Source organism: Budorcas taxicolor, chromosome Y (genome assembly GCF_023091745.1).
Source record: "Budorcas taxicolor isolate Tak-1 chromosome Y, Takin1.1, whole genome shotgun sequence".
NCBI classification, from domain to species: Eukaryota; Metazoa; Chordata; class Mammalia; order Artiodactyla; family Bovidae; genus Budorcas; species Budorcas taxicolor.
In genome coordinates, this window is record NC_068936.1 from 9,286,196 (window position 1) to 9,430,374 (window position 144,179).

The following is a 144,179-nucleotide window of genomic DNA, read 5'->3' on the forward strand; positions in this document are numbered from 1 at the left end:
GTGGATGAAACTGAAGCCTATTATACAGAGTGAAGTTAGCCAGAAAGAAAAATACCAATAGAGTAAACTAGCGCATATATGTGGAATTTAGAAGGATGGTCATGATAAACCTGTACGTGAGATAGCAAAATAGACACAGATGTATAGAACAGTCTTTTGGACTCTGTGAGAGAGGGCGAGGGTGGGACGATTTGGGATAATGGCATTGAAACATGTATAATATTGTTTGTCAAACGAATCGCCAGACCAGTTCGATGCGTGATACAGGATCCTCGGGGCTGGTGCACTGGGATAACCATGAGGAATGGTTTGAGGAGGGAGGTAGCAGGGGTTTTCAGGATAGGGGACACGTGTATACCTGTGGCAGATCCATGTTAATGTATGGCAAAACCAATACAATATTGTAAAGCAATTAGACTACTCTTAAAATAAACAAATTTATATTAGAAATAAATCAAATAAAATTGTGTCCAACGTGAGGAAAACAACAGCATTTTTTGAACAATATCACTAAGTAAGCTTGAGTTGCAATTTTCTGGGTTCAAGGTGCCCTCATAAGTATGAGCCCTAACTCTTATTACAGAAAGAAGAGTGGAAAATGAGCTAGATGAAAGGAGAGCTTTTCAGCAACAAGATACGAATGTTTCAGCCAGAAAGATACTAAGTAACGTAGGGCTTCCCAAACAGTTTATTACGATCTTGGGAGCTAGCAGTGAGTGTGGTCACCTACATAAAGTTGCCTAAAATTATATTTTGACATCTATACATACATACACCTGTCTATGCATGAGTGTGTGTATGAAAAAAAGTGCAATGGCTTTTAATTCATGTTAGGTGTAATAGAAATGGGAAAAAAATAAAACCCAAATGTAGAATGATTCAAATTCTACTCGATTGTTGAATATTATGTAAGTTGAAATACTTCCAAATATGTTTTCTTGGCCGCATGTAAAATACGAGGACTCTTTTATATCACTCACCTCTCTCCGTTTCATAAATATATACCCATTTTCAAATGTTTGTCCAGTTTCCTGACAAAATACTGATACAGAAATATATATAAATAATATATAAAATAGAGAGATGTTTTCATATCATAAACTATTGATAGCAAGCTTAGATTTTAGAATTATTTCCAACTCCATGCTCCATCTCAACAGGAAAGAGCCAAAGTTGTTGCTGACTCACTCACTCCAAGAGCTGGGAAACCTGAAAAAGAAACTGAACCTGCACTGAGATTTTGTGTCATATTTATGATCGAGCTCTAAGTCCGAGACTTGTTTTCCTTTATTGTACTAAGCAGTCCCTTCTTAAGACTGAAAAGCATGGACATCGAGAGAGAGAGGTAGGAGACTGTAGACGTCCTCATGTTCAACAGTAATTTTAATCGGAGAAGCTTGAAAAGACAGAAACTAAGGAAAGTAATCAAGCGATAGACAATAATAATGATTTAGCCACTAGTCAACCTCAAGGGTCTTTAGTCGCTCCTCAAGGGCCAGCATGGAGAAGGAAATGGCAACCCACTCCAGTGTTCTGCCTGGAGAATCCCAGGGATGGGGGAGCCTGGTGGGCTGCCATCTTTGGGGTCGCACAGAGTCGGACACGACTGAAGCGAATTAGCAGCAGCAGCAAGGACCATCGATGACATTCTGAGCAATCTCCTGTGAACAATTTTAGAGATGCTAAAGCCCAAACCAGGCTGAAATTTAAGTGCATAGTTGGAACTAGACGGTCAATGATGTGGACTCCCAATATCTAAGGCCACTAGTAGAATGTCCCAATATTGATCACAGACCCCATGTTCCACCCTCACTCAGCCATTAAAATATTTCCCCTGACAGTGTTTGGGGATTTGCGTCTTTGAAGCACCAGCTGCTAAGACACCTTGCTTGGTCCTACAATAAGCACTTTCCCGCCCCCCCCCCCCCCCCCCCCCGCTGCCCCTACTGAAACCCACAGTCAATTCAGAAATTTTTTTGTACAGAAGCAAGTAGACCAAGTCTGCTAGGGTAACAGGACTGAATATTAAGAATGTGTGTATAGAAGGATGATACATCACTTTTATTTCAGAAATAAAGTAGATTTATTGATGTGAGTTTTCGATAACCCTGTATGCGAGATAGCAAAAGAGACACAGATGTATAGAACAGTCTTTTGGACTCTGTGGGAGAGTGAGAGGGTGGGATGTTTTGGGAGAATGGCATTGAAACATGTATAATATCATATATGAAATGAGTCGCCAGCCCAGGTTCAGGGCATGATACTGGATGCTTGGGGCTGGTGTATTGGGATGACCCAGAGGGATGGTACGGGTTGGGAGAAGGGAAGGGGTTCAGGAAAGGGAACATGTGTATACCTGTGGCGGACATATGTTGATGTATGGCAAAATCAATACAATCATGTAAAGTAACTAACCTCCAATTAAAATAAATAAATTTCTTTAAAAAAAAAAGAAATCATCCAAAAAGCTCCATACCTACATTGAAACCAAGCACCACCAAGAGCCAACAAGTTCCAGAGGAAGACATACCATGCACATTCTCCAGCAACACAGGAACAGAGCCCGGAGCTTCAATATACAGGTTGCCCAAACTGCAAACCCATAGACATCTCAAACCTCACTACTGGACACTTCGTTGCCCTCCAGAGAGAAGAGATGCAGCTGCACCCACCGGAACACTGACACAAGCTTCCCTAACCAGGAAACCTGACAAGCCACTCGTCCAACCCCAGCCACAGGGAGGAACCTCCACAATAAAGAGGAACCACAAACTGCCAGAAAGAGAAAGGCCATCCCAAACACAGGAACCAAAAAAAAGCCAACAACTTGAGTAATGAGATTTTGCATGCTTCATGGTTTTGGTTACTATTTCTGTCAGCAGTCTGTATTTGAAGTTGATGCTGAAGTAAACACTTGGTTGAACATTACCCTTCAATTGCTAGGAGACCAGTGACTTTGTCATGTCACAACTAACCTTCGATTGCTAGGAGACCAGTGATTTTGTGATGTCACAGCTGTTTGACTGGGAGGACCTCTGTGCTTGTCCAGAGAGTTTCTCTCTGTAGGCCAGCCAAACATCATTTGAAGTTGCATTGTGTAAAAGCAGACAAATGAGAAAATTATCTGAAGAAAGCTTTCCCTGAGATGGCACATATTTCTTCAGAAATTCAAGATGGACCTCCTAAAGATGAATCCACTGGTTCAGAAACCTCCATTAGATCTTATTGGTATGATTATACACCTGGGGACTCAGTTTTGAGATCTATGAGTGAAGAATGTGCTTTTCAGGCTTTGTCTGAGGATCTTGTGATCAAAAGGCCACACTACACATATTCTGTCTCTGAAACAGATGATGTGAATGATTTTCTTTCACTCACATTTCCACAAAAGCTTTGGAATATAGTTGAAAGTGATCAGTTTGAGTCTATTTGGTGGGATGAGACAGGCACATGTAGAGTGATCAGTGAAGAACTCTTTAGGAAAGAAGTCTTGGAAAGAAAGGAGCCTTTCAGAATATTTGAAACCAAGAGCACGAAAAGTTTAATTCGACAGCTTAATCTTTATGGATTTAATAAAAACCGACAAACCGTTCAAAGATCGGCTTCACTACCTGTCTTTCTGGAAGAAGAAAACAACATCTCTCTTTTGCGTAAGGTATTCCAAAATTTTCACTTATCGGCAATATGTCAGATTAAATCATGTGACCTAGAAAGCGTGTTCATATATGTGGCTCAAACGGAGTTGAAACTTGAGGTAACAAATTATTGAAAAAGTTTTATCTTTTTGAAGTTGAGAACAGCTGGAGGTTAGAATATTGGATGTTTAACAAACCTTCCTAGTAACTTGAAACCAGATACAAGTTCTGAAGCTACTTAAAGTGGTATTTACTGTATATACACAACATATTTTTAGTTGAGCATATACGTTCTAACATGTTACCTGTGAAAACTACCAACAGAGGTATTTTATTTGATGTTATTTCATTGCTTCCATTAAAGGAAACTTTTAGCGATATGAAGGAATGAAATTAGTAAAGAATGAAAAATGAATATAATAGACAAGAAAATATTGTCACAAAACCAAAACTTTATTCTCCCATATGACTACTAGGAGACTTCCAGCTGAACAGGGCATTTAAAAAACACTCTGTAAAGGGCCAAAACAGAAATAATTTAGGCTTTGCGAATATGATCATTGACGATTAATTAAGTTTTCAGGCATAGAGAATAACCAAAGAAGCTGGCAAGTCCCTGTTCCAACTTTAAGAACTCCGAAAACTGAGTTTCACACAATTTCCACGTGAGATAATAAAATTCTTTCGGTTTTCCTCAGCCATTAAAAGTGTAAAGCTCTAAAATTAAAAAAAAAAAAAAAAGAAGAAGAAGTAAAGCTCATTCTCAGCTCACAATAGACAGTGCAAAAACAGGGGCAGGCTGCCCTGCCTTGATTGAAATGTAATTCCAAAAGGAGGGGGAGTCAAGATCTGGGCTGTGAGTGCTGGACACCATCACTGGACTCCCCTGGTAGACTCGGAGGCCGTTCTCAGCCCTGTGCCCTGGCGACTGTGCCATCTGTTTTTTCTTTCTTCGCGTTTGGTGAGCTGAGCAATCTTGACCCAAGACCCTTGAGATTCACATTCAGGCTGACCACGCCTCCAGCGGGTGCTTTTACGGGGTGAAGGGGCGGGGGGAGGGCTCATCGCCCGCGCATGCGCCCAACTCGGCCTCGCGGCCAATCAGATTGCAGGCGCCGACACCTGGCAGCCAATCATCGGGGGCAGCCCTCACGCCTGTAGGGGGAGCTGAGGCGGCGCCCCAGACCTGAGGAGGCCTCATCGCCTCAGGCTCGCCTCCTCAGGCTCAATCTGGGAACTGCCTAGGGCAGGTGAGCCGCAGGCAGTTCTGTCTCCTCCATCAACGGGGACCGGTAAGGACTGGAGCGTGGTTCAGCCCAAGCGGTGCCTGGCGGCTAAAGGGAGGGTTTCTCGGGTCCCCACTCGCACAAGGCCTTGCTCGGCGGGGCGGCTGGTGAGGGCCCGCGGGCCCTCAGGAGGGAGCGTGCGGCAGGACCCACAGGCCTCAGGCTCCTTTCACCCTCTCCCCTCTCTAGTCTGGGCGGGCTCTGCTCTCCAGCAGCTTTCCTGCCCAGGGGTGGGACAAGCCAGCTCGCGGAAAGGGCCTCTTGGGCCCCTGGCCCCCGGCACCACGCCCAGCTCTCCTGTGGAACCTAATGTATTTAAACACACATGCACAAATCTTCACGGCCCAAGCCGGTTCTGCACCCAGGCACAGTCAGGTGGGCGCAGCAAAAAAAGAAGAAGAAAAAAAATCGATCTAGTGGCCTCTTCACTGCCCTGGTGCTTTGGTCGTTTTCCTGTTTCCTCTTGCCTCTCCTCGGACTCCAGGGCTGCCCCGTCCTTGGGGGCCCCGAGATTCAGGCCTTTGGTTCGGGAAGTTGGCAGATGAGGTATTTGTTTGTTTGTTACTGAGAGAAGGGAGGTGGGAGGAAGAAGCTCAGGGCTAAGGAGTTCAATCACTTGGTCTGGTTGAGTGTGAGACACCTGGTCAGCATCCGTAGGGTAGGACCAGGTAGGGCCTGGGGGGATAGAATGTTCCCGGAACAGGTGACTCACCCTGAGCTTTTCTTCTGCTTGTCCCCAGGATGTGACCGTTTGCTGCCTGGTAGGTCTGAAGCGCTCAGGATTTCAGTGGGCCCCTGAGGTAAGGTGACAGACATCTTTACAATAAGGGACAAAGTTGTGGCTTTCTTACTTTCCGTTTTTCTCCTTTCATTCATTGGCTGACACGTTGGTGTTGAGAGAGAGTATTCCTGATTGGGGATTACCTGACCCTGATTGCGGGTGCTGACTTCAGGGCAGTCATGGTTTCAGGTTTGCAGCTTTCTGAGTGGCAAGCTTAAAAACAGGCAGGGTGACTTGCTTTCTCCTGCCTTCTTGAAAGAAAAAAAGTAAGAGCACCATGGGTCTTAAGCTGTGTAGAGCTGACTCCTACCACTTGGTGAGGCTAAAATGGGGCAATGCACATATCCTAAGGTTTTAGCTAGGAAAGCAAAGCAGTGCAGGTGTGGGGGTTCCCTGGTGGCCTGGTGATTAGGATTCTGGGCTTTCACTGCAGTGGTCTGGATTCAATCTCTGGTCAGGGAACTGGGACCCCACAAGCCAAACAGCATGGCCAAATGAATAAATGAATCAAGTGGTTCATTCAGAGACAATGTCCTGTGATTTAACATGTTCACGTGAGATTACTTGCTCATTTCTGTATCCTTAAGGGCTTTTTTTCATCAAGTAAGTGAACTCCACTGGATGGGGGTGAGGCACCATCTGAGTTCATTTCATGCGAGTAAACAAGATCATAGGAAGCCCTATGCCCAGCAACTTGTGCCTACAGCTGTGTTGTATACTTATCTTGCTGGTACAGCTTTGAACTTCACAGCATGTTTTGTTTTGGTCACAACATGTGGCTTCATAGGATATTCGTTCCCCAACCAGGGATCGAACACAGGATCCTGGCAGTGAGAGGACTGAGTCCTAACCAAACCACTGGACTGCCAGGCAACTCCTGTGTTTCGGTGCTTTGGATTGGTGTGTGTGTGTGTGTGTCTGTGTGTGTGTGTGTGTGTCTGTGTGTGTGTCTGTGTCTGTGTGTCTGTGTGTCTGTTTTTTAAATTTTTGCTATATTTATAGGAGAACTCTTCTGTGTGTAAGTATGATGTGAATGGTATTATAACTTGAAATGTTTGTGTTGTACATACGATCTCAAAATTGAATAGTTTGAAAGAACTTCACACTTGTTATCTCTTGGCCTAGGATCTCTCCTGAGGTAGTAGTCAAGCTTTTGTCTGGCTTGGCCACCTCTGAAGACTTAGCTTGTTGAATCTACACTCTCTCACTTGCCTGTACTCATGAAGCCTCAGTTCCTCCTTCTGTGGGCCTCTCCAAGGGGCTTCTCTTGTGGAGGCTGCTGTCTTTTCTCAGAATGAGTGATTCAGGAAAGCACTTGCACCCATGATAAAGTGCAGAGTCTTCTTTCAGATGTTACACATCTTCACTTGTGTATTTGCTTAGTCTCCCAGGTCAACCCTGTGATAGATTGAGAGAGAACTACGCAGCGGTGGGAATATCAGGAGATTCGATTCACTGGTTACCGTACCCATTAATCCACCATGCCAGCCTGTTGTTTCATATGACCTCAGCTCTGTCAATGTGAGCAAATTATTTGGCTTGTGTACCCTTCTTGTGTGCCGCTACTGCTGCTATGCCGCTTAGTCGTGTCCGACTGTGCGGTCTCATGGACAGCAGCCCACAAGGCTCCCCCTTTTCTGGGATTCTCCAGGCAAGAACGCTGGAGTGGGTTGCCATTTCCTTCTCCAGTGCATGAGACTGAAGCCGCTCAGGCGTGTCCGAGCCTTCGAAACCCCATGGACTGCGGCCTACCAGGCTCCTCCATCTGTGGGATTTTCCAGGCAAGAGTACTGGTGTGGGTTTCCATTGCCTTCTCCAGCTTGTGTGCTCTCTGGCTTGATCTACTCAATTCTTGATGTACTCAGTTCTAGACCTACTCATTTCTTGATCTTCTAGCAAGTCTCCTCTTTGTCCCGGATTAAGTTTTCTGTTTCTCTGGATGGTTCCCATCAGCAAACAGACTGACTATAATGTGACCTGTCGTTAAAAATCCATCTTTGGGTGACACATCCTGCTTCTGCTGCTTTTTTTTCATGTTTGCTTATTATAGATCTCTGCAGAGTTGTTTCTAGACTTTGTTATCTCGAGTTCTCTCATTTTCCTTTAAAGCCGCTCTTGTCCAGGCCACAGGTGAATTTCAAATGTTTAACTCCGTGGTCAATTTTTAGTTGTTATCTTATTTACTTTATTGGCATCCTTTATCAGACTAGCTCATTTCCTCCTCCCTGAAAAAAATGTTCCACTTGGATTACAGAGTGCTTCTCTTTCCTGCTTCTCTTCCACCTACAGTTCTCCCACATACAAAGTGTGACCTTTGTGTCTGGCTTGATTCAGATGTCATATTTTCTTTTTCAATATTTATTTATTTAGCTCTGTGGCATGTGGGATCTTAGTTCCCAGCCCAGGGATGGCACCTGTGGAGAGTCTTAAACACTGGATCTCCAGGAATGTCCCCTCGTTTGTGTACTTTCAAGATTCCTCCATTTCATGGCTGTATAGCAGTGAATGTTTTTGTTTTATTTTTATGGCTGCATATGGTAAATGGCTTCCATGCAGTCCGTTTTGAGCATATACCACAGTTTGTTTATCCATTCGTCAATGTTGGGTAATACGTGGATGGTGTACTCTTTGTGGCTATAGTGAGTAATGTTGCTGTGAACACTGATTTTGCATGGACTGAACATTTTCAGTGTTTGTGGATATGTACAAAAGAGGGAAATTCCTGGATCATATGGCTCCTCTATATTTAATTTTTGAGGTACTGACAAACCACTTCTGCAAGAGTGGTGGTACCATTTTACAGCAATTACCTCAACAATATCTGAAGATTCCTTTTCTCCACATCCTCTGCAGCACTTGTTATTATTCGTCATTTTGATTGGGTGTGAAGTAGTATGGGTGTGAAGTAGTATCTCAGTGAGACTGCTTTACATTTTGCTAGGGGCTTCCCTGGTGGCTCCGAAGGGAAAGTGTCTGCCTGCAATGTAGGAGACCTGGGATCAATTCCTGGGTCGGGAAGATCGCCTTGAGCAGGAAATGGTAATCCACTCCAGCACTGTTGCCTGGAAAATCCCATGAACGGAGGAGCCTGATAGGCTACAGTCCATGGGGTTGCAAAGAGTCGGAAATGTCTATTCAAATTCTTTTCCTGGTTGTTAAAAGCTTTTCTTTTTTTAATTGTTGTAGAAAACATCTAACTTAAATTTTTACCATTTTAACCATTTTTGCATGCTAAGTATTTCACACACTTTCATCAGCCTTTTGGAGAAAGAAATGGCAAGCCACTGCAAATCCGATGGAGAAAGGAACCTGGTGAGCTTTCGTCCATGGGGATGCAAAGTCGGGCACACCTGAGTGACTAACACATATACACACACATAGTCACAGTGTTGTTTTGTTGTCGTTGTCGTTGTTTTAGCTGTGCTATGCAGCTTGAATGACAGTTCCCTGGTTGAGGATCATACCCAGGCCCCTGATAGGAAACTGTGGAGTCCTAACCTCTGAACTACCAGGGACTTCCTTATCACATTGTTATGAAACAGATCTCTACACCTTTACATCTTGCAAAATCGAAACTCTGTGCCCATCACTTGTCCCATTAAACAGTAACTGCTCTTTTCTTGCCTGTTGACCTAGACCGTGGACTCCGTCGTTCTTTTTTGTTTCCTCTCGATTGCTTGACTGTGTTAGCTATTTCATACAAGTAGAAACTTACAGTATTTGTCTTTTTGTATGACTGGCTTATTTCATTTGGCTTGATGTCTGAAATGATCATGCATGTTGTAGCATGTGACAGAATTTTCTTTATATGGCTAAATAGTATTTCATTGTATGTATCTATGACATTTGATGGACATTTCGATGGTTCCACCTCTTAGTTGTTGTGCTTCGTGCTGCTGTGAGCACGGCTGTGCAGATATCCCAAGACCCCATGTTAACTTCTTTTGAATTTATATCCTGAAGTGGAATTGCTGAATCGTGTGTCAGCTCCAGTTTTTTAATTTTTCGAGGAGCCTTTAAACTGTTTTCTGTAGCAGCTGCACCATTTTAAAATCTGTCCATAACACACAGGGATCCAGTTTCTGTACGTGCTTGCCAACAGTTGTCCTTTCCTTTCCTTCATATGTAAATTGTGTGTGTATATGCACACACAATTTTTTTCATGCCCTTTTCCATTATTGTTTTTCACAAATTATGAATGTAGTTCCTTGTGCTATCCAGTACGATCTTGTTTGTCTATTGTATATATTACAGTTTGCATCTGCTAAACACCAGCTCCCAATCTATGCCTGCCCCACTTTTCCCCTCTTGGGAATCACATAGTCTGCTCTCTCTGTCTGTGAGTCTGTTTGTGTTTCATAGATAAGTTCATTTGTGTCATATTTTAGAGTCCATGTAAGTGATACCATACGAGATTTGTCTTTCTCTTTTTTTTTTAATTTTAATTTTTACTTTATTTTATTTTACAACACTGTATTGGTTTTGCCATACATTGACATGAGTCCGCCACGGGTGTACACGAGTTCCCAATCCTGTCCTCCTCCCACCTCCCACCCCATATCATCTGTCTGGATCATCCCTGTGCACCAGCCCCAAGCATCCTGTATCCTGCCTGGAACATAGACTGGCGACTATCTTACATGATAGTGTACATATTTCAGTGCCATTCTCCCAAATTATCCCACCCTCTCCTTCCCCCTCGGAGTCCAAAAGTGCGTTCTATACATCTGTGTCTCTTCTGCTGTCTCTCATACAGGGTTATCATTACCATCTTTCTAAATTCCATATATATGTGTTAGTATACTGTATTGGTGTTTTTCTTTCTGGCTTACTTCACTGTGTATAATCGGCTCCAGTTTCATCCATCCCATTAGAATTGATTCATACAAAGTCTGCCAGCAATAAATGCTGGAGAGGGTGTGGAGAAAAGGGAACCCTCTTACCCTGTTGGTGGGAATGCAATCTAGTACAGCCAGTATGGAGAAGAGTGTGGAGATTCCCTAAAAAATTGCAAATAGAACTGCCGTATGAGCCAGCAATCCCACTGCTGGGCATACACACTGAGGAAACCAGAATTGAAAGAGACACATGGACCCCAGTGTTCATCGCAGCACTGTTTATAATAGCCAGGACATGGAACAACCTAGATGTCCATCAACAGATAAATGGATCAGAAAGCTGTGGTACATATACACAATGGAGTATTACTCAGCCATTCCAAAGAATATATTGTCTTTTTCTTTCTGACTTCCTAAGTATTCTTTTTAATGCTAGTGTAGATTCAAGTATTTACTTAACAACATGTGTTGCTACTGTATAAAATGTGGTTGACTTTTAAAATATTTGTCTTCTATTCTGCAAGCTTTATATTAATTCTGATACTTGTGTTTTCTTCAAGATTTTCTATATACAAAAGTATGTTATCTCCAATATACTTTGACTGTTTCCTTTCCATTCTGAAGGCTGTTTTTTGTTTTTGTTTTCTCTTTTCTTTTTTTTCTTTTCAAACAACAACAACATTTCTCTTTTGTTACCTGATTGCTCTGGTTATAGAACTGCCAGTATAATGTTGAGCCAAAGTGTGTAATAGACTTCCTTGTGTTGTTCCCAGTCTTAGAGGGAACGCTTTCAGTTTTTCATTATTAAGTGTGATGTTAGCTGTGGGTCTTTTTACAGGTGCCCTTTGATTGAGAAAGTTCTCTTCTGTTCTTAATTATTAAGTGTTCTTTTAAGCCCGGTTCTGAAAAGGTGCTAGATTCAGGGAAATGCTTTTTCTTCAGGCAGATGTGTTATTTGTTTTATTGTGTTCAAATGGCATAATGTTGAGTGACTTTCATATAATGAAGCAACTTTGCATACCTCCCCAAATCCCATGTGATCATGGTATACAGTCTTTTTTATATGTTGTTGGATTTCGTTTGCCAGTATTTTGTTGAGGACTCTTTCACCTGTATTCGTAAGGGATATCAAGGTGTGTGTGTGTGATGCCTCTGTCTGATATTGGTATGAGAGAAATACTGGCATCACTTTGCCTGCTATGTGGGGAAGAGACCTGTGGCGTGAAGGATGAAGCATTGTTGGATTTAAGTTTAGCCAGGATTAGAGGGAGAAATTTAGGATATATCGGTGTGGAATTGGGGTGAGATTATCAAAGAGAGCTCATTCTCAATTTCCTAGGCCTGTGTTAAGTGCTTGACATTGAATTATGCTGTTTGTTAACTAGGTATAGATAGATTATACTTTGAATTTGCTACCTATTTTCTTTGTTAACATTTCTGAAATTAGAATTTGTGAATCAGGTGTAATGTGCATTTAAGATACATTTTCTTCAAATTTTACTACAAAACAAGATGCCATTGAATAGCTGATGCCTTTTAAAAAGAGCTGGTAACCTTAAGTCTAAGAAATAAGCATGTTTGTCTTTAAGAGACAGAAACACCTTTAAAAGTTATAAATTTGCCCAAGAAGATGCAACTGGTGTGTGGTTAACTTAGAATTCCAACTTAATCTTCTTTGACTCCAAAGTCCATGTTTCTGAACGCTGTACAACAGTGCTTTTGTAAAAATACTCGTCCTTTACATGTGATTTCACCTAATGATCAGTCGTGGTGGGTTTTTGGGTTTTTTGTCTTTATTTTTTTAAATAGAAGAGGTTAAAGTGAACGTGGGACAAAGCTTATGATTCTAGAGCCATGTAGACTTGTAGTCATAGGTTTTTCAGCTGTCACTGAGTCTCGTTGACACTCGGTGTCTTTGTCTGTAAGATAAGGATGTTTAAAACTACTCTAGAGTTTTGGAGATAATCAAATAGCCCATTTTTCTGTACTTAACTAATATGTAGTATGTTTATACTTAGGTGGCAGTTTGTATAAAGGAAGCCCTGGGACTTGTGGCCGCACCCTGTAAGAATAAAAAAGTACTCAAAATATGGAACTACCATGTATGTTACGTGAAGAAGAACAAGAGCCAGAAGTACGGAAAAGGGAGGGAGAAGCCAAACAAGCAGATGATGATGATGATGATGAAGTGATCTTGGTCGGAGTGGAACATGTAAATGAAGATGCTGACGTGATCTTTGTTGGGATGAGCTCAGCTTCAAAACCAGTCGTTTCAAACGTACTGAACAGAGATACCCCAGGTTCTTGTTCAAGGAGAAAAAGGTATGGTCACTTCAGGAAAGGTAACGCTGACAAATTACAGCCTGCTAGTCATGTGACTGCTATATCAGAAGCAAAGGCTGTCTTGCCAGTTTCTGACTCTGAATCAAGATCAACAGATAGTCCTATTATTATTGAACCTCCGTCTCAAGCTGATTGTAAAAATATTTCACCACAAAGAGTGCCGAAGTGCTTTTCAAAGGAGTCATGTTCTTCTTTGATTACCTTCACAAGTTCATTGCAGCATCCAGCAGAAAGAGCGGTTTCTGCAGGAGATATGAATAAAAGTCCTCATGTCTCAAAGGTACTTTCCACTTGTGAAACAAATAGCAGAAATCCCAAAAGGCCTAAGCTCAGTGATGGCATTATAGGGGAACATTGTTTAGGTTTTTCCCCTTCAGGTATTTTTCATACAGTGACCACTCAGCAAAGCACACCGGACCGTGTCCATACCTCACTAAGCCATGTTCAGAATGGAGAACCTTGTCCAACACCTTTTCCAAAGGACAGTGTTCATTGCAAGCCTGTAAGACCTTTAGGGCAAAATGGACTGACAAAAACTGATTTTCCAAGTTCAGCAAGTCCAGACAAAATTGGTGATCCCACAGAAGGAAAGCTGACTGTGTTACTTGGTGACTTCTACTATGGAGAGCATGTAGGAGTTGGGCAGCCAGAACCGAAGACCCACACAGCGTTTAAATGCCTCAGCTGCTTGAAAGTTCTAAAAAATGTCAAGTTTATGAATCACATGAAGCACCATTTGGAACTTGAGAGGCAGAGAGGTGACAGCTGGAAAACCCACACCACCTGCCGGCACTGCCTCCGCCAGTTTCCTACTCCCTTCCAGATGCAGTGTCACATTGAAAGTGTCCACACTCCCCAGGAGCCCTCCGCAGTCTGTCGCATCTGTGAGTTGTCCTTTGAGACAGATCAGGTTCTCTTAGAGCACATGAAAGACAATCATAAGCCTGGTGAAATGCCCTATGTATGCCAGGTTTGCAGTTACAGATCATCATTTTTTGCAGATGTGGATGCACATTTCAGAGCATACCATGGTGACACTAAGAATTTACTTTGCCTGTTTTGTCTCAAAATTTTTAAAACTGCAACAGCCTACGGACATCATCATAGAGGGCACTGGGAAAAGAGTTTTCGCCAGTGTTCCAAATGTCGGCTACAGTTTTTAACTTCCAAAGAGGAAAGGGAGCACAAGACCCAGTGTCATCAAATGTTTAAGAAGCCTAAGCAGCTAGAAGGATTGTCTCCTGAAACAAAAATTGTTATTCAGGTATCACTGGAACCCCTTCAACCAGGATTGGTGGAAGTAGCATCCATTACTGTGAACACATCTGATTTTGAATCATCACCCCCCAAATCTAAAAGTAGGAGGTCAAAAAAAGAAGAAAAAAGTTAATTCTGCTTTCAGTAAGTCTGAAGCAAGTATTTCAGTCAAAGTTAAAAACCCCATTAAAACCAAAAAGATCAAATTATAGCATTATTCAATAATATCAAATATAGGGAAACCGATGGGTAATTTATGTGATTTTGTTTTAAATACAGGAAGTACAATTTCGTTTGATCTGTGTATTGAGATGTTATTTAAAAATCTATTATCTGTTTTTCATATAATTGTCTTAACATGTAAAAAGAATGTGTGCACGCGTGTGTGAGAGAGAGAGAATGAGAGAAGTGGAGAAAGGAAAAGTAAGAACCTATTTCGGTAGCTGATGTTACTTGTAAGTTCGAAAGCTCTAGTATACATATAATCTGTAGAGTGTTTTAGCAACGTAATTTTCAACTGTTTTCATGCCTTGAAGTTCTCAGTATCAGCTATATAGCCAGATTTGAATGTCACTCTCTGAAGTGCCTCTTGGGCTGATCGAAGATAACCTGGCTCTGAAAGCGTGCAGTGGAGAAGTTGATGGAGAAGCTATGATGTGAGTTTGGACCAGACACGGGATTTAATCAGTGAAGAGCTGTGGCTTCTTGTCCCAGCTGAGGAAGAGGCATACATTCACTCCAGGCATAGAGCCAAGGTAGAAGGAACACTGTCTCAGAGTGCATTTACCTAGCCCAGGGACATCTCAAGGAAGCCAACGGTTAAAAATGCCTGTGTTTGGTGAGAGACCCTTGCAAGCATCAAGCAGGCCCTGTGTATCACTGACTGCAGTTGGAGAAGCAGAGATAGTTAATAGAATGAGACCTGGTGCCTGTGGACCTCCTGTTGAGTGATCAAAAGGGGAATTTGATTCCTGGCGTCCCCTTTGCCAGTTGGCTGGCCTGTAGTCCCAATGAGGTAGGCATATCTGTGTCAGACACAGTAGCAAAGCAAGTTAAAATTCCCAAAGGAAAGAGAGCCTTGACGTCCACTTTGATTTGTGCTGGACCCATAGTTTTAACTGCAAAGGATCAAACACAGGAAATCTGTTCAGCTTTTGAATTGGGCTAAATTGAGTTCTCTTACCCTTAAGCTACAATGGAGTTGTCCAAGAATAGTAAATATGGCGGATAAAAATAGTCCAGGGTGATTAAACCCTTTTTAGAACTCTTCCTTATATTTTCCAGTTACATGTGTCTTACCCTAGTTGAACATGTGAAGATTTCAGTTTTGTATCTTATCTTGCCTTGGACACAAATGTAGTAGCGTTAACAGCTAATTCTTGGCGTGTGTAATTTCCCATTGTATCAAACTAATTGAGTTTCAGTCTTTCTTGACACAGTCTGATGTGCAGGAATTGTCTCCTGTATTTCAGTAATTATCAGGTCATAGAGTTATCCTTCCTCTAATCTCGCCAACCATCTAATCTGTGATTGTACTCGTGGAAACCTTTTTTTCTTGCGGTCTCCAAGGGCTCTTTCACAGACCTGTGGGGTACAACCCCTCTAAGTATTGGTTCCTGAACATCAGCACACTTGGCTGCCTCTGTAGGTTCTTGGAGTTGAGTCTCCTCCTGGAGTTGAATGTCACCCCTTCTCCACTTCTGGCACAGATAGCTAGCAGTCTCTGTGCACCATTCAAGGAAGCTGGGATCCTGTCTGTAGACCTATGCCAGGAGCAATCTCTCCGTTTCCTCTTCCTTTCTCCTCCTCTTTGTCTCTCCCCACTCTCGCCACTCCTCAATTTATTTAAGTCCTCTAAACTTTCCCAAAATGCTGGAAAGTGATAATCACCAAGGGGTTAGCATCCCTCTCAGAACTGAAGAGGAAGGACTACAGATGATTAAGCTGTAGTGAGTCTATTGTCTCCATTTTAGGTAATTTCCTGAGTGTAAATTCAAATTCAAATAAATTGTGTTTATTTACTCGAAGCTTGATTGGTTTATTTGCACTTTGAATATTTTACTAGGCCTTTCCAGTTAGTTTACTTGGGCCCAAGCACTTTGCTGAGTGTCAGCTTAAACCACTTTTAGTTGTATAAAGAGTGTGTGTGTATTCTGGTCTCAGGTGAAAACTCTGTGTGTAAATAAATACGCAGACTATTGCATTCTTATCTCCTTTCTTCGATTTCTGTAGTAAAAAATACGAAATGTTTTAGTTATGTGTTTTTATTGTTGCTGAGTATTATCAACACTGTTACTGTTAGTTGCTGTGAAGTATGCTCCTAAGGAGGACAAGTTGTATTTATTGCCAAATTAAAAGGTTCCAGCAATATGGTCCCTGACTGCTTCCTCTCTTCCATTCTCTGTCCTTCTACTCTACTCTTTTCCCCACGAATGTACTCTTTTTGACAACACTGGCCTTGGTTTTCCTCCATCAAATTCCATTTCTTCCCGATCCAGAGACTGCAAGTGCTGTTCTTCGGGAAATGCTCTTCCCGTAGGCCTGCATGGCTTGCTACCTCCCTTGTTTGAGCTTCACCAATGCTGTTCAAATAACACAATCAAATCTCCAACCCCCTCTCTTTCCTCCTCCTCCTTCAAGGCACTTGAAGTCTCTATCCTCTTCTTCCCTCTCCAGCCTAAATTTCCTAAATTTTCACACACACACACACACACACACAGACACACACACACACACACACACAAACGAAGAGAGAATAACCTCAGGGCTTTGCTTCTTAGATTTAACTTGAGTCAGATTCTGTGCCTGCAAATAAAAGATAGTTAATAGTGAGTTGAGTTCTTTCAGGAGCTTCCTCTGTTTTTCTATTGATACCTCTATATTTTGTTCACACAATGACACTTTGTTTTCTTTACGAATATATTGAAGATCTGTCAACATGACTATTTTGTTACTGCCCTTTGTGAATTTCCTTGTCTGCTGTGCTTGTTCTTTTGGGAAAAATTTATTATTTTATTAATGTTGCCAAACATTGTAAGTAAAATTAGTATTTGTAGAAATAATTTTTAAAAAATTATTTCTGCTGTCTGTCTTTTTACAAATAACATGGCATATTTTTATTTTTTTAAATAATCGTATTGGTGTTGGCCAGTTCTGAACTTCTAAATAGTGATGTGTAAATGGGCTTTCTTGTTCTGAGTACCATCAAAAGCAGTGAGTATCTGGCTTAATAAATTTCCGTTTCTGTTTTTAGATCTTGAAGAGAATTGTTTGATTGGATAGTTTACAACATTTGTTGAGACATTTACTTTTCTTTCGTTCTCCGTTTGTTCCTTTCTTTTTCTTGCTTTGTTCCCTTGTCTCTCTTCCTCTTTCTTTCCTTCCCTTTCTTTCTCCAGGTTTTTGCTTGACTGGACCTTTCCTGAAACAAATGTAATTCCACTCAGAGTTGAATATTATCCTCTCAGAATCCCATAATTAACCTCCTTGTCCCCTTATTAGATTTGCCACCGTTGTATCAATGTTTCTGATTTTCTTTTTCCAAGAAGCAGCTCTTGCTTTATTATCCCAACAAGGTTCATTTTTGTTGTTTTCTATTTTTGTTTCAATTCATATATACTTTCTACGTTCTTTAGGATTTTTTCCTTTGTAACTTTGTATTTTAGAAGCTTTCTTTACAATTTTTTTCTCTGTTAATGTATTAAATTTACAGTCTTGAATTTCAGATGTATATCAGAGTGATTTAGTTATGCAGATACGTATCTATTCTTTGGTAGGTTCTTTTCCATTATAGGTTATTACATGATACTGAGGATTTCTTTTTTTTTTTTTTTTCTCATAGATGGTTTAGGGATTGACCTATCTTTATTTAGCAATTTTGTCTGAATCCCAAATATTTTTATGTATACATGGTTTTTAATTAAAATTTCATTGTCTAAGATTTTTGGCAAGTTGATTCCAAAGATTTCACTATTTTCAGGCTGAATGTTCTAATTTATCGTTTGCTGAGAATTAAGTTTTCCTTGGAGCTCTGAGGGTATGTGTGTGTATACACTGACATGTCTATACACACATCCTTTTCAGATTCCTACATGTTTTAAGATATGTAAATGTAGTTTCAAAGATATTTTCTGTTTGTATGGTGAAAACATAAAATGTTTTAATTTTAGATATTTGTTCCCCCAAATGAATATAGTATAGAGAGTAAGGTATAAAACTATATTCCTTTGAGAATTATCCTTACTAACAGAACTTGGCAATGTTAAAAAATTATTCATAACACTTCCGAAAGGTGGTAAGGAAAACTTGATTCAAGGTAAGAGTACTACAGTGGGGTATTATAACATGGGAGAGAGATTGAGCTTATGTCTGACTCCAGCAGGGATGCAGCTGGGATTTATAGCTAAGGAACAGGGTGGGTCCATGGGATTACAAACAGAGATGGGAGACTGAAAAGCAATGGACAACAATAACAGAATGGGTGTCAGTGGATGGAAACTTATTAAGAGGACTATAAGGGTGAGGGTGGATTCTGGCTCAACTGAGAGGATCATTGCTGAGGCTAGGCAAGGCTGATAAGATATTCAGGTGAGTGAAATGATATTTGATCTGATACTGAGGGTGGTCAAATCAAGGGTGGGCTGTGTTTTCTAAAGTGAAGTAGCAGATTCTGGATTAGATTGGACTAGATGGACAGGCAGCCCTGAATAAAGGCATTGCCCAAAGTTGGCAGTGCATTAATGAACGAGTGCTGCATAACCAATTAGCCAAAACTAGCAGCTTGAAACAATATAGTTTCATACTGCTGGTGAAAGTTGGGAATCCAGGAGTAATTCAGCTGAGTGTTGTGGCTCAGTGTCTCATGAGATTGCCATCCTCTGAAGCCTTGCCATGCGCCGGTGGATTTCCTTCCAAGATGGCTTACTCACATAGCTGTTGAAACCAGTTTGCTTGCTGGCTGTTGGGAGAAAGCCTCGGTTCTTTCACATGGGCCTCTCTACAGGGCTACGTGAGTGTTCCCAAGATATGACTAAGCTGGCTTCTAGAGTGAGTGATCCAAGAGGATGAGCAAGGAGGCTGCAGTGCCTTTTATGACCTAGTCTCAGACGCTTCATTGTTCGTTTCTACAATATTCTAACATGAGAAGTGAGCCACTAAGTCCACCACACATGTGAAGGGGAGAAGGAAGGAACCGTGGACATAGTTTAAAACCGCGTGGTACACAGATGGCCGGAAACTGTTTACATGCTTGTATGTCCAAAATGCATTTTCCTGCCAATGCTTTCAAACGATTTATCTGTTATAGCATTAACTTGAAGTTCAGGACCTTGTCGTCTAAGTCAGGTCCAGCTATGGATCAGGGTCCACGTGTACAGTATCTCAAGTGTTCTGTTGCTCAGTTGTGTCGTATTCTTTGCAACCCCATGGACTGCAGCCCTGCAGGCTCCCCTGTCCGTCAACTCCAGGAGCTTGCTCAGACTCAAGTCCATTGAGTCGATGATGCTATCCAACAATCCCATCCTCTGCTGTCCCCTTCTCCTACCTTCATTTTTTTCCGCATCACGGTCTCTTCCAAAGAGTCAGTTATTCGCATCAGGTAGCCCAAGTGTTGGAGCTTCAGCTTCAGCATCAGTCCTTCGAATGAATATGCAGGAGAGATCTACTTTAGGATTGACTGGTTTGATCTCCTTGCAGTCCAAGAGCCTCTCAAGTCTCCAACACATCAGTTCAAATTATACAAGTGTAGTTCCTCTAGACCGGAGGATGTGTGAGCAAAAGAGATGAGTAAATCTGCTCCCTTTCACAGCCGACATACAGTGGTGGTATGTTGGGGCATAGATAACCTTCATAGACACTCCTGTTCCAGAAAGGGGAGGGGAGATGGGAGTCAGTAGTAGCAGTTGTGAAATCCCATGGGTTCTTGTGGGCAGTCCTTTGATTAGTATTTAAGGCCTGGAAACTTCCTCGGCTTCAGTCTCTGAATTTTTAACTCTACCCCCTGACGTGATGCCGTTGCGTGAAAGGTGGCTAGTATATGGTTACATGAAACAGTCTCCCTAGCCTGCTTCCTGCTTGTAGAAGGTAGAAGTCCAGAGCTCCTATTTTGTACTATTGCTGGTCCTTGCAGTCCGAGCTGAACTTAAATATGTTATCTTAAAACCTTGGTGTGTCTCCTGATACTCTTACTGGTGTTCATGGCAAAGCACCCCACTCCATAGCCACAATCACACATGTCTTCATAATAAGGCTTACTCTGTCTTGGTTTTCTGCTGAGATAGCTGAGGGATAACACCCTGAACCTTGGTAGAAGTCTTATTGTGTGACTGAAAGGATCTCGGAGTGACACCCCTAAACTCTTTGGAGGGTATTGGCCTGACTAAATAATGCCATGAGGCATCCCCTTCCAGCTTTCTGAGGCTTACCAAACAATTTTACAGTCACACTCACCTTTAGAACACCTTTGTTTATAAAAAATAATACGAAGAAGAACTGGCCTGTTGGTGGTGTAAAATGTTATATTTAGACCACCTAATCTCAATGCCCTGGATATGATCTTGCTTGAGAGTCATTAACTTTAACATCTTCTGTCGTCTTAAAAGACTGAAAAATTGCCAAATTTTTAGAAAAATTCCCTTCATGTTTTACTACAGGCAGCAAGAAGAGACCAGGAAGCACTTTTGGCTGTTTGGATGGAAATCCTCTTAGATAAGTCAATTAATTAAGTACAGTTTGTCCTCCCAGCACATTAGGTACATTTTCTAGTTTTCATAAACTGCAGGTGTAGTGGACTTTCCTCTTCACACTCCCCAGGCTCTTTCCTCCTGCCTCTCCTTTCTGCCAGGCATTCTAGCTGCACGACTGTGATTCCACTTAGAACGTGTTTGCTCAGTGAGATAACGGGGAGCGATTCCCTGGCTTCAGTGCTTCTGCTGGCCAGAGACTATGTACCTTTCCCTAAGAACTTCATGTTTTTGCTGTCCAACTTCTATCACCTGGCTAGGTCAGTTGCAATAGCTCATACTCTCAAGCGAACTGGCAGGGATTTCTGCCTGCAAATGTGCAGAAACATACATGTGTACACAGTAACATCGCTGAGAGGAAACTTGTCCATATGCAGAAGTACAAGCTTTCTTTTCCAGGAACATGAATTTTGATAAGCACTCAAATTTCTACGCACACATGTGCACAAACATACACGTGTACACAGTAACATCCCCGAGAGGAAACTTGTCCATATGCAGAAGTACAAGTTTTCTTCTCCAGGAACATGAATTTTGGCAAGCACTCAAATGTCTGCACGCACATGTGCACAAATGTATGGGTGAACACAGTAACATCACTGAGAGGAAACCTGTCCATATGCAGAAGTACAGTTTTCTTTTCCAGGAACATGAATTTTGGTAAGCACTCAAATTTCTGCGCGCACATGTGCACAAACATATGTGTGTACACAGTAACATCGCTGAGAGGAAACCTGTCCATATGCCGAAGTACAAGCTTTCTTTTTCAGGAACGTGAATTTTGGTAAGCACCCACATGTCTTTGTCCTTGTTTTCTCACTTGCTCATCGATCATGTCATGTTACACTTCTACCTCTGTGCCTTATCCTCAAAGGTTCCAAAACCTTGGCATTTGCTATTGACAGGGACTGGCCTGCAGAGCAGCGGGCAGGGTTGGAAGTTCTTGGCATGAACAGCTGTATAACATGTGCCTGCCTTCTGCATTCTCCCATCACCTTGGACAGCTTCACAGTACCAGTCACGTTGGCCTGATCCATTGCCTGTGCATTCCTTCAGGGGACCAGAAAACAAGGACCTCTGAGCTCAGCTGACTTGAAGAACTGCTTTCTCGGTGTGCCCCTATCTAGGTCATTCCTTGTCAATGTTGTGCCCCTCTTGCTAGCCTACCACCCGTTACAGCCCCCAGCATTCTGAATGAGGCCCCCTGTTCTTCCTATCTGTGTAGCGTTCTGTGTGCACCATCTGCCTGTGCCCCCACGTGCTATCTCCACGTAGCAGGAAAAGGCCAGAAACGCCTGAGCCTCCAAAAGCCCCCAGAGACTGTGACAGGCCTGGGTCTGATGCAAGGTTGTGAAGAAGGTGCACATGGATACAGGGTCTCTTCCGAAACCAAGAATGGAACTGCAGGCCATAAAAGTAAGGTGGCATCCCTACACATCTTCCTTTGTGTTTAACACTACCCATGCACATGGAGTCCCCCAACGGATGATGCCCGGGGAAACCTGCAGTTTCTGGGCCCAGAGCTAATGCCTCCGTTGGACAGAAAGCAGTGTTACTATCTGAAATGGACCAAGAGGGCTTGAACCACCCATGCCTCAGTGATTTGCTAAATGCCAAGGCTCTGTTTCAGTTGCTCTCATTAGGCCCAGGTCGGACTCCCTACAGTCATGCATCCCTGCTTCCCTACACAGCACCTGTTGCCAAGGCAGCCAGTGCCCGGTTGGGCCCAGGGACATCCAAGACGGTCACCTGGAAGGCAGCATCCCTCTGAGTGTCACCTGGGTGCAGATCCCCTACAACACAATCAGAGACTCTGCTTGAGCAAGACTACCAGAATCCTCCTTCAGGTGCAGACGTGCACCTTTGCCCTTCAGGCCCCCAAAGCCAGGGGCAAGACCCCAAAGAAAAGAAGGAATTCATGTCAGAACTTTCAGCGTGGACCATGGGGTATCTTTGGCAGGACCGCTACTGCCTAGAGTCTGGACCCTGAAAACCAGCAGGCCCTGAACTGTGCCAGGGGCTTCTCTGTCTCCCTCTCCTGGGGTCCCTTGGGACATGCAGTTTACCCACCGCCCTTGTCTTTTCTCTGTTCCCTCCCTCACAGGCATATCCCGGCATAGGGTCACACAGGTAAGCCCACTTGCGCTTTCCTCGCCTTTGGGCACTGCCAGGGAGGCAGGCTGGAAGTGCCTGGAGGCATGCCATGCTCACAGCATGTCTCTCCTAGGATGCCTGTGGTTTTGCAGATACAGCATACTTTAGCACATCTCATGTTTTGTGTCATACCGTGCCAGTGTGTGCCACCCTCAGGGAGGGCGTGTGCTGGCTGCTGGGCTGATCTGGGGCAGCACTGGCCCAGGACCTTCCCAGTTCTCCTTGTCACATGTGTGTGGAACAAGTCTCCAGTGCAGCAGGCAATCTGTGACTCTTTCTCCTTCAGCTCTCTGCCCATCTCGGCAGGACCTTAGCCTCACCATCCCGGGTCTTGCCATAGGCACGTCCATCATTTCCAGAGGCCAGCCCGTGGCCCCACACACTGAGGGCTCCACAGGCAGTGGTTTCAAAGCCCCACCCCACGTGATTTGCTCTGTGTGAATCCTTAGACCGTGAAACCCTTTTCCTGATCCAAACACACACAACAACACGGTAGAACTGATGAGCATGTTTTGTATCTGGTCTAATTGCAGATATCTGGAGCCACAGTCTGGAGTTATCACTGGCCATCCTTTCCTCGTTCCCATCCTGGGCAGGGTCAGTGCAGAGATACGGCGACTGACCACCTTCAGCCTGGTCACCTCATGATTCCTCTTCTGGTTGCTCAGCACCTCCTCTCCTGCCGCCTTCATCTCTGCCTCTGCCCTGGGCTGGACACACACACACACACACACACAGGCAGCACAAATAAGCACGTGTGTATACACACACACGCTCAGCACGGGGACACAAATGCAAATAACGAACATAGGTGTTTCAGGAGGTGAAGGCGACCGAGGCCAGCAATGGCGGAGATGGCGACAGTAGGCACCATGTCCTGCCCTTGGGGCTCCCTGTTCACCTTCTCCACGAATTCTTCCGTATTTTCCCAAGGCAGCCTGAAGCCGCTTCCAGCGCAGCATGTGTGGTGGTGCTGAGCCACCAAGTGGTGGATGTGGAATTTCACAGAAGATCCCAAAGTCAGCACACAGGTGCACTGGGACCCCGGAGAGGACGCCCTTGCAATTTTAGGCCTTCCCAGGGTAAGGGGCGGGAGTGTAAGGCACAGGCAATCTCAAACTCAGTGAGCAACAGGAGGCCAGGAGATGGAAGGACCCATGGAAGGATGATTCTGACAAAGGAACTTAATTCACCCTGCCTCTAATAGTATCACCTAGCACTCTCAACTCTGCAACCACAACTGATTTGAGGGGACTTGCTTCACTCACAGACACACTGAATCCCCAAGCCCCCAGTCTCAGCAGGCCACTTGCTACATGCGTGGCCCAAATTCAGACTCCGCAGCCAGCGTGCATGAGACTGAGCAAGCCCATTTGGGAAAGGACAGTGTCCCGGCTAGCACAAGGCTGTCCCTTCATGGCCCACCTCCAGACCCCTTCACCACACGTGTTTCTGTCGTGGAAAAATCTTCTCTCCTGGGGTAGTCCTTCAGGAGATCATCCCACTGATCTTCGCTGATAATCTGCTGGCAACACTTTGCTGCTGAGCAAGCTTATCCCTGGGCTGACCAGGATCTGAACCCTCACACGAGCAGCCAAGAACTCCAACAACAATCATCAACTGTATGCAGGACCAAAACAATACCACCTCAGCAATCCTGTTTGATTCTGGGCAGTTGTGGCCTGACAACCAGTTGAGAAAGTTAAGGCTCCTGGTGTCCAGCCTGCAGCTGGTGCTCCCTGTTCAAAGTCCCAGAACCAACGGACTGGAGTGGAACGATGTCCCCTATACCCTGCAGGAAGAGAGGGGAGATGGGTGTGGATCCCAGAGGTGGATCATCCACACCCCTGCACACCCACAATCATCATTCCCGGACTCACGTGTTACCAGTGATGTCAAGGTAATACTCCTTTATGATCACTCTTTTCAAGAAATAGGGGTGGTCTCGAAAGGAAAAGATCAGCTTGCTGCATGACCGTGGACGGCTCGCACCTGTACCTGCTAGGACAGGGAGGAGGGAAAAGGTGCAAGCTTCTAGGGTCCTCAGCTTGCCTCCCAGGCAGGCATTAACAGCTTCCACGAAGCCTCTCCAAACTCTCACAGTGTAGGACATGGATAACATGATCCTCCCACACCCCACCAAGTCCCATGCCCACCTGTCCTCAGTCTCCCTCACTGACATTCAAGTCGATCATGTAGCTGAGAAAGTCTTTATCTTGGTCGCTGATCATGACAGGAACTTGAGGGTGGTTCATAATCTGCTTGAGGTCAAGGAGCCATTTACGCCACATGCTGGGCCCAGAAGAGCCAGGCGCATCAGCCCTAGTCTGGGGTGGAAGAAGGACACGGGAAGAGGCATCTTCAAGGATGCTGGGCACTTCTGCTTACCCAGCCACTACTGATGAGCTCAGGCCCTGCCATACCATCAGACAAGCTCATGGCTCTGTGTTCCTGGTGGTGTTCTGTATCTGAGGTGGTCTGCATTCCCCAGGCAGGGGCTGTTTCTGATAGCTATTATTTCCCAGACCTGTGTATGCTGGGTAGTGGCATGTCACTGCCTACATGGTAGGACTAACAATCGTTGTGACAAACCATGTCTGAAAGCAAAGGGGTTGGGGTTGGCTAGTGTATGTCTACATATGTTCTGTGGGTTTGTGTGTGTGTGCGTGTGTGTGTGTGACTCCCATATCTCAGTTATTTAAGGAATCATTCACCTTGACAACAATAACTGTCAGCTAAGGCGGCTCTGGTGTACTGTCTCTGGTCATTTCTGACTTAGAGGCTGTTCCTCCTCAGATGCAGGCCTGAAGTAGACACACAGGGTCATGGCTGCGACACTTACAGGTGTGGCCCTGCCCGGACTCTACTCAGCTGTGCCTTTGGAGCCTGCCAATTGCCCAGTACCACACTTCCTTCAGGGTCCACCATCCTGCCCCCTCGCCTCCACCCCTCCTCCTGCTCCTGCCTCTGCACCTCCCCCTCCTCCTGAGCAGCGGACCACAAGGAGTAGCAGGAAGGATACCACGTTGGCCCAGAAGCCAGGGATGCCCTGGATGATGGCACTCTTCTGAGCCAAGTCCCGCTTCCTCCTCTCATGGCTCTTGCACATGAACCAAACGTAGGCCCTGTAGGTTTTCTCAGGCTCAGAGCTCAGTTCCACTTGCAGGGTCGCCAGTGCCTGCATCACATCTAGTGCCGGGAGCTCACTCGGGCCTCCAGGCCTTTCCTGGCACTGCTCCTCCACCGTCTTCTCCTCCAGCTCCAGGGAGGACCCTGTCGCTGTTACTCATGCGGCACAACCTCCACATCCTCAGTGATGTCCTCTGGAAGCAGCTGGAAACCCCGTCTGATCCCTGCCACGACTCCGTCCACCTGGGCCTCACCGTCCTCTCCTGCCTCCACTCTGAAGAGGGTGGCATCTTTGCCTGGCGTGGCCACTGGTGGCTGCAACGTCCCAGCCATGCGCAGCATCACCAGGACAGGCCACGGGGCCCCATCCCCCTGAGCACCTAAGGAGCTCACAGCTAAGGAGGTCTGGGGTCCCAGGACGCTCCCGCATTCCTCTCATGCTCCTCTTGGCTCTGGCCATGACCCCAGCCTGGGTCAGACGCTAAGGGACAGGACATAATAGCACCACAGCAAGTGGTGAGCAATGGCGGCCCAGGGTGCAGTAATCCTGTGGGGCCCACTAGCGTTTTTGCTATGGGGAGTGTGGGGCATGCTTCAGAGGCTATGGCTCGCGTGTGTGTGTGGGGGCCGGGGGGGTGGGTGGCCTGAACTATAGAAACGGACGGTGGGAGCCCAGGACAGGGTGAACGGGCCCTGGGACATCAGCCATACAGGCGGGGCCCTAGGCTGTGAGCCACGCACAGGCAGCTGACCCAAATCTAGATCAGTGGCCGAGAGGGTGGTGGACAGCACACGATGGACACGCCCCTAGACCGGATGGCATCTTCCGTGGTTCCTGGGATCCAGCTCCACTACGTGGCCAGACTCTGATCCAGAGAGCTAGCAGGTTTTGCATCTGCCGCTACCTCAGGCACTGTCATTGATCTGGTTCTGGAAATTCCAGCCACGGTTTCCTGATCCACAATCCAAACAGCACACTCCTGTGTCCCACAGGACCTTCAATATCTGGGAGCTCTCCCTGAGTATCCAGAGGATACACAGGGGTGCCAAGTGGCTGGATACTTTTCTCCATGGGACAGACAGACTGTTGCTGGCCGGATGCTAGGGGAGTAGGGAGAAACCCCACCGTTTGCCACGTTGATCTCCATTGTTCAGGGACACCAGGACCCTAGGGTATAGAGCTCTCTCTTTGTCTCTTTGTCTCTGCTTTGGCATAGCACTGTTTGGAGCAATCCTCCCTTGTGTGTTCCAGGGCTGGTGTCTGTGTGTCTCCTTCTCTTTAAGTGGTGCTGTTGCCATTTGCCACTCTATGGACACCAGCGCTTATAGGAGAAGCTTATCCTTGGAGTGAAGGCAAGCCCTTCTCCTCCTGAGTGAGTTGCACCGACGGGAGATCAGTTATTTTTTCCACAGGTTTCGAGAGTGCTTTCTCCATCTTGAAAGCCAACAGTGGGCAGTCCCTGCTGAACCGCAGAAGGGGTCGGGTAACCCTCCCTCCCTCACTGGACAGACATGAACCTGCACAGGCCTGAGGTGGCTTGGCCACACTTTTCACAGAGGGAGAAATGGGGCATGCTCTGCTGGCATGAGGAAGCTCCCTGAACCTTGTTCAAATTCCTGCCAGTGAGTCGCTAAGGACAACTCCCTGTTAAGTTCCGTGACTCACTGGTGCGGGAGACATGTACGTCTGCCCATTTACCCTATCGAGGCCCTTTCAGGTGGTTCTGTTCTCCATCTGAGAACACGTACCAGCCTGCCCAGTTACCCAATCCTGTGGGGCGGGGGGCAGCAACAGGAACAATCTAAGCCATCCATCGTATAGTCCTGACCCCCTATATATGCTTTCTGCAAAGAGTACAAAGAGTGATGTTTCAGACTGGAAGACTATGCAGGTAGCAAGTGCCTATGCTGCGGTGCTGGTCCATTTCTGAAACCTCACATAAACGGCAAGTGTTGCTCATGCTCACGGTACGGTCAGGGAAAGAATTCCCAGTGTTCGAGAAGGATGGAAAGGCCTTTGTAGCTGCATGTCCAAAGGGCTGTGGGGTCACCCGCTGTGGCTTCTGTGTCTGGCATTGCAGCCTGTTCTGTGTCTTGGCTCCTCTGCACTCTCCCTGGTGGCCCCCAGTCAATTTCTTCCTGCCTCTCCTTTCTGCCAGGCTTCCTGGGTGCACCACTGTGATTCCACTTAGAAACTGCTCACTCAGTGAGATAACAGGCATTGGTACCCTGGCTCCAGTGCTTCTCATGGCCTGAGTATGTACCTTTCCCTATGGCTTTCATGTTTTCGCTATCCAACTTCCATCACCTGGCTGGGTCAGTTCCGACACTTCATATTCACAAGCGTACTGTCAGGCAATTTTGTGCGCACACATGCACACACATGCGTGTGTACACACTAATATCCCTGACAGGAAACTTGCAGATATGCAGAAGTACAAGCTTTCTTCTCCAGGAACATGAGTTTTGGTAACCACCCGAGTTTCTCTGTCCTGGTTATTTTCTTTCACATGCTCATCGATCATGTCAGGTTGCACTTCTAACTCTGTGATTTAGCCTCAAAGGCTACAAAATTTTGGCATTTTTCTCCTGACAGGGACCGATCTGCAGAGAATTGGGCAGGTTGGAAACGCTCGCCCTGGACAGCTGAGTGACAGGCACCTGCGTTCTGCATTCTCCCATCACCTTGGGACAGCTTCCCAGTACCAGTCAGGCTATTCTGATCCATTGTCTGTGCAATCCTTCAGGGCACCAGAAAACAAGGACGTCTGGGCTCAGCTGACTTGGAGAACTGTCTTCTTGGTGTGCACCTATCTAGGTCATTCCTGGTCAAATCCGTGTCCCTTTTGCTAGCCTACCACCCCTTAGGGCCCACAACATTCTGAGTGAGGCCCCCTGTTCTTTCTATCTGTGTAGCTTTCGATGTGCACCTGTCTACCTGTGCTTCCAAGTGCTATCTCCCTTTAGCAGGAAGAGGCCAAAGAGATGTCCGAGCCTCCAAGGGCCCCCAGGGACTGTGATGGGCCTGTGTGTGATCCAGTGCTCTGAGGATCCGTGTGTATGTTTGGCAAAACCAATACAAATATTGTAAAGTAAAATAAATAAAAAATATAAGAATTAAAAAGAAAAAACCAAATTCTTCCCTTAGATGAAGATTGTTTACAACCCAGTGTGTGTCCATTGGCTGGACATGGTCCTTGGAATTTCGCTGATGGGTTTGGACCCTAAACTTCAAAATGATGGCAGAAGGTAGAAAGACATTTAGACGTTGTTCTGCGAAAGCAAGGAGAAAGGCACTACTGCCAAAAAGATGACTAAGAGGGAACAATAATAGTCTTCTATCATTGGAAAAATATAATGGTCCCAGGGAGAGTATTTAGATAATATAAAAAGGATCCTTGGGAAGGAAAATTCAGACTCTCAGGAACATTTTCTACGTCAGGACTTGTGAAATAGTGTTCCAAAAAAAGAGGCAGAAACTGTCTTCACTGAAACATGGAAAGTCACCTGAAAATTGAACATGATAAGAACTCCAGCTGGGCATCGCCAATCTACTTCTTAAAGATGAGTTTGCCAAGATGTAGCTTTAAGAAAGATCTTGAACTGTAGGCCAAGAGCGAACAAGCTATTGCTGCAGGGAAAACATAGATACGTCTCATTAAGTATAATGGTAAGTAATGTAAGCTAGACACAGGGATGCATACTGTATGATTCCGTTCATGTAAAGGTCCAAAAGAGACCAAACTAATCTATGCGTTGAAAGTCAGATATCCTAGTTATCTTTGGAGTGCGGTGATTGGGAGAGACACAAGAGAGTTTTCAGGGTTGCCGGTGATGTTCTGTTTCTTGATTTGGATGCTAATTACGTGGATGTGTTTAGTTGGTGAGTATCCATGGAACTGTACACTCCTGACTTATGTATTTTTCCATATGTATATTGATAACAAAAAGTTATAAAGCTTTTAAAAATATAAATACATAACCATGTATTGAGGAAGGAGCACATAGATAAAGGGCCACTTCTGATACAAGGCGTGCAACCTGAGGCCATAAAGATAAGGTGGCATTTCCACACGTAGTCCCTTGTGTTTATGACTACCCTGACCCACAGAATCCCCCAACAGATGATGACCTGGGAAACCTGCCCTTACTGGGCCCACAGATCAAGCCTCCCTTGGGCAGATAGCAGTTTTTCTATCTCAAAAACAACAAGAGGGCTTGATTCCACCCACCCTCACTGATTTGCTAAATGTGAATACTCTCTTTCAGTTGGTCTCATTAGGCCCAGGTAGGACTCCTTACAGTCAGGCATCCCTGCTTACCTACAGAGCCCGTGTGCCTAGGAAGCCAGTCCTCGGCTGGGCACAGGGATATCGAAGACGGTCAGCCAGGACGCAGCTTCCCTCTGAGTTTCCGATGGTGCAAATCCCCTCTGAAAACACCAGACAGCCTGCTCCAGCAAGACTGCTAGAATCCTCTCTCAGGTGCAGACACACACCTTTGCCCCTCAGGCCCCAAAAGCCACAGGCAAGGCCCAGATGACAGAAGGAATTTACGTCAGGGCTTCCAGCATGAGCCATGGGGTATCTTGGGCAGGACTTTCCCTAGACCCTGAAAACCAGCAGGCCCTGAACTGCCCCCAGGGGCTTCCCTGTCTCCCGCTCTCCTGAGGTCCCTTGGGACATGCAATGAGCCCACCATCCTTGCTTCCTCCCTGTTCCCTCCCTCATAGGCACACCCCGGCAGAGGAACACACGCGTACACCAACACCTGCACTTTCTTCGCCTTTCTGCACTACCAGGAGACTGGAAGTGCCTGGAGGCATGCCACGCTCACACCTTGTCTCTCTTAGGATGCCTGTGGTTTTGCACGGACAACCTACCTTATTAGCATGTCTTGCATTTTCTGTCGCATCGTGCCAGTGTGTGCCACCCTCATGGAGAGAGCGTGCTGGCTGATGGGCTGATCCTGGGCAGCCCTGGTCCAGGACTTTCCCGGGTCTCCTTTTTATGTGTGTGGAACAAGTCTCCAGTGCAGCAGGCAATCTGTGTCTCTTTCTCCTTCAGGTCTCTTCCTTCTCAGCAAGACCTTAGCCTCCTCAACCATCCCAGGTCCTCTGTATCCGCATCCACCATTTCCGCATGCCGGCTCATGTCCGCACAGACTGTGGGCTCCACAGGCGGTGGTTTGAAATCCCCACACCACTTGATTTGCCCTGGGTGAATCCAGAGACCATGCACCCGCTCTTCCTGGTCCAAACACATACTACAACACGGGAGAAATGGTGAGCGTGTTTCTGTATTTCCTCTAATTCCAGATGTCTGGAGCCAAGTTCCTGTGTTACTACTGGCCATCCTTTCCTCATTCCCATCCTGGACAGGGTCACTGCGGAGATACAGTGAGCAACCACCCTCAGACTTGTGATGCCTTGTGTCTCCTCTTCTGGTTGCTTGGCATCTCCTCTCTTGTTGCCTTCATCTCTGCTTTTTCCCTGGACCAGACACACACACACACACACACATACACACATAAACACAGGCAACACAAGCATACACGTGTATACAATTACAGGCTTGATACAGAGACACAAACGTGTACAGGGAACACAGGTGTTTCAGGAGCTGAAGGCACCATGTCCAGCACTGTTGGAGATGGCGTCAGTAGGCACCACGTCCTGCCCTTGGAGCTCCCTGTCCACCTCCTCCCTGAGCACTTCCGTATTTTCCGAAGGCAGCCTGAAGCAGCTTCCAGCGCAGCATGTGTGGCTGTGGAGAGACGCCGATTGGTGGATGTGTAAATTCACAGAAGATCCCAAGGTCAGCACACAGGTGCCCTGGGACACCGGACAGGACGCCCTTTCAATGATAGGCTTTCCCAGGGTAAGGGGTGGGAGTGTAAGGCACAGGCATTCTTAAACTCATTGACTAACAGGAGGCTGGGGGATGGCTTGACACATGGAAAGAAGATTCTGACAAAGATACTTAATTCATCCTGTTTCTAGTAGTATCACCTGGACTCCCGCACTGAGGAAGACTTGCTTCACTTGGACACACCGAGTTCCAAAGCCCCCAGTCTCAGCAGGTCATGTGCTACATGCAGGACCCAAAGCCTGGCTCTGCAGCCAGCTTGCATGAGCCTGAGCATCCCCATTTGGAAAAGGACAGTGTCCTGGCCACGACACGGCTGTCCCTTCAGGGCCCGCCTCCAGACACCCTCCCCGCATGTGTCTCTGTCAGTTACCGCTCGGAGCAGAACTTTCCTTCCTCGGGTAATATGTCACAGGATTGTCCCACATGTCTTGACCAATGATCTGCTGGCAACACAAGCAAGGTCAGCCCAGGGCTGACCAGGCCCAAACACTCTCGTGAGCATCCAAGAACTCCAACATCAGTCATCAACTGTATGCAGGCCCAAAGCAACTCCACCTCAGCAATCCTGTTCGATCCTGGGCAGTTGTGGCCTGACAACCAGTTGAGAAATTTAAGACTCCTGATATACAGCCTGCAGCTGGGTGCTCCTCATTCAAAGTCCAAGAACCAGTGGAGTGGCGTGGAATAACGCGCCCTATACCCTGCAGAAAGACAGGGAACACAGGGGTGGATTCCGCAGGTGGATCATCCATCCCCTAACACACCTACACCTCCATGAAGCCATGTCTTACCAGTGATGTCAAGGTAATACTCCTTAATGATCACCATGTTCCAGAAGTAGGCGTTGTCCCCAAAGGAAATGATCACCTTGCCGTTGGACCTTGGATGGCTCTGCACCTGCACCTTCTAGGACAGGGATGAGGGTAAAGGTACAAGCTTCTAGGTGCCTCAGCTTGCCTCCCAGGCAGGCATTAACAGTTTCCACAAAACCTCTGCACATTCTCACATCACATGAACATAGATAACATGATCCCCCCAACTCCCCACCAAGTCCCGTACACGCATGCCCTCATTCTCCCTCACTGACCTTCAAGTCAATCTTGTAGTTAAGAAAGTCTTTATCTTGGTCGCTGATCATGACAGAAACGTGAGCGTGGTTCATAATCTGCTTGAGGTCAAGGAGCCATGCAGGCCACATGCTGGGCCAGAAGAGCCAATAGCAACAGCCCTAGTCTTGAGTGGAAGAAGCACACTGGAATAGGAATTTCCAAGGATGCTGGGTACTTCCACTTGCCCAGCCACCACTCATATCCTCAGGCCCTGCCGTGCCATCAGACCCACTCCTGGCTCTGGGTTCCTTGTGGTGTTCTGCATCTGAGGTGGTCTGCATCCCCCAAGCAGGGGTTGTTTCCGACTGCTACGCTCCTCCTCCTGACTTGTGTGTGCTGGGTAGTGTAATGTCACTGCTTATCGTGTCAGGATTTGCAGTCCCTGTTGCACACTGTGTCTTCAGGCAAGGGGGTGGTGTGCATGTGTATGTGTGAGTGTGTGTGTGAGTGTATGTGTGTGTGTGTCTTCAGCAAGAAGGCCCTCGGTCTCTGACCTGCTCCCTGTCTTCACAGCAGATGGCAGGCGTGTGTCTGAATCCGTCTGGCACTCAGAGCAGATGAGAATAGCAGCCCCTTCCAGCTCCTCTTTGCTTGTGGACCACCTCGTGCCTTTGCATTGCACTAGTGACAGCAACTCCAGGGGCTCTGACTGACGGGCATGGGTCTTGGACTCCCGCTCTCTCAGCTCTTTCCCGGGATCATCCACATTTACAACAATAACTGTCTCTGGTGGCTGCTCTGGTGTACTGTCTCTCGTCATTCCTGACCTAGAGGCCTCAGGTGCTGATCCTCCTCAGATGCAGGCCTGAGGGAGACACCCAAAGTCATGGCTGTGACACTTACAGCTGTGGCCCTAAGGGACTCTTCTCAGCTGTGCCTTTGGAGCCTGCCTCTGCCTCGGACCACACTTCATTCAGGGGTCTCCCACGCCTCCCCTGTTCCCTTGCCCTGTGGCCTCACCTGTTTTAGCAGGATCTTCAGCACAATCATCTTGAAGGTGCCTTTGCCATTCTTTAATTTGGCTATAAAGCTCACAACTTTTAGCGGCACAGTAACACAATTTTTCTAACGTGCACTGTTAGAGTTTGATGAGCTCTTGTTGAGTTTCTTGGTTTCAGTTAGAAAGCCCTGCATTACTCTTAGGGCTCTAGAAGCTTCTGAAACAAAGGAAAGACTACAAGTGTTCCAGACTAATTGGATGATGATATAGATTTCTAAATACTTAACAGATTCTGCTTCCCCGCCACCTAAAAATTTGCCCCCAACTCCTGAAGAGCTTCATGATTTTATTGCGGGAATCTGGTAGAATTGAGATTTCTCAGTGCTTCGTAATTTCATCAGTAAGCTTTTCTGAGGTGAAAAACACATTGGAGTTAGTTTTTAAGTTAGCCCTAGACATAGCAATCAGGGAAAAAAGGAAATTAAAGGAATACAGATTGGGAGAAAAAAAAAATACTGTTAGAAGATGCCATGACCCTCTACACAGAGAACAATAAGGATGTCAGCAGAAAATTACTTGAGCTAGTCAATGAATAGAGTATAGCTGCAGGAGACAAAATTAATACTCAGGAATCCCTTGAGTCCCTTTCATTCTGATACACTAGCAATGAAAAGCAAGAAAGAGAACTTAAGGAAAGTATCTCATTCACCATCCAGGGAAGAGAATCAAATATTTAGGAATACGGTCACTTGAGGAAAGCAAGGAACTGGTACAGAAAACCATAAAACCATGGTGAAAGACATCAAAGATCACACAAATAGAAGAAGACGTGTACCATGTTCTTGGATCAGAAGAATCAGTATAGTGACCACGAGTGTGCAACTCAAGGCAATCGATCAGTACGTTCATTCACATTGATATTCTCATATTCAACTGTGAAATCCCTATCAAAACACCAACGGTGTGTTTCACTGACCTAGAACAAATAATTTCACAATCTGTGTGGAAACACAAAAGACCTCCAAAGAGGAAATCACTCTTGAGAAACAATGGAAACGGAGGAATCAGACTTCCTGACTTCAGACTATACTACAAAGCTACTCATCAAGAGTATAAGGTCCTGGGCCAAAGACAGATATACAGACCCATGGAACAAAATAGGGAGTCCAGAGACGAAGCCACACACCCACGGCCTCCTTGTCTTTGACAGAGGAGGCATCAATATGCAACGGAGCAAAGACAACCTCTTGAACAAGCGGGTCTGGGAAAACAGTCAACCACATTAAAAGAATGAAATGTTTGCTAATGGCACACACACAAACAAATGCAAAATGGATTAAAGACCTAAGTGGAAGACCGGAAACTATAATGTTCTTAGAGAAAAACACAGGCAGAACACTCTCTGACAGAAATCACAGCAAGATCTTCTCCTCAGTGACCCACCTCCCAGAGTAATGGAAATAAACACAGAAGGAAACAACAGTGACCAATTTAAATTTCTAAGCTTCTGCACAGTGAAGCAAACTATAAGCAAGGTGAAAAGACAGCCTTCAGAACTGGAGCAAATTACAACAAAGCACACAGCTGCCCAAGAGTTAATCTCCCACATATACAAGCAGCTCATGCAACTCAATACCAGAAAAATAAACAACCCGACCAAAAAGTGGGCAAAAGAACTAAATAGACATTTCTCTAGAGAACATATACTGATGGCTAACGAACACAGGACACATGCTCAACATCACTCATTATCAGAGTGATGAGAGTCAATACCGCAATGAGATGTCATCTCACACTGGTCCCAAGGACCATCACCCAAAGTCTCAAGCATGAAACCCTGGAGAGGGAGTGAAAAGGTAACCAACTTACACTGTTGCTAGGAATGAAAACTGGTATAGCCACAATAAACCATATGATTTCTTCAAAACCTGGAAATGGAACTGTCCTATGACCAGCAATCACCCAAGCATACACCCCAAGGAAAGCAAAACTGAAAGAGACACATGTACGCCGCTATTCATCCCACGATTGCTGGGGTCCAGCACAGGCAGGATCCAGGCAAACCCTCAGGAGAAACGGCGAATGATTTAGAGAGAGATAAGGAAAGAATGTTGTAGATAAGAAAATAGAGGGGAGAAAGAGGCTGTTATTCCTTGGCCAGGCAAGAGGGAGCTTCTGTGTTCCAAGGGATCAGCCTGAAAAAGAGAGGGAGGGAGAGGGAGAGAGAAAGAAAGAAAGAGGAAAAAAATAAGAATGTGGGATGACCAAGCTTCTTCAGTGAGCAAGGCCCATTATTTTACTTTCAAAGGGACTTTTATACCTTCAGTTGTACGTAGAGGGAAGTGAAAGGTGCAAAGTCATACAGAGTCAGGCCAAACATTACATCTGTTTTGTCTCTGTCAAAACCACGATTTTTTTTTCTGCATACCTTTCCGAGAAACAATACTGTGTACGTTATCTTCTGGCCTTGGAGGCCTGTGAACATTTTATGACCCTCTTTAGATAAAGCCTCTTCAACCAGAAAACTTATTTTCCCTTGAAATGTGTTTTCTCTCTATTTCTAACCTATGTCAGCCTCAGAAAGTATTAAACAAGTTACATTTCTCACGGAGGAAAGGTGCAGTGAGTTACAAGAAAGAAAGAACCAATTAGCTCAAAGGTCTGATGTGGTTAATTTCAAGGCTACACTTCTTCTTACATTACAACTATGTTAACGAATGCACTCTCAGGTGTCCGATGGATAAGAGATATGGGAACTCAGCGACAAGCTTCGGCCCAATAATGAAATCCTATGCCAGCACCACTCTAATAACTTTTAATTCTTTGGAAGGCTCTATGTTTCAGGCTTCCCATGCTTCTCACAGTTGGGAGGCTGTGAACAATCCTATGCGTAGCTGCAAGAGTCTGGATAAACCTGTCAAGCAAGCTAGAATGCTAACAGTGGGGGTTTGATTTGAAATATTCCTCTCGTGTCCAGGAGACTTATTAGCTAGATAGAGCCCTAAGCTGATTTACTCCAGAGAAAGGTGGTTGTGGATAGCCCCCTGTATGTCAGGAGAGTTGGTGAAAGGCACAAAATAGTGAGACAGACAGATTCTGGTTTGGGGGTAGATGCTCGAGCAGGTCTAGGGAGACCCTCGAGTCCTGAAGCCTTGCTTTAACAGTTCATTCCCCCATGACCTTGTCATGGGTGGGATCTCCCGTGCTGGCTCCCGGCGCACGACTGTTTACGATAGCTAGGGCATGGAAGCAATCTAGATATCCACTGCAGGTGAATGGATAAGAAAGTGGTGGTATATATACATGGTGGACTATTACTCAGCTGTGGAAAGGAATGCATTTGAGTCAATTCTAGAGAGGTGGGTGAAACAGGAGCCTCCTCTACAGAATGAAGTAAAGTCAAAAAGAGGAATACAGGTCCTGGGTAGGAATGCATATGTATGAAATTTGGAGAGATGGTCCTGATGATCCAACATGCAGGGCAGCAAAGGAGACAGACATGGAAAGAACAGACTGTGGAGAGGGCAATGGTGGGGTGATTTGAGCGAAGAGCACTGAAACATATACGTTACCATACATAAACAGATGACTGGTGCAAGTTCAGTGCATGAGGCAGGGCACCCAAAACCAGTGCTCTGGGACAACAAAGAGCAATAGTCTGGGGAGTGAGGTGGGAGGAAGGTTCTGGATGCAGGAACACATGTGTACTGGTGACCTACTCTTGTCGATGTAAGGCAAAAACTAACCCAATATGTAAATTTAATGTCTTCCCATTAAAATAATTTGAAAAAAATGAAAAGGTTGCTTTCTGAAATTTCAGTGTTGGGAGCACAATGGTCCAGCCTCTCTTCTGATCCTATGTAACAATGTCTGGTTTGAATGAGGGTAGTGGAGCCATCCCATGTTGAAAGTCAGGAAGGGCAGTGGGAGGAGATACCCCTCATCCAAGGTAAGGAGCAGCGGCTGAGCTTCGCGGCAACAGCCGTGAAGAGATACCTCACGTCCAAGGTAAGAGAAACCCAAGTAAGACGGTAGGTGTTGCAAGAAGGCATCAGAGGGCAGACACACTAAAACCATACTCACAGAAAACTAGTCATTTTAATCACACTAGGACCACAGCCTCTTCAAACTCAATGAAACCAAGCCATGCCCACGGGGCAACCCAAGGCGGGCGGGTCATGGTGGAGAGGTCGGACAGAATGTGGTCCACTGGAGAAGGGAATGGCAAACCACTTCAGTATTCTTGCCTTGAGAACCCCATGAACAGTATGAAAAGGCAAATGGTAGGATACTGAAAGAGGTACTCCCCAGGCCAGTAGGTGCCCAATATGCTACTGGAGGTCAGTGGAGAAATAACTCTAGCAAGAATGAAGGGACGGAGCCAAAGCGAAAACAATACCCAGCAATGGATGTGACTGGAGATAGAAGCAAGGTCCAATGCTTTAAAGAGCAATATTGCATAGGAACCGGGAATGTCAGGTCCATGAATCCAGGTAAATTGGAAGAGGTCAAGCAGGAGATGGCAAGAGTGAAAGTCGACATTCTAGGAATCAGTGAACTCAAATGGACTGGAATGGGTGAATTTAACTCAGACGACCGTTATATCTGCTACCGAGGGCAGGGATCCCTCAGAAGAAATGGAGTAGCCATCATGGTCAACAAAAAAGTCTGAAATAAAGTACTTGGATGCAATCTCAAAAACGACAGAATGATCTCTGTTCGTCTCTAAGGCAAGCCATTCAATATCACAATAATCCAAGTCTATGCCCCAACCAGTAATGCTGAAGAAGCTGAAGCTGAACGGTTTTATGAAGACCTACAAGACCTTGTAGAACTAACACCCCCAAACGGTGTCCTTTTTATTATAGGGGAGTGGAATGCAGAAGTAGGAAGTTAAGGAGCACCTGGAGTAACAGGCAAATTGGCCTTGGACTGCAGAATGAGGCAAGGCAAAGACTAATAGAGTTTTGCCAAGAAAATGCACTGGTCATAGCAAACATCCTCTTCCAACAACACAAGAGAAGACTCTACACGTGATCACCAGATGATCAACACAGAAATCAGATTGATTATATTTTTTGCAGCCAAAGATGGAGAAGCTCTATACGGTCAACAAAAACAAGATCGGGAGCTGACTGTGGCTCAGATCATGAACTCCTTATTACCAAATTCAGACTGAAATTGAAGAAAGCAGGGGAAACCGCTGGACCATTCAGGTATGACCTGAATCAAATCCCTTATGATTAAACAGTGGAAGTGAGTAATAGATTTATGGGCCTAGATCTGATAGATAGAGTGCCTGATGAACTATGGAATGAGGTTCATGACATTGTACAAGAGACAAGGATCAAGACCATCCCCCTGGAAAAGAAATGCAAAAAAGCAAAATGGAAGGCTTCCAAATAGCTGTGAAAAGAAGAGAAGTCAATAGTCAAGGGGAAATGGAAAGATATAAGCATCTGAATGCAGAGTTCTAAAGAATAGCAAGAAGAGAGAAGAAAGCCTTCTTCAGGAATCAATGCATAGAAATAGAGGAAACAAACAGAATGGGAAAGACTAGAGATCTCTTCAAGACAATTAGAAATACCAAGGGAATATTTCATGCAAAGACGGGCTCGATAAAGGACAGAAATGGTAGGGACCTAACAGAAGCAGAAGATGTTAAGAAGAGATGGTAAGAATACACAGAAGAACTGTACAAAAAGGATCTTCACGACAAGGAAAATCACAATGGTGTGATCACTCGTGTAGAGCCAGACATCCTGGAATGTGAAGTCAAGTGGGCCTTCGAAAGCATCACTGCTAACAAAGCCAGGGGAGGTGATGGAATTTCAGTAGAGCTATTTCAAATCCTGAAAGATGATGCTGTCAAAGTGCTGCACTCAATATGCCACCAAATTTGGAAAACTCAGCAGTGGCCACAGGACTGGAAAAGTCAGTTTTCATTCCAATTCCAAAGAAAGGCAATGCCAAAGAATGCTCAAACTACCGCACAAATGCCCTCATCTCACACGCTAGTAAAGTAATGCTCAAAATTCTCCAAGCCAGGCTTCAGCAATAGGTAAACCGTGAACTTCCTGATGTTCAAGCTGGTTTTAGAAAAGGAAGAGGAACCAGAGATCAACTTGCCGATATCCGTTGGATCGTGGAAAAAGCAAGGGAGTTCCAGAAAAACATCTATTTCTGCTCTATTGACTATGCCAAAGCCTTTGACTGTGTGGATCACAATAAACTGTGGAAAATTCTTCAAGAGATGGGACTACCAGACCACCTGACCTGATCTGTATGCAGGCCAGGAAGCAACAGTTAGAACTGGACATGGAAAAACAGACTGGTTCCAAATAGGAAAAGGAGTACGTAAAGGCTGTATTTTGTCACCCTGCTTATTTAACTTCTATGCAGAGTGCATCATGAGAAACACTGGACTGGAAGAAACACAAGCCAGAATCAAGATTGCCGGGAGAAATTTCAATTACCTCAGATATGCAGATGACACCACCCTTATGGCAGAAAGTGAAGCAGAAGAGATCACTCTGTTTTCAGCACCTATTAATGTGAGACATCCAATTTTGAATAAAGTGTCTAGGCCTGATAAAAACTTATCTAGACAATTTCTACATGGCATGTATCAAGATAATTCTTCCATGTAAAATTGCTCATAAGCAACTCAGGCCTCACAGTTACTAAAAAGTGAGAACAAAACGTGCTGTCACCAGTGTTTCACTTCATTCAATTTCTTAGTCAAAATACTACAAACTGGCTTTTCAACAACAGAAAGTTTCAGTTCTAGTCATGGGAAGTCTAGCATCAGTGTGCTGGTAAGGTTATGGTCCTTGTGTATGTCCTTCTCTGATTTGCAAACTGCGGAGTTCTTGCTCCCTCTGCTATGGTGAACTCTCTGAGGTCTCCTTCATATGTGAAGAGATTCCTTTCCCAACAGTTCCTCCATGGTGGCAGAAGGACATCCCAGAGGGGCTGCTTCCCAATACGATCATCTTCTGGGGATAGGGCATCAGTATACAGTTTTTAGGAAGATAAAATCAAGCAAGCAAATGCGCGTACAACGATCAGACCATGACAACTAATGGACACGATTTAAGTGTAGATTAAATCTTTGGGTAAACCTGTACGTGTTTGAGAAAGTCCACAGAGAAGTTTTTCACTTTGTCGTGTGTGTAGATTCTGATATTTTTGGCAAAGAGTTGAAGAAAGATATGTAAGCAGACTAAATAACTAGGAAGTTTTGATTATCCATGAAGTCAGCTTCTCCAAGTTTTTCTTCATCATGCTAAAACTAATCTTCCATCTCAAATACATTCAGCATATAAGGGTTTCGGACATCCACAGATGAAGCACCACAAACCACACTGGTGAACTTTTTCTTGGATTTATTTATGTATACACTCGGTTTATCAACTCGGAAAAGAAAACTCTAGCGAAGTGAAAAGATACCATCTGAGGGTTTGCGGCTAAGACACTTCAGTCGTGTCTGACTCTGTGTAACCCCATAGACAACAGCCCAGCAGGCTCCCCTGTCCCTGGGATTCTCCAGGCAAGAACACTGGAGGGGGTTGCCATTTCCTTCTCCAGTGCAGGGAAGTGGAAAGTGAAAGGGAAGTCACTCAGTCGTGTCCGACCCTTAGCATGGACTGTAGCCTACCAGGCTCCTCCATCCATGGGATTTTCCAGGCAAGAGTACTGGAGTGGGGTGCCACTGACTTCTCCGATCTGAGGGTTTATGCCCCCCTTTTTTATATTACAGAAATCAGCTAAATGTGTATTCCCTGTAATTTCTCAGAAGAAATGTGTTCCAGAAATTACTTGATGAATAGTCTACTCACTACGCACGAGTATAATTTTATTGAGTTTAATGAACTAGCACTGAACTTCATTTCGTCTTACTACAGAGGATATATTCAAAGCACACTGTTAAAAAAACAAGGTGACTATCTAAATTTGCAGGAAAATACGCACACACGCAAAAATACACCAGTGACAAAAATAAGGCCAAAATACACTGCGTGCAACTTTCTCGAATTTTTCAGTGGATGTTCCCTCCTTTCCCTTACCTCAGCTAAGGGATAAACTTACGAAAGTCTTAGTTTCTAGAAGTTAGTTATGAAATTAGATTTTCACTTGCACAACATAATTATTTGATTCATCAAATTCAGCACTATTTGCTTACAACACATATGACTTTTGAGAATAAAATGACATACAATCTATTTTATCTGTAAAGGATCATTCAGGTTTTTTTTTTATCCTTAATGGCTGTTCTACCTGAGAAATATTTAAAATGCTAGGTAAAAACGCTCTCAACAAACAGATCAAAACTTTCAATGTTAAGAAAAGTGAGGATTACTTAGTATAGAATTTCTGCAGCTTCTAATCACATGAATTGAAGCTTATGACTCCAGTCTGTCTTCTGTAAGCTTTACTTTGGAAACGCCCTTCTTATGATAGTGGCAACACAAACTGATGACAAGAACATATGTTAGCAAATGGTATAAAACTACACTCGGGCAATGTTTTTAAGAAAATAGCCTCTTTTATTAACTTCAAGCGTGTATTTCTGCTTTCCTTAACTTCTATCAAAAATCTCAAGAATATATATATATATGTTGAATATATAGCAAGACTCTGCAAACAGACGAGTTCATACTATGGCTTATGATGATGAGACAATTTATGCAAAACATCTGTTAACTGGAGGCAAAACAGGGGAGGAATATTTTCTCTTCCTTCTTTCTTCCCAGTGTTTTAAGCAGAGATTGTGATCTTTACCCCTAAGTTCCATTATATTGAAGAAACCAAGTGTTCACATTTCCCTCAAAATAATTCAGCTCCATAAGTTTTTAAAAGAAATATGATACTTTAAAACAATGAAAGCACACCGTTGTTTATTTAAGGCACTGCTGCTGCTGCTAAGTAGCTTCAGTCGTGTCCGACTCTGCGCAACCCCAGAGACGGCAGCTCACCGGGCTTCCCCATCCCTGGGACTCTCCAGGCAGGAACACCGGAGAGGGTATTTAAGGCACAGTGTGCTTTAAATTACATTCATACTGAAGTTTTACTCTTCTTAACAGCTGATGACCAATATTCAAACTGTAGCACGATCCTCAGACCTCTGAGTTCAATTCAGATCTGTAAGTGAAAAGAACATCAGATCTACAGAAAAATTAATTCTTGTAATAATACACAAGGGATCTTCTTTACGCTACTTAGAAAATGAATCCCTTTGAACTGAAGTTAAGCACGCAACCCAGATTGTTTTCTCAGTTCCTATCTGTTTTCACTGAATCACTATGATCGCCATGAGAACATCACATGTTATACAAGCTATTCTTGTTTTAATGTTTTAAATTAACATTCATTTTAATGGGAGAAGAAAATGGTAACCCACTTCAGTATTCTCGCCTGGAGAATCCTGTGATCAGAGAAGCCTGGAGGGCTGCTGTCCATAGGGTTGCAAAGTCAGACACGAGTGAAGCGACTTAGCATGCATGCATGCACTGGAGAGGGAAATGGCAACCCACTCCATTATTCTTGCCTGGAGAGTCCCAGGCACAGAGGAGCCTGGTGGGCTGCCCTCTATGTGGTCGCACAGAATCAGACACCACTGAAGCGACTTAGAAGCAGCAGCCTTCATTTTAATTGGAGTTTAGCATCTTATTTCCTCCTAAAGAGAGAAGGGTGGTACTCAGTCAAATTCTTCTGACTCAATCTGATCACAGGAGTGGCACTCTAGTAAATCACCAGGATAAATGACTCTGGCAAGAACTGGGATTCTGATGTAGAACACAGAATCATAGACAAAATTTCCAAACTAACACAGTCTCTTTTCATTACCATTGTTTTAGTCTTTTCCTCAACAGAGCTGCTTAGTCACAGCTCCAGAAAGCTAGTCTCCTTTCCTTCTAAGGACAGGCTTACATCTGCGGGGCTTGGTATTTAAGTGTTCCCTTTGGTTAGATTCCTTGCCTGCAACCCCAGCTCAGTGCTGACAACCTTCAGGTCTCAAATAACATACTATGCAACTGGTGCATTTCACATTCTAACCAAAGAAAATAACTGTCAACTGTATCTCCACAGTATTAACTCAGCCACAAGGGATCTCTGGCAAAACTAAACAAAATGTTAGAGAGACGACAGCACTTCTGTGAAATATGTTGTCGGCTTTACAAACGACCTATAAACTGCAAAGTCATCACGAAATAGACATCTACTTAATACACATTTCATTATTAGATTATTTCTCTGAATATAATCATTTTATACTTTCCGATTTGCAACTGATTCATAAAACCTGGGGTCTACTTTTTCAAATAAAACGGGCGCTTTTTTTTTTTTTTTTTTTTTGCTTTAAGCCAAGATTTAGCTGATGTCTTTAAGGTGTTCATTTTAACATTGACATCATTCATAACTCCAAATACATAAAAGATGATGACAAAAACATCAGAAATACATAAAATAAAAATGTAGTTATATTCTTATAGGCTCTGATAAATGATAGCAAAACTGGAACAGAAACATTTTAAAAACATTTAGTGATATTTCAACATTTTTCTAATCTTTTTTGATTTCCTATTTCTCATGTGCTTTAGAATGCATTACAACATCAGTAGAGTATTGGGCTTCCCTGGTGGCTCAGAGGGTAAAATGTCTGCTTGAAATGGAGACCTGGGTTCCAATCTTGGGTTCAGAAGATCCCCTGAAGAAGGAAACGGCAACCCATTCCAGTATTCCTGCCTGAGAATCCTATAGATGGAGGAGCCTGTAAGGCTACAGTCCATGGGGTCACAAAGAGCCAGACACGACTGAGCGACTTCATGTTCACTTTAGTAGAGTAATGTCATATGTTTAAAAATCTATAAAAATATGGTAAAAAAAAATACTGGTACAAATTTCACCATTAAAGATACATATTCAGCTGTTTTAATTCATGGTAAGAGTAATCTGAAACAACTTGGGTTTTCATCGTTGTTGGTGACCATGCCTGACCTGCCTCTTGAGAAATCTACGTGCAGGTCAGGAAGCAACAGCTAGAACTGGACATGGAAAAACAGACTGGTTCCGAATAGGAAAAGCAGAACGTCAGGCTGTATAATGTCACCCTGCTTATTTAACTTCTATGCAGAGTACATCATGAGAAATGCTAGACTGGAAGAAACACAGGCTGGAATCTAGATTGCCGGGAGAAATTTCAGTCACCTCAGATATGCAGATGACACCACCCTTATGGTAGAAAGTGAAGAGGAACTAAAAAGTCTCTTGATGCAAGTGAAAGAGGAGAGTGAAAAAGTTGGCTTACAGCTCACCTTTCGGAAAATGAAGATCATGGCTTCCGGTCCCATCACTTCGTGGGAAATAGATGGGGAAACAGTGGAAACAGTGTCAGACTTTATTTTGGGGGCTCCAAAATCCCTGCAGATGGTGACTGCGGCCATGAAATTAAAAGACGCTTACTCCTTGAAAGAAAAGTTATGACCAACCTAGATAGCACATTCAAAAGCAGAAACATCACTTCGCCGACTAAGGTCCGTCTAGTCAAGGCTATGGTGTTTCCTGTGGTCATGGATGGATGTGAGTTGGACTGTGAAGAAAGCTGAGCACCGAAGAATTGATGCTTTTGAACTATGGTGCTGGAGAAGACTCTTGAGAGTGCCTTGGACTGCTAGGAGATCCAACCAATCCATTCTGAAGGAGATCAGTCCTGGGACTTCTTTGGAAGGAATGACGCCAAAGCGGAAACTCCAGTACTTTGGCCACCTCATGTGAAGAGTGGGCTCATTGGAAAAGACTTTGACGCTGGGAGGGATTGGGGGCAGGAGGAGAAGGAGACGACAGAGGATGAGATGGCTCGATGGCATCACTGGCTCGATGGACGTGAGTCTGAGTGAACTCCGGGAGTTGGTGATGGACAGGGAGGCCTGGCGTGCTGCATTTCGTGGGGTCACAAAGAGTCAGACACAACTGAGTGGCTGAACTGAACTGAACGGAACTGAACGGAACTGAAGCTAGGGACTGTTGGTGGCAGAGGTAGAGGCCCTAGTCTGTGTATCCAATGTTGGAGTGAGGGAATACAGTTTAAAGTTACGGAAAACATACGGAAGATAGAAAGATGGTAACGATTACCCTGTATGCGAGACAGCAAAAGAGACACAGATGAATAGAACAGTCTTTGGGACTCTGTGGGAAAGGGAGAGGGTGGGATGATTTGCGAGAACGGCATTGAAACATGTATAATGTCATATAAGAAAAGAATCGCCAGTCTAGCTTCGATGCAGGAGAGGATGCTTGGGACTGTTGCACTGGGTTGACCCAGAGGGATGGTATGGGGAGGGCGGAGGGAGGGGTTGAGGATTGGGAACACGTCTACACCCGTGGAGGGTTCCTGTTGATGTCTGACAAAACCAATATACTATTGTAAAGTAAAATGTAAATAAATAAAGTTACTGTAAACAAAGAAACAGAAAATAGTTTCCCTTCAGAAATAAAATGTTTAGAATTGATTTTCATAGTGATGGAAAACCTTTTCACCTATTAAGTATTAGTGAACATTCTGGCTAGATATAGTTTTGCTTGAACATTATGCTAGACAGCCTATTTCTGACCTGGGAAGCGAACATTGTACATCGGCTTTAACCATGGAGAATAGTCACTGGGTATTCACTTGAATGGGAAAGTAAAAATCTGTTGCAGTTTGTCTTTCATCAGTGTACCCTCTGGGGAAGTCAGGATATGAAAATGAGATTGTGCATTTCTGTGCTTTGGAGTTATGTGTTCCTAGTTAGTTAAGATAATTAAGAAGTGTAATGATTCCAGATTCTCGCCTAGGAAAACACTAACATCACTGTTGCCAGACCTGTGTTTTGTGGTTAGCAGGATCCTTTTACCACGATATATGTTTCATTCATGTACTTTCAACTTTAAAGAATTTTCTATGTGTACTGGCTCTGCCCCTACAGCTTCAGAACACTCCTCTTTAAACTGTACGGAAGACCATTTCCCAGGCTATGGTCCTTGAGTTTATTTTTATTTTTTCCTAATTTTAGTATATATAATTTATTGGGTATTTTTATCATTATGGCATCGTTTTCTTCAAAGAAAAATTTGTTTTTCATGTCAAGTATGCAACTTCGTACTGAAAGTTGCCTCCTATTTAATCATGACATACGATCAGTGAGTCCACATACTAAGGAATGACAGTTGGCACTTTTTAGCAGAAACCAGGGCTTCCCTGGGAGGTAACCTGCTTAAGAATCTGATGCAATGCAGGAGACCCCAGTCTGATTTCTGGTTTGGGAGGATGCTCCGGAGAAGCAATAGGCCACTCACCCCAGTATTCTTTAGGCTTCCCTGGTGATTTAGATAGTGAACAATCCATCTGCTATGAGAGAGCCACTGGAAGAGTGGCCTAACAACCCACTCCAGTATTCTTGCCTGAAGAACCCCCATGGACAGAGGAGCTTGATGGGCTATATTCCAGAGGCACACAAAGAACCAGACGTGACTGTGAGAATGAGCAGACCAGAAACCAACATGTATTTTTAAGAAATCCTTGAAAACCTTGAAATTTGGAAGTGTTCCTTAGAAAGAGCATTTTAACCCTGAAAAAAAAAAACAAAAAAACAACATAGCAATGAACTTTACTACTTTCTTTTCCCTATAAGATCAGAGGAGAAATGGAGTGTCATTTCCCTTTTTAGAGGCTAGTTGTTCTAGCAGAAAATATGAAATGATTAAATAAATGATTGAAACCTACGGAAATGCTGCTTTCAAATAAATAAATAAATGAAATCTAATTCAAGATGGATACCAAAGCAAGAACATAATCGAAATCACTTGCTGTTGTAAGACATGGCTTCAAAAAAGAACCAAATTAATATACATAATGACTGGCTAAATTCTCTGGCAATACATTATACAAATTTACAGTCAACATCGTAAAGGATGTTTACACACAATAAAATAAAAATGCCTTTTACTTATGCATAGTTTTAATAATCAAAAGCACTGACTACTTTTCAGACATTCCAGGCCAAGGTCATTTAAACCAACTATCTACTTTATCTGCCAAAACAACATGGTGGTGGTGGTCGTGATTAGCTGCTAAGTCATTTCTGTCTCTTTTTCATCTCCATGGACCATAGACCACCAGGCTCCTCTGCCCGTGGGATTTCCCAGGCAAGAATACTGAGGCTGGTTTTCATTCTCTTCTCCGGAAGATCTATCTTCCCAACTCAGGGATTTCTCAACCCTGGGTCGTCTACATTGGGAAGTGGACTCTTTACCAATGAGCCACCAGGAGGATACCCCAAAGCAACACAGTATCTACTTAAGAAGTACTTCTTGGCTTTCATATGTACTGTATCAAACTTCCAGCCAATATAGTCTGCGTTTGTTCAGAACTACCCTAGTGATCCATCGATTAATAGCTTCCCAACGATCCTTGTCTAGGAAGATCCCACATGCCCTAACCCTAGCCCTAGCCCTAACCCTGACTTCAGATATGCAGATCACACCACCCTTATGGCAGTGAACGAAGAGGAGCTAAGAATCCTCTTGATGAAAGTGAAATTGGAAAGTGATACAGTTGGCTAAATGCAACGTCAGAAAACGAACATCGTGGCACCTGGTCCCGTTATTTCATGGGAAATAGATGGGGAAATAGTGGAAACAGTGTCAGACTTTATATCTTTGGGCTCCAAAATCACTGCAGATGGTGACTGCAGCCATGAAATAAACGACGCTTACTCCTTGGAAGAAAACTTATGACCAACCTAGATAGCATATTGAAAAGTAGAGACATTACTTTGCCAACAAAGGTCCGTCTGGTCAAGGCTATGAGTTTTCCAGTGGTCATGTATGGATGTGAGAGTTGGACTGTGAAGAAAGCTTAGCGCCAAAGAGTTGATGGTTTTGAACTGTGGTGTTGGAGAAGACTCTTGAGAGTTCCTTGGACTGCAAGGAGATCCAACCAGTCGGTGGCTCAAGGAGATCAGCCCCTGAACTCAACCAATAAGTCTTTTCAGGACCCAGGGCACATGCACGCCGATGAGGCCGGCATGCCTTCCCGCTCTTCCCGCATTGACAAGGGCTGCCTGGTGCTCCGGGCGAAGTCGGGACCGGAAGCAGAGCAGGAGAGCCGCAGGGCTGCAGGCCGGCGCAGCACCCCAGCGTCTTCAAGTCCTCGGCTGGTTTCTAAGGACCTGGGGGCGGGGCCGCGGGGGCGCGTCCCTGCGCGGTGACGTCACAATCCGGTGCCTCGGGTCCCGCCCTCTGCCGCCCACCCCGCATCAGTCTCCGGCCGCCGTCGCCGCTGCCCTGCTGTGCAGCCCCGCCCTCCGGCTGCCCCTCCTTGAACCTATGCGGCGGTGAGCAGGCGGGACCCCTGGAAGGGCCAGAGGAGACGTCGCAAGTCCCCGCGTTGTGGCCGCAGGAGGACCCGAGCATGGACGCCAGCCTGAGAGGTAAAGGGCCGCCGTCGCGGGCGCCCGCCGGCTGCCCGGCCCCCTCAGGTGTGGGTTTGGCGTCGCGGCTGGGCGCGCCTGGGCGCGCTCCCGGGCCTCTGCTTGGTTGTCAGCGTTGCCTCCGACCCCTCCACAGGCTGTCTAGGCCTCTCGCCGCTGAGGAAGCACTACGTGCGGGCTCCCCAGGTGCACTCGTTGACTCAGAGTTTGTTACCGCCGCTCCAGGAGGCCCATTCCCCCTGAAATCGGGGTTGGAGGCAGACCTCTCTCAGCCCAGAATCAAGTCCTACCCCCAGCCCCCTGCACTTAGGGGTGAGCTTCGGTTTCTTCATCTCAAGCGTGGTTGTAAAAACACCCATGTCTTGGAGCTCTTGAGGATTAAATGCAGATAATGGCTACGGAGCACAGTTAGGTACTTAGGAAATACAAAAATCCTCCATACGGTAACCCCGCCCCCCAGCCTCGCCCCCCAGACTACAGGGTAACCCAGGAATTCTCCCACTTCAGAGTGAATATTGATTGCCTAGGAATCGTGTTAAAAATGCAGGTCTTGACGGAGGGGCTGAGATTGCACATTTGGAATGAGCTTCCAAATGATGTAGTGTCGCTGGCTACAGTTTCAGTAGCAAAGAACTAATCCATTTTCACTGTGTATACTTGCACTTGACTGAATACTCTGGGTTAAAATGGGCATCACTGTGGAACAGTCACACTTTGTGAGCAAGGCAGATGAGGCAGTCTTCAGACTTCTCCCAATTCAGTGTTCCCATCTACTTAAAATTATACCTGTGGCCAGATGGTTCCTAGCAACGTCTTGCTTTGCATACAAGTGTGCCTTTATTATGTAATCATCAAAACAAATGCTGTTCTAAATGTAGGAGATAGTTATTCATTGATCAGCAAGCTGTATTTTCTGGCAGTTTATCATCTAAGTTACAGAAAAAGCAAACAAAAATACGTTTTCAAAACTTTTACCACAGAAGCTAACATGACTGTTGCTGTATACTGGAAACTGTTCTGAAATTATCTCGAGTTTTAATGCACAAAACACCTTGTACATTGATTTCACGGTGAATAAACTAAAAAGAGAATAAATAACTTCCCAAGGTCCCAGTAAGTGACACGACAGACTTTCAGTACAGGTATGATAAAGCAAAACCTTAGAGCAACTTAGCTATCTCATGGTAGAAATGGGAGCAGGGGAAAGGATATATTTAAAAATTAGAGTATCATAGCCTTCGTGAGTCTGTTAATTAGGTTGTTATTAAAATCAGGTTCATGTAAAATAAGTAAAACGGTTTCTGTTTTTATAACATCCGATTTAACGAGCTCCATTTTTAGGACATTATATGATGTATAGTATCAAACATTGCTTTGTACTGAGCTTTTAAGAAAAATGTAACAGTCAACAGAGATCTGGGGTAATTGTTAATAGAAAACCATAAATAAATTTAGCTAGAGCTAAAATCCTTGAGACATGGAACAATGGACTGGTTTAAAATTGAGAAGGAGTATGACAAGGTTGTATATTGTCACCCTGCTTATTTAACTTAAATGCAGAGTTTTGGAAGTCCAAACCCCCTACCTCAGAATTCGATGGTGTTGAAGATAGGACCCTTAAAGAGTTAATTACGTTAAAATGAGGTGGTTAGAGTCGCCCTAATCCCACTTGAGGGCTTCCCAGGTAGTGCTGAAAGTGAAAGTGTTAGTCACTCAGTCATGTCCAACTCTTTGGAACCCCATGGACTATAACCCACCAGGCTCCTCTGACCATGAAATATATACAGAGACATTATGTGAAATGCCAGGCTGGATGAATCACAAGCTGGAATCAAGATTGCTGGGAGAAATATCAACAACCTCAGATATGCAGATGATACCACTCTAATGGCAGAAAGTGAAGAGAAACTAAAGAGCCTCTTGATTAGGGTGAAAGAGGAGAGTGAAAACTCAACATTCAAAAACCTAATATGGCATCTGGTCCCTTCACTTCATAACAAATAGAAAGGGGGAAAAGTAGAACCAGTGGCAGGTTTTCTTTTCTGGGGCTCCAAAATCACTGTGAACAGTGACTGTAGCCATGAAGTTAAAAGATGCTTGCTCCTTGGAAGAAAAGTCATGAAAAACCTAGACGTACATTAAAAAGCAGAGACATCATTTTGTCAGCAAAGGTACAAATAGTCAAAGCTATGTAGTCATGTATGAATATGAGAATTGGACCATAAAGATGGTTGAGTGCTAAAGAATGCATGCTTTCAAATTGTGGTGCTGCAGAAGACTTGAGAGTCCCTTGGTCTGCAAGATCAAGCCAATCAATCCTAAAGGAAATCAACCCTGAATATTATTGGAAGGACCGATGCTGAAGTTCCAATCCTTTGGCCACCTGACGCAAAAAGCTGGCTCAGTGGAAAAGACCCTGATGGTGGGAAGGAAGGAAGGAAAGCAAAAGCAGAAGGGGGCAATAGACGATGAGATGGTAGGATGGCATCACCGACTCAATGGACATGAGTTTGAGCAAGCTCCAGAAGACAGTGAGGGACAGAAAAGGCTGATGTGCTGCAGTCCATGGGGTCACAAAGAGTTGGACATAATTTATTGACTGAACAATGAAATTGCACCTTTTAAATTGATTAGATTTCATTACCTCTGATGATTTTAAGAGCACAGGGTACTAAGACATCTAAAGTTATTTATCTTTTGTCATTTATGGCCTCTGACATTGTGCTCTCTCACTTCTCTGTATATACCTGCTTTTTCTTTTTCTGTGAACTGTAGGGAAACACACATTCATTAGGAACATGGAAGGAATAAACTGCATACAGGGAATAAACTACATACTTCTTAGCCTGTTTCATATGGTATAATAGTAGCATGGAGCATGATTTGAGTACTAGGCGATTTATATTGATCAGGACACAGTTCTCCCTCTCCATTAGCTTTGTTTCTCTTGATGCTTCTTGCGGCCCACTTGACCTCACATTCCAGGATGTTTGGCTCTAGGTGAGTGATTACATCATCATGATTATCTGGATCATGGAGATCTCTTCTGCATAGCTCTTCGATCTTTGCTGTATAGATTGTTGCTACCTCTTCTTAATATCTTCTGCTTCTGTTCAGTCCATACAATCTCTGTCCTTTATTGTGTCCACCTTTGCATGCAGTGTTCCCTTGGTATCTCTAATTTTCTTGAAGAGATCTCTAGTCTTTCCCATTCTGTGGTTTTCCTCTATTTTTCGCACTCATCCCCGAGGAAGGCTTTCTTGTCTCTCTTTGCTCTTCTTTGGGACACTGTATTCATATGGGTATATCTTCCCTTTGCTCCTTTGCCTTTTGCTTCTGTTCTTTTCTCAATTATTTGTAAGGCCTCCTCAGACAACCATTTTGCCTTTTTGCGTTCATTTTCTTGGGGATGGTCTTCATCACTGCCTCCTGTACAATTTCATGAACCTCCATATGCAGTTCTTCAAACACTCTATTATACCTAATCCCTTAAATATTTTCTCATGTCCACTGTACCATCATAAGGGATCTGATTTAGGTCAAACCTGAATCATCTAGTGGTCTTCCCTACTGTCTTCAACTTAAGTCTAAGTCTATAGCAAATACTGAGCTTCCACTCTGAACCTTCCTTCTTACAAGTATTTGTCCACCATTTTAGAGCACTTTTGCTGCACCTGTTTATCTTCACTCTGAAACATATGTGCCGTCACTCCTGAAAGGATGCTCAAGTGCATGCATTTAACTCCTACTGAGCCTACGCTCCACAGTAGTCATGCCGATCTACTAAGCTTGCATTCTGCCGCATGCATCTTTCACTATTTAGACTATGATACTGAGGTCATGCTGCAACTGCATAGTTGCAGTCTCAAGCTTATCTTCTTCGACTTTCAGCTTTTATACCAGCACATGTGTTCTGCCCCTCCTAAGCCCACTTTCTTGAATAGATATGAAACAACTGTTGAGGTTGTATTCTGGAGCATGTCCCTGCTATTTCTGAATGCATTCTTTTTTATTTCTTCATATTTCTTTTAAAAAATGATTTATTTCAATTGGAATAGAATTACTGTGTATTACTGTGATGGTTTTTGACATGTACATCAACATGAATCAGCCACATGGATACATGTGTCCCCCTATCCTGAACACAACTCAAACCTCCCTTGTTACCCCATGCTTCTGGGTTCTTCCACAGCACAAGAGTTGCATGCATCTTTCATGCATTGAACTTGCCCTGGTCATCTCTTTTATATATGGTAATGTACCTTCAATGCTATTTTCTCAAATCATCCCACCCTTGAACTCTCCCATTGGGTCTCAGCGTGTGTTCTTTATATGTGGATCTTTTTTACTAGCCTTCATGCAGAATCATTGTTACTGTCTTCCTAAATCCCATTTATACGCATTAATAAACAATATTTGCCTCTTTCTTTCTAACTTTTTTTTTTACTCTGAATAATAGGCCGCAGGTTGAACTGCCTCACTAAAAGTGACACAAATATATGTTTTTCTGTAGCTAAGCAATATTCTATTTGAATATATAGCACAACTTCCTTATATTTTCATCTTCTGATGTGCATCTAGATTACGTCCATGTCATAGCTTTCGTAAAGAGAATTGTAATAAACATTGGGGCACATGTGTCTCTCTTGATTGTAATCCCCTCTGGGTATATGCCAAGAAGGGGGGTTGTTCAGTCATACGACAGTTCCAGTCCAAGTTTCTCAAGGAATCACCAAACTGTTCTGCATACAGGTTGTACCAGTTTGTGTCACCACTAGCAGGGTATTAGGGTTAGCTTTTCTCCACAACCTCCCCAGCATGTCGTGCTTGTAGAATTTCTGGTGATGGCCACTCTGAACAGTGTGATATGACTACACATTAAATTTCAATTTTTGTTTCTCTCATAATGAATGATTTTCAGCATATTTCATGTGTTTGTTAGCCATCTGTATGTCTTCTTTAAAGAAATGTCTGTTGAGGGATTTACCCCCTTGTAGTGATGCTGTGAAAGTGCTTCACTCGATATGGCAGCAAATTTGGAAAACTCAGCAGTGGCTAAAGGGCTGGAAAAGGTCAGTTTTCATTCCAGTCCCAAAGAAAGGCAGAGCCAAAGAATGCTCAAATCACGGCGCCGTTGCATCCATCTCACGCTAGTAAAGTACTGCTCAAAATTCCCCAAGCCAGGCTTCAGTAATACATGAACCATGAACTTCCAGATGTTCGAGCTGGTTTTACAAAAGGCCGAGGCACCAGAGATCAAAATGCCAACATTAGCGGGATCATTGACAAAGCAAGAGAGTTCCAGAATAACATCTATTTCTGCCTTATTGACTAGGCCAAAGTCTTTGACTGTGTGGATCACAATAAACTGTGGAAAATTCTGAAAGAGATGGGGATACCAGACCACCTGACCTGCCTCTTGAGAAACCTATATGCAGGTCAGGAAGCAGCTGTTCGAACAGGACATGGAACCACAGACTGGTTCCAAATAGGAAAACGAGTCCGTCAAGGCTATATATGGTCACTCTGCTTGTTTAATTTATATGCAGAGTATATCACGAGAAGTACTGGGCTGGAAGAAGCACACGCTGGAACAAAGACTGCCAGGAGAAATAACAGTCACCTCAGATATGCAGATGACACCACCCTTATGGCAGAAAGTGAAGAGGAACTAAAAAGCTTCTTGATGAAACTGAAAGAGGAGAGTGAGAATGTTGGCTGAAAGCTCAAAATTCAGAAAACTAAGATCATGGCATCTGGTCGCATGGCTTCATGGGAAATAGATGGGGAAACAGTGGAAACAGTGTCAGCTTTTATTTTGGGGGGCTCCAAAATCACTGCAGGTGGTGACTGCAGCCATGAAATTGTAAAAGACGCTTGCCCTATGACAGGAAAGTTATGACCATCCTAGATCGCATATTCAAAAGCAGAGACGTTATTGTGCCAACAAAGTTCCATCTAGTCAAGACTATGGTTTTTCCAATAGTCTTGTTAGGATATGAGAGTTGCACTATGAAGAAAGCTGAGCACTGCAGAATTGATGCTTTTGAACTGTAGTGTTGGAAAAGACTCCTGAGAGTCCCTTGGACTGCAAGGAGGTCCAGCCAGTCCATTCTAAAGAAGATCATTCCTGGGTGTTCTGTGGAAGAAATGAGGCTAAAGCTGAAACTCCAGTACTTTGGTCACCTCATATGAAGAGTTGACTCACTGGGAAACTCTGAAGCTTGGAGGGATTGGAGGCAGGAGAAGGGGACGACAGAGGATGAGATGGCTGGATGGCATCACTGACTCGATGGACGTGAGTTTGCGTGAGCTCCGGGAGTTGGTGATGGTCAGGGAGTCCTGGTGTGCTGCAATTTATGGGGTTTCAAAAAAGTCACACACGACTGAACTGAGCTGAACTGAACTGAACTGAACTGAAGCAACTGACAAAGAATTTATCTCAAAAATATACAAACAACTCCTGAACCTCAATTCCAGGAAAATAAATGACCCCATGATAAAATAGGCGACAGGAGTAAACAAACATTTCTCCAAAGACGACATACAGATGGCTAACAAACACATGAAAAGATTCTCAACATCACTCAGTATCAGAAAAATGCTAATCAAAACGATAATGAGGTACCATTTCACGCCAGTCAGAATGACTGCTATCCAAAAGTCTGCAAGCAATAAACGCTGGGGAGGGTGTGGAGAAAAGGGAACGCTCTTATACTGTTAGTGGAATTGCAAACTAGTACAGCCACTGTGGAGAACACTGTGGAGATTCCTTAAACAAACAAACAAACAAACTGTAAATAGAACTGTCATACGACCCAGCAATCCCACTGCTGGCCATACACACCAAGGAAACCAGAATTGAAAGAGACACGTGTACCCCAATGTTCATCACAGCACTATTTCTAATAGCCAGGGCATGGATGCAACCTAGATGTCCATCAGCAGACTAATGGATAAGAAAGCTGTGGTACATATACACAATGGAGTATTACTCAGCCACTAAAAAGAATACATTTCAATCAGTTCTAGTGAGGTGGATGAAACTGAAGCCTATTATACAGAGTGAAGTTAGCCAGAAAGAAAAATACCAATAGAGTAAACTAGCGCATATATGTGGAATTTAGAAAGATGGTCATGATAAACCTGTACGTGAGATAGCAAAATAGACACAGATGTATAGGACAGTCTTTTGGACTCTGTGAGAGAGGGCGAGGGTGGGACGATTTGGGATAATGACATTGAAACATGTATAATATTGTTTGTCAAACGAATCGCCAGGCCAGTTCGATGCGTGATACAGGATCCTCGGGGCTGGTGCACTGGGATAACCATGAGGAATGGTTTGAGGAGGGAGGTAGCAGGGGTTTTCAGGATAGGGGACACGTGTATACCTGTGGCAGATCCACGTTAATGTATGGCAAAACCAATACAATATTGTAAAGCAATTAGACTACTCTTAAAATAAACAAGTTTATATTAGAAATAAATCAAATAAAATTGTGTCCAACGTGAGGAAAACAACAGCATTTTTTGAACAATATCACTAAGTAAGCTTGAGTTGCAATTTTCTGGGTTCAAGGTGCCCTCATAAGTATGAGCCCTAACTCTTATTACAGAAAGAAGAGTGGAAAATGAGCTAGATGAAAGGAGAGCTTTTCAGCAACAAGATACGAATGTTTCAGCCAGAAAGATACTAAGTAACGTAGGGCTTCCCAAACAGTTTATTACGATCTTGGGAGCTAGCAGTGAGTGTGGTCACCTACATAAAGTTGCCTAAAATTATATTTTGACATCTATACATACATACACCTGTCTATGCATGAGTGTGTGTATGAAAAAAGTGCAATGGCTTTTAATTCATGTTAGGTGTAATAGAAATGGGAAAAAAAATAAAACCCAAATGTAGAATGATTCAAATTCTACTCGATTGTTGAATATTATGTAAGTTGAAATACTTCCAAATATGTTTTCTTGGCCGCATGTAAAATACGAGGACTCTTTTATATCACTCACCTCTCTCCGTTTCATAAATATATACCCATTTTCAAATGTTTGTCCAGTTTCCTGACAAAATACTGATACAGAAATATATATAAATAATATATAAAATAGAGAGATGTTTTCATATCATAAACTATTGATAGCAAGCTTAGATTTTAGAATTATTTCCAACTCCATGCTCCATCTCAACAGGAAAGAGCCAAAGTTGTTGCTGACTCACTCACTCCAAGAGCTGGGAAACCTGAAAAAGAAACTGAACCTGCACTGAGATTTTGTGTCATATTTATGATCGAGCTCTAAGTCCGAGACTTGTTTTCCTTTATTGTACTAAGCAGTCCCTTCTTAAGACTGAAAAGCATGGACATCGAGAGAGAGAGGTAGGAGACTGTAGACGTCCTCATGTTCAACAGTAATTTTAATCGGAGAAGCTAGAAAAGACAGAAACTAAGGAAAGTAATCAAGCGATAGACAATAATAATGATTTAGCCACTAGTCAACCTCAAGGGTCTTTAGTCGCTCCTCAAGGGCCAGCATGGAGAAGGAAATGGCAACCCACTCCAGTGTTCTGCCTGGAGAATCCCAGGGATGGGGGAGCCTGGTGGGCTGCCATCTTTGGGGTCGCACAGAGTCGGACACGACTGAAGCGAATTAGCAGCAGCAGCAAGGACCATCGATGACATTCTGAGCAATCTCCTGTGAACAATTTTAGAGATGCTAAAGCCCAAACCAGGCTGAAATTTAAGTGCATAGTTGGAACTAGACGGTCAATGATGTGGACTCCCAATATCCTCAGTAATAGGCCACTAGTAGAATGTCCCAATATTGATCACAGACCCCATGTTCCACCCTCACTCAGCCATTAAAATATTTCCCCTGACAGTGTTTGGGGATTTGCGTCTTTGAAGCACCAGCTGCTAAGACACCTTGCTTGGTCCTACAATAAGCACTTTCCCGCCCCCCCCCCCCCCCTCCGCCAACTGAAACCCACAGTCAATTCATAAATTTTTTTGCACAGAAGCAAGTAGACCAAGTGTGCTAGGGTAACAGGACTGAATGTTAAGAATGTGTGTATAGAAGGATGATACATCACTTTTATTTCAGAAATAAAGTAGATTTATTGTTGTGAGTTTTCGATAACCCTGTACGTGAGATAGCAAAATAGACACAGATGTATAGAACAGTCTTTTGGACTCTGTGAGAGAGGGCGAGGGTGGGATGTTTTGGGAGAATGGCATTGAAACATGTATAATATCATATATGAAATGAGTCGCCAGCCCAGGTTCAGGGCATGATACTGGATGCTTGGGGCTGGTGCAGTGGGACGACCCAGAGGGATGGTACGGGTTGGGAGAAGGGAAGGGGTTCAGGAAAGGGAACATGTGTATACCTGTGGCGGACATATGTTGATGTATGGCAAAATCAATACAATCATGTAAAGTAATTGACCTCCAATTAAAATAAATAAATTTATTAAAAAGAAAAAGAAATGATCCAAAAAGCTCCATACCTACATTGAAACCAAGCACCACCAAGAGCCAACAAGTTCCAGAGGAAGACATACCATGCACATTCTCCAGCAACACAGGAACAGAGCCCGGAGCTTCAATATACAGGTTGCCCAAACTGCAAACCCATAGACATCTCAAACCTCACTACTGGACACTTCGTTGCCCTCCAGAGAGAAGAGATGCAGCTGCACCCACCGGAACACTGACACAAGCTTCCCTAACCAGGAAACCTGACAAGCCACTCGTCCAACCCCAGCCACAGGGAGGAACCTCCACAATAAAGAGGAACCACAAACTGCCAGAAAGAGAAAGGCCATCCCAAACACAGGAACCAAAAAAAAGCCAACAACTTGAGTAATGAGATTTTGCATGCTTCATGGTTTTGGTTACTATTTCTGTCAGCAGTCTGTATTTGAAGTTGATGCTGAAGTAAACACTTGGTTGAACATTACCCTTCAATTGCTAGGAGACCAGTGACTTTGTCATGTCACAACTAACCTTCGATTGCTAGGAGACCAGTGATTTTGTGATGTCACAGCTGTTTGACTGGGAGGACCTCTGTGCTTGTCCAGAGAGTTTCTCTCTGTAGGCCAGCCAAACATCATTTGAAGTTGCATTGTGTAAAAGCAGACAAATGAGAAAATTATCTGAAGAAAGCTTTCCCTGAGATGGCACATATTTCTTCAGAAATTCAAGATGGACCTCCTAAAGATGAATCCACTGGTTCAGAAACCTCCATTAGATCTTATTGGTATGATTATACACCTGGGGACTCAGTTTTGAGATCTATGAGTGAAGAATGTGCTTTTCAGGCTTTGTCTGAGGATCTTGTGATCAAAAGGCCACACTACACATATTCTGTCTCTGAAACAGATGATGTGAATGATTTTCTTTCACTCACATTTCCACAAAAGCTTTGGAATATAGTTGAAAGTGATCAGTTTGAGTCTATTTGGTGGGATGAGACAGGCACATGTAGAGTGATCAGTGAAGAACTCTTTAGGAAAGAAGTCTTGGAAAGAAAGGAGCCTTTCAGAATATTTGAAACCAAGAGCACGAAAAGTTTAATTCGACAGCTTAATCTTTATGGATTTAATAAAAACCGACAAACCGTTCAAAGATCGGCTTCACTACCTGTCTTTCTGGAAGAAGAAAACAACATCTCTCTTTTGCGTAAGGTATTCCAAAATTTTCACTTATCGGCAATATGTCAGATTAAATCATGTGACCTAGAAAGCGTGTTCATATATGTGGCTCAAACGGAGTTGAAACTTGAGGTAACAAATTATTGAAAAAGTTTTATCTTTTTGAAGTTGAGAACAGCTGGAGGTTAGAATATTGGATGTTTAACAAACCTTCCTAGTAACTTGAAACCAGATACAAGTTCTGAAGCTACTTAAAGTGGTATTTACTGTATATACACAACATATTTTTAGTTGAGCATATACGTTCTAACATGTTACCTGTGAAAACTACCAACAGAGGTATTTTATTTGATGTTATTTCATTGCTTCCATTAAAGGAAACTTTTAGCGATATGAAGGAATGAAATTAGTAAAGAATGAAAAATGAATATAATAGACAAGAAAATATTGTCACAAAACCAAAACTTTATTCTCCCATATGACTACTAGGAGACTTCCAGCTGAACAGGGCATTTAAAAAACACTCTGTAAAGGGCCAAAACAGAAATAATTTAGGCTTTGCGAATATGATCATTGACGATTAATTAAGTTTTCAGGCATAGAGAATAACCAAAGAAGCTGGCAAGTCCCTGTTCCAACTTTAAGAACTCCGAAAACTGAGTTTCACACAATTTCCACGTGAGAAAATAAAATTCTTTCGGTTTTCCTCAGCCATTAAAAGTGTAAAGCTCTAAAATTAAAAAAAAAAAAAAAAGAAGAAGAAGTAAAGCTCATTCTCAGCTCACAATAGACAGTGCAAAAACAGGGGCAGGCTGCCCTGCCTTGATTGAAATGTAATTCCAAAAGGAGGGGGAGTCAAGATCTGGGCTGTGAGTGCTGGACACCATCACTGGACTCCCCTGGTAGACTCGGAGGCCGTTCTCAGCCCTGTGCCCTGGCGACTGTGCCATCTGTTTTTTCTTTCTTCGCGTTTGGTGAGCTGAGCAATCTTGACCCAAGACCCTTGAGATTCACATTCAGGCTGACCACGCCTCCAGCGGGTGCTTTTACGGGGTGAAGGGGCGGGGGGAGGGCTCATCGCCCGCGCATGCGCCCAACTCGGCCTCGCGGCCAATCAGATTGCAGGCGCCGACACCTGGCAGCCAATCATCGGGGGCAGCCCTCACGCCTGTAGGGGGAGCTGAGGCGGCGCCCCAGACCTGAGGAGGCCTCATCGCCTCAGGCTCGCCTCCTCAGGCTCAATCTGGGAACTGCCTAGGGCAGGTGAGCCGCAGGCAGTTCTGTCTCCTCCATCAACGGGGACCGGTAAGGACTGGAGCGTGGTTCAGCCCAAGCGGTGCCTGGCGGCTAAAGGGAGGGTTTCTCGGGTCCCCACTCGCACAAGGCCTTGCTCGGCGGGGCGGCTGGTGAGGGCCCGCGGGCCCTCAGGAGGGAGCGTGCGGCAGGACCCACAGGCCTCAGGCTCCTTTCACCCTCTCCCCTCTCTAGTCTGGGCGGGCTCTGCTCTCCAGCAGCTTTCCTGCCCAGGGGTGGGACAAGCCAGCTCGCGGAAAGGGCCTCTTGGGCCCCTGGCCCCCGGCACCACGCCCAGCTCTCCTGTGGAACCTAATGTATTTAAACACACATGCACAAATCTTCACGGCCCAAGCCGGTTCTGCACCCAGGCACAGTCAGGTGGGCGCAGCAAAAAAAGAAGAAGAAAAAAAATCGATCTAGTGGCCTCTTCACTGCCCTGGTGCTTTGGTCGTTTTCCTGTTTCCTCTTGCCTCTCCTCGGACTCCAGGGCTGCCCCGTCCTTGGGGGCCCCGAGATTCAGGCCTTTGGTTCGGGAAGTTGGCAGATGAGGTATTTGTTTGTTTGTTACTGAGAGAAGGGAGGTGGGAGGAAGAAGCTCAGGGCTAAGGAGTTCAATCACTTGGTCTGGTTGAGTGTGAGACACCTGGTCAGCATCCGTAGGGTAGGACCAGGTAGGGCCTGGGGGGATAGAATGTTCCCGGAACAGGTGACTCACCCTGAGCTTTTCTTCTGCTTGTCCCCAGGATGTGACCGTTTGCTGCCTGGTAGGTCTGAAGCGCTCAGGATTTCAGTGGGCCCCTGAGGTAAGGTGACAGACATCTTTACAATAAGGGACAAAGTTGTGGCTTTCTTACTTTCCGTTTTTCTCCTTTCATTCATTGGCTGACACGTTGGTGTTGAGAGAGAGTATTCCTGATTGGGGATTACCTGACCCTGATTGCGGGTGCTGACTTCAGGGCAGTCATGGTTTCAGGTTTGCAGCTTTCTGAGTGGCAAGCTTAAAAACAGGCAGGGTGACTTGCTTTCTCCTGCCTTCTTGAAAGAAAAAAAGTAAGAGCACCATGGGTCTTAAGCTGTGTAGAGCTGACTCCTACCACTTGGTGAGGCTAAAATGGGGCAATGCACATATCCTAAGGTTTTAGCTAGGAAAGCAAAGCAGTGCAGGTGTGGGGGTTCCCTGGTGGCCTGGTGATTAGGATTCTGGGCTTTCACTGCAGTGGTCTGGATTCAATCTCTGGTCAGGGAACTGGGACCCCACAAGCCAAACAGCATGGCCAAATGAATAAATGAATCAAGTGGTTCATTCAGAGACAATGTCCTGTGATTTAACATGTTCACGTGAGATTACTTGCTCATTTCTGTATCCTTAAGGGCTTTTTTTCATCAAGTAAGTGAACTCCACTGGATGGGGGTGAGGCACCATCTGAGTTCATTTCATGCGAGTAAACAAGATCATAGGAAGCCCTATGCCCAGCAACTTGTGCCTACAGCTGTGTTGTATACTTATCTTGCTGGTACAGCTTTGAACTTCACAGCATGTTTTGTTTTGGTCACAACATGTGGCTTCATAGGATATTCGTTCCCCAACCAGGGATCGAACACAGGATCCTGGCAGTGAGAGGACTGAGTCCTAACCAAACCACTGGACTGCCAGGCAACTCCTGTGTTTCGGTGCTTTGGATTGGTGTGTGTGTGTGTGTGTCTGTGTGTGTGTGTGTGTGTCTGTGTGTGTGTCTGTGTCTGTGTGTCTGTGTGTCTGTTTTTTTAATTTTTGCTATATTTATAGGAGAACTCTTCTGTGTGTAAGTATGATGTGAATGGTATTATAACTTGAAATGTTTGTGTTGTACATACGATCTCAAAATTGAATAGTTTGAAAGAACTTCACACTTGTTATCTCTTGGCCTAGGATCTCTCCTGAGGTAGTAGTCAAGCTTTTGTCTGGCTTGGCCACCTCTGAAGACTTAGCTTGTTGAATCTACACTCTCTCACTTGCCTGTACTCATGAAGCCTCAGTTCCTCCTTCTGTGGGCCTCTCCAAGGGGCTTCTCTTGTGGAGGCTGCTGTCTTTTCTCAGAATGAGTGATTCAGGAAAGCACTTGCACCCATGATAAAGTGCAGAGTCTTCTTTCAGATGTTACACATCTTCACTTGTGTATTTGCTTAGTCTCCCAGGTCAACCCTGTGATAGATTGAGAGAGAACTACGCAGCGGTGGGAATATCAGGAGATTCGATTCACTGGTTACCGTACCCATTAATCCACCATGCCAGCCTGTTGTTTCATATGACCTCAGCTCTGTCAATGTGAGCAAATTATTTGGCTTGTGTACCCTTCTTGTGTGCCGCTACTGCTGCTATGCCGCTTAGTCGTGTCCGACTGTGCGGTCTCATGGACAGCAGCCCACAAGGCTCCCCCTTTTCTGGGATTCTCCAGGCAAGAACGCTGGAGTGGGTTGCCATTTCCTTCTCCAGTGCATGAGACTGAAGCCGCTCAGGCGTGTCCGAGCCTTCGAAACCCCATGGACTGCGGCCTACCAGGCTCCTCCATCTGTGGGATTTTCCAGGCAAGAGTACTGGTGTGGGTTTCCATTGCCTTCTCCAGCTTGTGTGCTCTCTGGCTTGATCTACTCAATTCTTGATGTACTCAGTTCTAGACCTACTCATTTCTTGATCTTCTAGCAAGTCTCCTCTTTGTCCCGGATTAAGTTTTCTGTTTCTCTGGATGGTTCCCATCAGCAAACAGACTGACTATAATGTGACCTGTCGTTAAAAATCCATCTTTGGGTGACACATCCTGCTTCTGCTGCTTTTTTTTCATGTTTGCTTATTATAGATCTCTGCAGAGTTGTTTCTAGACTTTGTTATCTCGAGTTCTCTCATTTTCCTTTAAAGCCGCTCTTGTCAAGGCCACAGGTGAATTTCAAATGTTTAACTCCGTGGTCAATTTTTAGTTGTTATCTTATTTACTTTATTGGCATCCTTTATCAGACTAGCTCATTTCCTCCTCCCTGAAAAAAATGTTCCACTTGGATTACAGAGTGCTTCTCTTTCCTGCTTCTCTTCCACCTACAGTTCTCCCACATACAAAGTGTGACCTTTGTGTCTGGCTTGATTCAGATGTCATATTTTCTTTTTCAATATTTATTTATTTAGCTCTGTGGCATGTGGGATCTTAGTTCCCAGCCCAGGGATGGCACCTGTGGAGAGTCTTAAACACTGGATCTCCAGGAATGTCCCCTCGTTTGTGTACTTTCAAGATTCCTCCATTTCATGGCTGTATAGCAGTGAATGTTTTTGTTTTATTTTTATGGCTGCATATGGTAAATGGCTTCCATGCAGTCCGTTTTGAGCATATACCACAGTTTGTTTATCCATTCGTCAATGTTGGGTAATACGTGGATGGTGTACTCTTTGTGGCTATAGTGAGTAATGTTGCTGTGAACACTGATTTTGCATGGACTGAACATTTTCAGTGTTTGTGGATATGTACAAAAGAGGGAAATTCCTGGATCATATGGCTCCTCTATATTTAATTTTTGAGGTACTGACAAACCACTTCTGCAAGAGTGGTGGTACCATTTTACAGCAATTACCTCAACAATATCTGAAGATTCCTTTTCTCCACATCCTCTGCAGCACTTGTTATTATTCGTCATTTTGATTGGGTGTGAAGTAGTATGGGTGTGAAGTAGTATCTCAGTGAGACTGCTTTACATTTTGCTAGGGGCTTCCCTGGTGGCTCCGAAGGGAAAGTGTCTGCCTGCAATGTAGGAGACCTGGGATCAATTCCTGGGTCGGGAAGATCGCCTTGAGCAGGAAATGGTAATCCACTCCAGCACTGTTGCCTGGAAAATCCCATGAACGGAGGAGCCTGATAGGCTACAGTCCATGGGGTTGCAAAGAGTCGGAAATGTCTATTCAAATTCTTTTCCTGGTTGTTAAAAGCTTTTCTTTTTTTAATTGTTGTAGAAAACATCTAACTTAAATTTTTACCATTTTAACCATTTTTGCATGCTAAGTATTTCACACACTTTCATCAGCCTTTTGGAGAAAGAAATGGCAAGCCACTGCAAATCCGATGGAGAAAGGAACCTGGTGAGCTTTCGTCCATGGGGATGCAAAGTCGGGCACACCTGAGTGACTAACACATATACACACACATAGTCACAGTGTTGTTTTGTTGTCGTTGTCGTTGTTTTAGCTGTGCTATGCAGCTTGAATGACAGTTCCCTGGTTGAGGATCATACCCAGGCCCCTGATAGGAAACTGTGGAGTCCTAACCTCTGAACTACCAGGGACTTCCTTATCACATTGTTATGAAACAGATCTCTACACCTTTACATCTTGCAAAATCGAAACTCTGTGCCCATCACTTGTCCCATTAAACAGTAACTGCTCTTTTCTTGCCTGTTGACCTAGACCGTGGACTCCGTCGTTCTTTTTTGTTTCCTCTCGATTGCTTGACTGTGTTAGCTATTTCATACAAGTAGAAACTTACAGTATTTGTCTTTTTGTATGACTGGCTTATTTCATTTGGCTTGATGTCTGAAATGATCATGCATGTTGTAGCATGTGACAGAATTTTCTTTATATGGCTAAATAGTATTTCATTGTATGTATCTATGACATTTGATGGACATTTCGATGGTTCCACCTCTTAGTTGTTGTGCTTCGTGCTGCTGTGAGCACGGCTGTGCAGATATCCCAAGACCCCATGTTAACTTCTTTTGAATTTATATCCTGAAGTGGAATTGCTGAATCGTGTGTCAGCTCCAGTTTTTTAATTTTTCGAGGAGCCTTTAAACTGTTTTCTGTAGCAGCTGCACCATTTTAAAATCTGTCCATAACACACAGGGATCCAGTTTCTGTACGTGCTTGCCAACAGTTGTCCTTTCCTTTCCTTCATATGTAAATTGTGTGTGTATATGCACACACAATTTTTTTCATGCCCTTTTCCATTATTGTTTTTCACAAATTATGAATGTAGTTCCTTGTGCTATCCAGTACGATCTTGTTTGTCTATTGTATATATTACAGTTTGCATCTGCTAAACACCAGCTCCCAATCTATGCCTGCCCCACTTTTCCCCTCTTGGGAATCACATAGTCTGCTCTCTCTGTCTGTGAGTCTGTTTGTGTTTCATAGATAAGTTCATTTGTGTCATATTTTAGAGTCCATGTAAGTGATACCATACGAGATTTGTCTTTCTCTTTTTTTTTTAATTTTAATTTTTACTTTATTTTATTTTACAACACTGTATTGGTTTTGCCATACATTGACATGAGTCCGCCACGGGTGTACACGAGTTCCCAATCCTGTCCTCCTCCCACCTCCCACCCCATATCATCTGTCTGGATCATCCCTGTGCACCAGCCCCAAGCATCCTGTATCCTGCCTGGAACATAGACTGGCGACTATCTTACATGATAGTGTACATATTTCAGTGCCATTCTCCCAAATTATCCCACCCTCTCCTTCCCCCTCGGAGTCCAAAAGTGCGTTCTATACATCTGTGTCTCTTCTGCTGTCTCTCATACAGGGTTATCATTACCATCTTTCTAAATTCCATATATATGTGTTAGTATACTGTATTGGTGTTTTTCTTTCTGGCTTACTTCACTGTGTATAATCGGCTCCAGTTTCATCCATCCCATTAGAATTGATTCATACAAAGTCTGCCAGCAATAAATGCTGGAGAGGGTGTGGAGAAAAGGGAACCCTCTTACCCTGTTGGTGGGAATGCAATCTAGTACAGCCAGTATGGAGAAGAGTGTGGAGATTCCCTAAAAAATTGCAAATAGAACTGCCGTATGAGCCAGCAATCCCACTGCTGGGCATACACACTGAGGAAACCAGAATTGAAAGAGACACATGGACCCCAGTGTTCATCGCAGCACTGTTTATAATAGCCAGGACATGGAACAACCTAGATGTCCATCAACAGATAAATGGATCAGAAAGCTGTGGTACATATACACAATGGAGTATTACTCAGCCATTCCAAAGAATATATTGTCTTTCTCTTTCTGACTTCCTAAGTATTCTTTTTAATGCTAGTGTAGATTCAAGTATTTACTTAACAACATGTGTTGCTACTGTATAAAATGTGGTTGACTTTTAAAATATTTGTCTTCTATTCTGCAAGCTTTATATTAATTCTGATACTTGTGTTTTCTTCAAGATTTTCTATATACAAAAGTATGTTATCTCCAATATACTTTGACTGTTTCCTTTCCATTCTGAAGGCTGTTTTTTGTTTTTGTTTTCTCTTTTCTTTTTTTTCTTTTCAAACAACAACAACATTTCTCTTTTGTTACCTGATTGCTCTGGTTATAGAACTGCCAGTATAATGTTGAGCCAAAGTGTGTAATAGACTTCCTTGTGTTGTTCCCAGTCTTAGAGGGAACGCTTTCAGTTTTTCATTATTAAGTGTGATGTTAGCTGTGGGTCTTTTTACAGGTGCCCTTTGATTGAGAAAGTTCTCTTCTGTTCTTAATTATTAAGTGTTCTTTTAAGCCCGGTTCTGAAAAGGTGCTAGATTCAGGGAAATGCTTTTTCTTCAGGCAGATGTGTTATTTGTTTTATTGTGTTCAAATGGCATAATGTTGAGTGACTTTCATATAATGAAGCAACTTTGCATACCTCCCCAAATCCCATGTGATCATGGTATACAGTCTTTTTTATATGTTGTTGGATTTCGTTTGCCAGTATTTTGTTGAGGACTCTTTCACCTGTATTCGTAAGGGATATCAAGGTGTGTGTGTGTGATGCCTCTGTCTGATATTGGTATGAGAGAAATACTGGCATCACTTTGCCTGCTATGTGGGGAAGAGACCTGTGGCGTGAAGGATGAAGCATTGTTGGATTTAAGTTTAGCCAGGATTAGAGGGAGAAATTTAGGATATATCGGTGTGGAATTGGGGTGAGATTATCAAAGAGAGCTCATTCTCAATTTCCTAGGCCTGTGTTAAGTGCTTGACATTGAATTATGCTGTTTGTTAACTAGGTATAGATAGATTATACTTTGAATTTGCTACCTATTTTCTTTGTTAACATTTCTGAAATTAGAATTTGTGAATCAGGTGTAATGTGCATTTAAGATACATTTTCTTCAAATTTTACTACAAAACAAGATGCCATTGAATAGCTGATGCCTTTTAAAAAGAGCTGGTAACCTTAAGTCTAAGAAATAAGCATGTTTGTCTTTAAGAGACAGAAACACCTTTAAAAGTTATAAATTTGCCCAAGAAGATGCAACTGGTGTGTGGTTAACTTAGAATTCCAACTTAATCTTCTTTGACTCCAAAGTCCATGTTTCTGAACGCTGTACAACAGTGCTTTTGTAAAAATACTCGTCCTTTACATGTGATTTCACCTAATGATCAGTCGTGGTGGGTTTTTGGGTTTTTTGTCTTTATTTTTTTAAATAGAAGAGGTTAAAGTGAACGTGGGACAAAGCTTATGATTCTAGAGCCATGTAGACTTGTAGTCATAGGTTTTTCAGCTGTCACTGAGTCTCGTTGACACTCGGTGTCTTTGTCTGTAAGATAAGGATGTTTAAAACTACTCTAGAGTTTTGGAGATAATCAAATAGCCCATTTTTCTGTACTTAACTAATATGTAGTATGTTTATACTTAGGTGGCAGTTTGTATAAAGGAAGCCCTGGGACTTGTGGCCGCACCCTGTAAGAATAAAAAAGTACTCAAAATATGGAACTACCATGTATGTTACGTGAAGAAGAACAAGAGCCAGAAGTACGGAAAAGGGAGGGAGAAGCCAAACAAGCAGATGATGATGATGATGATGAAGTGATCTTGGTCGGAGTGGAACATGTAAATGAAGATGCTGACGTGATCTTTGTTGGGATGAGCTCAGCTTCAAAACCAGTCGTTTCAAACGTACTGAACAGAGATACCCCAGGTTCTTGTTCAAGGAGAAAAAGGTATGGTCACTTCAGGAAAGGTAACGCTGACAAATTACAGCCTGCTAGTCATGTGACTGCTATATCAGAAGCAAAGGCTGTCTTGCCAGTTTCTGACTCTGAATCAAGATCAACAGATAGTCCTATTATTATTGAACCTCCGTCTCAAGCTGATTGTAAAAATATTTCACCACAAAGAGTGCCGAAGTGCTTTTCAAAGGAGTCATGTTCTTCTTTGATTACCTTCACAAGTTCATTGCAGCATCCAGCAGAAAGAGCGGTTTCTGCAGGAGATATGAATAAAAGTCCTCATGTCTCAAAGGTACTTTCCACTTGTGAAACAAATAGCAGAAATCCCAAAAGGCCTAAGCTCAGTGATGGCATTATAGGGGAACATTGTTTAGGTTTTTCCCCTTCAGGTATTTTTCATACAGTGACCACTCAGCAAAGCACACCGGACCGTGTCCATACCTCACTAAGCCATGTTCAGAATGGAGAACCTTGTCCAACACCTTTTCCAAAGGACAGTGTTCATTGCAAGCCTGTAAGACCTTTAGGGCAAAATGGACTGACAAAAACTGATTTTCCAAGTTCAGCAAGTCCAGACAAAATTGGTGATCCCACAGAAGGAAAGCTGACTGTGTTACTTGGTGACTTCTACTATGGAGAGCATGTAGGAGTTGGGCAGCCAGAACCGAAGACCCACACAGCGTTTAAATGCCTCAGCTGCTTGAAAGTTCTAAAAAATGTCAAGTTTATGAATCACATGAAGCACCATTTGGAACTTGAGAGGCAGAGAGGTGACAGCTGGAAAACCCACACCACCTGCCGGCACTGCCTCCGCCAGTTTCCTACTCCCTTCCAGATGCAGTGTCACATTGAAAGTGTCCACACTCCCCAGGAGCCCTCCGCAGTCTGTCGCATCTGTGAGTTGTCCTTTGAGACAGATCAGGTTCTCTTAGAGCACATGAAAGACAATCATAAGCCTGGTGAAATGCCCTATGTATGCCAGGTTTGCAGTTACAGATCATCATTTTTTGCAGATGTGGATGCACATTTCAGAGCATACCATGGTGACACTAAGAATTTACTTTGCCTGTTTTGTCTCAAAATTTTTAAAACTGCAACAGCCTACGGACATCATCATAGAGGGCACTGGGAAAAGAGTTTTCGCCAGTGTTCCAAATGTCGGCTACAGTTTTTAACTTCCAAAGAGGAAAGGGAGCACAAGACCCAGTGTCATCAAATGTTTAAGAAGCCTAAGCAGCTAGAAGGATTGTCTCCTGAAACAAAAATTGTTATTCAGGTATCACTGGAACCCCTTCAACCAGGATTGGTGGAAGTAGCATCCATTACTGTGAACACATCTGATTTTGAATCATCACCCCCCAAATCTAAAAGTAGGAGGTCAAAAAAAGAAGAAAAAAGTTAATTCTGCTTTCAGTAAGTCTGAAGCAAGTATTTCAGTCAAAGTTAAAAACCCCATTAAAACCAAAAAGATCAAATTATAGCATTATTCAATAATATCAAATATAGGGAAACCGATGGGTAATTTATGTGATTTTGTTTTAAATACAGGAAGTACAATTTCGTTTGATCTGTGTATTGAGATGTTATTTAAAAATCTATTATCTGTTTTTCATATAATTGTCTTAACATGTAAAAAGAATGTGTGCACGCGTGTGTGAGAGAGAGAGAATGAGAGAAGTGGAGAAAGGAAAAGTAAGAACCTATTTCGGTAGCTGATGTTACTTGTAAGTTCGAAAGCTCTAGTATACATATAATCTGTAGAGTGTTTTAGCAACGTAATTTTCAACTGTTTTCATGCCTTGAAGTTCTCAGTATCAGCTATATAGCCAGATTTGAATGTCACTCTCTGAAGTGCCTCTTGGGCTGATCGAAGATAACCTGGCTCTGAAAGCGTGCAGTGGAGAAGTTGATGGAGAAGCTATGATGTGAGTTTGGACCAGACACGGGATTTAATCAGTGAAGAGCTGTGGCTTCTTGTCCCAGCTGAGGAAGAGGCATACATTCACTCCAGGCATAGAGCCAAGGTAGAAGGAACACTGTCTCAGAGTGCATTTACCTAGCCCAGGGACATCTCAAGGAAGCCAACGGTTAAAAATGCCTGTGTTTGGTGAGAGACCCTTGACAAGCATCAAGCAGGCCCTGTGTATCACTGACTGCAGTTGGAGAAGCAGAGATAGTTAATAGAATGAGACCTGGTGCCTGTGGACCTCCTGTTGAGTGATCAAAAGGGGAATTTGATTCATTGCGTCCCCTTTGCCAGTTGGCTGGCCTGTAGTCCCAATGAGGTAGGCATATCTGTGTCAGACACAGTAGCAAAGCAAGTTAAAATTCCCAAAGGAAAGAGAGCCTTGACGTCCACTTTGATTTGTGCTGGACCCATAGTTTTAACTGCAAAGGATCAAACACAGGAAATCTGTTCAGCTTTTGAATTGGGCTAAATTGAGTTCTCTTACCCTTAAGCTACAATGGAGTTGTCCAAGAATAGTAAATATGGCGGATAAAAATAGTCCAGGGTGATTAAACCCTTTTTAGAACTCTTCCTTATATTTTCCAGTTACATGTGTCTTACCCTAGTTGAACATGTGAAGATTTCAGTTTTGTATCTTATCTTGCCTTGGACACAAATGTAGTAGCGTTAACAGCTAATTCTTGGTGTGTGTAATTTCCCATTGTATCAAACTAATTGAGTTTCAGTCTTTCTTGACACAGTCTGATGTGCAGGAATTGTCTCCTGTATTTCAGTAATTATCAGGTCATAGAGTTATCCTTCCTCTAATCTCGCCAACCATCTAATCTGTGATTGTACTCATGGAAACCTTTTTTTCTTGCGGTCTCCAAGGGCTCTTTCACAGACCTGTGGGGTACAACCCCTCTAAGTATTGGTTCCTGAACATCAGCACACTTGGCTGCCTCTGTAGGTTCTTGGAGTTGAGTCTCCTCCTGGAGTTGAATGTCACCCCTTCTCCACTTCTGGCACAGATAGCTAGCAGTCTCTGTGCACCATTCAAGGAAGCTGGGATCCTGTCTGTAGACCTATGCCAGGAGCAATCTCTCCGTTTCCTCTTCCTTTCTCCTCCTCTTTGTCTCTCCCCACTCTCGCCACTCCTCAATTTATTTAAGTCCTCTAAACTTTCCCAAAATGCTGGAAAGTGATAATCACCAAGGGGTTAGCATCCCTCTCAGAACTGAAGAGGAAGGACTACAGATGATTAAGCTGTAGTGAGTCTATTGTCTCCATTTTAGGTAATTTCCTGAGTGTAAATTCAAATTCAAATAAATTGTGTTTATTTACTCGAAGCTTGATTGGTTTATTTGCACTTTGAATATTTTACTAGGCCTTTCCAGTTAGTTTACTTGGGCCCAAGCACTTTGCTGAGTGTCAGCTTAAACCACTTTTAGTTGTATAAAGAGTGTGTGTGTATTCTGGTCTCAGGTGAAAACTCTGTGTGTAAATAAATACGCAGACTATTGCATTCTTATCTCCTTTCTTCGATTTCTGTAGTAAAAAATACGAAATGTTTTAGTTATGTGTTTTTATTGTTGCTGAGTATTATCAACACTGTTACTGTTAGTTGCTGTGAAGTATGCTCCTAAGGAGGACAAGTTGTATTTATTGCCAAATTAAAAGGTTCCAGCAATATGGTCCCTGACTGCTTCCTCTCTTCCATTCTCTGTCCTTCTACTCTACTCTTTTCCCCACGAATGTACTCTTTTTGACAACACTGGCCTTGGTTTTCCTCCATCAAATTCCATTTCTTCCCGATCCAGAGACTGCAAGTGCTGTTCTTCGGGAAATGCTCTTCCCGTAGGCCTGCATGGCTTGCTACCTCCCTTGTTTGAGCTTCACCAATGCTGTTCAAATAACACAATCAAATCTCCAACCCCCTCTCTTTCCTCCTCCTCCTTCAAGGCACTTGAAGTCTCTATCCTCTTCTTCCCTCTCCAGCCTAAATTTCCTAAATTTTCACACACACACACACACACACACAGACACACACACACACACACACACAAACGAAGAGAGAATAACCTCAGGGCTTTGCTTCTTAGATTTAACTTGAGTCAGATTCTGTGCCTGCAAATAAAAGATAGTTAATAGTGAGTTGAGTTCTTTCAGGAGCTTCCTCTGTTTTTCTATTGATACCTCTATATTTTGTTCACACAATGACACTTTGTTTTCTTTACGAATATATTGAAGATCTGTCAACATGACTATTTTGTTACTGCCCTTTGTGAATTTCCTTGTCTGCTGTGCTTGTTCTTTTGGGAAAAATTTATTATTTTATTAATGTTGCCAAACATTGTAAGTAAAATTAGTATTTGTAGAAATAATTTTTAAAAAATTATTTCTGCTGTCTGTCTTTTTACAAATAACATGGCATATTTTTATTTTTTTAAATAATCGTATTGGTGTTGGCCAGTTCTGAACTTCTAAATAGTGATGTGTAAATGGGCTTTCTTGTTCTGAGTACCATCAAAAGCAGTGAGTATCTGGCTTAATAAATTTCCGTTTCTGTTTTTAGATCTTGAAGAGAATTGTTTGATTGGATAGTTTACAACATTTGTTGAGACATTTACTTTTCTTTCGTTCTCCGTTTGTTCCTTTCTTTTTCTTGCTTTGTTCCCTTGTCTCTCTTCCTCTTTCTTTCCTTCCCTTTCTTTCTCCAGGTTTTTGCTTGACTGGACCTTTCCTGAAACAAATGTAATTCCACTCAGAGTTGAATATTATCCTCTCAGAATCCCATAATTAACCTCCTTGTCCCCTTATTAGATTTGCCACCGTTGTATCAATGTTTCTGATTTTCTTTTTCCAAGAAGCAGCTCTTGCTTTATTATCCCAACAAGGTTCATTTTTGTTGTTTTCTATTTTTGTTTCAATTCATATATACTTTCTACGTTCTTTAGGATTTTTTCCTTTGTAACTTTGTATTTTAGAAGCTTTCTTTACAATTTTTTTCTCTGTTAATGTATTAAATTTACAGTCTTGAATTTCAGATGTATATCAGAGTGATTTAGTTATGCAGATACGTATCTATTCTTTGGTAGGTTCTTTTCCATTATAGGTTATTACATGATACTGAGGATTTCTTTTTTTTTTTTTTTTTCTCATAGATGGTTTAGGGATTGACCTATCTTTATTTAGCAATTTTGTCTGAATCCCAAATATTTTTATGTATACATGGTTTTTAATTAAAATTTCATTGTCTAAGATTTTTGGCAAGTTGATTCCAAAGATTTCACTATTTTCAGGCTGAATGTTCTAATTTATCGTTTGCTGAGAATTAAGTTTTCCTTGGAGCTCTGAGGGTATGTGTGTGTATACACTGACATGTCTATACACACATCCTTTTCAGATTCCTACATGTTTTAAGATATGTAAATGTAGTTTCAAAGATATTTTCTGTTTGTATGGTGAAAACATAAAATGTTTTAATTTTAGATATTTGTTCCCCCAAATGAATATAGTATAGAGAGTAAGGTATAAAACTATATTCCTTTGAGAATTATCCTTACTAACAGAACTTGGCAATGTTAAAAAATTATTCATAACACTTCCGAAAGGTGGTAAGGAAAACTTGATTCAAGGTAAGAGTACTACAGTGGGGTATTATAACATGGGAGAGAGATTGAGCTTATGTCTGACTCCAGCAGGGATGCAGCTGGGATTTATAGCTAAGGAACAGGGTGGGTCCATGGGATTACAAACAGAGATGGGAGACTGAAAAGCAATGGACAACAATAACAGAATGGGTGTCAGTGGATGGAAACTTATTAAGAGGACTATAAGGGTGAGGGTGGATTCTGGCTCAACTGAGAGGATCATTGCTGAGGCTAGGCAAGGCTGATAAGATATTCAGGTGAGTGAAATGATATTTGATCTGATACTGAGGGTGGTCAAATCAAGGGTGGGCTGTGTTTTCTAAAGTGAAGTAGCAGATTCTGGATTAGATTGGACTAGATGGACAGGCAGCCCTGAATAAAGGCATTGCCCAAAGTTGGCAGTGCATTAATGAACGAGTGCTGCATAACCAATTAGCCAAAACTAGCAGCTTGAAACAATATAGTTTCATACTGCTGGTGAAAGTTGGGAATCCAGGAGTAATTCAGCTGAGTGTTGTGGCTCAGTGTCTCATGAGATTGCCATCCTCTGAAGCCTTGCCATGCGCCGGTGGATTTCCTTCCAAGATGGCTTACTCACATAGCTGTTGAAACCAGTTTGCTTGCTGGCTGTTGGGAGAAAGCCTCGGTTCTTTCACATGGGCCTCTCTACAGGGCTACGTGAGTGTTCCCAAGATATGACTAAGCTGGCTTCTAGAGTGAGTGATCCAAGAGGATGAGCAAGGAGGCTGCAGTGCCTTTTATGACCTAGTCTCAGATGCTTCATTGTTCGTTTCTACAATATTCTAACATGAGAAGTGAGCCACTAAGTCCACCACACATGTGAAGGGGAGAAGGAAGGAACCGTGGACATAGTTTAAAACCGCGTGGTACACAGATGGCCGGAAACTGTTTACATGCTTGTATGTCCAAAATGCATTTTCCTGCCAATGCTTTCAAACGATTTATCTGTTATAGCATTAACTTGAAGTTCAGGACCTTGTCGTCTAAGTCAGGTCCAGCTATGGATCAGGGTCCACGTGTACAGTATCTCAAGTGTTCTGTTGCTCAGTTGTGTCGTATTCTTTGCAACCCCATGGACTGCAGCCCTGCAGGCTCCCCTATCCGTCAACTCCAGGAGCTTGCTCAGACTCAAGTCCATTGAGTCGATGATGCTATCCAACAATCCCATCCTCTGCTGTCCCCTTCTCCTACCTTCATTTTTTTCCGCATCACGGTCTCTTCCAAAGAGTCAGTTATTCGCATCAGGTAGCCCAAGTGTTGGAGCTTCAGCTTCAGCATCAGTCCTTCGAATGAATATGCAGGAGAGATCTACTTTAGGATTGACTGGTTTGATCTCCTTGCAGTCCAAGAGCCTCTCAAGTCTCCAACACATCAGTTCAAATTATACAAGTGTAGTTCCTCTAGACCGGAGGATGTGTGAGCAAAAGAGATGAGTAAATCTGCTCCCTTTCACAGCCGACATACAGTGGTGGTATGTTGGGGCATAGATAACCTTCATAGACACTCCTGTTCCAGAAAGGGGAGGGGAGATGGGAGTCAGTAGTAGCAGTTGTGAAATCCCATGGGTTCTTGTGGGCAGTCCTTTGATTAGTATTTAAGGCCTGGAAACTTCCTCGGCTTCAGTCTCTGATTTTTTAACTCTACCCCCTGACGTGATGCCGTTGCGTGAAAGGTGGCTAGTATATGGTTACATGAAACAGTCTCCCTAGCCTGCTTCCTGCTTGTAGAAGGTAGAAGTCCAGAGCTCCTATTTTGTACTATTGCTGGTCCTTGCAGTCCGCGCTGAACTTAAATATGTTATCTTAAAACCTTGGTGTGTCTCCTGATACTCTTACTGGTGTTCATGGCAAAGCACCCCACTCCAAAGCCACAATCACACATGTCTTCATAATAAGGCTTACTCTGTCTTGGTTTTCTGCTGAGATAGCTGAGGGATAACACCCTGAACCTTGGTAGAAGTCTTATTGTGTGACTGAAAGGATCTCGGAGTGACACCCCTAAACTCTTTGGAGGGTATTGGCCTGACTAAATAATGCCATGAGGCATCCCCTTCCAGCTTTCTGAGGCTTACCAAACAATTTTACAGTCACACTCACCTTTAGAACACCTTTGTTTATAAAAAATAATACGAAGAAGAACTGGCCTGTTGGTGGTGTAAAATGTTATATTTAGACCACCTAATCTCAATGCCCTGGATATGATCTTGCTTGAGAGTCATTAACTTTAACATCTTCTGTCGTCTTAAAAGACTGAAAAATTGCCAAATTTTTAGAAAAATTCCCTTCATGTTTTACTACAGGCAGCAAGAAGAGACCAGGAAGCACTTTTGGCTGTTTGGATGGAAATCCTCTTAGATAAGTCAATTAATTAAGTACAGTTTGTCCTCCCTGCACATTAGGTACATTTTCTAGTTTTCATAAACTGCAGGTGTAGTGGACTTTCCTCTTCACACTCCCCAGGCTCTTTCCTCCTGCCTCTCCTTTCTGCCAGGCATTCTAGCTGCACGACTGTGATTCCACTTAGAACGTGTTTGCTCAGTGAGATAACGGGGAGCGATTCCCTGGCTTCAGTGCTTCTGCTGGCCAGAGACTATGTACCTTTCCCTAAGAACTTCATGTTTTTGCTGTCCAACTTCTATCACCTGGCTAGGTCAGTTGCAATAGCTCATACTCTCAAGCGAACTGGCAGGGATTTCTGCCTGCAAATGTGCAGAAACATACATGTGTACACAGTAACATCGCTGAGAGGAAACTTGTCCATATGCAGAAGTACAAGCTTTCTTTTCCAGGAACATGAATTTTGATAAGCACTCAAATTTCTACGCACACATGTGCACAAACATACACGTGTACACAGTAACATCCCCGAGAGGAAACTTGTCCATATGCAGAAGTACAAGTTTTCTTCTCCAGGAACATGAATTTTGGCAAGCACTCAAATGTCTGCACGCACATGTGCACAAATGTATGGGTGAACACAGTAACATCACTGAGAGGAAACCTGTCCATATGCAGAAGTACAGTTTTCTTTTCCAGGAACATGAATTTTGGTAAGCACTCAAATTTCTGCGCGCACATGTGCACAAATATATGTGTGTACACAGTAACATCGCTGAGAGGAAACCTGTCCATATGCCGAAGTACAAGCTTTCTTTTTCAGGAACGTGAATTTTGGTAAGCACCCACATGTCTTTGTCCTTGTTTTCTCACTTGCTCATCGATCATGTCATGTTACACTTCTACCTCTGTGCCTTATCCTCAAAGGTTCCAAAACCTTGGCATTTGCTATTGACAGGGACTGGCCTGCAGAGCAGCGGGCAGGGTTGGAAGTTCTTGGCATGAACAGCTGTATAACATGTGCCTGCCTTCTGCATTCTCCCATCACCTTGGACAGCTTCACAGTACCAGTCACGTTGGCCTGATCCATTGCCTGTGCATTCCTTCAGGGGACCAGAAAACAAGGACCTCTGAGCTCAGCTGACTTGAAGAACTGCTTTCTCGGTGTGCCCCTATCTAGGTCATTCCTTGTCAATGTTGTGCCCCTCTTGCTAGCCTACCACCCGTTACAGCCCCCAGCATTCTGAATGAGGCCCCCTGTTCTTCCTATCTGTGTAGCGTTCTGTGTGCACCATCTGCCTGTGCCCCCACGTGCTATCTCCACGTAGCAGGAAAAGGCCAGAAACGCCTGAGCCTCCAAAAGCCCCCAGAGACTGTGACAGGCCTGGGTCTGATGCAAGGTTGTGAAGAAGGTGCACATGGATACAGGGTCTCTTCCGATACCAAGAATGGAACTGGAGGCCATAAAAGTAAGGTGGCATCCCTACACATCTTCCTTTGTGTTTAACACTACCCATGCACATGGAGTCCCCCAACGGATGATGCCCGGGGAAACCTGCAGTTTCTGGGCCCAGAGCTAATGCCTCCGTTGGACAGAAAGCAGTGTTACTATCTGAAATGGACCAAGAGGGCTTGAACCACCCATGCCTCAGTGATTTGCTAAATGCCAAGGCTCTGTTTCAGTTGCTCTCATTAGGCCCAGGTCAGACTCCCTACAGTCATGCATCCCTGCTTCCCTACACAGCACCTGTTGCCAAGGCAGCCAGTGCCCGGTTGGGCCCAGGGACATCCAAGACGGTCACCTGGAAGGCAGCATCCCTCTGAGTGTCACCTGGGTGCAGATCCCCTACAACACAATCAGAGACTCTGCTTGAGCAAGACTACCAGAATCCTCCTTCAGGTGCAGACGTGCACCTTTGCCCTTCAGGCCCCCAAAGCCAGGGGCAAGACCCCAAAGAAAAGAAGGAATTCATGTCAGAACTTTCAGCATGGACCATGGGGTATCTTTGGCAGGACCGCTACTGCCTAGAGTCTGGACCCTGAAAACCAGCAGGCCCTGAACTGTGCCAGGGGCTTCTCTGTCTCCCTCTCCTGGGGTCCCTTGGGACATGCAGTTTACCCACCGCCCTTGTCTTTTCTCTGTTCCCTCCCTCACAGGCATATCCCGGCATAGGGTCACACAGGTAAGCCCACTTGCGCTTTCCTCGCCTTTGGGCACTGCCAGGGAGGCAGGCTGGAAGTGCCTGGAGGCATGCCACGCTCACAGCATGTCTCTCCTAGGATGCCTGTGGTTTTGCAGATACAGCATACTTTAGCACATCTCATGTTTTGTGTCATACCGTGCCAGTGTGTGCCACCCTCAGGGAGGGCGTGTGCTGGCTGCTGGGCTGATCTGGGGCAGCACTGGCCCAGGACCTTCCCAGTTCTCCTTGTCACATGTGTGTGGAACAAGTCTCCAGTGCAGCAGGCAATCTGTGACTCTTTCTCCTTCAGCTCTCTGCCCATCTCGGCAGGACCTTAGCCTCACCATCCCGGGTCTTGCCATAGGCACGTCCATCATTTCCAGAGGCCAGCCCGTGGCCCCACACACTGAGGGCTCCACAGGCAGTGGTTTCAAAGCCCCACCCCACGTGATTTGCTCTGTGTGAATCCTTAGACCGTGAAACCCTTTTCCTGATCCAAACACACACAACAACACGGTAGAACTGATGAGCATGTTTTGTATCTGGTCTAATTGCAGATATCTGGAGCCACAGTCTGGAGTTATCACTGGCCATCCTTTCCTCGTTCCCATCCTGGGCAGGGTCAGTGCAGAGATACGGCGACTGACCACCTTCAGCCTGGTCGCCTCATGATTCCTCTTCTGGTTGCTCAGCACCTCCTCTCCTGCCGCCTTCATCTCTGCCTCTGCCCTGGGCTGGACACACACACACACACACACAGGCAGCACAAATAAGCACGTGTGTATACACACACACGCTCAGCACGGGGACACAAATGCAAATAACGAACATAGGTGTTTCAGGAGGTGAAGGCGACCGAGGCCAGCAATGGCGGAGATGGCGACAGTAGGCACCATGTCCTGCCCTTGGGGCTCCCTGTTCACCTTCTCCACGAATTCTTCCGTATTTTCCCAAGGCAGCCTGAAGCCGCTTCCAGCGCAGCATGTGTGGTGGTGCTGAGCCACCAAGTGGTGGATGTGGAATTTCACAGAAGATCCCAAAGTCAGCACACAGGTGCACTGGGACCCCGGAGAGGACGCCCTTGCAATTTTAGGCCTTCCCAGGGTAAGGGGCGGGAGTGTAAGGCACAGGCAATCTCAAACTCAGTGAGCAACAGGAGGCCAGGAGATGGAAGGACCCATGGAAGGATGATTCTGACAAAGGAACTTAATTCACCCTGCCTCTAATAGTATCACCTAGCACTCTCAACTCTGCAACCACAACTGATTTGAGGGGACTTGCTTCACTCACAGACACACTGAATCCCCAAGCCCCCAGTCTCAGCAGGCCACTTGCTACATGCGTGGCCCAAATTCAGACTCCGCAGCCAGCGTGCATGAGACTGAGCAAGCCCATCTGGGAAAGGACAGTGTCCCGGCTAGCACAAGGCTGTCCCTTCATGGCCCACCTCCAGACCCCTTCACCACACGTGTTTCTGTCGTGGAAAAATCTACTCTCCTGGGGTAGTCCTTCAGGAGATCATCCCACTGATCTTCGCTGATAATCTGCTGGCAACACTTTGCTGCTGAGCAAGCTTATCCCTGGGCTGACCAGGATCTGAACCCTCACACGAGCAGCCAAGAACTCCAACAACAATCATCAACTGTATGCAGGACCAAAACAATACCACCTCAGCAATCCTGTTTGATTCTGGGCAGTTGTGGCCTGACAACCAGTTGAGAAAGTTAAGGCTCCTGGTGTCCAGCCTGCAGCTGGTGCTCCCTGTTCAAAGTCCCAGAACCAACGGACTGGAGTGGAACGATGTCCCCTATACCCTGCAGGAAGAGAGGGGAGATGGGTGTGGATCCCAGAGGTGGATCATCCACACCCCTGCACACCCACAATCATCATTCCCGGACTCACGTGTTACCAGTGATGTCAAGGTAATACTCCTTTATGATCACTCTTTTCAAGAAATAGGGGTGGTCTCGAAAGGAAAAGATCAGCTTGCTGCATGACCGTGGACGGCTCGCACCTGTACCTGCTAGGACAGGGAGGAGGGAAAAGGTGCAAGCTTCTAGGGTCCTCAGCTTGCCTCCCAGGCAGGCATTAACACCTTCCACGAAGCCTCTCCAAACTCTCACAGTGTAGGACATGGATAACATGATCCTCCCACACCCCACCAAGTCCCATGCCCAGCTGTCCTCAGTCTCCCTCACTGACATTCAAGTCGATCATGTAGCTGAGAAAGTCTTTATCTTGGTCGCTGATCATGACAGGAACTTGAGGGTGGTTCATAATCTGCTTGAGGTCAAGGAGCCATTTATGCCACATGCTGGGCCCAGAAGAGCCAGGCGCATCAGCCCTAGTCTGGGGTGGAAGAAGGACACGGGAAGAGGCATCTTCAAGGATGCTGGGCACTTCTGCTTACCCAGCCACTACTGATGAGCTCAGGCCCTGCCATACCATCAGACAAGCTCATGGCTCTGTGTTCCTGGTGGTGTTCTGTATCTGAGGTGGTCTGCATTCCCCAGGCAGGGGCTGTTTCTGATAGCTATTATTTCCCAGACCTGTGTATGCTGGGTAGTGGCATGTCACTGCCTACATGGTAGGACTAACAATCGTTGTGACAAACCATGTCTGAAAGCAAAGGGGTTGGGGTTGGCTAGTGTATGTCTACATATGTTCTGTGGGTTTCTGTGTGTGTGTGTGTGTGCGTGTGTGTGTGTGACTCCCATATCTCAGTTATTTAAGGAATCATTCACCTTGACAACAATAACTGTCAGCTAAGGCGGCTCTGGTGTACTGTCTCTGGTCATTTCTGACTTAGAGGCTGTTCCTCCTCAGATGCAGGCCTGAAGTAGACACACAGGGTCATGGCTGCGACACTTACAGGTGTGGCCCTGCCCGGACTCTACTCAGCTGTGCCTTTGGAGCCTGCCAATTGCCCAGTACCACACTTCCTTCAGGGTCCACCATCCTGCCCCCTCGCCTCCACCCCTCCTCCTGCTCCTGCCTCTGCACCTCCCCCTCCTCCTGAGCAGCGGACCACAAGGAGTAGCAGGAAGGATACCACGTTGGCCCAGAAGCCAGGGATGCCCTGGATGATGGCACTCTTCTGAGCCAAGTCCCGCTTCCTCCTCTCATGGCTCTTGCACATGAACCAAACGTAGGCCCTGTAGGTTTTCTCAGGCTCAGAGCTCAGTTCCACTTGCAGGGTCGCCAGTGCCTGCATCACATCTAGTGCCGGGAGCTCACTCGGGCCTCCAGGCCTTTCCTGGCACTGCTCCTCCACCGTCTTCTCCTCCAGCTCCAGGGAGGACCCCTGTCGCTGTTACTCATGCGGCACAACCTCCACATCCTCAGTGATGTCCTCTGGAAGCAGCTGGAAACCCCGTCTGATCCCTGCCACGACTCCGTCCACCTGGGCCTCACCGTCCTCTCCTGCCTCCACTCTGAAGAGGGTGGCATCTTTGCCTGGCGTGGCCACTGGTGGCTGCAACGTCCCAGCCATGCGCAGCATCACCAGGACAGGCCACGGGGCCCCATCCCCCTGAGCACCTAAGGAGCTCACAGCTAAGGAGGTCTGGGGTCCCAGGACGCTCCCGCATTCCTCTCATGCTCCTCTTGGCTCTGGCCATGACCCCAGCCTGGGTCAGACGCTAAGGGACAGGACATAATAGCACCACAGCAAGTGGTGAGCAATGGCGGCCCAGGGTGCAGTAATCCTGTGGGGCCCACTAGCGTTTTTGCTGTGGGGAGTGTGGGGCATGGTTCAGAGGCTATGGCTCGCGTGTGTGTGTGGGGGCCGGGGGGGTGGGTGGCCTGAACTATAGAAACGGACGGTGGCAGCCCAGGACAGGGTGAACGGGCCCTGGGACATCAGCCATACAGGCGGGGCCCTAGGCTGTGAGCCACGCACAGGCAGCTGACCCAAATCTAGATCAGTGGCCGAGAGGGTGGTGGACAGCACACGATGGACACGCCCCTAGACCGGATGGCATCTTCCGTGGTTCCTGGGATCCAGCTCCACTACGTGGCCAGACTCTGATCCAGAGAGCTAGCAGGTTTTGCATCTGCCGCTACCTCAGGCACTGTCATTGATCTGGTTCTGGAAATTCCAGCCACGGTTTCCTGATCCACAATCCAAACAGCACACTCCTGTGTCCCACAGGACCTTCAATATCTGGGAGCTCTCCCTGAGTATCCAGAGGATACACAGGGGTGCCAAGTGGCTGGATACTTTTCTCCATGGGACAGACAGACTGTTGCTGGCCGGATGCTAGGGGAGTAGGGAGAAACCCCACCGTTTGCCACGTTGATCTCCATTGTTCAGGGACACCAGGACCCTAGGGTATAGAGCTCTCTCTTTGTCTCTTTGTCTCTGCTTTGGCATAGCACTGTTTGGAGCAATCCTCCCTTGTGTGTTCCAGGGCTGGTGTCTGTGTGTCTCCTTCTCTTTAAGTGGTGCTGTTGCCATTTGCCACTCTATGGACACCAGCGCTTATAGGAGAAGCTTATCCTTGGAGTGAAGGCAAGCGCTTCTCCTCCTGAGTGAGTTGCACCGACGGGAGATCAGTTATTTTTTCCACAGGTTTCGAGAGTGCTTTCTCCATCTTGAAAGCCAACAGTGGGCAGTCCCTGCTGAACCGCAGAAGGGGTCGGGTAACCCTCCCTCCCTCACTGGACAGACATGAACCTGCACAGGCCTGAGGTGGCTTGGCCACACTTTTCACAGAGGGAGAAATGGGGCATGCTCTGCTGGCATGAGGAAGCTCCCTGAACCTTGTTCAAATTCCTGCCAGTGAGTCGCTAAGGACAACTCCCTGTTAAGTTCCGTGACTCACTGGTGCGGGAGACATGTACGTCTGCCCATTTACCCTATCGAGGCCCTTTCAGGTGGTTCTGTTCTCCATCTGAGAACACGTACCAGCCTGCCCAGTTACCCAATCCTGTGGGGCTGGGGGCAGCAACAGGAACAATCTAAGCCATCCATCGTATAGTCGTGACCCCCTATATATGCTTTCTGCAAAGAGTACAAAGAGTGATGTTTCAGACTGAAAGACTATGCAGGTAGCAAGTGCCTATGCTGCGGTGCTGGTCCATTTCTGAAACCTCACATAAACGGCAAGTGTTGCTCATGCTCACGGTACGGTCAGGGAAAGAATTCCCAGTGTTCGAGAAGGATGGAAAGGCCTTTGTAGCTGCATGTCCAAAGGGCTGTGGGGTCACCCGCTGTGGCTTCTGTGTCTGGCATTGCAGCCTGTTCTGTGTCTTGGCTCCTCTGCACTCTCCCTGGTGGCCCCCAGTCAATTTCTTCCTGCCTCTCCTTTCTGCCAGGCTTCCTGGGTGCACCACTGTGATTCCACTTAGAAACTGCTCACTCAGTGAGATAACAGGCATTGGTACCCTGGCTCCAGTGCGTCTCATGGCCTGAGTATGTACCTTTCCCCATGGCTTTCATGTTTTCGCTATCCAACTTCCATCACCTGGCTGGGTCAGTTCCGACACTTCATATTCACAAGCGTACTGTCAGGCAATTTTGTGCGCACACATGCACACACATGCGTGTGTACACACTAATATCCCTGACAGGAAACTTGCAGATATGCAGAAGTACAAGCTTTCTTCTCCAGGAACATGAGTTTTGGTAACCACCCGAGTTTCTCTGTCCTGGTTATTTTCTTTCACATGCTCATCGATCATGTCAGGTTGCACTTCTAACTCTGTGATTTAGCCTCAAAGGCTACAAAATTTTGGCATTTTTCTCCTGACAGGGACCGATCTGCAGAGAATTGGGCAGGTTGGAAACGCTCGCCCTGGACAGCTGAGTGACAGGCACCTGCGTTCTGCATTCTCCCATCACCTTGGGACAGCTTCCCAGTACCAGTCAGGCTATTCTGATCCATTGTCTGTGCAATCCTTCAGGGCACCAGAAAACAAGGACGTCTGGGCTCAGCTGACTTGGAGAACTGTCTTCTTGGTGTGCACCTATCTAGGTCATTCCTGGTCAAATCCGTGTCCCTTTTGCTAGCCTACCACCCCTTAGGGCCCACAACATTCTGAGTGAGGCCCCCTGTTCTTTCTATCTGTGTAGCTTTCGATGTGCACCTGTCTACCTGTGCTTCCAAGTGCTATCTCCCTTTAGCAGGAAGAGGCCAAAGAGATGTCCGAGCCTCCAAGGGCCCCCAGGGACTGTGATGGGCCTGTGTGTGATCCAGTGCTGTGAGGATCCGTGTGTATGTTTGGCAAAACCAATACAAATATTGTAAAGTAAAATAAATAAAAAAATATAAGAATTAAAAAGAAAAAACCAAATTCTTCCCTTAGATGAAGATTGTTTACAACCCAGTGTGTGTCCATTGGCTGGACATGGTCCTTGGAATTTCGCTGATGGGTTTGGACCCTAAACTTCAAAATGATGGCAGAAGGTAGAAAGACATTTAGACGTTGTTCTGCGAAAGCAAGGAGAAAGGCACTACTGCCAAAAAGATGACTAAGAGGGAACAATAATAGTCTTCTATCATTGGAAAAATATAATGGTCCCAGGGAGAGTATTTAGATAATATAAAAAGGATCCTTGGGAAGGAAAATTCAGACTCTCAGGAACATTTTCTACGTCAGGACTTGTGAAATAGTGTTCCAAAAAGAGAGGCAGAAACTGTCTTCACTGAAACATGGAAAGTCACCTGAAAATTGAACATGATAAGAACTCCAGCTGGGCATCGCCAATCTACTTCTTAAAGATGAGTTTGCCAAGATGTAGCTTTAAGAAAGATCTTGAACTGTAGGCCAAGAGCGAACAAGCTATTGCTGCAGGGAAAACATAGATACGTCTCATTAAGTATAATGGTAAGTAATGTAAGCTAGACACAGGGATGCATACTGTATGATTCCGTTCATGTAAAGGTCCAAAAGAGACCAAACTAATCTATGCGTTGAAAGTCAGATATCCTAGTTATCTTTGGAGTGCGGTGATTGGGAGAGACACAAGAGAGTTTTCAGGGTTGCCGGTGATGTTCTGTTTCTTGATTTGGATGCTAATTACGTGGATGTGTTTAGTTGGTGAGTATCCATGGAACTGTATACTCCTGACTTATGTATTTTTCCATATGTATATTGATAACAAAAAGTTATAAAGCTTTTAAAAATATAAATACATAACCATGTATTGAGGAAGGAGCACATAGATAAAGGGCCACTTCTGATACAAGGCGTGCAACCTGAGGCCATAAAGATAAGGTGGCATTTCCACACGTAGTCCCTTGTGTTTATGACTACCCTGACCCACGGAATCCCCCAACAGATGATGACCTGGGAAACCTGCCCTTACTGGGCCCACAGATCAAGCCTCCCTTGGGCAGATAGCAGTTTTTCTATCTCAAAAACAACAAGAGGGCTTGATTCCACCCACCCTCACTGATTTGCTAAATGTGAATACTCTCTTTCAGTTGGTCTCATTAGGCCCAGGTAGGACTCCTTACAGTCAGGCATCCCTGCTTACCTACAGAGCCCGTGTGCCTAGGAAGCCAGTCCTCGGCTGGGCACAGGGATATCGAAGACGGTCAGCCAGGACGCAGCTTCCCTCTGAGTTTCTGATGGTGCAAATCCCCTCTGAAAACACCAGACAGCCTGCTCCAGCAAGACTGCTAGAATCCTCTCTCAGGTGCAGACACACACCTTTGCCCCTCAGGCCCCAAAAGCCACAGGCAAGGCCCAGATGACAGAAGGAATTTACGTCAGGGCTTCCAGCATGAGCCATGGGGTATCTTGGGCAGGACTTTCCCTAGACCCTGAAAACCAGCAGGCCCTGAACTGCCCCCAGGGGCTTCCCTGTCTCCCGCTCTCCTGAGGTCCCTTGGGACATGCAATGAGCCCACCATCCTTGCTTCCTCCCTGTTCCCTCCCTCATAGGCACACCCCGGCAGAGGAACACACGCGTACACCAACACCTGCACTTTCTTCGCCTTTCTGCACTACCAGGAGACTGGAAGTGCCTGGAGGCATGCCACGCTCACACCTTGTCTCTCTTAGGATGCCTGTGGTTTTGCACGGACAACCTACCTTATTAGCATGTCTTGCATTTTCTGTCGCATCGTGCCAGTGTGTGCCACCCTCATGGAGAGAGCGTGCTGGCTGATGGGCTGATCCTGGGCAGCCCTGGTCCAGGACTTTCCCGGGTCTCCTTTTTATGTGTGTGGAACAAGTCTCCAGTGCAGCAGGCAATCTGTGTCTCTTTCTCCTTCAGGTCTCTTCCTTCTCAGCAAGACCTTAGCCTCCTCAACCATCCCAGGTCCTCTGTATCCGCATCCACCATTTCCGCATGCCGGCTCATGTCCGCACAGACTGTGGGCTCCACAGGCGGTGGTTTGAAATCCCCACACCACTTGATTTGCCCTGGGTGAATCCAGAGACCATGCACCCGCTCTTCCTGGTCCAAACACATACTACAACACGGGAGAAATGGTGAGCGTGTTTCTGTATTTCCTCTAATTCCAGATGTCTGGAGCCAAGTTCCTGTGTTACTACTGGCCATCCTTTCCTCATTCCCATCCTGGACAGGGTCACTGCGGAGATACAGTGAGCAACCACCCTCAGACTTGTGATGCCTTGTGTCTCCTCTTCTGGTTGCTTGGCATCTCCTCTCTTGTTGCCTTCATCTCTGCTTTTTCCCTGGACCAGACACACACACACACACACACACACACACATACACACATACACACATACACACATAAACACAGGCAACACAAGCATACACGTGTATACAATTACAGGCTTGATACAGAGATACAAACGTGTACAGGGAACACAGGTGTTTCAGGAGCTGAAGGCACCATGTCCAGCACTGTTGGAGATGGCGTCAGTAGGCACCACGTCCTGCCCTTGGAGCTCCCTGTCCACCTCCTCCCTGAGCACTTCCGTATTTTCCGAAGGCAGCCTGAAGCAGCTTCCAGCGCAGCATGTGTGGCTGTGGAGAGACGCCGATTGGTGGATGTGTAAATTCACAGAAGATCCCAAGGTCAGCACACAGGTGCCCTGGGACACCGGACAGGACGCCCTTTCAATGATAGGCTTTCCCAGGGTAAGGGGTGGGAGTGTAAGGCACAGGCATTCTTAAACTCATTGACTAACAGGAGGCTGGGGGATGGCTTGACACATGGAAAGAAGATTCTGACAAAGATACTTAATTCATCCTGTTTCTAGTAGTATCACCTGGACTCCCGCACTGAGGAAGACTTGCTTCACTTGGACACACCGAGTTCCAAAGCCCCCAGTCTCAGCAGGTCATGTGCTACATGCAGGACCCAAAGCCTGGCTCTGCAGCCAGCTTGCATGAGCCTGAGCATCCCCATTTGGAAAAGGACAGTGTCCTGGCCACGACACGGCTGTCCCTTCAGGGCCCGCCTCCAGACACCCTCCCCGCATGTGTCTCTGTCAGTTACCGCTCGGAGCAGAACTTTCCTTCCTCGGGTAATACGTCACAGGATTGTCCCACATGTCTTGACCAATGATCTGCTGGCAACACAAGCAAGGTCAGCCCAGGGCTGACCAGGCCCAAACACTCTCGTGAGCATCCAAGAACTCCAACATCAGTCATCAACTGTATGCAGGCCCAAAGCAACTCCACCTCAGCAATCCTGTTCGATCCTGGGCAGTTGTGGCCTGACAACCAGTTGAGAAATTTAAGACTCCTGATATACAGCCTGCAGCTGGGTGCTCCTCATTCAAAGTCCAAGAACCAGTGGAGTGGCGTGGAATAACGCGCCCTATACCCTGCAGAAAGACAGGGAACACAGGGGTGGATTCCGCAGGTGGATCATCCATCCCCTAACACACCTACACCTCCATGAAGCCATGTCTTGCCAGTGATGTCAAGGTAATACTCCTTAATGATCACCATGTTCCAGAAGTAGGCGTTGTCCCCAAAGGAAATGATCACCTTGCCGTTGGACCTTGGATGGCTCTGCACCTGCACCTTCTAGGACAGGGATGAGGGTAAAGGTACAAGCTTCTAGGTGCCTCAGCTTGCCTCCCAGGCAGGCATTAACAGTTTCCACAAAACCTCTGCACATTCTCACATCACATGAACATAGATAACATGATCCCCCCAACTCCCCACCAAGTCCCGTACACGCATGCCCTCATTCTCCCTCACTGACCTTCAAGTCAATCTTGTAGTTAAGAAAGTCTTTATCTTGGTCGCTGATCATGACAGAAACGTGAGCGTGGTTCATAATCTGCTTGAGGTCAAGGAGCCATGCAGGCCACATGCTGGGCCAGAAGAGCCAATAGCAACAGCCCTAGTCTTGAGTGGAAGAAGCACACTGGAATAGGAATTTCCAAGGATGCTGGGTACTTCCACTTGCCCAGCCACCACTCATATCCTCAGGCCCTGCCGTGCCATCAGACCCACTCCTGGCTCTGGGTTCCTGTGGTGTTCTGCATCTGAGGTGGTCTGCATCCCCCAAGCAGGGGTTGTTTCTGACTGCTACGCTCCTCCTCCTGACTTGTGTGTGCTGGGTAGTGTAATGTCACTGCTTATCGTGTCAGGATTTGCAGTCCCTGTTGCACACTGTGTCTTCAGGCAAGGGGGTGGTGTGCATGTGTATGTGTGAGTGTGTGTGTGTGTGTATGTGTGTGTGTGTCTTCAGCAAGAAGGCCCTCGGTCTCTGACCTGCTCCCTGTCTTCACAGCAGATGGCAGGCGTGTGTCTGAATCCGGCTGGCACTCAGAGCAGATGAGAATAGCAGCCCCTTCCAGCTCCTCTTTGCTTGTGGACCACCTCGTGCCTTTGCATTGCACTAGTGACAGCAACTCCAGGGGCTCTGACTGACGGGCATGGGTCTTGGACTCCCGCTCTCTCAGCTCTTTCCCGGGATCATCCACATTTACAACAATAACTGTCTCTGGTGGCTGCTCTGGTGTACTGTCTCTCGTCATTCCTGACCTAGAGGCCTCAGGTGCTGATCCTCCTCAGATGCAGGCCTGAGGGAGACACCCAAAGTCATGGCTGTGACACTTACAGCTGTGGCCCTAAGGGACTCTTCTCAGCTGTGCCTTTGGAGCCTGCCTCTGCCTCGGACCACACTTCATTCAGGGGTCTCCCACGCCTCCCCTGTTCCCTTGCCCTGTGGCCTCACCTGTTTTAGCAGGATCTTCAGCACAATCATCTTGAAGGTGCCTTTGCCATTCTTTAATTTGGCTATAAAGCTCACAACTTTTAGCGGCACAGTAACGCAATTTTTCTAACGTGCACTGTTAGAGTTTGATGAGCTCTTGTTGAGTTTCTTGGTTTCAGTTAGAAAGCCCTGCATTACTCTTAGGGCTCTAGAAGCTTCTGAAACAAAGGAAAGACTACAAGTGTTCCAGACTAATTGGATGATGATATAGATTTCTAAATACTTAACAGATTCTGCTTCCCCGCCACCTAAAAATTTGCCCCCAACTCCTGAAGAGCTTCATGATTTTATTGCGGGAATCTGGTAGAATGAGATTTCTCAGTGCTTCGTAATTTCATCAGTAAGCTTTTCTGAGGTGAAAAACACATTGGAGTTAGTTTTTAAGTTAGCCCTAGACATAGCAATCAGGGAAAAAAGGAAATTAAAGGAATACAGATTGGGAGAAAAAAAAAAAATACTGTTAGAAGATGCCATGACCCTCTACACAGAGAACAATAAGGATGTCAGCAGAAAATTACTTGAGCTAGTCAATGAATAGAGTATAGCTGCAGGAGACAAAATTAATACTCAGGAATCCCTTGAGTCCCTTTCATTCTGATACACTAGCAATGAAAAGCAAGAAAGAGAACTTAAGGAAAGTATCTCATTCACCATCCAGGGAAGAGAATCAAATATTTAGGAATACGGTCACTTGAAGAAAGCAAGGACCTGGTACAGAAAACCATAAAACCATGGTGAAAGACATCAAAGATCACACAAATAGAAGAAGACGTGTACCATGTTCTTGGATCAGAAGAATCAGTATAGTGACCACGAGTGTGCAACTCAAGGCAATTGATCAGTACGTTCATTCACATTGATATTCTCATATTCAACTGTGAAATCCCTATCAAAACACCAACGGTGTGTTTCACTGACCTAGAACAAATAATTTCACAATCTGTGTGGAAACACAAAAGACCTCCAAAGAGGAAATCACTCTTGAGAAACAATGGAAACGGAGGAATCAGACTTCCTGACTTCAGACTATACTACAAAGCTACTCATCAAGAGTATAAGGTCCTGGGCCAAAGACAGATATACAGACCCATGGAACAAAATAGGGAGTCCAGAGACGAAGCCACACACCCACGGCCTCCTTGTCTTTGACAGAGGAGGCATCAATATGCAACGGAGCAAAGACAACCTCTTGAACAAGCGGGTCTGGGAAAACAGTCAACCACATTAAAAGAATGAAATGTTTGCTAATGGCACACACACAAACAAATGCAAAATGGATTAAAGACCTAAGTGGAAGACCGGAAACTATAATGTTCTTAGAGAAAAACACAGGCAGAACACTCTCTGACAGAAATCACAGCAAGATCTTCTCCTCAGTGACCCACCTCCCAGAGTAATGGAAATAAACACAGAAGGAAACAACAGTGACCAATTTAAATTTCTAAGCTTCTGCACAGTGAAGCAAACTATAAGCAAGGTGAAAAGACAGCCTTCAGAACTGGAGCAAATTACAACAAAGCACACAGCTGCCCAAGAGTTAATCTCCCACATATACAAGCAGCTCATGCAACTCAATACCAGAAAAATAAACAACCCGACCAAAAAGTGGGCAAAAGAACTAAATAGACATTTCTCTAGAGAACATATACTGATGGCTAACGAACACAGGACACATGCTCAACATCACTCATTATCAGAGTGATGAGAGTCAATACCGCAATGAGATGTCATCTCACACTGGTCCCAAGGACCATCACCCAAAGTCTCAAGCATGAAACCCTGGAGAGGGAGTGAAAAGGTAACCAACTTACACTGTTGCTAGGAATGAAAACTGGTATAGCCACAATAAACTATATGATTTCTTCAAAACCTGGAAATGGAACTGTCCTATGACCAGCAATCACCCAAGCATACACCCCAAGGAAAGCAAAACTGAAAGAGACACATGTACGCCGCTATTCATCCCACGATTGCTGGGGTCCAGCACAGGCAGGATCCAGGCAAACCCTCAGGAGAAACGGCGAATGATTTAGAGAGAGATAAGGAAAGAATGTTGTAGATAAGAAAATAGAGGGGAGAAAGAGGCTGTTATTCCTTGGCCAGGCAAGAGGGAGCTTCTGTGTTCCAAGGGATCAGCCTGAAAAAGAGAGGGAGGGAGAGGGAGAGAGAAAGAAAGAAAGAGGAAAAAAATAAAAATGCGGGGTGACCAAGCTTCTTCAGTGAGCAAGGCCCATTATTTTACTTTCAAAGGGACTTTTATACCTTCAGTTGTACGTAGAGGGAAGTGAAAGGTGCAAAGTCATACAGAGTCAGGCCAAACATTACATCTGTTTTGTCTCTGTCAAAACCACGATTTTTTTTTCTGCATACCTTTCCGAGAAACAATACTGTGTACGTTATCTTCTGGCCTTGGAGGCCTGTGAACATTTTATGACCCTCTTTAGATAAAGCCTCTTCAACCAGAAAACTTATTTTCCCTTGAAATGTGTTTTCTCTCTATTTCTAACCTATGTCAGCCTCAGAAAGTATTAAACAAGTTACATTTCTCACGGAGGAAAGGTGCAGTGAGTTACAAGAAAGAAAGAACCAATTAGCTCAAAGGTCTGATGTGGTTAATTTCAAGGCTACACTTCTTCTTACATTACAACTATGTTAACGAATGCACTCTCAGGTGTCCGTTGGATAAGAGATATGGGAACTCAGCGACAAGCTTCGGCCCAATAATGAAATCCTACGCCAGCACTACTCTAATAACTTTTAATTCTTTGGAAGGCTCTATGTTTCAGGCTTCCCATGCTTCTCACAGTTGGGAGGCTGTGAACAATCCTATGCGTAGCTGCAAGAGTCTGGATAAACCTGTCAAGCAAGCTAGAATGCTAACAGTGGGGGTTTGATTTGAAATATTCCTCTCATGTCCAGGAGACTTATTAGCTAGATAGAGCCCTAAGCTGATTTACTCCAGAGAAAGGTGGTTGTGGATAGCCCCCTGTATGTCAGGAGAGTTGGTGAAAGGCACAAAATAGTGAGACAGACAGATTCTGGTTTGGGGGTAGATGCTCGAGCAGGTCTAGGGAGACCCTCGAGTCCTGAAGCCTTGCTTTAACAGTTCATTCCCCCATGACCTTGTCATGGGTGGGATCTCCCGTGCTGGCTCCCGGCGCACGACTGTTTACGATAGCTAGGGCATGGAAGCAATCTAGATATCCACTGCAGGTGAATGGATAAGAAAGTGGTGGTATATATACATGGTGGACTATTACTCAGCTGTGGAAAGGAATGCATTTGAGTCAATTCTAGAGAGGTGGGTGAAACAGGAGCCTCCTCTACAGAATGAAGTAAAGTCAAAAAGAGGAATACAGGTCCTGGGTAGGAATGCATATGTATGAAATTTGGAGAGATGGTCCTGATGATCCAACATGCAGGGCAGCAAAGGAGACAGACATGGAAAGAACAGACTGTGGAGAGGGCAATGGTGGGGTGATTTGAGTGAAGAGCACTGAAACATATACGTTACCATACATAAACAGATGACTGGTGCAAGTTCAGTGCATGAGGCAGGGCACCCAAAACCAGTGCTCTGGGACAACAAAGAGCAATAGTCTGGGGAGTGAGGTGGGAGGAAGGTTCTGGATGCAGGAACACATGTGTACTGGTGACCTACTCTTGTCGATGTAAGGCAAAAACTAACCCAATATGTAAATTTAATGTCTTCCCATTAAAATAATTTGAAAAAAATGAAAAGATTGCTTTCTGAAATTTCAGTGTTGGGAGCACAATGGTCCAGCCTCTCTTCTGATCCTATGTAACAATGTCTGGTTTGAATGAGGGTAGTGGAGCCATCCCATGTTGAAAGTCAGGAAGGGCAGTGGGAGGAGATACCCCTCATCCAAGGTAAGGAGCAGCGGCTGAGCTTCGCGGCAACAGCCGTGAAGAGATACCTCACGTCCAAGGTAAGAGAAACCCAAGTGAGACGGTAGGTGTTGCAAGAAGGCATCAGAGGGCAGACACACTAAAACCATACTCACAGAAAACTAGTCATTTTAATCACACTAGGACCACAGCCTCTTCAAACTCAATGAAACCAAGCCATGCCCACGGGGCAACCCAAGGCGGGCGGGTCATGGTGGAGAGGTCGGACAGAATGTGGTCCACTGGAGAAGGGAATGGCAAACCACTTCAGTATTCTTGCCTTGAGAACCCCATGAACAGTATGAAAAGGCAAATGGTAGGATACTGAAAGAGGTACTCCCCAGGCCAGTAGGTGCCCAATATGCTACTGGAGGTCAGTGGAGAAATAACTCTAGCAAGAATGAAGGGACGGAGCCAAAGCGAAAACAATACCCAGCAATGGATGTGACTGGAGATAGAAGCAAGGTCCAATGCTTTAAAGAGCAATATTGCATAGGAACCGGGAATGTCAGGTCCATGAATCCAGGTAAATTGGAAGAGGTCAAGCAGGAGATGGCAAGAGTGAAAGTCGACATTCTAGGAATCAGTGAACTCAAATGGACTGGAATGGGTGAATTTAACTCAGACGACCGTTATATCTGCTACCGAGGGCAGGGATCCCTCAGAAGAAATGGAGTAGCCATCATGGTCAACAAAAAAGTCTGAAATAAAGTACTTGGATGCAATCTCAAAAACGACAGAATGATCTCTGTTCGTCTCTAAGGCAAGCCATTCAATATCACAATAATCCAAGTCTATGCCCCAACCAGTAATGCTGAAGAAGCTGAAGCTGAACGGTTTTATGAAGACCTACAAGACCTTGTAGAACTAACACCCCCAAACGGTGTCCTTTTTATTATAGGGGAGTGGAATGCAGAAGTAGGAAGTTAAGGAGCACCTGGAGTAACAGGCAAATTGGCCTTGGACTGCAGAATGAGGCAAGGCAAAGACTAATAGAGTTTTGCCAAGAAAATGCACTGGTCATAGCAAACATCCTCTTCCAACAACACAAGAGAAGACTCTACACGTGATCACCAGATGATCAACACAGAAATCAGATTGATTATATTTTTTGCAGCCAAAGATGGAGAAGCTCTATACGGTCAACAAAAACAAGATCGGGAGCTGACTGTGGCTCAGATCATGAACTCCTTATTACCAAATTCAGACTGAAATTGAAGAAAGCAGGGGAAACCGCTGGACCATTCAGGTATGACCTGAATCAAATCCCTTATGATTAAACAGTGGAAGTGAGTAATAGATTTATGGGCCTAGATCTGATAGATAGAGTGCCTGATGAACTATGGAATGAGGTTCATGACATTGTACAAGAGACAAGGATCAAGACCATCCCCCTGGAAAAGAAATGCAAAAAAGCAAAATGGAAGGCTTCCAAATAGCTGTGAAAAGAAGAGAAGTCAATAGTCAAGGGGAAATGGAAAGATATAAGCATCTGAATGCAGAGTTCTAAAGAATAGCAAGAAGAGAGAAGAAAGCCTTCTTCAGGAATCAATGCATAGAAATAGAGGAAACAAACAGAATGGGAAAGACTAGAGATCTCTTCAAGACAATTAGAAATACCAAGGGAATATTTCATGCAAAGATGGGCTCGATAAAGGACAGAAATGGTAGGGACCTAACAGAAGCAGAAGATGTTAAGAAGAGATGGTAAGAATACACAGAACTGTACAAAAAGAATCTTCACGACAAGGAAAATCACAATGGTGTGGTCACTCGTGTAGAGCCAGACATCCTGGAATGTGAAGTCAAGTGGGCCTTCGAAAGCATCACTGCTAACAAAGCCAGTGGAGGTGATGGAATTTCAGTAGAGCTATTTCAAATCCTGAAAGATGATGCTGTCAAAGTGCTGCACTCAATATGCCAGCAAATTTGGAAAACTCAGCAGTGGCCACAGGACTGGAAAAGGTCAGTTTTCATTCCAATTCCAAAGAAAGGCAATGCCAAAGAATGCTCAAACTACCGCACAATTGCCCTCATCTCACACGCTAGTAAAGTAATGCTCAAAATTCTCCAAGCCAGGCTTCAGCAATAGGTAAACCGTGAACTTCCTGATGTTCAAGCTGGTTTTAGAAAAGGAAGAGGAACCAGAGATCAACTTGCCGATATCCGTTGGATCGTGGAAAAAGCAAGGGAGTTCCAGAAAAACATCTATTTCTGCTCTATTGACTATGCCAAAGCCTTTGACTGTGTGGATCACAATAAACTGTGGAAAATTCTTCAAGAGATGGGACTACCAGACCACCTGACCTGATCTGTATGCAGGCCAGGAAGCAACAGTTAGAACTGGACATGGAAAAACAGACTGGTTCCAAATAGGAAAAGGAGTACGTAAAGGCTGTATTTTGTCACCCTGCTTATTTAACTTCTATGCAGAGTGCATCATGAGAAACACTGGACTGGAAGAAACACAAGCCAGAATCAAGATTGCCGGGAGAAATTTCAATTACCTCAGATATGCAGATGACACCACCCTTATGGCAGAAAGTGAAGCAGAAGAGATCACTCTGTTTTCAGCACCTATTAATGTGAGACATCCAATTTTGAATAAAGTGTCTAGGCCTGATAAAAACTTATCTAGACAATTTCTACATGGCATGTATCAAGATAATTCTTCCATGTAAAATTGCTCATAAGCAACTCAGGCCTCACAGTTACTAAAAAGTGAGAACAAAACGTGCTGTCACCAGTGTTTCACTTCATTCAATTTCTTAGTCAAAATACTACAAACTGGCTTTTCAACAACAGAAAGTTTCAGTTCTAGTCATGGGAAGTCTAGCATCAGTGTGCTGGTAAGGTTATGGTTCTTGTGTATGTCCTTCTCTGATTTGCAAACTGCAGAGTTCTTGCTCCCTCTGCTATGGTGAACTCTCTGAGGTCTCCTTCATATGTGAAGAGATTCCTTTCCCAACAGTTCCTCCATGGTGGCAGAAGGACATCCCAGAGGGGCTGCTTCCCAATACGATCATCTTCTGGGGATAGGGCATCAGTATACAGTTTTTAGGAAGATAAAATCAAGCAAGCAAATGCGCGTACAACGATCAGACCATGACAACTAATGGACACGATTTAAGTGTAGATTAAATCTTTGGGTAAACCTGTACGTGTTTGAGAAAGTCCACAGAGAAGTTTTTCACTTTGTCGTGTGTGTAGATTCTGATATTTTTGGCAAAGAGTTGAAGAAAGATATGTAAGCAGACTAAATAACTAGGAAGTTTTGATTATCCATGAAGTCAGCTTCTCCAAGTTTTTCTTCATCATGCTAAAACTAATCTTCCATCTCAAATACATTCAGCATATAAGGGTTTCGGACATCCACAGATGAAGCACCACAAACCACACTGGTGAACTTTTTCTTGGATTTATTTATGTATACACTCGGTTTATCAACTCGGAAAAGAAAACTCTAGCGAAGTGAAAAGATACCATCTGAGGGTTTGCGGCTAAGACACTTCAGTCGTGTCTGACTCTGTGTAACCCCATAGACAACAGCCCAGCAGGCTCCCCTGTCCCTGGGATTCTCCAGGCAAGAACACTGGAGGGGGTTGCCATTTCCTTCTCCAGTGCAGGGAAGTGGAAAGTGAAAGGGAAGTCACTCAGTCGTGTCCGACCCTTAGCATGGACTGTAGCCTACCAGGCTCCTCCATCCATGGGATTTTCCAGGCAAGAGTACTGGAGTGGGGTGCCACTGACTTCTCCGATCTGAGGGTTTATGCCCCCCTTTTTTATATTACAGAAATCAGCTAAATGTGTATTCCCTGTAATTTCTCAGAAGAAATGTGTTCCAGAAATTACTTGATGAATAGTCTACTCACTACGCACGAGTATAATTTTATTGAGTTTAATGAACTAGCACTGAACTTCATTTCGTCTTACTACAGAGGATATATTCAAAGCACACTGTTAAAAAAACAAGGTGACTATCTAAATTTGCAGGAAAATACGCACACACGCAAAAATACACCAGTGACAAAAATAAGGCCAAAATACACTGCGTGCAACTTTCTCGAATTTTTCAGTGGATGTTCCCTCCTTTCCCTTACCTCAGCTAAGGGATAAACTTACGAAAGTCTTAGTTTCTAGAAGTTAGTTATGAAATTAGATTTTCACTTGCACAACATAATTATTTGATTCATCAAATTCAGCACTATTTGCTTACAACACATATGACTTTTGAGAATAAAATGACATACAATCTATTTTATCTGTAAAGGATCATTCAGGTTTTTTTTATCCTTAATGGCTGTTCTACCTGAGAAATATTTAAAATGCTAGGTAAAAACGCTCTCAACAAACAGATCAAAACTTTCAATGTTAAGAAAAGTGAGGATTACTTAGTATAGAATTTCTGCAGCTTCTAATCACATGAATTGAAGCTTATGACTCCAGTCTGTCTTCTGTAAGCTTTACTTTGGAAACGCCCTTCTTATGATAGTGGCAACACAAACTGATGACAAGAACATATGTTAGCAAATGGTATAAAACTACACTCGGGCAATGTTTTTAAGAAAATAGCCTCTTTTATTAACTTCAAGCGTGTATTTCTGCTTTCCTTAACTTCTATCAAAAATCTCAAGAATATATATATATATATATATATATATATATATATATATAAGTTGAATATATAGCAAGACTCTGCAAACAGACGAGTTCATACTATGGCTTATGATGATGAGACAATTTATGCAAAACATCTGTTAACTGGAGGCAAAACAGGGGAGGAATATTTTCTCTTCCTTCTTTCTTCCCAGTGTTTTAAGCAGAGATTGTGATCTTTACCCCTAAGTTCCATTATATTGAAGAAACCAAGTGTTCACATTTCCCTCAAAATAATTCAGCTCCATAAGTTTTTAAAAGAAATATGATACTTTAAAACAATGAAAGCACACCGTTGTTTATTTAAGGCACTGCTGCTGCTGCTAAGTAGCTTCAGTCGTGTCCGACTCTGCGCAACCCCAGAGACGGCAGCTCACCGGGCTTCCCCATCCCTGGGACTCTCCAGGCAGGAACACCGGAGAGGGTATTTAAGGCACAGTGTGCTTTAAATTACATTCATACTGAAGTTTTACTCTTCTTAACAGCTGATGACCAATATTCAAACTGTAGCACGATCCTCAGACCTCTGAGTTCAATTCAGATCTGTAAGTGAAAAGAACATCAGATCTACAGAAAAATTAATTCTTGTAATAATACACAAGGGATCTTCTTTACGCTACTTAGAAAATGAATCCCTTTGAACTGAAGTTAAGCACGCAACCCAGATTGTTTTCTCAGTTCCTATCTGTTTTCACTGAATCACTATGATCGCCATGAGAACATCACATGTTATACAAGCTATTCTTGTTTTAATGTTTTAAATTAACATTCATTTTAATGGGAGAAGAAAATGGTAACCCACTTCAGTATTCTCGCCTGGAGAATCCTGTGATCAGAGAAGCCTGGAGGGCTGCTGTCCATAGGGTTGCAAAGTCAGACACGAGTGAAGCGACTTAGCATGCATGCATGCACTGGAGAGGGAAATGGCAACCCACTCCATTATTCTTGCCTGGAGAGTCCCAGGCACAGAGGAGCCTGGTGGGCTGCCCTCTATGTGGTCGCACAGAATCAGACACCACTGAAGCGACTTAGAAGCAGCAGCCTTCATTTTAATTGGAGTTTAGCATCTTATTTCCTCCTAAAGAGAGAAGGGTGGTACTCAGTCAAATTCTTCTGACTCAATCTGATCACAGGAGTGGCACTCTAGTAAATCACCAGGATAAATGACTCTGGCAAGAACTGGGATTCTGATGTAGAACACAGAATCATAGACAAAATTTCCAAACTAACACAGTCTCTTTTCATTACCATTGTTTTAGTCTTTTCCTCAACAGAGCTGCTTAGTCACAGCTCCAGAAAGCTAGTCTCCTTTCCTTCTAAGGACAGGCTTACATCTGCGGGGCTTGGTATTTAAGTGTTCCCTTTGGTTAGATTCCTTGCCTGCAACCCCAGCTCAGTGCTGACAACCTTCAGGTCTCAAATAACATACTATGCAACTGGTGCATTTCACATTCTAACCAAAGAAAATAACTGTCAACTGTATCTCCACAGTATTTTAACTCAGCCACAAGGAATCTCTGGCAAAACTAAACAAAATGTTAGAGAGACGACAGCACTTCTGTGAAATATGTTGTCAGCTTTACAAACGACCTATAAACTGCAAAGTCATCACGAAATAGACATCTACTTAATACACATTTCATTATTAGATTATTTCTCTGAATATAATCATTTTATACTTTCCGATTTGCAACTGATTCATAAAACCTGGGGTCTACTTTTTCAAATAAAACGGGCGCTTTTTTTTTTTTTTTTTTTTTGCTTTAAGCCAAGATTTAGCTGATGTCTTTAAGGTGTTCATTTTAACACTGACATCATTCATAACTCCAAATACATAAAAGATGATGACAAAAACATCAGAAATACATAAAATAAAAATGTAGTTATATTCTTATAGGCTCTGATAAATGATAGCAAAACTGGAACAGAAACATTTTAAAAACATTTAGTGATATTTCAACATTTTTCTAATCTTTTTTGATTTCCTATTTCTCATGTGCTTTAGAATGCATTACAACATCAGTAGAGTATTGGGCTTCCCTGGTGGCTCAGAGGGTAAAATGTCTGCTTGAAATGGAGACCTGGGTTCCAATCTTGGGTTCGGAAGATCCCCTGAAGAAGGAAACGGCAACCCATTCCAGTATTCCTGCCTGAGAATCCTATAGATGGAGGAGCCTGTAAGGCTACAGTCCATGGGGTCACAAAGAGCCAGACACGACTGAGCGACTTCATGTTCACTTTAGTAGAGTAATGTCATATGTTTAAAAATCTATAAAAATATGGTAAAAAAAAAAAAATACTGGTACAAATTTCACCATTAAAGATACATATTCAGCTGTTTTAATTCATGGTAAGAGTAATCTAAAACAACTTGGGTTTTCATCGTTGTTGGTGACCATGCCTGACCTGCCTCTTGAGAAATCTACGTGCAGGTCAGGAAGCAACAGCTAGAACTGGACATGGAAAAACAGACTGGTTCCGAATAGGAAAAGCAGAACGTCAGGCTGTATAATGTCACCCTGCTTATTTAACTTCTATGCAGAGTACATCATGAGAAATGCTAGACTGGAAGAAACACAGGCTGGAATCTAGATTGCCGGGAGAAATTTCAGTCACCTCAGATATGCAGATGACACCACCCTTATGGTAGAAAGTGAAGAGGAACTAAAAAGTCTCTTGATGCAAGTGGAAGAGGAGAGTGAAAAAGTTGGCTTACAGCTCACCTTTCGGAAAATGAAGATCATGGCTTCCGGTCCCATCACTTCGTGGGAAATAGATGGGGAAACAGTGGAAACAGTGTCAGACTTTATTTTGGGGGCTCCAAAATCCCTGCAGATGGTGACTGCGGCCATGAAATTAAAAGACGCTTACTCCTTGAAAGAAAAGTTATGACCAACCTAGATAGCACATTCAAAAGCAGAAACATCACTTCGCCGACTAAGGTCCGTCTAGTCAAGGCTATGGTGTTTCCTGTGGTCATGGATGGATGTGAGTTGGACTGTGAAGAAAGCTGAGCACCGAAGAATTGATGCTTTTGAACTATGGTGCTGGAGAAGACTCTTGAGAGTGCCTTGGACTGCTAGGAGATCCAACCAATCCATTCTGAAGGAGATCAGTCCTGGGACTTCTTTGGAAGGAATGATGCCAAAGCGGAAACTCCAGTACTTTGGCCACCTCATGTGAAGAGTGGGCTCATTGGAAAAGACTTTGACGCTGGGAGGGATTGGGGGCAGGAGGAGAAGGAGACGACAGAGGATGAGATGGCTCGATGGCATCACTGGCTCGATGGACGTGAGTCTGAGTGAACTCCGGGAGTTGGTGATGGACAGGGAGGCCTGGCGTGCTGCATTTCGTGGGGTCACAAAGAGTCAGACACAACTGAGTGGCTGAACTGAACTGAACGGAACTGAACGGAACTGAAGCTAGGGATTGTTGGTGGCAGAGGTAGAGGCCCTAGTCTGTGTATCCAATGTTGGAGTGAGGGAATACAGTTTAAAGTTACGGAAAACATACGGAAGATAGAAAGATGGTAACGATTACCCTGTATGCGAGACAGCAAAAGAGACACAGATGAATAGAACAGTCTTTGGGACTCTGTGGGAAAGGGAGAGGGTGGGATGATTTGCGAGAACGGCATTGAAACATGTATAATGTCATATAAGAAAAGAATCGCCAGTCTAGCTTCGATGCAGGAGAGGATGCTTGGGACTGTTGCACTGGGTTGACCCAGAGGGATGGTATGGGGAGGGCGGAGGGAGGGGTTGAGGATTGGGAACACGTCTACACCCGTGGAGGGTTCCTGTTGATGTCTGACAAAACCAATATACTATTGTAAAGTAAAATGTAAATAAATAAAGTTACTGTAAACAAAGAAACAGAAAATAGTTTCCCTTCAGAAATAAAATGTTTAGAATTGATTTTCATAGTGATGGAAAACCTTTTCACCTATTAAGTATTAGTGAACATTCTGGCTAGATATAGTTTTGCTTGAACATTATGCTAGACAGCCTATTTCTGACCTGGGAAGCGAACATTGTACATCGGCTTTAACCATGGAGAATAGTCACTGGGTATTCACTTGAATGGGAAAGTAAAAATCTGTTGCAGTTTGTCTTTCATCAGTGTACCCTCTGGGGAAGTCAGGATATGAAAATGAGATTGTGCATTTCTGTGCTTTGGAGTTATGTGTTCCTAGTTAGTTAAGATAATTAAGAAGTGTAATGATTCCAGATTCTCGCCTAGGAAAACACTAACATCACTGTTGCCAGACCTGTGTTTTGTGGTTAGCAGGATCCTTTTACCACGATATATGTTTCATTCATGTACTTTCAACTTTAAAGAATTTTCTATGTGTACTGGCTCTGCCCCTACAGCTTCAGAACACTCCTCTTTAAACTGTACGGAAGACCATTTCCCAGGCTATGGTCCTTGAGTTTATTTTTATTTTTTCCTAATTTTAGTATATATAATTTATTGGGTATTTTTATCATTATGGCATCGTTTTCTTCAAAGAAAAATTTGTTTTTCATGTCAAGTATGCAACTTCGTACTGAAAGTTGCCTCCTATTTAATCATGACATACGATCAGTGAGTCCACATACTAAGGAATGACAGTTGGCACTTTTTAGCAGAAACCAGGGCTTCCCTGGGAGGTAACCTGCTTAAGAATCTGATGCAATGCAGGAGACCCCAGTCTGATTTCTGGTTTGGGAGGATGCTCCGGAGAAGCAATAGGCCACTCACCCCAGTATTCTTTAGGCTTCCCTGGTGATTTAGATAGTGAACAATCCATCTGCTATGAGAGAGCCACTGGAAGAGTGGCCTAACAACCCACTCCAGTATTCTTGCCTGAAGAACCCCCATGGACAGAGGAGCTTGATGGGCTATATTCCAGAGGCGCACAAAGAACCAGACGTGACTGTGAGAATGAGCAGACCAGAAACCAACATGTATTTTTAAGAAATCCTTGAAAACCTTGAAATTTGGAAGTGTTCCTTAGAAAGAGCATTTTAACCCTGAAAACAAAAAAACAAAAAAACAACATAGCAATGAACTTTACTACTTTCTTTTCCCTATAAGATCAGAGGAGAAATGGAGTGTCATTTCCCTTTTTAGAGGCTAGTTGTTCTAGCAGAAAATATGAAATGATTAAATACATGATTGAAACCTACGGAAATGCTGCTTTCAAATAAATAAATAAATGAAATCTAATTCAAGATGGATACCAAAGCAAGAACATAATCGAAATCACTTGCTGTTGTAAGACATGGCTTCAAAAAAGAACCAAATTAATATACATAATGACTGGCTAAATTCTCTGGCAATACATTATACAAATTTACAGTCAACATCGTAAAGGATGTTTACACACAATAAAATAAAAATGCCTTTTACTTGTGCATAATTTTAATAATCAAAAGCACTGACTACTTTTCAGACATTCCAGGCCAAGGTCATTTAAACCAACTATCTACTTTATCTGCCAAAACAACATGGTGGTGGTGGTCGTGATTAGCTGCTAAGTCATTTCTGTCTCTTTTTCATCTCCATGGACCATAGACCACCAGGCTCCTCTGCCCGTGGGATTTCCCAGGCAAGAATACTGAGGCTGGTTTTCATTCTCTCTTCCGGAAGATCTATCTTCCCAACTCAGGGATTTCTCAACCCTGGGTCGTCTACATTGGGAAGTGGACTCTTTACCAATGAGCCACCAGGAGGATTCCCCAAAGCAACACAGTATCTACTTAAGAAGTACTTCTTGGCTTTCATATGTACTGTATCAAACTTCCAGCCAATATAGTCTGCGTTTGTTCAGAACTACCCTAGTGATCCATCGATTAATAGCTTCCCAACGATCCTTGTCTAGGAAGATCCCACATGCCCTAACCCTAGCCCTAGCCCTAACCCTGACTTCAGATATGCAGATCACACCACCCTTATGGCAGTGAACGAAGAGGAGCTAAGAATCCTCTTGATGAAAGTGAAATTGGAAAGTGATACAGTTGGCTAAATGCAACGTCAGAAAACGAACATCGTGGCACCTGGTCCCGTTATTTCATGGGAAATAGATGGGGAAATAGTGGAAACAGTGTCAGACTTTATATCTTTGGGCTCCAAAATCACTGCAGATGGTGACTGCAGCCATGAAATAAACGACGCTTACTCCTTGGAAGAAAACTTATGACCAACCTAGATAGCATATTGAAAAGTAGAGACATTACTTTGCCAGCAAAGGTCCGTCTGGTCAAGGCTATGATTTTTCCAGTGGTCATGTATGGATGTGAGAGTTGGACTGTGAAGAAAGCTTAGCGCCAAAGAGTTGATGGTTTTGAACTGTGGTGTTGGAGAAGACTCTTGAGAGTTCCTTGGACTGCAAGGAGATCCAACCAGTCGGTGGCTCAAGGAGATCAGCCCCTGAACTCAACCAATAAGTCTTTTCAGGACCCAGGGCACATGGACGCCGATGAGGCCGGCATGCCTTCCCGCTCTTCCCGCATTGACAAGGGCTGCCTGGTGCTCCGGGCGAAGTCGGGACCGGAAGCAGAGCAGGAGAGCCGCAGGGCTGCAGGCCGGCGCAGCACCCCAGCGTCTTCAAGTCCTCGGCTGGTTTCTAAGGACCTGGGGGCGGGGCCGCGGGGGCGCGTCCCTGCGCGGTGACGTCACAATCCGGTGCCTCGGGTCCCGCCCTCTGCCGCCCACCCCGCATCAGTCTCCGGCCGCCGTCGCCGCTGCCCTGCTGTGCAGCCCCGCCCTCCGGCTGCCCCTCCTTGAACCTATGCGGCGGTGAGCAGGCCGGACCCCTGGAAGGGCCAAAGGAGACGTCGCAAGTCCCCGCGTTGTGGCCGCAGGAGGACCCGAGCATGGACGCCAGCCTGAGAGGTAAAGGGCCGCCGTCGCGGGCGCCCGCCGGCTGCCCGGCCCCCTCAGGTGTGGGTTTGGCGTCGCGGCTGGGCGCGCCTGGGCGCGCTCCCGGGCCTCTGCTTGGTTGTCAGCGTTGCCTCCGACCCCTCCACAGGCTGTCTAGGCCTCTCGCCGCTGAGGAAGCACTACGTGCGGGCTCCCCAGGTGCACTCGTTGACTCAGAGTTTGTTACCGCCGCTCCAGGAGGCCCATTCCCCCTGAAATCGGGGTTGGAGGCAGACCTCTCTCAGCCCAGAATCAAGTCCTACCCCCAGCCCCCTGCACTTAGGGGTGAGCTTCGGTTTCTTCATCTCAAGCGTGGTTGTAAAAACACCCATGTCTTGGAGCTCTTGAGGATTAAATGCAGATAATGGCTACGGAGCACAGTTAGGTACTTAGGAAATACAAAAATCCTCCATACGGTAACCCCGCCCCCCAGCCTCGCCCCCCAGACTACAGGGTAACCCAGGAATTCTCCCACTTCAGAGTGAATATTGATTGCCTAGGAATCGTGTTAAAAATGCAGGTCTTGACGGAGGGGCTGAGATTGCACATTTGGAATGAGCTTCCAAATGATGTAGTGTCGCTGGCTACAGTTTCAGTAGCAAAGAACTAATCCATTTTCACTGTGTATACTTGCACTTGACTGAATACTCTGGGTTAAAATGGGCATCACTGTGGAACAGTCACACTTTGTGAGCAAGGCAGATGAGGCAGTCGTCAGACTTCTCCCAATTCAGTGTTCCCATCTACTTAAAATTATACCTGTGGCCAGATGGTTCCTAGCAACGTCTTGCTTTGCATACAAGTGTGCCTTTATTATGTAATCATCAAAACAAATGCTGTTCTGAATGTAGGAGATAGTTATTCATTGATCAGCAAGCTGTATTTTCTGGCAGTTTATCATCTAAGTTACAGAAAAAGCAAACAAAAATACGTTTTCAAAACTTTTACCACAGAAGCTAACATGACTGTTGCTGTATACTGGAAACTGTTCTGAAATTATCTCGAGTTTTAATGCACAAAACACCTTGTACATTGATTTCACGGTGAATAAACTAAAAAGAGAATAAATAACTTCCCAAGGTCCCAGTAAGTGACACGACAGACTTTCAGTACAGGTATGATAAAGCAAAACCTTAGAGCAACTTAGCTATCTCATGGTAGAAATGGGAGCAGGGGAAAGGATATATTTAAAAATTAGAGTATCATAGCCTTCGTGAGTCTGTTAATTAGGTTGTTATTAAAATCAGGTTCATGTAAAATAAGTAAAACGGTTTCTGTTTTTATAACATCCGATTTAACGAGCTCCATTTTTAGGACATTATATGATGTATAGTATCAAACATTGCTTTGTACTGAGCTTTTAAGAAAAATGTAACAGTCAACAGAGATCTGGGGTAATTGTTAATAGAAAACCATAAATAAATTTAGCTAGAGCTAAAATCCTTGAGACATGGAACAATGGACTGGTTTAAAATTGAGAAGGAGTATGACAAGGTTGTATATTGTCACCCTGCTTATTTAACTTAAATGCAGGGTTTTGGAAGTCCAAACCCCCTACCTCAGAATTCGATGGTGTTGAAGATAGGACCCTTAAAGAGTTAATTACGTTAAAATGAGGTGGTTAGAGTCGCCCTAATCCCACTTGAGGGCTTCCCAGGTAGTGCTGAAAGTGAAAGTGTTAGTCACTCAGTCATGTCCAACTCTTTGGAACCCCATGGACTATAACCCACCAGGCTCCTCTGACCATGAAATATATACAGAGACATTATGTGAAATGCCAGGCTGGATGAATCACAAGCTGGAATCAAGATTGCTGGGAGAAATATCAACAACCTCAGATATGCAGATGATACCACTCTAATGGCAGAAAGTGAAGAGAAACTAAAGAGCCTCTTGATTAGGGTGAAAGAGGAGAGTGAAAACTCAACATTCAAAAACCTAATATGGCATCTGGTCCCTTCACTTCATAACAAATAGAAAGGGGGAAAAGTAGAACCAGTGGCAGGTTTTCTTTTCTTGGGCTCCAAAATCACTGTGAACAGTGACTGTAGCCATGAAGTTAAAAGATGCTTGCTCCTTGGAAGAAAAGTCATGAAAAACCTAGACGTACATTAAAAAGCAGAGACATCATTTTGTCAGCAAAGGTACAAATAGTCAAAGCTATGTAGTCATGTATGAATATGAGAATTGGACCATAAAGATGGTTGAGTGCTAAAGAATGCATGCTTTCAAATTGTGGTGCTGCAGAAGACTTGAGAGTCCCTTGGTCTGCAAGATCAAGCCAATCAATCATAAAGGAAATCAACCCTGAATATTATTGGAAGGACCGATGCTGAAGTTCCAATCCTTTGGCCACCTGACGCAAAGAGCTGGCTCAGTGGAAAAGACCCTGATGGTGGGAAGGAAGGAAGGAAAGCAAAAGCAGAAGGGGGCAATAGACGATGAGATGGTAGGATGGCATCACCGACTCAATGGACATGAGTTTGAGCAAGCTCCAGAAGACAGTGAGGGACAGAAAAGGCTGATGTGCTGCAGTCCATGGGGTCACAAAGAGTTGGACATAATTTATTGACTGAACAATGAAATTGCACCTTTTAAATTGATTAGATTTCATTACCTCTGATGATTTTAAGAGCACAGGGTACTAAGACATCTAAAGTTATTTATCTTTTGTCATTTATGGCCTCTGACATTGTGCTCTCTCACTTCTCTGTATATACCTGCTTTTTCTTTTTCTGTGAACTGTAGGGAAACACACATTCATTAGGAACATGGAAGGAATAAACTGCATACAGGGAATAAACTACATACTTCTTAGCCTGTTTCATATGGTATAATAGTAGCATGGAGCATGATTTGAGTACTAGGCGATTTATATTGATCAGGACACAGTTCTCCCTCTCCATTAGCTTTGTTTCTCTTGATGCTTCTTGCGGCCCACTTGACCTCACATTCCAGGATGTTTGGCTCTAGGTGAGTGATTACATCATCATGATTATCTGGATCATGGAGATCTCTTCTGCATAGCTCTTCGATCTTTGCTGTATAGATTGTTGCTACCTCTTCTTAATATCTTCTGCTTCTGTTCAGTCCATACAATCTCTGTCCTTTATTGTGTCCACCTTTGCATGCAGTGTTCCCTTGGTATCTCTAATTTTCTTGAAGAGATCTCTAGTCTTTCCCATTCTGTTGTTTTCCTCTATTTTTCGCACTCATCCCCGAGGAAGGCTTTCTTATCTCTCTTTGCTCTTCTTTGGGACACTGTATTCATATGGGTATATCTTCCCTTTGCTCCTTTGCCTTTTGCTTCTGTTCTTTTCTCAATTATTTGTAAGGCCTCCTCAGACAACCATTTTGCCTTTTTGCGTTCATTTTCTTGGGGATGGTCTTCATCACTGCCTCCTGTACAATTTCATGAACCTCCATATGCAGTTCTTCAAACACTCTATTATACCTAATCCCTTAAATATTTTCTCATGTCCACTGTACCATCATAAGGGATCTGATTTAGGTCAAACCTGAATCATCTAGTGGTCTTCCCTACTGTCTTCAACTTAAGTCTAAGTCTATAGCACATACTGAGCTTCCACTCTGAACCTTCCTTCTTACAAGTATTTGTCCACCATTTTAGAGCACTTGTGCTGCACCTGTTTATCTTCACTCTGAAACACATGTACCGTCACTCCTGAAAGGATGCTCAAGTGCATGCATTTAACTCCTACTGAGCCTACGCTCCACAGTAGTCATGCCGATCTACTAAGCTTGCATTCTGCCGCATGCATCTTTCACTATTTAGACTATGATACTGAGGTCATGCTGCAACTGCATAGTTGCAGTCTCAAGCTTATCTTCTTCGACTTTCAGCTTTTATACCAGCACGCGTGTTCTGCCCCTCCTAAGCCCACTTTCTTGAATAGATATGAAACAACTGTTGAGGTTGTATTCTGGAGCATGTCCCTGCTATTTCTGAATGCATTCTTTTTTATTTCTTCATATTTCTTTTAAAAAATGATTTATTTCAATTGGAATAGAATTACTGTGTATTACTGTGATGGTTTTTGACATATACATCAACATGAATCAGCCACATGGATACATGTGTCCCCCTATCCTGAACACAACTCAGACCTCCCTTGTTACCCCATGCTTCTGGGTTCTTCCACAGCACAAGAGTTGCATGCATCTTTCATGCATTGAACTTGCCCTGGTCATCTCTTTATATATGGTAATGTACCTTCAATGCTATTTTCTCAAATCATCCCACCCTTGAACTCTCCCATTGGGTCTCAGCGTGTGTTCTTTATATGTGGATCTTTTTTACTAGCCTTCATGCAGAATCATTGTTACTGTCTTCCTAAATCCCATTTATACGCATTAATAAACAATATTTGCCTCTTTCTTTCTAACTTTTTTTTTTTTTACTCTGAATAATAGGCCACAGGTTGAACTGCCTCACTAAAAGTGACACAAATATATGTTTTTCTGTAGCTAAGCAATATTCTATTTGAATATATAGCACAACTTCCTTATATTTTCATCTGCTGATGTGCATCTAGATTACGTCCATGTCATAGCTTTCGTAAAGAGAATTGTAATAAACATTGGGGCACATGTGTCTCTCTTGATTGTAATCCCCTCTGGGTATATGCCAAGAAGGGGGGTTGTTCAGTCATACGACAGTTCCAGTCCAAGTTTCTCAAGGAATCACCAAACTGTTCTGCATACAGGTTGTACCAGTTTGTGTCACCACTAGCAGGGTATTAGGGTTAGCTTTTCTCCACAACCTCCCCAGCATGTCGTGCTTGTAGAATTTCTGGTGATGGCCACTCTGAACAGTGTGATATGACTACACATTAAATTTCAATTTTTGTTTCTCTCATAATGAATGATTTTCAGCATATTTCATGTGTTTGTTAGCCATCTGTATGTCTTCTTTAAAGAAATGTCCGTTGAGGGATTTACCCCCTTGTAGTGATGCTGTGAAAGTGCTTCACTCGATATGGCAGCAAATTTGGAAAACTCAGCAGTGGCTAAAGGGCTGGAAAAGGTCAGTTTTCATTCCAGTCCCAAAGAAAGGCAGAGCCAAAGAATGCTCAAATCACGGCGCCGTTGCATCCATCTCACGCTAGTAAAGTACTGCTCAAAATTCCCCAAGCCAGGCTTCAGTAATACATGAACCATGAACTTCCAGATGTTCGAGCTGGTTTTACAAAAGGCCGAGGCACCAGAGATCAAAATGCCAACATTAGCGGGATCATTGACAAAGCAAGAGAGTTCCAGAATAACATCTATTTCTGCCTTATTGACTAGGCCAAAGTCTTTGACTGTGTGGATCACAATAAACTGGAAAATTCTGAAAGAGATGGGGATACCAGACCACCTGACCTGCCTCTTGAGAAACCTATATGCAGGTCAGGAAGCAGCCGTTCGAACAGGACATGGAACCACAGACTTGTTCCAAATAGGAAAACGAGTCCGTCAAGGCTATATATGGTCACTCTGCTTGTTTAATTTATATGCAGAGTATATCACGAGAAGTACTGGGCTGGAAGAAGCACACGCTGGAACAAAGACTGCCAGGAGAAATATCAGTCACCTCAGATATGCAGATGACACCACCCTTATGGCAGAAAGTGAAGAGGAACTAAAAAGCTTCTTGATGAAACTGAAAGAGGAGAGTGAGAATGTTGGCTGAAAGCTCAAAATTCAGAAAACTAAGATCATGGCATCTGGTCGCATGGCTTCATGGGAAATAGATGGGGAAACAGTGGAAACAGTGTCAGCTTTTATTTTGGGGGGCTCCAAAATCACTGCAGGTGGTGACTGCAGCCATGAAATTGTAAAAGACGCTTGCCCTATGACAGGAAAGTTATGACCATCCTAGATCGCATATTCAAAAGCAGAGACGTTATTGTGCCAACAAAGTTCCATCTAGTCAAGACTATGGTTTTTCCAATAGTCTTGTTAGGATATGAGAGTTGCACTATGAAGAAAGCTGAGCACTGCAGAATTGATGCTTTTGAACTGTAGTGTTGGAAAAGACTCTTGAGAGTCCCTTGGACTGCAAGGAGGTCCAGCCAGTCCGGTCTAGAGAAGATCATTCCTGGGTGTTCTGTGGAAGAAATGAGGCTAAAGCTGAAACTCCAGTACTTTGGTCACCTCATATGAAGAGTTGACTCACTGGGAAACTCTGAAGCTTGGAGGGATTGGAGGCAGGAGAAGGTGACGACAGAGGATGAGATGGCTGGATGGCATCACTGACTCGATGGACGTGAGTTTGCGTGAGCTCCGGGAGTTGGTGATGGACAGGGAGTCCTGGTGTGCTGCAATTTATGGGGTTTCAAAAAAGTCACACACGACTGAACTGAGCTGAACTGAACTGAACTGAAGCAACTGACAAAGAATTTATCTCAAAAATATACAAACAACTCCTGAACCTCAATTCCAGGAAAATAAATGACCCCATGATAAAATAGGCGACAGGAGTAAACAAACATTTCTCCAAAGACGACATACAGATGGCTAACAAACACATGAAAAGATTCTCAACATCACTCAGTATCAGAAAAATGCTAATCAAAACGATAATGAGGTACCATTTCACGCCAGTCAGAATGACTGCTATCCAAAAGTCTGCAAGCAATAAACGCTGGGGAGGGTGTGGAGAAAAGGGAACGCTCTTACACTGTTAGTGGAATTGCAAACTAGTACAGCCACTGTGGAGAACACTGTGGAGATTCCTTAAACAAACAAACAAACAAACTGTAAATAGAACTGTCATACGACCCAGCAATCCCACTGCTGGCCATACACACCAAGGAAACCAGAATTGAAAGAGACACGTGTACCCCAATATTCATCACAGCACTATTTCTAATAGCCAGGGCATGGATGCAACCTAGATGTCCATCAGCAGACTAATGGATAAGAAAGCTGTGGTACATATACACAATGGAGTATTACTCAGCCACTAAAAAGAATACATTTCAATCAGTTCTAGTGAGGTGGATGAAACTGAAGCCTATTATACAGAGTGAAGTTAGCCAGAAAGAAAAATACCAATAGAGTAAACTAGCGCATATATGTGGAATTTAGAAAGATGGTCATGATAAACCTGTACGTGAGATAGCAAAATAGACACAGATGTATAGGACAGTCTTTTGGACTCTGTGAGAGAGGGCGAGGGTGGGACGATTTGGGATAATGGCATTGAAACATGTATAATATTGTTTGTCAAACGAATCGCCAGGCCAGTTCGATGCGTGATACAGGATCCTCGGGGCTGGTGCACTGGGATAACCATGAGGAATGGTTTGAGGAGGGAGGTAGCAGGGGTTTTCAGGATAGGGGACACGTGTATACCTGTGGCAGATCCACGTTAATGTATGGCAAAACCAATACAATATTGTAAAGCAATTAGACTACTCTTAAAATAAACAAATTTATATTAGAAATAAATCAAATAAAATTGTGTCCAACGTGAGGAAAACAACAGCATTTTTTGAACAATATCACTAAGTAAGCTTGAGTTGCAATTTTCTGGGTTCAAGGTGCCCTCATAAGTATGAGCCCTAACTCTTATTACAGAAAGAAGAGTGGAAAATGAGCTAGATGAAAGGAGAGCTTTTCAGCAACAAGATACGAATGTTTCAGCCAGAAAGATACTAAGTAACGTAGGGCTTCCCAAACAGTTTATTACGATCTTGGGAGCTAGCAGTGAGTGTGGTCACCTACATAAAGTTGCCTAAAATTATATTTTGACATCTATACATACATACACCTGTCTATGCATGAGTGTGTGTATGAAAAAAAGTGCAATGGCTTTTAATTCATGTTAGGTGTAATAGAAATGGGAAAAAAATAAAACCCAAATGTAGAATGATTCAAATTCTACTCGATTGTTGAATATTATGTAAGTTGAAATACTCCCAAATATGTTTTCTTGGCCGCATGTAAAATACGAGGACTCTTTTATATCACTCACCTCTCTCCGTTTCATAAATATATACCCATTTTCAAATGTTTGTCCAGTTTCCTGACAAAATACTGATACAGAAATATATATAAATAATATATAAAATAGAGAGATGTTTTCATATCATAAACTATTGATAGCAAGCTTAGATTTTAGAATTATTTCCAACTCCATGCTCCATCTCAACAGGAAAGAGCCAAAGTTGTTGCTGACTCACTCACTCCAAGAGCTGGGAAACCTGAAAAAGAAACTGAACCTGCACTGAGATTTTGTGTCATATTTATGATCGAGCTCTAAGTCCGAGACTTGTTTTCCTTTATTGTACTAAGCAGTCCCTTCTTAAGACTGAAAAGCATGGACATCGAGAGAGAGAGGTAGGAGACTGTAGACGTCCTCATGTTCAACAGTAATTTTAATCGGAGAAGCTAGAAAAGACAGAAACTAAGGAAAGTAATCAAGCGATAGACAATAATAATGATTTAGCCACTAGTCAACCTCAAGGGTCTTTAGTCGCTCCTCAAGGGCCAGCATGGAGAAGGAAATGGCAACCCACTCCAGTGTTCTGCCTGGAGAATCCCAGGGATGGGGGAGCCTGGTGGGCTGCCATCTTTGGGTCGCACAGAGTCGGACACGACTGAAGCGAATTAGCAGCAGCAGCAAGGACCATCGATGACATTCTGAGCAATCTCCTGTGAACAATTTTAGAGATGCTAAAGCCCAAACCAGGCTGAAATTTAAGTGCATCGTTGGAACTAGACGGTCAATGATGTGGACTCCCAATATCCTCAGTAATAGGCCACTAGTAGAATGTCCCAATATTGATCACAGACCCCATGTTCCACCCTCACTCAGCCATTAAAATATTTCCCCTGACAGTGTTTGGGGATTTGCGTCTTTGAAGCACCAGCTGCTAAGACACCTTGCTTGGTCCTACAATAAGCACTTTCCCGCCCCCCCCCCCCCCTCCGCCAACTGAAACCCACAGTCAATTCATAAATTTTTTTGCACAGAAGCAAGTAGACCAAGTGTGCTAGGGTAACAGGACTGAATGTTAAGAATGTGTGTATAGAAGGATGATACATCACTTTTATTTCAGAAATAAAGTAGATTTATTGATGTGAGTTTTCGATAACCCTGTACGTGAGATAGCAAAATAGACACAGATGTATAGAACAGTCTTTTGGACTCTGTGAGAGAGGGCGAGGGTGGGATGTTTTAGGAGAATGGCATTGAAACATGTATAATATCATATATGAAATGAGTCGCCAGCCCAGGTTCAGGGCATGATACTGGATGCTTGGGGCTGGTGCAGTGGGACGACCCAGAGGGATGGTACGGGTTGGGAGAAGGGAAGGGGTTCAGGAAAGGGAACATGTGTATACCTGTGGCGGACATATGTTGATGTATGGCAAAATCAATACAATCATGTAAAGTAATTGACCTCCAATTAAAATAAATAAATTTATTAAAAAGAAAAAGAAATGATCCAAAAAGCTCCATACCTACATTGAAACCAAGCACCACCAAGAGCCAACAAGTTCCAGAGGAAGACATACCATGCACATTCTCCAGCAACACAGGAACAGAGCCCGGAGCTTCAATATACAGGTTGCCCAAACTGCAAACCCATAGACATCTCAAACCTCACTACTGGACACTTCGTTGCCCTCCAGAGAGAAGAGATGCAGCTGCACCCACCGGAACACTGACACAAGCTTCCCTAACCAGGAAACCTGACAAGCCACTCGTCCAACCCCAGCCACAGGGAGGAACCTCCACAATAAAGAGGAACCACAAACTGCCAGAAAGAGAAAGGCCATCCCAAACACAGGAACCAAAAAAAAGCCAACAACTTGAGTAATGAGATTTTGCATGCTTCATGGTTTTGGTTACTATTTCTGTCAGCAGTCTGTATTTGAAGTTGATGCTGAAGTAAACACTTGGTTGAACATTACCCTTCAATTGCTAGGAGACCAGTGACTTTGTCATGTCACAACTAACCTTCGATTGCTAGGAGACCAGTGATTTTGTGATGTCACAGCTGTTTGACTGGGAGGACCTCTGTGCTTGTCCAGAGAGTTTCTCTCTGTAGGCCAGCCAAACATCATTTGAAGTTGCATTGTGTAAAAGCAGACAAATGAGAAAATTATCTGAAGAAAGCTTTCCCTGAGATGGCACATATTTCTTCAGAAATTCAAGATGGACCTCCTAAAGATGAATCCACTGGTTCAGAAACCTCCATTAGATCTTATTGGTATGATTATACACCTGGGGACTCAGTTTTGAGATCTATGAGTGAAGAATGTGCTTTTCAGGCTTTGTCTGAGGATCTTGTGATCAAAAGGCCACACTACACATATTCTGTCTCTGAAACAGATGATGTGAATGATTTTCTTTCACTCACATTTCCACAAAAGCTTTGGAATATAGTTGAAAGTGATCAGTTTGAGTCTATTTGGTGGGATGAGACAGGCACATGTAGAGTGATCAGTGAAGAACTCTTTAGGAAAGAAGTCTTGGAAAGAAAGGAGCCTTTCAGAATATTTGAAACCAAGAGCACGAAAAGTTTAATTCGACAGCTTAATCTTTATGGATTTAATAAAAACCGACAAACCGTTCAAAGATCGGCTTCACTACCTGTCTTTCTGGAAGAAGAAAACAACATCTCTCTTTTGCGTAAGGTATTCCAAAATTTTCACTTATCGGCAATATGTCAGATTAAATCATGTGACCTAGAAAGCGTGTTCATATATGTGGCTCAAACGGAGTTGAAACTTGAGGTAACAAATTATTGAAAAAGTTTTATCTTTTTGAAGTTGAGAACAGCTGGAGGTTAGAATATTGGATGTTTAACAAACCTTCCTAGTAACTTGAAACCAGATACAAGTTCTGAAGCTACTTAAAGTGGTATTTACTGTATATACACAACATATTTTTAGTTGAGCATATACGTTCTAACATGTTACCTGTGAAAACTACCAACAGAGGTATTTTATTTGATGTTATTTCATTGCTTCCATTAAAGGAAACTTTTAGCGATATGAAGGAATGAAATTAGTAAAGAATGAAAAATGAATATAATAGACAAGAAAATATTGTCACAAAACCAAAACTTTATTCTCCCATATGACTACTAGGAGACTTCCAGCTGAACAGGGCATTTAAAAAACACTCTGTAAAGGGCCAAAACAGAAATAATTTAGGCTTTGCGAATATGATCATTGACGATTAATTAAGTTTTCAGGCATAGAGAATAACCAAAGAAGCTGGCAAGTCCCTGTTCCAACTTTAAGAACTCCGAAAACTGAGTTTCACACAATTTCCACGTGAGAAAATAAAATTCTTTCGGTTTTCCTCAGCCATTAAAAGTGTAAAGCTCTAAAATTAAAAAAAAAAAAAAAAGAAGAAGAAGTAAAGCTCATTCTCAGCTCACAATAGACAGTGCAAAAACAGGGGCAGGCTGCCCTGCCTTGATTGAAATGTAATTCCAAAAGGAGGGGGAGTCAAGATCTGGGCTGTGAGTGCTGGACACCATCACTGGACTCCCCTGGTAGACTCGGAGGCCGTTCTCAGCCCTGTGCCCTGGCGACTGTGCCATCTGTTTTTTCTTTCTTCGCGTTTGGTGAGCTGAGCAATCTTGACCCAAGACCCTTGAGATTCACATTCAGGCTGACCACGCCTCCAGCGGGTGCTTTTACGGGGTGAAGGGGCGGGGGGAGGGCTCATCGCCCGCGCATGCGCCCAACTCGGCCTCGCGGCCAATCAGATTGCAGGCGCCGACACCTGGCAGCCAATCATCGGGGGCAGCCCTCACGCCTGTAGGGGGAGCTGAGGCGGCGCCCCAGACCTGAGGAGGCCTCATCGCCTCAGGCTCGCCTCCTCAGGCTCAATCTGGGAACTGCCTAGGGCAGGTGAGCCGCAGGCAGTTCTGTCTCCTCCATCAACGGGGACCGGTAAGGACTGGAGCGTGGTTCAGCCCAAGCGGTGCCTGGCGGCTAAAGGGAGGGTTTCTCGGGTCCCCACTCGCACAAGGCCTTGCTCGGCGGGGCGGCTGGTGAGGGCCCGCGGGCCCTCAGGAGGGAGCGTGCGGCAGGACCCACAGGCCTCAGGCTCCTTTCACCCTCTCCCCTCTCTAGTCTGGGCGGGCTCTGCTCTCCAGCAGCTTTCCTGCCCAGGGGTGGGACAAGCCAGCTCGCGGAAAGGGCCTCTTGGGCCCCTGGCCCCCGGCACCACGCCCAGCTCTCCTGTGGAACCTAATGTATTTAAACACACATGCACAAATCTTCACGGCCCAAGCCGGTTCTGCACCCAGGCACAGTCAGGTGGGCGCAGCAAAAAAAGAAGAAGAAAAAAAATCGATCTAGTGGCCTCTTCACTGCCCTGGTGCTTTGGTCGTTTTCCTGTTTCCTCTTGCCTCTCCTCGGACTCCAGGGCTGCCCCGTCCTTGGGGGCCCCGAGATTCAGGCCTTTGGTTCGGGAAGTTGGCAGATGAGGTATTTGTTTGTTTGTTACTGAGAGAAGGGAGGTGGGAGGAAGAAGCTCAGGGCTAAGGAGTTCAATCACTTGGTCTGGTTGAGTGTGAGACACCTGGTCAGCATCCGTAGGGTAGGACCAGGTAGGGCCTGGGGGGATAGAATGTTCCCGGAACAGGTGACTCACCCTGAGCTTTTCTTCTGCTTGTCCCCAGGATGTGACCGTTTGCTGCCTGGTAGGTCTGAAGCACTCAGGATTTCAGTGGGCCCCTGAGGTAAGGTGACAGACATCTTTACAATAAGGGACAAAGTTGTGGCTTTCTTACTTTCCGTTTTTCTCCTTTCATTCATTGGCTGACACGTTGGTGTTGAGAGAGAGTATTCCTGATTGGGGATTACCTGACCCTGATTGCGGGTGCTGACTTCAGGGCAGTCATGGTTTCAGGTTTGCAGCTTTCTGAGTGGCAAGCTTAAAAACAGGCAGGGTGACTTGCTTTCTCCTGCCTTCTTGAAAGAAAAAAAGTAAGAGCACCATGGGTCTTAAGCTGTGTAGAGCTGACTCCTACCACTTGGTGAGGCTAAAATGGGGCAATGCACATATCCTAAGGTTTTAGCTAGGAAAGCAAAGCAGTGCAGGTGTGGGGGTTCCCTGGTGGCCTGGTGATTAGGATTCTGGGCTTTCACTGCAGTGGTCTGGATTCAATCTCTGGTCAGGGAACTGGGACCCCACAAGCCAAACAGCATGGCCAAATGAATAAATGAATCAAGTGGTTCATTCAGAGACAATGTCCTGTGATTTAACATGTTCACGTGAGATTACTTGCTCATTTCTGTATCCTTAAGGGCTTTTTTTCATCAAGTAAGTGAACTCCACTGGATGGGGGTGAGGCACCATCTGAGTTCATTTCATGCGAGTAAACAAGATCATAGGAAGCCCTATGCCCAGCAACTTGTGCCTACAGCTGTGTTGTATACTTATCTTGCTGGTACAGCTTTGAACTTCACAGCATGTTTTGTTTTGGTCACAACATGTGGCTTCATAGGATATTAGTTCCCCAACCAGGGATCGAACACAGGATCCTGGCAGTGAGAGGACTGAGTCCTAACCAAACCACTGGACTGCCAGGCAACTCCTGTGTTTCGGTGCTTTGGATTGGTGTGTGTGTGTGTGTGTGTGTGTGTGTGTCTGTGTGTGTGTGTGTGTCTGTGTCTGTGTGTCTGTGTGTCTGTTTTTTTAATTTTTGCTATATTTATAGGAGAACTCTTCTGTGTGTAAGTATGATGTGAATGGTATTATAACTTGAAATGTTTGTGTTGTACATACGATCTCAAAATTGAATAGTTTGAAAGAACTTCACACTTGTTATCTCTTGGCCTAGGATCTCTCCTGAGGTAGTAGTCAAGCTTTTGTCTGGCTTGGCCACCTCTGAAGACTTAGCTTGTTGAATCTACACTCTCTCACTTGCCTGTACTCATGAAGCCTCAGTTCCTCCTTCTGTGGGCCTCTCCAAGGGGCTTCTCTTGTGGAGGCTGCTGTCTTTTCTCAGAATGAGTGATTCAGGAAAGCACTTGCACCCATGATAAAGTGCAGAGTCTTCTTTCAGATGTTACACATCTTCACTTGTGTATTTGCTTAGTCTCCCAGGTCAACCCTGTGATAGATTGAGAGAGAACTACGCAGCGGTGGGAATATCAGGAGATTCGATTCACTGGTTACCGTACCCATTAATCCACCATGCCAGCCTGTTGTTTCATATGACCTCAGCTCTGTCAATGTGAGCAAATTATTTGGCTTGTGTACCCTTCTTGTGTGCCGCTACTGCTGCTATGCCGCTTAGTCGTGTCCGACTGTGCGGTCTCATGGACAGCAGCCCACAAGGCTCCCCCTTTTCTGGGATTCTCCAGGCAAGAACGCTGGAGTGGGTTGCCATTTCCTTCTCCAGTGCATGAGACTGAAGCCGCTCAGGCGTGTCCGAGCCTTCGAAACCCCATGGACTGCGGCCTACCAGGCTCCTCCATCTGTGGGATTTTCCAGGCAAGAGTACTGGTGTGGGTTTCCATTGCCTTCTCCAGCTTGTGTGCTCTCTGGCTTGATCTACTCAATTCTTGATGTACTCAGTTCTAGACCTACTCATTTCTTGATCTTCTAGCAAGTCTCCTCTTTGTCCCGGATTAAGTTTTCTGTTTCTCTGGATGGTTCCCATCAGCAAACAGACTGACTATAATGTGACCTGTCGTTAAAAATCCATCTTTGGGTGACACATCCTGCTTCTGCTGCTTTTTTTTCATGTTTGCTTATTATAGATCTCTGCAGAGTTGTTTCTAGACTTTGTTATCTCGAGTTCTCTCATTTTCCTTTAAAGCCGCTCTTGTCAAGGCCACAGGTGAATTTCAAATGTTTAACTCCGTGGTCAATTTTTAGTTGTTATCTTATTTACTTTATTGGCATCCTTTATCAGACTAGCTCATTTCCTCCTCCCTGAAAAAAATGTTCCACTTGGATTACAGAGTGCTTCTCTTTCCTGCTTCTCTTCCACCTACAGTTCTCCCACATACAAAGTGTGACCTTTGTGTCTGGCTTGATTCAGATGTCATATTTTCTTTTTCAATATTTATTTATTTAGCTCTGTGGCATGTGGGATCTTAGTTCCCAGCCCAGGGATGGCACCTGTGGAGAGTCTTAAACACTGGATCTCCAGGAATGTCCCCTCGTTTGTGTACTTTCAAGATTCCTCCATTTCATGGCTGTATAGCAGTGAATGTTTTTGTTTTATTTTTATGGCTGCATATGGTAAATGGCTTCCATGCAGTCCGTTTTGAGCATATACCACAGTTTGTTTATCCATTCGTCAATGTTGGGTAATACGTGGATGGTGTACTCTTTGTGGCTATAGTGAGTAATGTTGCTGTGAACACTGATTTTGCATGGACTGAACATTTTCAGTGTTTGTGGATATGTACAAAAGAGGGAAATTCCTGGATCATATGGCTCCTCTATATTTAATTTTTGAGGTACTGACAAACCACTTCTGCAAGAGTGGTGGTACCATTTTACAGCAATTACCTCAACAATATCTGAAGATTCCTTTTCTCCACATCCTCTGCAGCACTTGTTATTATTCGTCATTTTGATTGGGTGTGAAGTAGTATGGGTGTGAAGTAGTATCTCAGTGAGACTGCTTTACATTTTGCTAGGGGCTTCCCTGGTGGCTCCGAAGGGAAAGTGTCTGCCTGCAATGTAGGAGACCTGGGATCAATTCCTGGGTCGGGAAGATCGCCTTGAGCAGGAAATGGTAATCCACTCCAGCACTGTTGCCTGGAAAATCCCATGAACGGAGGAGCCTGATAGGCTACAGTCCATGGGGTTGCAAAGAGTCGGAAATGTCTATTCAAATTCTTTTCCTGGTTGTTAAAAGCTTTTCTTTTTTTAATTGTTGTAGAAAACATCTAACTTAAATTTTTACCATTTTAACCATTTTTGCATGCTAAGTATTTCACACACTTTCATCAGCCTTTTGGAGAAAGAAATGGCAAGCCACTGCAAATCCGATGGAGAAAGGAACCTGGTGAGCTTTCGTCCATGGGGATGCAAAGTCGGGCACACCTGAGTGACTAACACATATACACACACATAGTCACAGTGTTGTTTTGTTGTCGTTGTCGTTGTTTTAGCTGTGCTATGCAGCTTGAATGACAGTTCCCTGGTTGAGGATCATACCCAGGCCCCTGATAGGAAACTGTGGAGTCCTAACCTCTGAACTACCAGGGACTTCCTTATCACATTGTTATGAAACAGATCTCTACACCTTTACATCTTGCAAAATCGAAACTCTGTGCCCATCACTTGTCCCATTAAACAGTAACTGCTCTTTTCTTGCCTGTTGACCTAGACCGTGGACTCCGTCGTTCTTTTTTGTTTCCTCTCGATTGCTTGACTGTGTTAGCTATTTCATACAAGTAGAAACTTACAGTATTTGTCTTTTTGTATGACTGGCTTATTTCATTTGGCTTGATGTCTGAAATGATCATGCATGTTGTAGCATGTGACAGAATTTTCTTTATATGGCTAAATAGTATTTCATTGTATGTATCTATGACATTTGATGGACATTTCGATGGTTCCACCTCTTAGTTGTTGTGCTTCGTGCTGCTGTGAGCACGGCTGTGCAGATATCCCAAGACCCCATGTTAACTTCTTTTGAATTTATATCCTGAAGTGGAATTGCTGAATCGTGTGTCAGCTCCAGTTTTTTAATTTTTCGAGGAGCCTTTAAACTGTTTTCTGTAGCAGCTGCACCATTTTAAAATCTGTCCATAACACACAGGGATCCAGTTTCTGTACGTGCTTGCCAACAGTTGTCCTTTCCTTTCCTTCATATGTAAATTGTGTGTGTATATGCACACACAATTTTTTTCATGCCCTTTTCCATTATTGTTTTTCACAAATTATGAATGTAGTTCCTTGTGCTATCCAGTACGATCTTGTTTGTCTATTGTATATATTACAGTTTGCATCTGCTAAACACCAGCTCCCAATCTATGCCTGCCCCACTTTTCCCCTCTTGGGAATCACATAGTCTGCTCTCTCTGTCTGTGAGTCTGTTTGTGTTTCATAGATAAGTTCATTTGTGTCATATTTTAGAGTCCATGTAAGTGATACCATACGAGATTTGTCTTTCTCTTTTTTTTTTAATTTTAATTTTTACTTTATTTTATTTTACAACACTGTATTGGTTTTGCCATACATTGACATGAGTCCGCCACGGGTGTACACGAGTTCCCAATCCTGTCCTCCTCCCACCTCCCACCCCATATCATCTGTCTGGATCATCCCTGTGCACCAGCCCCAAGCATCCTGTATCCTGCCTGGAACATAGACTGGCGACTATCTTACATGATAGTGTACATATTTCAGTGCCATTCTCCCAAATTATCCCACCCTCTCCTTCCCCCTCGGAGTCCAAAAGTGCGTTCTATACATCTGTGTCTCTTCTGCTGTCTCTCATACAGGGTTATCATTACCATCTTTCTAAATTCCATATATATGTGTTAGTATACTGTATTGGTGTTTTTCTTTCTGGCTTACTTCACTGTGTATAATCGGCTCCAGTTTCATCCATCCCATTAGAATTGATTCATACAAAGTCTGCCAGCAATAAATGCTGGAGAGGGTGTGGAGAAAAGGGAACCCTCTTACCCTGTTGGTGGGAATGCAATCTAGTACAGCCAGTATGGAGAAGAGTGTGGAGATTCCCTAAAAAATTGCAAATAGAACTGCCGTATGAGCCAGCAATCCCACTGCTGGGCATACACACTGAGGAAACCAGAATTGAAAGAGACACATGGACCCCAGTGTTCATCGCAGCACTGTTTATAATAGCCAGGACATGGAACAACCTAGATGTCCATCAACAGATAAATGGATCAGAAAGCTGTGGTACATATACACAATGGAGTATTACTCAGCCATTCCAAAGAATATATTGTCTTTCTCTTTCTGACTTCCTAAGTATTCTTTTTAATGCTAGTGTAGATTCAAGTATTTACTTAACAACATGTGTTGCTACTGTATAAAATGTGGTTGACTTTTAAAATATTTGTCTTCTATTCTGCAAGCTTTATATTAATTCTGATACTTGTGTTTTCTTCAAGATTTTCTATATACAAAAGTATGTTATCTCCAATATACTTTGACTGTTTCCTTTCCATTCTGAAGGCTGTTTTTTGTTTTTGTTTTCTCTTTTCTTTTTTTTCTTTTCAAACAACAACAACATTTCTCTTTTGTTACCTGATTGCTCTGGTTATAGAACTGCCAGTATAATGTTGAGCCAAAGTGTGTAATAGACTTCCTTGTGTTGTTCCCAGTCTTAGAGGGAACGCTTTCAGTTTTTCATTATTAAGTGTGATGTTAGCTGTGGGTCTTTTTACAGGTGCCCTTTGATTGAGAAAGTTCTCTTCTGTTCTTAATTATTAAGTGTTCTTTTAAGCCCGGTTCTGAAAAGGTGCTAGATTCAGGGAAATGCTTTTTCTTCAGGCAGATGTGTTATTTGTTTTATTGTGTTCAAATGGCATAATGTTGAGTGACTTTCATATAATGAAGCAACTTTGCATACCTCCCCAAATCCCATGTGATCATGGTATACAGTCTTTTTTATATGTTGTTGGATTTCGTTTGCCAGTATTTTGTTGAGGACTCTTTCACCTGTATTCGTAAGGGATATCAAGGTGTGTGTGTGTGATGCCTCTGTCTGATATTGGTATGAGAGAAATACTGGCATCACTTTGCCTGCTATGTGGGGAAGAGACCTGTGGCGTGAAGGATGAAGCATTGTTGGATTTAAGTTTAGCCAGGATTAGAGGGAGAAATTTAGGATATATCGGTGTGGAATTGGGGTGAGATTATCAAAGAGAGCTCATTCTCAATTTCCTAGGCCTGTGTTAAGTGCTTGACATTGAATTATGCTGTTTGTTAACTAGGTATAGATAGATTATACTTTGAATTTGCTACCTATTTTCTTTGTTAACATTTCTGAAATTAGAATTTGTGAATCAGGTGTAATGTGCATTTAAGATACATTTTCTTCAAATTTTACTACAAAACAAGATGCCATTGAATAGCTGATGCCTTTTAAAAAGAGCTGGTAACCTTAAGTCTAAGAAATAAGCATGTTTGTCTTTAAGAGACAGAAACACCTTTAAAAGTTATAAATTTGCCCAAGAAGATGCAACTGGTGTGTGGTTAACTTAGAATTCCAACTTAATCTTCTTTGACTCCAAAGTCCATGTTTCTGAACGCTGTACAACAGTGCTTTTGTAAAAATACTCGTCCTTTACATGTGATTTCACCTAATGATCAGTCGTGGTGGGTTTTTGGGTTTTTTGTCTTTATTTTTTTAAATAGAAGAGGTTAAAGTGAACGTGGGACAAAGCTTATGATTCTAGAGCCATGTAGACTTGTAGTCATAGGTTTTTCAGCTGTCACTGAGTCTCGTTGACACTCGGTGTCTTTGTCTGTAAGATAAGGATGTTTAAAACTACTCTAGAGTTTTGGAGATAATCAAATAGCCCATTTTTCTGTACTTAACTAATATGTAGTATGTTTATACTTAGGTGGCAGTTTGTATAAAGGAAGCCCTGGGACTTGTGGCCGCACCCTGTAAGAATAAAAAAGTACTCAAAATATGGAACTACCATGTATGTTACGTGAAGAAGAACAAGAGCCAGAAGTACGGAAAAGGGAGGGAGAAGCCAAACAAGCAGATGATGATGATGATGATGAAGTGATCTTGGTCGGAGTGGAACATGTAAATGAAGATGCTGACGTGATCTTTGTTGGGATGAGCTCAGCTTCAAAACCAGTCGTTTCAAACGTACTGAACAGAGATACCCCAGGTTCTTGTTCAAGGAGAAAAAGGTATGGTCACTTCAGGAAAGGTAACGCTGACAAATTACAGCCTGCTAGTCATGTGACTGCTATATCAGAAGCAAAGGCTGTCTTGCCAGTTTCTGACTCTGAATCAAGATCAACAGATAGTCCTATTATTATTGAACCTCCGTCTCAAGCTGATTGTAAAAATATTTCACCACAAAGAGTGCCGAAGTGCTTTTCAAAGGAGTCATGTTCTTCTTTGATTACCTTCACAAGTTCATTGCAGCATCCAGCAGAAAGAGCGGTTTCTGCAGGAGATATGAATAAAAGTCCTCATGTCTCAAAGGTACTTTCCACTTGTGAAACAAATAGCAGAAATCCCAAAAGGCCTAAGCTCAGTGATGGCATTATAGGGGAACATTGTTTAGGTTTTTCCCCTTCAGGTATTTTTCATACAGTGACCACTCAGCAAAGCACACCGGACCGTGTCCATACCTCACTAAGCCATGTTCAGAATGGAGAACCTTGTCCAACACCTTTTCCAAAGGACAGTGTTCATTGCAAGCCTGTAAGACCTTTAGGGCAAAATGGACTGACAAAAACTGATTTTCCAAGTTCAGCAAGTCCAGACAAAATTGGTGATCCCACAGAAGGAAAGCTGACTGTGTTACTTGGTGACTTCTACTATGGAGAGCATGTAGGAGTTGGGCAGCCAGAACCGAAGACCCACACAGCGTTTAAATGCCTCAGCTGCTTGAAAGTTCTAAAAAATGTCAAGTTTATGAATCACATGAAGCACCATTTGGAACTTGAGAGGCAGAGAGGTGACAGCTGGAAAACCCACACCACCTGCCGGCACTGCCTCCGCCAGTTTCCTACTCCCTTCCAGATGCAGTGTCACATTGAAAGTGTCCACACTCCCCAGGAGCCCTCCGCAGTCTGTCGCATCTGTGAGTTGTCCTTTGAGACAGATCAGGTTCTCTTAGAGCACATGAAAGACAATCATAAGCCTGGTGAAATGCCCTATGTATGCCAGGTTTGCAGTTACAGATCATCATTTTTTGCAGATGTGGATGCACATTTCAGAGCATACCATGGTGACACTAAGAATTTACTTTGCCTGTTTTGTCTCAAAATTTTTAAAACTGCAACAGCCTACGGACATCATCATAGAGGGCACTGGGAAAAGAGTTTTCGCCAGTGTTCCAAATGTCGGCTACAGTTTTTAACTTCCAAAGAGGAAAGGGAGCACAAGACCCAGTGTCATCAAATGTTTAAGAAGCCTAAGCAGCTAGAAGGATTGTCTCCTGAAACAAAAATTGTTATTCAGGTATCACTGGAACCCCTTCAACCAGGATTGGTGGAAGTAGCATCCATTACTGTGAACACATCTGATTTTGAATCATCACCCCCCAAATCTAAAAGTAGGAGGTCAAAAAAAGAAGAAAAAAGTTAATTCTGCTTTCAGTAAGTCTGAAGCAAGTATTTCAGTCAAAGTTAAAAACCCCATTAAAACCAAAAAGATCAAATTATAGCATTATTCAATAATATCAAATATAGGGAAACCGATGGGTAATTTATGTGATTTTGTTTTAAATACAGGAAGTACAATTTCGTTTGATCTGTGTATTGAGATGTTATTTAAAAATCTATTATCTGTTTTTCATATAATTGTCTTAACATGTAAAAAGAATGTGTGCACGCGTGTGTGAGAGAGAGAGAATGAGAGAAGTGGAGAAAGGAAAAGTAAGAACCTATTTCGGTAGCTGATGTTACTTGTAAGTTCGAAAGCTCTAGTATACATATAATCTGTAGAGTGTTTTAGCAACGTAATTTTCAACTGTTTTCATGCCTTGAAGTTCTCAGTATCAGCTATATAGCCAGATTTGAATGTCACTCTCTGAAGTGCCTCTTGGGCTGATCGAAGATAACCTGGCTCTGAAAGCGTGCAGTGGAGAAGTTGATGGAGAAGCTATGATGTGAGTTTGGACCAGACACGGGATTTAATCAGTGAAGAGCTGTGGCTTCTTGTCCCAGCTGAGGAAGAGGCATACATTCACTCCAGGCATAGAGCCAAGGTAGAAGGAACACTGTCTCAGAGTGCATTTACCTAGCCCAGGGACATCTCAAGGAAGCCAACGGTTAAAAATGCCTGTGTTTGGTGAGAGACCCTTGACAAGCATCAAGCAGGCCCTGTGTATCACTGACTGCAGTTGGAGAAGCAGAGATAGTTAATAGAATGAGACCTGGTGCCTGTGGACCTCCTGTTGAGTGATCAAAAGGGGAATTTGATTCCTGGCGTCCCCTTTGCCAGTTGGCTGGCCTGTAGTCCCAATGAGGTAGGCATATCTGTGTCAGACACAGTAGCAAAGCAAGTTAAAATTCCCAAAGGAAAGAGAGCCTTGACGTCCACTTTGATTTGTGCTGGACCCATAGTTTTAACTGCAAAGGATCAAACACAGGAAATCTGTTCAGCTTTTGAATTGGGCTAAATTGAGTTCTCTTACCCTTAAGCTACAATGGAGTTGTCCAAGAATAGTAAATATGGCGGATAAAAATAGTCCAGGGTGATTAAACCCTTTTTAGAACTCTTCCTTATATTTTCCAGTTACATGTGTCTTACCCTAGTTGAACATGTGAAGATTTCAGTTTTGTATCTTATCTTGCCTTGGACACAAATGTAGTAGCGTTAACAGCTAATTCTTGGTGTGTGTAATTTCCCATTGTATCAAACTAATTGAGTTTCAGTCTTTCTTGACACAGTCTGATGTGCAGGAATTGTCTCCTGTATTTCAGTAATTATCAGGTCATAGAGTTATCCTTCCTCTAATCTCGCCAACCATCTAATCTGTGATTGTACTCGTGGAAACCTTTTTTTCTTGCGGTCTCCAAGGGCTCTTTCACAGACCTGTGGGGTACAACCCCTCTAAGTATTGGTTCCTGAACATCAGCACACTTGGCTGCCTCTGTAGGTTCTTGGAGTTGAGTCTCCTCCTGGAGTTGAATGTCACCCCTTCTCCACTTCTGGCACAGATAGCTAGCAGTCTCTGTGCACCATTCAAGGAAGCTGGGATCCTGTCTGTAGACCTATGCCAGGAGCAATCTCTCCGTTTCCTCTTCCTTTCTCCTCCTCTTTGTCTCTCCCCACTCTCGCCACTCCTCAATTTATTTAAGTCCTCTAAACTTTCCCAAAATGCTGGAAAGTGATAATCACCAAGGGGTTAGCATCCCTCTCAGAACTGAAGAGGAAGGACTACAGATGATTAAGCTGTAGTGAGTCTATTGTCTCCATTTTAGGTAATTTCCTGAGTGTAAATTCAAATTCAAATAAATTGTGTTTATTTACTCGAAGCTTGATTGGTTTATTTGCACTTTGAATATTTTACTAGGCCTTTCCAGTTAGTTTACTTGGGCCCAAGCACTTTGCTGAGTGTCAGCTTAAACCACTTTTAGTTGTATAAAGAGTGTGTGTGTATTCTGGTCTCAGGTGAAAACTCTGTGTGTAAATAAATACGCAGACTATTGCATTCTTATCTCCTTTCTTCGATTTCTGTAGTAAAAAATACGAAATGTTTTAGTTATGTGTTTTTATTGTTGCTGAGTATTATCAACACTGTTACTGTTAGTTGCTGTGAAGTATGCTCCTAAGGAGGACAAGTTGTATTTATTGCCAAATTAAAAGGTTCCAGCAATATGGTCCCTGACTGCTTCCTCTCTTCCATTCTCTGTCCTTCTACTCTACTCTTTTCCCCACGAATGTACTCTTTTTGACAACACTGGCCTTGGTTTTCCTCCATCAAATTCCATTTCTTCCCGATCCAGAGACTGCAAGTGCTGTTCTTCGGGAAATGCTCTTCCCGTAGGCCTGCATGGCTTGCTACCTCCCTTGTTTGAGCTTCACCAATGCTGTTCAAATAACACAATCAAATCTCCAACCCCCTCTCTTTCCTCCTCCTCCTTCAAGGCACTTGAAGTCTCTATCCTCTTCTTCCCTCTCCAGCCTAAATTTCCTAAATTTTCACACACACACACACACACACACAGACACACACACACACACACACACAAACGAAGAGAGAATAACCTCAGGGCTTTGCTTCTTAGATTTAACTTGAGTCAGATTCTGTGCCTGCAAATAAAAGATAGTTAATAGTGAGTTGAGTTCTTTCAGGAGCTTCCTCTGTTTTTCTATTGATACCTCTATATTTTGTTCACACAATGACACTTTGTTTTCTTTACGAATATATTGAAGATCTGTCAACATGACTATTTTGTTACTGCCCTTTGTGAATTTCCTTGTCTGCTGTGCTTGTTCTTTTGGGAAAAATTTATTATTTTATTAATGTTGCCAAACATTGTAAGTAAAATTAGTATTTGTAGAAATAATTTTTAAAAAATTATTTCTGCTGTCTGTCTTTTTACAAATAACATGGCATATTTTTATTTTTTTAAATAATCGTATTGGTGTTGGCCAGTTCTGAACTTCTAAATAGTGATGTGTAAATGGGCTTTCTTGTTCTGAGTACCATCAAAAGCAGTGAGTATCTGGCTTAATAAATTTCCGTTTCTGTTTTTAGATCTTGAAGAGAATTGTTTGATTGGATAGTTTACAACATTTGTTGAGACATTTACTTTTCTTTCGTTCTCCGTTTGTTCCTTTCTTTTTCTTGCTTTGTTCCCTTGTCTCTCTTCCTCTTTCTTTCCTTCCCTTTCTTTCTCCAGGTTTTTGCTTGACTGGACCTTTCCTGAAACAAATGTAATTCCACTCAGAGTTGAATATTATCCTCTCAGAATCCCATAATTAACCTCCTTGTCCCCTTATTAGATTTGCCACCGTTGTATCAATGTTTCTGATTTTCTTTTTCCAAGAAGCAGCTCTTGCTTTATTATCCCAACAAGGTTCATTTTTGTTGTTTTCTATTTTTGTTTCAATTCATATATACTTTCTACGTTCTTTAGGATTTTTTCCTTTGTAACTTTGTATTTTAGAAGCTTTCTTTACAATTTTTTTCTCTGTTAATGTATTAAATTTACAGTCTTGAATTTCAGATGTATATCAGAGTGATTTAGTTATGCAGATACGTATCTATTCTTTGGTAGGTTCTTTTCCATTATAGGTTATTACATGATACTGAGGATTTCTTTTTTTTTTTTTTTTTCTCATAGATGGTTTAGGGATTGACCTATCTTTATTTAGCAATTTTGTCTGAATCCCAAATATTTTTATGTATACATGGTTTTTAATTAAAATTTCATTGTCTAAGATTTTTGGCAAGTTGATTCCAAAGATTTCACTATTTTCAGGCTGAATGTTCTAATTTATCGTTTGCTGAGAATTAAGTTTTCCTTGGAGCTCTGAGGGTATGTGTGTGTATACACTGACATGTCTATACACACATCCTTTTCAGATTCCTACATGTTTTAAGATATGTAAATGTAGTTTCAAAGATATTTTCTGTTTGTATGGTGAAAACATAAAATGTTTTAATTTTAGATATTTGTTCCCCCAAATGAATATAGTATAGAGAGTAAGGTATAAAACTATATTCCTTTGAGAATTATCCTTACTAACAGAACTTGGCAATGTTAAAAAATTATTCATAACACTTCCGAAAGGTGGTAAGGAAAACTTGATTCAAGGTAAGAGTACTACAGTGGGGTATTATAACATGGGAGAGAGATTGAGCTTATGTCTGACTCCAGCAGGGATGCAGCTGGGATTTATAGCTAAGGAACAGGGTGGGTCCATGGGATTACAAACAGAGATGGGAGACTGAAAAGCAATGGACAACAATAACAGAATGGGTGTCAGTGGATGGAAACTTATTAAGAGGACTATAAGGGTGAGGGTGGATTCTGGCTCAACTGAGAGGATCATTGCTGAGGCTAGGCAAGGCTGATAAGATATTCAGGTGAGTGAAATGATATTTGATCTGATACTGAGGGTGGTCAAATCAAGGGTGGGCTGTGTTTTCTAAAGTGAAGTAGCAGATTCTGGATTAGATTGGACTAGATGGACAGGCAGCCCTGAATAAAGGCATTGCCCAAAGTTGGCAGTGCATTAATGAACGAGTGCTGCATAACCAATTAGCCAAAACTAGCAGCTTGAAACAATATAGTTTCATACTGCTGGTGAAAGTTGGGAATCCAGGAGTAATTCAGCTGAGTGTTGTGGCTCAGTGTCTCATGAGATTGCCATCCTCTGAAGCCTTGCCATGCGCCGGTGGATTTCCTTCCAAGATGGCTTACTCACATAGCTGTTGAAACCAGTTTGCTTGCTGGCTGTTGGGAGAAAGCCTCGGTTCTTTCACATGGGCCTCTCTACAGGGCTACGTGAGTGTTCCCAAGATATGACTAAGCTGGCTTCTAGAGTGAGTGATCCAAGAGGATGAGCAAGGAGGCTGCAGTGCCTTTTATGACCTAGTCTCAGATGCTTCATTGTTCGTTTCTACAATATTCTAACATGAGAAGTGAGCCACTAAGTCCACCACACATGTGAAGGGGAGAAGGAAGGAACCGTGGACATAGTTTAAAACCGCGTGGTACACAGATGGCCGGAAACTGTTTACATGCTTGTATGTCCAAAATGCATTTTCCTGCCAATGCTTTCAAACGATTTATCTGTTATAGCATTAACTTGAAGTTCAGGACCTTGTCGTCTAAGTCAGGTCCAGCTATGGATCAGGGTCCACGTGTACAGTATCTCAAGTGTTCTGTTGCTCAGTTGTGTCGTATTCTTTGCAACCCCATGGACTGCAGCCCTGCAGGCTCCCCTATCCGTCAACTCCAGGAGCTTGCTCAGACTCAAGTCCATTGAGTCGATGATGCTATCCAACAATCCCATCCTCTGCTGTCCCCTTCTCCTACCTTCATTTTTTTCCGCATCACGGTCTCTTCCAAAGAGTCAGTTATTCGCATCAGGTAGCCCAAGTGTTGGAGCTTCAGCTTCAGCATCAGTCCTTCGAATGAATATGCAGGAGAGATCTACTTTAGGATTGACTGGTTTGATCTCCTTGCAGTCCAAGAGCCTCTCAAGTCTCCAACACATCAGTTCAAATTATACAAGTGTAGTTCCTCTAGACCGGAGGATGTGTGAGCAAAAGAGATGAGTAAATCTGCTCCCTTTCACAGCCGACATACAGTGGTGGTATGTTGGGGCATAGATAACCTTCATAGACACTCCTGTTCCAGAAAGGGGAGGGGAGATGGGAGTCAGTAGTAGCAGTTGTGAAATCCCATGGGTTCTTGTGGGCAGTCCTTTGATTAGTATTTAAGGCCTGGAAACTTCCTCGGCTTCAGTCTCTGATTTTTTAACTCTACCCCCTGACGTGATGCCGTTGCGTGAAAGGTGGCTAGTATATGGTTACATGAAACAGTCTCCCTAGCCTGCTTCCTGCTTGTAGAAGGTAGAAGTCCAGAGCTCCTATTTTGTACTATTGCTGGTCCTTGCAGTCCGCGCTGAACTTAAATATGTTATCTTAAAACCTTGGTGTGTCTCCTGATACTCTTACTGGTGTTCATGGCAAAGCACCCCACTCCAAAGCCACAATCACACATGTCTTCATAATAAGGCTTACTCTGTCTTGGTTTTCTGCTGAGATAGCTGAGGGATAACACCCTGAACCTTGGTAGAAGTCTTATTGTGTGACTGAAAGGATCTCGGAGTGACACCCCTAAACTCTTTGGAGGGTATTGGCCTGACTAAATAATGCCATGAGGCATCCCCTTCCAGCTTTCTGAGGCTTACCAAACAATTTTACAGTCACACTCACCTTTAGAACACCTTTGTTTATAAAAAATAATACGAAGAAGAACTGGCCTGTTGGTGGTGTAAAATGTTATATTTAGACCACCTAATCTCAATGCCCTGGATATGATCTTGCTTGAGAGTCATTAACTTTAACATCTTCTGTCGTCTTAAAAGACTGAAAAATTGCCAAATTTTTAGAAAAATTCCCTTCATGTTTTACTACAGGCAGCAAGAAGAGACCAGGAAGCACTTTTGGCTGTTTGGATGGAAATCCTCTTAGATAAGTCAATTAATTAAGTACAGTTTGTCCTCCCTGCACATTAGGTACATTTTCTAGTTTTCATAAACTGCAGGTGTAGTGGACTTTCCTCTTCACACTCCCCAGGCTCTTTCCTCCTGCCTCTCCTTTCTGCCAGGCATTCTAGCTGCACGACTGTGATTCCACTTAGAACGTGTTTGCTCAGTGAGATAACGGGGAGCGATTCCCTGGCTTCAGTGCTTCTGCTGGCCAGAGACTATGTACCTTTCCCTAAGAACTTCATGTTTTTGCTGTCCAACTTCTATCACCTGGCTAGGTCAGTTGCAATAGCTCATACTCTCAAGCGAACTGGCAGGGATTTCTGCCTGCAAATGTGCAGAAACATACATGTGTACACAGTAACATCGCTGAGAGGAAACTTGTCCATATGCAGAAGTACAAGCTTTCTTTTCCAGGAACATGAATTTTGATAAGCACTCAAATTTCTACGCACACATGTGCACAAACATACACGTGTACACAGTAACATCCCCGAGAGGAAACTTGTCCATATGCAGAAGTACAAGTTTTCTTCTCCAGGAACATGAATTTTGGCAAGCACTCAAATGTCTGCACGCACATGTGCACAAATGTATGGGTGAACACAGTAACATCACTGAGAGGAAACCTGTCCATATGCAGAAGTACAGTTTTCTTTTCCAGGAACATGAATTTTGGTAAGCACTCAAATTTCTGCGCGCACATGTGCACAAATATATGTGTGTACACAGTAACATCGCTGAGAGGAAACCTGTCCATATGCCGAAGTACAAGCTTTCTTTTTCAGGAACGTGAATTTTGGTAAGCACCCACATGTCTTTGTCCTTGTTTTCTCACTTGCTCATCGATCATGTCATGTTACACTTCTACCTCTGTGCCTTATCCTCAAAGGTTCCAAAACCTTGGCATTTGCTATTGACAGGGACTGGCCTGCAGAGCAGCGGGCAGGGTTGGAAGTTCTTGGCATGAACAGCTGTATAACATGTGCCTGCCTTCTGCATTCTCCCATCACCTTGGACAGCTTCACAGTACCAGTCACGTTGGCCTGATCCATTGCCTGTGCATTCCTTCAGGGGACCAGAAAACAAGGACCTCTGAGCTCAGCTGACTTGAAGAACTGCTTTCTCGGTGTGCCCCTATCTAGGTCATTCCTTGTCAATGTTGTGCCCCTCTTGCTAGCCTACCACCCGTTACAGCCCCCAGCATTCTGAATGAGGCCCCCTGTTCTTCCTATCTGTGTAGCGTTCTGTGTGCACCATCTGCCTGTGCCCCCACGTGCTATCTCCACGTAGCAGGAAAAGGCCAGAAACGCCTGAGCCTCCAAAAGCCCCCAGAGACTGTGACAGGCCTGGGTCTGATGCAAGGTTGTGAAGAAGGTGCACATGGATACAGGGTCTCTTCCGATACCAAGAATGGAACTGGAGGCCATAAAAGTAAGGTGGCATCCCTACACATCTTCCTTTGTGTTTAACACTACCCATGCACATGGAGTCCCCCAACGGATGATGCCCGGGGAAACCTGCAGTTTCTGGGCCCAGAGCTAATGCCTCCGTTGGACAGAAAGCAGTGTTACTATCTGAAATGGACCAAGAGGGCTTGAACCACCCATGCCTCAGTGATTTGCTAAATGCCAAGGCTCTGTTTCAGTTGCTCTCATTAGGCCCAGGTCAGACTCCCTACAGTCATGCATCCCTGCTTCCCTACACAGCACCTGTTGCCAAGGCAGCCAGTGCCCGGTTGGGCCCAGGGACATCCAAGACGGTCACCTGGAAGGCAGCATCCCTCTGAGTGTCACCTGGGTGCAGATCCCCTACAACACAATCAGAGACTCTGCTTGAGCAAGACTACCAGAATCCTCCTTCAGGTGCAGACGTGCACCTTTGCCCTTCAGGCCCCCAAAGCCAGGGGCAAGACCCCAAAGAAAAGAAGGAATTCATGTCAGAACTTTCAGCATGGACCATGGGGTATCTTTGGCAGGACCGCTACTGCCTAGAGTCTGGACCCTGAAAACCAGCAGGCCCTGAACTGTGCCAGGGGCTTCTCTGTCTCCCTCTCCTGGGGTCCCTTGGGACATGCAGTTTACCCACCGCCCTTGTCTTTTCTCTGTTCCCTCCCTCACAGGCATATCCCGGCATAGGGTCACACAGGTAAGCCCACTTGCGCTTTCCTCGCCTTTGGGCACTGCCAGGGAGGCAGGCTGGAAGTGCCTGGAGGCATGCCACGCTCACAGCATGTCTCTCCTAGGATGCCTGTGGTTTTGCAGATACAGCATACTTTAGCACATCTCATGTTTTGTGTCATACCGTGCCAGTGTGTGCCACCCTCAGGGAGGGCGTGTGCTGGCTGCTGGGCTGATCTGGGGCAGCACTGGCCCAGGACCTTCCCAGTTCTCCTTGTCACATGTGTGTGGAACAAGTCTCCAGTGCAGCAGGCAATCTGTGACTCTTTCTCCTTCAGCTCTCTGCCCATCTCGGCAGGACCTTAGCCTCACCATCCCGGGTCTTGCCATAGGCACGTCCATCATTTCCAGAGGCCAGCCCGTGGCCCCACACACTGAGGGCTCCACAGGCAGTGGTTTCAAAGCCCCACCCCACGTGATTTGCTCTGTGTGAATCCTTAGACCGTGAAACCCTTTTCCTGATCCAAACACACACAACAACACGGTAGAACTGATGAGCATGTTTTGTATCTGGTCTAATTGCAGATATCTGGAGCCACAGTCTGGAGTTATCACTGGCCATCCTTTCCTCGTTCCCATCCTGGGCAGGGTCAGTGCAGAGATACGGCGACTGACCACCTTCAGCCTGGTCGCCTCATGATTCCTCTTCTGGTTGCTCAGCACCTCCTCTCCTGCCGCCTTCATCTCTGCCTCTGCCCTGGGCTGGACACACACACACACACACACAGGCAGCACAAATAAGCACGTGTGTATACACACACACGCTCAGCACGGGGACACAAATGCAAATAACGAACATAGGTGTTTCAGGAGGTGAAGGCGACCGAGGCCAGCAATGGCGGAGATGGCGACAGTAGGCACCATGTCCTGCCCTTGGGGCTCCCTGTTCACCTTCTCCACGAATTCTTCCGTATTTTCCCAAGGCAGCCTGAAGCCGCTTCCAGCGCAGCATGTGTGGTGGTGCTGAGCCACCAAGTGGTGGATGTGGAATTTCACAGAAGATCCCAAAGTCAGCACACAGGTGCACTGGGACCCCGGAGAGGACGCCCTTGCAATTTTAGGCCTTCCCAGGGTAAGGGGCGGGAGTGTAAGGCACAGGCAATCTCAAACTCAGTGAGCAACAGGAGGCCAGGAGATGGAAGGACCCATGGAAGGATGATTCTGACAAAGGAACTTAATTCACCCTGCCTCTAATAGTATCACCTAGCACTCTCAACTCTGCAACCACAACTGATTTGAGGGGACTTGCTTCACTCACAGACACACTGAATCCCCAAGCCCCCAGTCTCAGCAGGCCACTTGCTACATGCGTGGCCCAAATTCAGACTCCGCAGCCAGCGTGCATGAGACTGAGCAAGCCCATCTGGGAAAGGACAGTGTCCCGGCTAGCACAAGGCTGTCCCTTCATGGCCCACCTCCAGACCCCTTCACCACACGTGTTTCTGTCGTGGAAAAATCTACTCTCCTGGGGTAGTCCTTCAGGAGATCATCCCACTGATCTTCGCTGATAATCTGCTGGCAACACTTTGCTGCTGAGCAAGCTTATCCCTGGGCTGACCAGGATCTGAACCCTCACACGAGCAGCCAAGAACTCCAACAACAATCATCAACTGTATGCAGGACCAAAACAATACCACCTCAGCAATCCTGTTTGATTCTGGGCAGTTGTGGCCTGACAACCAGTTGAGAAAGTTAAGGCTCCTGGTGTCCAGCCTGCAGCTGGTGCTCCCTGTTCAAAGTCCCAGAACCAACGGACTGGAGTGGAACGATGTCCCCTATACCCTGCAGGAAGAGAGGGGAGATGGGTGTGGATCCCAGAGGTGGATCATCCACACCCCTGCACACCCACAATCATCATTCCCGGACTCACGTGTTACCAGTGATGTCAAGGTAATACTCCTTTATGATCACTCTTTTCAAGAAATAGGGGTGGTCTCGAAAGGAAAAGATCAGCTTGCTGCATGACCGTGGACGGCTCGCACCTGTACCTGCTAGGACAGGGAGGAGGGAAAAGGTGCAAGCTTCTAGGGTCCTCAGCTTGCCTCCCAGGCAGGCATTAACACCTTCCACGAAGCCTCTCCAAACTCTCACAGTGTAGGACATGGATAACATGATCCTCCCACACCCCACCAAGTCCCATGCCCAGCTGTCCTCAGTCTCCCTCACTGACATTCAAGTCGATCATGTAGCTGAGAAAGTCTTTATCTTGGTCGCTGATCATGACAGGAACTTGAGGGTGGTTCATAATCTGCTTGAGGTCAAGGAGCCATTTATGCCACATGCTGGGCCCAGAAGAGCCAGGCGCATCAGCCCTAGTCTGGGGTGGAAGAAGGACACGGGAAGAGGCATCTTCAAGGATGCTGGGCACTTCTGCTTACCCAGCCACTACTGATGAGCTCAGGCCCTGCCATACCATCAGACAAGCTCATGGCTCTGTGTTCCTGGTGGTGTTCTGTATCTGAGGTGGTCTGCATTCCCCAGGCAGGGGCTGTTTCTGATAGCTATTATTTCCCAGACCTGTGTATGCTGGGTAGTGGCATGTCACTGCCTACATGGTAGGACTAACAATCGTTGTGACAAACCATGTCTGAAAGCAAAGGGGTTGGGGTTGGCTAGTGTATGTCTACATATGTTCTGTGGGTTTCTGTGTGTGTGTGTGTGTGCGTGTGTGTGTGTGACTCCCATATCTCAGTTATTTAAGGAATCATTCACCTTGACAACAATAACTGTCAGCTAAGGCGGCTCTGGTGTACTGTCTCTGGTCATTTCTGACTTAGAGGCTGTTCCTCCTCAGATGCAGGCCTGAAGTAGACACACAGGGTCATGGCTGCGACACTTACAGGTGTGGCCCTGCCCGGACTCTACTCAGCTGTGCCTTTGGAGCCTGCCAATTGCCCAGTACCACACTTCCTTCAGGGTCCACCATCCTGCCCCCTCGCCTCCACCCCTCCTCCTGCTCCTGCCTCTGCACCTCCCCCTCCTCCTGAGCAGCGGACCACAAGGAGTAGCAGGAAGGATACCACGTTGGCCCAGAAGCCAGGGATGCCCTGGATGATGGCACTCTTCTGAGCCAAGTCCCGCTTCCTCCTCTCATGGCTCTTGCACATGAACCAAACGTAGGCCCTGTAGGTTTTCTCAGGCTCAGAGCTCAGTTCCACTTGCAGGGTCGCCAGTGCCTGCATCACATCTAGTGCCGGGAGCTCACTCGGGCCTCCAGGCCTTTCCTGGCACTGCTCCTCCACCGTCTTCTCCTCCAGCTCCAGGGAGGACCCCTGTCGCTGTTACTCATGCGGCACAACCTCCACATCCTCAGTGATGTCCTCTGGAAGCAGCTGGAAACCCCGTCTGATCCCTGCCACGACTCCGTCCACCTGGGCCTCACCGTCCTCTCCTGCCTCCACTCTGAAGAGGGTGGCATCTTTGCCTGGCGTGGCCACTGGTGGCTGCAACGTCCCAGCCATGCGCAGCATCACCAGGACAGGCCACGGGGCCCCATCCCCCTGAGCACCTAAGGAGCTCACAGCTAAGGAGGTCTGGGGTCCCAGGACGCTCCCGCATTCCTCTCATGCTCCTCTTGGCTCTGGCCATGACCCCAGCCTGGGTCAGACGCTAAGGGACAGGACATAATAGCACCACAGCAAGTGGTGAGCAATGGCGGCCCAGGGTGCAGTAATCCTGTGGGGCCCACTAGCGTTTTTGCTGTGGGGAGTGTGGGGCATGGTTCAGAGGCTATGGCTCGCGTGTGTGTGTGGGGGCCGGGGGGGTGGGTGGCCTGAACTATAGAAACGGACGGTGGCAGCCCAGGACAGGGTGAACGGGCCCTGGGACATCAGCCATACAGGCGGGGCCCTAGGCTGTGAGCCACGCACAGGCAGCTGACCCAAATCTAGATCAGTGGCCGAGAGGGTGGTGGACAGCACACGATGGACACGCCCCTAGACCGGATGGCATCTTCCGTGGTTCCTGGGATCCAGCTCCACTACGTGGCCAGACTCTGATCCAGAGAGCTAGCAGGTTTTGCATCTGCCGCTACCTCAGGCACTGTCATTGATCTGGTTCTGGAAATTCCAGCCACGGTTTCCTGATCCACAATCCAAACAGCACACTCCTGTGTCCCACAGGACCTTCAATATCTGGGAGCTCTCCCTGAGTATCCAGAGGATACACAGGGGTGCCAAGTGGCTGGATACTTTTCTCCATGGGACAGACAGACTGTTGCTGGCCGGATGCTAGGGGAGTAGGGAGAAACCCCACCGTTTGCCACGTTGATCTCCATTGTTCAGGGACACCAGGACCCTAGGGTATAGAGCTCTCTCTTTGTCTCTTTGTCTCTGCTTTGGCATAGCACTGTTTGGAGCAATCCTCCCTTGTGTGTTCCAGGGCTGGTGTCTGTGTGTCTCCTTCTCTTTAAGTGGTGCTGTTGCCATTTGCCACTCTATGGACACCAGCGCTTATAGGAGAAGCTTATCCTTGGAGTGAAGGCAAGCGCTTCTCCTCCTGAGTGAGTTGCACCGACGGGAGATCAGTTATTTTTTCCACAGGTTTCGAGAGTGCTTTCTCCATCTTGAAAGCCAACAGTGGGCAGTCCCTGCTGAACCGCAGAAGGGGTCGGGTAACCCTCCCTCCCTCACTGGACAGACATGAACCTGCACAGGCCTGAGGTGGCTTGGCCACACTTTTCACAGAGGGAGAAATGGGGCATGCTCTGCTGGCATGAGGAAGCTCCCTGAACCTTGTTCAAATTCCTGCCAGTGAGTCGCTAAGGACAACTCCCTGTTAAGTTCCGTGACTCACTGGTGCGGGAGACATGTACGTCTGCCCATTTACCCTATCGAGGCCCTTTCAGGTGGTTCTGTTCTCCATCTGAGAACACGTACCAGCCTGCCCAGTTACCCAATCCTGTGGGGCTGGGGGCAGCAACAGGAACAATCTAAGCCATCCATCGTATAGTCGTGACCCCCTATATATGCTTTCTGCAAAGAGTACAAAGAGTGATGTTTCAGACTGAAAGACTATGCAGGTAGCAAGTGCCTATGCTGCGGTGCTGGTCCATTTCTGAAACCTCACATAAACGGCAAGTGTTGCTCATGCTCACGGTACGGTCAGGGAAAGAATTCCCAGTGTTCGAGAAGGATGGAAAGGCCTTTGTAGCTGCATGTCCAAAGGGCTGTGGGGTCACCCGCTGTGGCTTCTGTGTCTGGCATTGCAGCCTGTTCTGTGTCTTGGCTCCTCTGCACTCTCCCTGGTGGCCCCCAGTCAATTTCTTCCTGCCTCTCCTTTCTGCCAGGCTTCCTGGGTGCACCACTGTGATTCCACTTAGAAACTGCTCACTCAGTGAGATAACAGGCATTGGTACCCTGGCTCCAGTGCGTCTCATGGCCTGAGTATGTACCTTTCCCCATGGCTTTCATGTTTTCGCTATCCAACTTCCATCACCTGGCTGGGTCAGTTCCGACACTTCATATTCACAAGCGTACTGTCAGGCAATTTTGTGCGCACACATGCACACACATGCGTGTGTACACACTAATATCCCTGACAGGAAACTTGCAGATATGCAGAAGTACAAGCTTTCTTCTCCAGGAACATGAGTTTTGGTAACCACCCGAGTTTCTCTGTCCTGGTTATTTTCTTTCACATGCTCATCGATCATGTCAGGTTGCACTTCTAACTCTGTGATTTAGCCTCAAAGGCTACAAAATTTTGGCATTTTTCTCCTGACAGGGACCGATCTGCAGAGAATTGGGCAGGTTGGAAACGCTCGCCCTGGACAGCTGAGTGACAGGCACCTGCGTTCTGCATTCTCCCATCACCTTGGGACAGCTTCCCAGTACCAGTCAGGCTATTCTGATCCATTGTCTGTGCAATCCTTCAGGGCACCAGAAAACAAGGACGTCTGGGCTCAGCTGACTTGGAGAACTGTCTTCTTGGTGTGCACCTATCTAGGTCATTCCTGGTCAAATCCGTGTCCCTTTTGCTAGCCTACCACCCCTTAGGGCCCACAACATTCTGAGTGAGGCCCCCTGTTCTTTCTATCTGTGTAGCTTTCGATGTGCACCTGTCTACCTGTGCTTCCAAGTGCTATCTCCCTTTAGCAGGAAGAGGCCAAAGAGATGTCCGAGCCTCCAAGGGCCCCCAGGGACTGTGATGGGCCTGTGTGTGATCCAGTGCTGTGAGGATCCGTGTGTATGTTTGGCAAAACCAATACAAATATTGTAAAGTAAAATAAATAAAAAAATATAAGAATTAAAAAGAAAAAACCAAATTCTTCCCTTAGATGAAGATTGTTTACAACCCAGTGTGTGTCCATTGGCTGGACATGGTCCTTGGAATTTCGCTGATGGGTTTGGACCCTAAACTTCAAAATGATGGCAGAAGGTAGAAAGACATTTAGACGTTGTTCTGCGAAAGCAAGGAGAAAGGCACTACTGCCAAAAAGATGACTAAGAGGGAACAATAATAGTCTTCTATCATTGGAAAAATATAATGGTCCCAGGGAGAGTATTTAGATAATATAAAAAGGATCCTTGGGAAGGAAAATTCAGACTCTCAGGAACATTTTCTACGTCAGGACTTGTGAAATAGTGTTCCAAAAAGAGAGGCAGAAACTGTCTTCACTGAAACATGGAAAGTCACCTGAAAATTGAACATGATAAGAACTCCAGCTGGGCATCGCCAATCTACTTCTTAAAGATGAGTTTGCCAAGATGTAGCTTTAAGAAAGATCTTGAACTGTAGGCCAAGAGCGAACAAGCTATTGCTGCAGGGAAAACATAGATACGTCTCATTAAGTATAATGGTAAGTAATGTAAGCTAGACACAGGGATGCATACTGTATGATTCCGTTCATGTAAAGGTCCAAAAGAGACCAAACTAATCTATGCGTTGAAAGTCAGATATCCTAGTTATCTTTGGAGTGCGGTGATTGGGAGAGACACAAGAGAGTTTTCAGGGTTGCCGGTGATGTTCTGTTTCTTGATTTGGATGCTAATTACGTGGATGTGTTTAGTTGGTGAGTATCCATGGAACTGTATACTCCTGACTTATGTATTTTTCCATATGTATATTGATAACAAAAAGTTATAAAGCTTTTAAAAATATAAATACATAACCATGTATTGAGGAAGGAGCACATAGATAAAGGGCCACTTCTGATACAAGGCGTGCAACCTGAGGCCATAAAGATAAGGTGGCATTTCCACACGTAGTCCCTTGTGTTTATGACTACCCTGACCCACGGAATCCCCCAACAGATGATGACCTGGGAAACCTGCCCTTACTGGGCCCACAGATCAAGCCTCCCTTGGGCAGATAGCAGTTTTTCTATCTCAAAAACAACAAGAGGGCTTGATTCCACCCACCCTCACTGATTTGCTAAATGTGAATACTCTCTTTCAGTTGGTCTCATTAGGCCCAGGTAGGACTCCTTACAGTCAGGCATCCCTGCTTACCTACAGAGCCCGTGTGCCTAGGAAGCCAGTCCTCGGCTGGGCACAGGGATATCGAAGACGGTCAGCCAGGACGCAGCTTCCCTCTGAGTTTCTGATGGTGCAAATCCCCTCTGAAAACACCAGACAGCCTGCTCCAGCAAGACTGCTAGAATCCTCTCTCAGGTGCAGACACACACCTTTGCCCCTCAGGCCCCAAAAGCCACAGGCAAGGCCCAGATGACAGAAGGAATTTACGTCAGGGCTTCCAGCATGAGCCATGGGGTATCTTGGGCAGGACTTTCCCTAGACCCTGAAAACCAGCAGGCCCTGAACTGCCCCCAGGGGCTTCCCTGTCTCCCGCTCTCCTGAGGTCCCTTGGGACATGCAATGAGCCCACCATCCTTGCTTCCTCCCTGTTCCCTCCCTCATAGGCACACCCCGGCAGAGGAACACACGCGTACACCAACACCT

The 144,179-nt window shown here is 44.5% G+C and overlaps 3 pseudogenes; all 3 read right to left on the minus strand.

Annotated features, from left to right (window-relative positions):
• Window positions 1-24,448: 24,448 nt before the first annotated feature.
• On the minus strand, window positions 24,449-26,496 carry LOC128070966 (testis-specific Y-encoded protein 1-like; annotated as a pseudogene).
• Window positions 26,497-32,395: 5,899 nt separating this feature from the next.
• LOC128070967 (testis-specific Y-encoded protein 1-like) lies at window positions 32,396-90,755 on the minus strand (annotated as a pseudogene).
• A 46,927-nt stretch (window positions 90,756-137,682) lies between these two features.
• Window positions 137,683-144,179, minus strand: part of LOC128070968 (testis-specific Y-encoded protein 1-like) — a 9,717-nt pseudogene continuing 3,220 nt past the window's right edge.